We start from the raw sequence: 123,304 nt of genomic DNA, 5'->3' as shown, positions 1-123,304 counted from the left end.
AAATCTTGATATTAGTGAGAAATATGAAAATTGGATGCTGCTTTAATACAGAAAGGGCAAAAGTAAAAAAAAAAAAGAAAATATGATGTAATACTATTGGAATGATCATCAGTAGAAAGGATAGCATACACACTTTTTTCCAGATAGTTAATTGTTTATTGTAGGGGTTTCCCTTTCTCCTGTCTGCTTATGAGAGGAGTAGTAGGCTATTTTTCTTTACTACTCCACTGAGTTAACAACTTTTCACCACTTCTCAGACCTGTTTGCTTCCAGAAATATGTGAGTATTATCACACACACTTTATTGTTAAAGCCTTAAATTGTCATTCATTTATCAGGAAAAGAAAAGACAAGCCAGCACATTGAAAGCAGCAACTTCTCACATAATTTTTTTCTAAATTTGGGATTTAAGATTTTTCCAAGGTTTTTCTTGGTCTTTGGTTTCTCCTTGAGCTTCCATGGATTCGAGGGTTACCAGGATGCTCAGCGGGCTGGAGCAGTTGCCATATGAAGAGAGGCTGAGGGAGAAGGACTTGTTCAGCCTGAAGAAGAGAGGCAGCCTCAAGGGACCTAATGGCAGACTTCCAGTACTGCGAGAAGGTTATTGCAAAGGTGGAGTCACTCCACAGTGGTGCATGGTGGGAGGATGAGAGACAACACACACAAGCTGAAAGAGAAAGTTTCCAAATGGATATAAGGAATAACTTGGAACGGTCAAGCTATGGAACAGGCTGCCCAGAGAGGTTGTGCTGACTCAGTCTTTAGAATTTTCAAGACCAGACGTGATAAAAGCCCTGAGCAATGTAGAGTCTGACCTCACAGCTGAGCATACTTTGAACAGGGACTAGACTGGAAACAACCTGGAGTGCCTTCCAGCATGGATTGCCATATGGATCTCATGAGAGGGAAAGAAAACAAAAAATATGTTAGAAAATACCAGTGTCAGGAACAGACTAAGAGGTGGGTCATTTGGCTTGCCAGACTCAGCAGAAAATGAATGGAAGCTCAGCTCATCTTCAGAAGCTATCAGAAGGTACCAAACTCTAGTGATGTAAAAGGTAGTTAGATGAGCAGGTAGAAGTGAAGACTGTCTTCCTTTAAGATGAGATTTCTAAGAAGCAGAAATTCAGCTGATGCTGAGAGCAGAATGAAGAAAGGCAACAACTGGCATGCGTGGGTGTTTTCTGCTTTGAACATTTGATTACACTGGTAAGTCTCATCTGGCATGATGATGGTTGTCACCTAGCTGAGTCTGCCTTGCTCAGCTGGGTAGCTGCATTCCTCAAGGAGACATTCAAAGTACATCAGCACTAACCAGTGAAGCAATCAGAGAAAATCACAATGATTATTGATGCGCAGCTTTACTGTGATAAAGACAGAATGTTCTGATATGGAAGAGAAAAAAGAGAGAAAAAGAGACTGGTGTTAATTGAAAATCATGTAATGCCCATGTAATATCATTACAACTGCTTTTCCTTGTCCTGCTATGACCTTTTTGTTAAATTTTTGGATGGTTTGAACAGTTTGAAATCCAAACTTAGGCTTAAAGGTTTGATCATTTTGTATTATGTCTTTGTGTGCGCATCGTGGTACGTCATCTTAAACAGTGCAGTTTCATCAGCCCTAACCTGTCAGGAGAGCTGGTCAGAGCATCTGCATTGTAGCATGTTAAAAAGACAGCAAAGTTGCAGACTTCAGGCAAGGTTCATGTTCTTTATTAACGTAAACTTGAGAGAATTCATTAAAAGTAAAACAGAACATTTCAGCACATAATTAACACTTGAACTCTTAAACCAGGCAACCATGATAATTTATGCAACGCAGCGTGGATCTCTACACTTCTGATGCTGATTTTTAATGAACCTTGAAATAGTTACTTCTGACAGACTAAAATAATGCTGGAGTGCCACTTTTTAAAGTGTGAAAAAATAAAAAGTGTCAAAGATGTGAGGAAGTCCTGTCCAAATGTGGTCTAGACAGCTTGAGATCAGCCCTGAATCTTATATTAGAAAAACTGCTGAAGGAAACAGCTAAAAGAAAATTAGAAGCGTGGAAGGTTAATTATTAATGACGAAGTGTAGAATATGTCTTACCAAATGAATATGGGAGGAGATTGCATATTTTTAGCTGATTAAGGAAGTGATGGTTATGTTTCAGCATCTTTAAACCTTTTTTATTTCGTTGCATTCTCATTTTAAATATGTGTTTTACAATACCAACAGATTGTATGTTAAAGGGTTATGAACTGTTTACTGCTGAAACATTATTTTGGCATTATCACTGCCTCACCAGCTGCACCAAGTAAGATTGTACTTTTGTTTAAGGATTTCTTCAATAACCCAGAAGAAAATAAAAAATATGTTTTTAAGTAATACTGCTTAGAAAAGAAGTAAACAATGAAGAGGACAGATTAAGGTGGATTGCTTGGCAAGCAGGGCGTGTTCAAAAAATGTTATGGTTAAACTGCACATCTTTAGAACAAAGAATTCAAGGTACGCTTATACAAGGAAAGACTATACGCTGAAAATGTAGGATCCTAAAAATTGGGAAAGACAGAGAAGAATCCCCTCCCCCTATTATTTGGTACCTAAGGTCAAGCTCTATTAATAAGAAACTTAAGGAACTCTATTTTGGTTTATTTAATGGGGGAAAAAAAGGAGAAATAAATGGATTTGTGTCAGGTCAAGCAAAAAGATACCATTTCAACAGGCTCATCAATATCTGAGAGAAGAGTGACACAAGGTTTAAGAACTAGAACTTGAAATCAGAATAATTAAGATGGGTTATGTAATTGATGATAGCAGTAAGCCCCTGGAACATTTTTATTGGAATACTGGAATTGCCACACTGGTAACAGTAGGGCTACACATAAATGCATGCATTAATGAATGGAGGTGTTATCCCAAATGTCTCTCCGGAATTCAGTTCTTTCTCATTTTATACCAAGTGAGGGTATTCCCTAAAAAGGGAATTTTCAGCCCAGTTTCTACTGTTAATATAATGGGAGGTTCTGTGTTCCATTCTTACCATTCTGGTATAGAGGAAAAAAATTGGGAGAAGAGTGAACACTGTCCCTAGTGAGAGAGTTTTTCAAATTAAATTGAAGGACACCTGTCATGCACATATTTATTTTACGTTAAACAAAATAATCTTGTTTGAGCTTGAGCTTTTATGTCTGAAGGAAAAAGCTTGTGAAGGGAGTTTATATATAAATACTTTCTGCAAGCATTATTGATGCAGCTGTTGCTCTACATTCAATTACTGAAAGTAGCACACAGTTAGACAGCTTTGTTTGTTGCAGAATCAATCTCTGCCTGACTTTTATTACAGGTAAGAGATTAAAAACAGCTCTATGAAATGATGAGAGGAATTCCCAAATGCAATAGCAATGACATCATGTGAGACCATTAAGCAAAGACTCAATTATTAATATCTACTTTGCAATTCTGAAAGGTAGAGGGCAAAGGTTTGAACTTGCTGTAATCTCATAGCACAAAATCCTTTAAGCTTCAAGGAGCTTGTATTCTTTGTTTTTCTGCACTCTGTTAATTTTTATTAATAATTTTTAATAATAGACATTAGGACTTTACACTTCAGTTATTGACTTTACCAATCCCATGACTTCATAGGAATAGGCGGAGGTATGGAGAGGAAAGTACATCTCAAAGCAACTGTTGTGCTTCTGTTCTTTCTACACTGATCTTCAAGAGTTTTAGTACCTTCAATGGATAAGTCTAGAAACTAAAATTTATTGAATACAAAAAACCATGACGTCAATCATATTAGTTTCATGCCATATTACTGCCTTCCCTGTGCCTCTTCTGGCTAACCTCACTGCTTCACAGCTGATAGGAACAACGGGTAGACTCTGGCACTGACAGACACCCTGTTGTCTCCTGATAATGCCTGTCTGGCCCCTTTGCTGCTCCAGAAACATCGACTAACTGCCCATTCCTTTTGGATGTCCTAGTTGATCAACATCTCATTAAACTCAGGAATTTTTTTGTACTTGCATTTCATTCTTAAATCTGCTACTTCAGTTTCTTATGTTGCCCAACTTTTTTCCCATTTATATTGTTTGGTCTTAGTTGCTAATATTTGATCTATTGCTGATGTTGCAACTGAATTTATGTATAAACTATGTATACTAATACATCTGATATATCTAATACATTTGTGTATATATATGTTCTTGAATACGTGTGTATCTGTCTCTTAAGGAATTGGAGACTTGCAATAAGAACGCTTAAAAGACTGATAAATGTGGCCAATTTTAAACTGGAAAACAAAACGGTTGAATTAATTCCTTAACAACACACTTTGTGCTAAATTGGTTAGGTCTTGCGTATTAATAATGATTATTGCTCTGTATATAGAACTGTTAGTTTGTAATATTCGTACACTGAATTAACTGTAACTACACAGTAACTTTTAGCTGCTGCTGTGCAGCTGGCACTGATGGCCAAGTCCTTGTCAATCTCCAGGGTGAACGTCATCAGGCTGGAGAGGTTAGACCAGAGGAAGTGTGTCTTCATTTCTTCCTCATTGGTGTTTTCTGCTTCTTGCCTCCTCCCCCTGGATTTAGCTGCTTTTTGGCTTGTTTTTTGCCTTTGCCAGTCATGCCTCTTGTGCCTTGGGCAGGATGCCTTGCCCATTTTCCTTCCCCTGGGCTTATTTTGGTCTTTATCTTGTAACTTCTGTCACTTGGATGTCTCCAAAGTGCAGCTATGCAAGCCTGTCTTTGCTGCTTTGATGGTTTCATTAGTTATTACATGACATGCTTGCACATAGTGTTGGGCTGTGCCATGCAGTATTACAAAATATTTGCATTATGGTCATTCTGCTATTTAAATGTGCTTACATTTGCAGTTGGGGCAAACTCATACTAACTATACAAAGATTAACACACTTAGGGCTTTTCTACTTCAGCTGCATTAACTCAAACCTTGCGCTTTTTTGTTATTTCTTGTTTTGATAAAGAAAGAGAATAATCTCAGATGGTTATAAGTCCAAGAAACATCTAAATTCATGATGACAGTCTTTGTACGTAGAGAACCAGATCCGGTGGACCTGCATACCCTTTTTTTTAACCTCAGAATACATCGTCCTTCAGTCACAACAGGGATGCTTCAGTCTTTTTAGGTATTTATCCCATCTAAGGTCTTTTTGTGAAGCTGGTCTAGGCTGTCCTTCTGAAGCTTTGTCTTTGCAGGCACACAATTCACGGGAAGCTTGTTCAGTGTCTTCCTGTGCTCTGGTTGTAAGGCTAACTGGAATGTGAGCTTGTGCCATTGCATTGCCTGACTCAAATGTGCGAACCGTAGGTGCTAAATACAGTCAAGCAGAGAATCTGCCTGTTAGAACACGAAGGGAAGAGTGCTTGGGTTTCTTGATAATATTTAAATGGTCTGTTTATAGACAATCTTGGATTAACCTTGAACATGAGTTACTGTTTTGTTATCAAAAGTGTTTTATTGTTTTCCATGTTATTTTGGAAAGATGCACAGTGGGAGACCTGTGTTCCAACAAGCATATAAAATTGATTTTCATTGTCTCTTAGAAGAAAGGCAAAGTTCTTCGAAGTAAAAATTGAAACAGGAAAGACTAGGGGAAAAAAAGTTCATATATGAGGATGGATTTTCCTACTGGTTTTGAAATGCAGAATTTTTCTAAGAAAGGCTCAAATGCCATTTGTGGTTTTGAAGAGGAAATATTCCCCTCCATCCAGATTCTGTCTGCAAGCTGACTGCCTGAATGTCGCTGTAGTAAAGAAGGTTGATTTGTTTCACCTTCTTGCTTCCTAAAATGTCCAGGCAGTGAAAGTGCAAAATGATTTCTTGAATATCTTTTTTTTTCTGTGCAGTGTTTTTTCTCTGGCTGAAGCATCCTGGACTTAGCTAACATAAACATAGTACACAGACACAGCAATCTTGTGTCTTTGTATCATAGGTGATAGATTTGTCAAATTTTAGATTCACTTAAAAACTTAGTGCTGCTTCAGCATCTTCCATGTTACTGCAAGTAACCCAAAACTCGTCAATGCAATATGGAGCTGTTCTACTGGAGAAAACAAACAAAACCACCACAAAGACAATAAACACAAAACCAACAACAAAACACCAAACGAACAGAAACACCAAACAAATAACAACCTATAACAGTTAGATGAACTGTTTCCTGGATGTAACTAGGTGTTAGAGTCTTACCAGTCACTTTTATTAGGTTATATACATAGAAGTGGTACAGTGAAATCTGTAAACTAGAGGACAGATTTCAAGTTTGCTTCTTTTGCAGTGATTGATTTGTCAACTAAAAAAATCTGACTCAGCTGACTAGTACAAAAAGCCAATGCATTGGGATACAGATAATTTTAATATACTTTTATGATTTATACATCCTATAAAAGATTGAGAATTTTATTACTTGCTATCAAAGTATTGATTTCTTTTTCTAGTTACCTAGTTATTTCTCAGTATCCAAGGTTTAGTATCATGCATCAGTTATTTATTATGGTTTGAAAAGTGATTGAAAATGATTGATTCTGTACTTATTTTCATTGAAGGCACAGCTGCACACTTTGGGGGAAACTTGCTTTGTACAGATACTTGCATGAAGGCAGTAGCGTACTGTAGCCATGGAATATTAAGCTATGTACATAGAGGTAATCCTCATCTCCTTCACACACTGAGAGTGGTATCTTGATTTTTAGCTGTACAGTCATCTTGCAGTAGAAAATGTCTCTTTGCACTGGAATTTGTATGGGAACCATAGTGAGAAAATAAATATGGATTAATGCGGTAATAGTTAAGTTTGCCCTAAACACGTTTTCCAGAAGTGTCTCTCTTGCTGCTCAGTCTTCTATTTTCAATTTAAATTCCACTTTTCCTTCATATGGATCATGAACATTATCAAAGGTAATTCCAGCTCCAATGATTTTGCACACTATTTTAAGTTCTGTATTCCGTGTGATGTTGAGAAATTTCACAGCTACCAGAGGATTGCTGTAGCTGGGCTAGGAGGGGGGGAAAGAAAAGAAAATAATTTTACACTACCAGTTTAAAAACAAAGTCTTAAAAATAGCCTTCTCTTGAGTTCTTGTAGGATTGCAGAGGTGCTCCATGTGTTTCACCTTATACAAAGAGAAAGAAGAGAATTATATTTAAATACATAAAGCACCCACCTGAGCCTTTTTCCCATAGTAGGGGAAGTAGTGCAGGTTGAAGGTACCATTCACGGGGTAGTAGTCCACCTCCAGCGTATGAGACTCCTCACCCTGTTTTGTAAAATAAGAAAGGAAGATGCTTCATTGGTGAGGAAATTGTCAACCAGCCCTGGGTGAGTGTTTCACTGCTGCTGAGTGTGTATTAAAGCTTGAGTTCAGCAGTCTGTTTAGCACCAGTCTTATTTTTATTTTTCAAATAAAAGAGGGAATCTCCAGCTGTTACTATTGCCAAGAAAAGCAGGCAAGTGTTCTTTGATAGCAGTTGGAAATTCAGTAAGTTGAACCTGCTGAAATGGGGGTAGAGCCTGAGGGAGCTGTGCTGAGGTGTGAATTCACTGTGGGGAGCTGAAAGCAAACAGCACATGTTCTCTGCAGCACGGGAGAACTATTTTTCAGGTAATTTAAAATAAAGCAAACTTTTTTTTTCTGCAGAATTGAGAATATTCTCAGTATTTGGCATCTGATTTTCAGAGCTGAAAGAGTAATCTTTTTGGTCACAATTGCAGTTCTCTTGCTCTCAGAGCTGCAGTGCTTGAAATATGTGAGACTAACTTCATACCCTTACCACATATGTGCAGTTCACCCTTGGTGCAGTGCCATTGCCAGGGAAAAACTTAACAATCTGAAATAGAAAACACACATTTGGTCATCTTGGAAATTGTTTTGAGATAAAACTGAGCAAACAATTGAGAACTGAGCTTCAAAGGATGCTTAATGTGTTTCTGCATAAGGTTCTGTCAAACAGATATCTCATCTTGTATACCTGGGTGAAAAACTGCTGTGGTTGGATACTTAGGAAGCAGGACTTGGTTCTGCTCAGGATGGGCTCCAGCCTGGCCGGGGCAGGTAGTGCTGCACCTCCTCCAAGTCCAGCTCGTTTACCCACAGGTCCCACTTGCCCTTGCTGATGTCCAGGCAGCCAGGGGTCTCTTAAAACAGCTGATTATGTGTCAAGAAAGGAAAAGCTGAATCTTCATGCTTTTAATCTTAACCTTCTTAGAAAAACTTGGTTTTGGCAAAAAAACCTTGTGCTGGTTTGATCCTACAAAACTAGTGGGGTCACATCCTGTAGCAACAAAGGCAAAAGGAGGTGAAATCCCCCCGGTCACTATCCATCCGTCTTTTCCCTGCCGAGGCTGGCACCTAGGCTTGCTGAAGGAGACATTTTGGGCAAAAGCTTGTGTTTCACCTGCCAAAATCAGGGGCAAAGCTCTTCTCTCACAGTTAGGGCTTGCACGGGTTCTTGAAAATGTCTAGGGTGAAGCCAAACCAAAAATCAAGTAATTTTGTCTATCAGGAAGTGGAGAGGAGTCTGAGCTCTTCACATTCTACTGAAACTGAATTAGGAGGTTCAGGATTTTAACCCAAAACAAATATCAAATGCCTTTGTCTATGTCCTGAAAAAAAGGATGCATAGAAAATTCCCTTTTTCCTCTCCAAAAAACATGTGTTGGTGGTTTTTCCTGAGAACAATATCCACCAGGTTTAAATTTTGTCTTTATAGGTTCTGCTAAAGATTTTCTTTGCAGCCTGGAGAAATAAGGTATCACCTTTCTGAACCCACTTCAGTTACCATCACATCCTAATGTCTCAGCTGAAGGCACAGGACTGTAATATTGCAGGAGGAAACTGTTTTGTGTGCTAGTTTGTGGGAGGAGAGCCCTACAGAAGCACTAACAAAATGAAAGCCAAAGATGTAAGAGAGTCAGTTCAGAGATCACTGCCCTGTTACTTTCCTAGGGTGGCAAACGAGTCTCAGGATTTCTCTGGAAACTCCGGAAGTCTGTCAGGGAAAAGCACACGATTTTTTATTCCCAGTACAAAGCAGAGTTTAGAACCCGTGGCAGCAGATGACACAGCAGCTCCTCAGTGGAGATTCCAGTTACTCTCAATGAATTCTTTCCTGCTTGGCACTCTGAGCTTGTACTTACCCTGTTCATTTTTATAATAAAACAGGGTTTCCCTTCTGGAAATCCAAAAGTTGGATCAGTGATGCCAGAGCAGTTTTGAAGCATATCTGATGTAAATTTGCAGGATAGTTTTGTTTTGTTCGGGCCATCAAAGGTGTCCTGGATGAAGTATGTGTTATTGGTACAGTTGATGTTCAGGTGCTGAGCAGATGGCGTATACGCTAGATGTGTGAAGGAAGAAAGAAAAATTTCCCTCTGAAGTTTTTCATATGCAAATTATAGATTCCAACATCAGGCTGGAGGTTTTATCATGGTAAAATGTACTTCAAGTGAAGTTGGGATTAGACAGAATGAAGAAACTTAAAACTGTTTGGGGGTTTGGTTCAGGTTTGTTTTTTTTTTTTTAGAATATCCAAGCAAAAGAAAGAAAAAGGAGATCAAATTGAGTTGACTGGCAATATAAAGTCAGTTTCAAATATAATTTTTTTCAGTATGTGCGTGAGAAACATGCAGAATTACAATACTTAATATTAACTCAAAAAGAATATAAATGTGCTAAGATATTAACAGGCAAATGGGGCACCTAACCTACATTGACTGTACTCTCTGATGGCAGCAATACAATGGCTTTACTGACTTATTATGGCACTTTGATGTTTGTAGTCACAGACGAATTAATTAAATTAATTTAGATGAGACTAGTTTTGAGGAACTTTTGTCCCCCCCCTTCCCCCAACTTTCTATTGGCCTATTTTATAGAGGCCATTTAGGATGAAACAAAGTAAAAGCTCTGAAGCAGGACTCTCATTTTAATAGAAATGTTTACATATCTATACATTTATAGATTCATGAGGTGATTTGCTCATCCCTTTTAGAAGATACATCTTCACTCAAAATCTCTGATTTAACAAGGACAAATGTAAAATGCAGACACTGACATAAAGTTCTCAGACCTAATATGAGAGATGGGTCAGCACATTTCTTTGTTATTATGCAGAAAACCTCATTTTTACCTGCCAGAAAAGTGTGAAGAGTTGTCACTAAACCTTCCCAGGTTTTGTTGTCGGATACATTATAATAAATTTGTAGTCCTCTATCCCCATAAACGTCAGGTCGTAATGTTACACCTTCATGGGGGAAGAAAAGGGAAGACAAAGCAGAAGAGAGTTGCCAGGCACAGATTTGTTTAAATAAATTGACAGTAGTGATTATGCTACATCAAGACTCAGTGTAGTAGATCCTCAGGCTTTGTTGGAGGATTTAACTATGTACAGAAACCACCTCAGCTGTGAGTTTTTCAACCAAAACTCTAAAGCCTTTGTACTGCTGAACTATTTTCTTTTCACGTATATCCGTGCTGTTATAAGAGCAGCTTGTAAAATCATTCCAGCAAATGCACTGGATTTCCTCAAGACTTCTTAACAATAACAGTCACATCAGGTTAAAGAAACAGATCATACGGCAGCATGAGGAACAGCTTTTGAAAAAGCCACACTTAATATTTTACAGGAATTATTTTACTAGCAAACACCAATCCTACTAGGAGAGGAAACTTCAAAATATATCATCTGACAGAATAATTCTTAGAGCTACAACTTCTAAAAAGTAATTTTTTCACTCCCTTTGTGAAAACAAGTCATTGGGGTGTGAAGTTTAAGCAGTGTGCACTGATGATCTCTTGCTGATCATCTCCCCTGTCTCTTTTCATGTCCCACAAATCTTTATTCCTAATGCCACAAGTCTTTGTCTTATTTTTACTTGTTTGACTGCTGGCACAGCATATCCTGCTGGGAAGGTGTCCCTGCTCTTCCAGGGACTTTCTATAGTGCCGGCAAGTATGGAAATACCCACCCCAGGTTGCTTGCCCCAGTGCCTCTCCATCTTGCAGGCACCCTACAACCCTCCATGGTGCTTGTGGGGTTGGAGCAGAACCCAGGCTTTCTCCAGGGATTGATCCCTACCCATGGGGACAAGAGGTGCCCCACAGCCCATGAAAGCCTCCTCCTCTTGCAGGTGACTGCTACAGGCAGGCACTGATTAGCTTAGTAGTGTGATTAAATAAATTAATGTATATATATGAAATTTTGTATTATTTTATGGTATATATTTATATATTATCTAATGTATATTATATTATTTATTCATATATAAATTAATACTTAATAAATTAAATAAATGTGCCAATATTTTTTAAAGACTGATTGTGTTTTCAGGCAGAGGTTAAACTTTGCAGGGATCATTTGGGCAGAATTGACCTGATTTATACCACGTTGGTCCCCCCTCATGCCTGGGCTCTGCCAATGCCTCTCAGCCCAGCCCAGCCCCACACAGCCATTGCGGGACCCTGGCCATACCTGGGGATTTCAGCTGGTCTTGGTAATCCGGTTCATATGGATTAATTGTCCTCATTAAAGAATAAATGGAGAGTGCGAACAGCCCTGACATCACCACGTAGAAAGCCAGGTAGTAGAGGCTGATCCAGACTGTGTTAAAAAATGAAAGCAAAATCTCATTTTTCGAGCAAGGCACAGTGATCCCTCTGCAGCCAGGAGCATCCTGGCAGCAGCAGCTGTCTTCTTTCCACCCTTGGCCTCAGGGAGGTTTTCCCTCTAAAGGGACAGGTGTTTTGGATCACTTTCTCTACACTCGAAAGTATATTTTTCTAAGAAAAAATTGTTCAGTTTTAAAGAGATTTTTGAAGTAGTTGGTGCTGAGCTCAGATTGTTTAAAACTTAAAATATTATGTGGCTTCTTGAAGTAACTTCACATGTTAAGACCATTTATCTACTTATTACACATGGACTAGGTGACACAGCCAAGGTATTTCTGTGTCAAAACCAAATTGCTCCTTCTGTTATTTGGATGACAGATGTCAGTGTTTTGGGCATGCTGATTTTAGACCCATATCACTTCACTGCCTTTTACAGCTGAAATCACCATCAGCAAAATGAGTCATCTTGCTATTTTATTATGGTGTGAGATGCAGAATAATGTTGTATTTCTGACTGTATGTGCATGAAGTGTCTTACACATGGCTGATGCTCTACAGGCAGTCAGTGGCTGTTTTGTGGGAGGGCTGTTAGAAACCTGCCCCTGCATTCATTGGCGCCTCATAGTACGTTCCTCTCTACCAACTGGAAGGGCTCACATTTCAGTTGCATTTTCTGTAAAATTCTGGTTTTAGGAGTGGCCAATAAGCTACACTCACAGATTTCATGGCAGAAAAAAAAATCACCTGGAAACTTGCAGCTACTCTTACAGTTTGTGGAAAGAGCAGGGATATTCCTTACAAGGGTCCAGACTGCCCTTCTCAGAATGTAGATCATAAAATACATCATCGTTGTAGATACCAGTTTGACTATGGGAAGAGTTTGGCTATGGGAAGAGAGGCTCATCTGAAATACACACTAAGATACAGTGGTAAGAAACAAGATCTACTAAGCAGACAATAATTCAGAAGAATTTTAAAAAAACAAAGCTTGTTTACAAAGAATTGGACAAACTCCACCAATTAAGCAGAATTCCCCATGTACTACTATGTGAACCCCTTTTAGTTAGCAGATCAGAACCCGACTATAACCGTCACCCTTTGCTATCAATAAGTTACCTGTTAATGTGTTAATTTTTCTCCTTTCAAAGTACTTGGTTTAAAACCACTTTCAAGTCATCTTACATTTGCAGGAACTACTTGGATCAATGTTTTGATCAGTTTATTATTATTATCAATTGATCCAGCTTATAGGGTCACCCAAAAAGTGGTTCAAAATTATATGTGACAACTGATGTCTTCAACTTATCTACATTGTGCCCCCCTCATTAGGATGACACTTCCCTACATAGTTTTTAAATATTCTACAAGGAAGAGAAGACCCTTATATGTGAAAACCTACCCCAGTTAATTAAGGACCTTCCCATGAAGAGCTTTGTTTCTGGATTCCAGACAAAACGACGGAAATTTTCCATCCGTTCACTGCAGGTCTTCTTTTCATTTAAAGTTGCCATTTTCTCACAGAAGTTCCCAAAAATGTGTCCTCCTTTGAAACTGAGAAATTCAACCGGTTCCCAGAAGACAGGCAACCAAGAAACTTTGGGTTTTATACCTTCTTCTCCACTGAAGGTCACCAAGTTTGTTTCCTGTGCCAATGAAAGCCCCTGCTCACTACTATCAACCTGCTGCAGAAACAATTCTTTATAAAGGGTGTTGATAATGCTGCAATTGAGGCTGGCAGGGGAAAGTTAGTTCCAATCAAATGCCCTTCTCCTTTCTGTTGATGGCCTTAGCAGGTCAGTTGTGATAGCTGTTATCGGAGCAGATAGAGTAAATGAGAGCTTGTTTCTCCCTGGGTTTTCTTTTCTTTTTGTTTTTTTCCAATTAACATGGAATTGCTGGATAGAGTTCTCCCACTACAACCTGCAGACAGTTGTTGGGATATAAGGTATTTTAGTGGGAGTTAGTGGGGGGCAAAAAGCACCAGTTTTTCCCAGTGTTTGCCATGTTGTGCAGCTGGGGAAATAAGGTCAATGTTTTTCTGTTTTCTGTGGGGAATGTTTTCAGGTGATCTCTGACAATGCTAACTCAGCTTTGGAGTGTGTATAATTTTGCCATCGCCATACAGACATGTGATGAGGTGGAGCAGAGAATGTACAGGAGCCATTTAACCCCCTTTGCTATCTGCTTTAAACCAAAGGCTCTGGGGCATTCAGAGGCAGATGCTCAACCCCGAGTTCACTCTGTGTACAGAGGAGCAAGACTGAAAAGTGTACCCAGCAGGTCCCCAGGTACACAGAAAACCAAAGGGTGCCCTGCAAGTGACAGAGCCGATGAACTCTTAAATGCCACAGCTGCAAGGGGAACCTGGGTGTTAGAAAGCCCTTCCAGGCTCGCTGGTGTTCTTGCTGCTTGTCAAAGTCATTTGCTAATGCTCTTACTTCTTATTGAATCCCAAAAAATGTCAAACCTCAGAAATTGCCTGGTGAACTCCCCAGGGCCAGGGTTTCATCCTATTTAACCAGGTGTATTGGTGTGCCTTGCCTTACACTCGCTTCACAGGACCCTTGATGAGGGCAAAGTCTTTTGAAATGCGCACACATATAAGGTTAGCTGAGAAACTTTGGATTATTTGGACATTGAAACAGCTGTAATAGAACTGTCAGCTGGAGTAATATGGCAAGATTATTCTGTCAACTAAATAATGTAGAGTTTCTGAACAGAGTTTTTTTGTGGGCTTTTTGCCTCAGGTTAGGCATCATGATAGTTTAGCATAATAGCCACCAATTTGGAGTGATTTATTCTCAGATAATGAATTAGGAGTCAGGCCAAGTAAAAGAAAAATAAGATTTACAGACAGTTGACTAATTTGTATTTCCCATAGAAAAGAAAGGAGGATGAACATAAAGGTACTTTCAGTCATTACACCATGAACTAATCAATATTCAAGACAAATGTGGGGTTTTTCTTAAAAGTTAAAATAAGACAGGGTGATTGGGCAGTGGCCTGAAAATTATGAAAATGAAACAGATGCCCACAGGTTAAAAGGTTTATGGAGGATCCCAGATAGCAGTTTTGGAAATGGGAACAGAGATGTGAAAAGATTAGGGAGAAGAGCAGGGAGGTGACCGTAGCAGGTCTTGAACAGGATTTAACTTTTCCTGTGCTGAGCAGGAGCTGTTTGGGTGAATCTGATGGAGGGGAGTGACTGGACTTGGTGAGATGTGAAGTTAGAGGCTTTTTGAAGAAAGAGTGCTTTCTACACAGTTTGCAGAAAGGCGATAATTTGACCATACACAGATTTCAACAGGCAACTGAATCTAAACAACAAATTAGTTATTAATAATGCAATTAAATCCCAAATTATGTTTAAAAGGAAAATGTTGTTGCTTCTGCTTTCACATAATGAAGATGATGTAGAAATCAGCAGGGTGCAAGTGTCTGTACAGGAGGTGAAGTGGAGCTTCTTGAAATTTAGGAGAATGTCCTCTGGTGAAACTGAGGTTAAGGATTTCACATGCTCTTCTCTCTTATGTTATATCCCATTCGTTCCCATCTATCATTGGCTGAGGAATCTAAAACTCTGCTGAGTTCAGCAGCACTCGCCCAGGTGTGGCTGCACAGCGTGAAGGAGACCATAAAACCAGGAGGGCAGAGTCATGTGCGGGAGGGGGAGAAAGGCACAGGGCAGCTCAACGGGACCACATGGGCAATGGGAGAGGAGCAGCACCAAGTTCTTTCATCCCAGCAGGGTCAAAGAAATATCTCTGGATTTGTGTATCACAGAACAGGCAGGAAAATGTTGGATGAAGGAAAGGAAAGCCAGATTTCAAACGAACAAGGAAGAGCCTGGCTGCTTTTAATGCTGCCGTAACCTGCACATAATGTGCTAACCTAGATTCAACCCTGCCAGCTATATTAGGCAAGAGTAGGGAAGCTAGATGACTTAAGTGAGTTATGTATATTATTTTGATTTATTTCTAAACTGGAGTTAGTAAAGATCAGTGAAAAATGAAAATGCAAATATGTCAAGTTAACAGCAGTATCTACACTTAAGGTAAGAATAAAGCAGGAGAATATTACAGCTGAAAATATGTTCTGACTAGAAACTCCAAAAATACAAATTAGATAAATGCATTAACCACATTAATATAAAAGTGCAAATAGGATAATATAACTTTATTATATTCTTACTGTATAATACATTATTTCAACTGCTACACAAATTAAATACATTATTATATATTAAAACAAATAAATTACAAAAATGCATTTACATCAAATACAGAAGTAAGAAAAACAAAGTCATATAACAGTGGGTGGTTATATTAAGATAGTTTGTCTCTTAGATTTCTCCTCCTGTGTTGCAAATTGTTAATGAAAATGTCAGATGTATCACACTCTGCATTTGGACAGAGTGTGATACATCAGCACATATGAGCTGAAAAACTTGCATTTCATTGATGAACTCACCAGGACTTTTGAGCCAGCGCTGAACTTAAAGACCAGGCTTACTTGTGGAAGTGGTGTCATTGTTGCCACCAGCCAACTGTGTGTGGCAGTTGCTTGGTGCTTGTAAACAGGCACATCCTATTCAACACTATTCAGATAATTGCAGAGGATATTTTTGTTAAAAACTGAATTTCATTTACATGATGTCTAAATATAATTTAGGAAATGGGATTAGTTAAAAATAAGTAATCACTTGTTAAGTATGTAACTACTTTTGGAAGCTATCTGCAAGCCTGGAAAAGCACACAAATATATTGTTTATGTCTTTGGTGAGACCAAAGTGGCAGTATAAGGGGCCCAGAGGGGACACAGGGACACATGCTGCATATGGGCAGTCTGCTCCCAAGCCAGGCACAGCCATTTCGCCATGGACTTGGCTCCTGTTCCTCTTCAGCTTAACAGCAGCAGAGACCATGAGGAGAGAAGGGCCATCAAGAGCAGCACCTTCTTATATACATGAGTTCTGAGTGTAGAAATTTCCCATTGGGAACATGGGGATTTTCCACCACCTTTCAAACAAACTGACTCGGAACTTGGTGTTTCCTCTGAAAGACTGGAGGAGAAGTTTGGGATAAAAAAAGCAGTGATTTGTAATGGTGGATTTTCTTCCTTTTTTTTCTTTTTTTTTTTTTTTCTTCTAGGACAAAGAGTGAAATCTGGCTGCATGGAGCTGACAAAACACCTTTATTTACTCACTGAATTGCACAGGAGGCCAGAGGAACCTTGCTCATCTCCTGCAAGGTGAGGTGAATGAAATACTGGAGATGAAAAGCTGTGAGCAAAGGGCACTGATGCCTGGTGTGTGTTGGGGTGGGGGAGTGTTATGCAGCAAACATGGGGGGCAAGAAGGGATGAGAAACCTGTTAGAAGAGCAGGAGGGGAAAATGTTGGAGCACAGAGCTGAAGGTAGGATGGAGCAATGGCTATTCCATGGGCTCTGTTGAAGGGTTCCTGGACGGCACAGTAATTTGTCAGGACACTTGTTACTGACCAGTGGACAACTCTTCATGGCTCCACGGGGGGGGTTTGGTCTAAGCTCCCTCTTGCTTTATAATCCATCAGGATTCATCCAATGCCTGCTTTCTTCACCCACACATGCAGGGCTGCCCATCAGCATCCATCACTGCCCTGATGCCCTGGCCTTGTGGCCATTGCAGCCAGCCCTGGTCCCATTGCTGTGCCAATCCCTTCTTCCAGAACCTTTTGCTGTATTTAATGTACCCAGAGCTGCTCGAAGGGGGACTGATGTTTGCTTTCCTTCGCTGGTATTTAATGGCTGCATTGCTGACCTTGAGCTGGCCACAGAAGGGAAGGACAGCCAAGAGGGAAGGTCGTGCAGGAGTCTGGGGTGTGGCACAAGAAGCCACCCTGCAAGACTAGACGCAGCTGATTTCTATGTACAAAGAGGGAGATGAAGCCCCTTCCTCTCCCAGTGGTTTGCACAGTTAGCAAGCTTGAGTAAAAAGCTTGAAGGCTACTTTTGGAGCACAATGCCTAAAAGGTTAGATCCAGGCTAAGATGGTATCCTTTGGAGATGATGCCCTTAGCAGACCTTTGTGCCAGTACACCTTGGCAGGCCAGGCTTGGCTTTACGCCAGGCTCCTTAAACACCATACTAGCTTGACCTGCGTTAGGTTCGCCTGGCACTGACTGGGAACTTGGTGTCAATGTTAATAAAACATTAACTTTGTTTGCTCGTGATAAGGGCACTGATTCCATCCTCTTGTTGAGGCTGTGCAGAGGTGGTCGTGGTGGGGAATACCAGGAGGGACAGGTTGCTGCCTGCTGACTTACTGGAGCACTGCCAGAGCCATGACAGGGCGTCAGCCTGCTGGCTTCAGATGGCTCCATGACACTGCCTCTCCAAGCACCATGATTTCAGCCTGTCTCCCTGAAGGAGGTGTTCATCTTGTGCTGCCTGGGTGACTTTCCAGAGCACAACATGGACTGCACCAGCTGGGAGGAGAAACCATCCTGGTGTAGTAAGACATGGGGGAGGGTCCCATGGGCCTCCATCCCCGGTGTACCTGGGAATTGCCAATGGGGTTATGTGCCAGGGCTGGCATTTGAAGTTCACCTGCTGTGATAGAAATGAGGTTTATGCCTTTCTCTTTGGCCTATGACTGTCTTCTGTATTAAAAAGTCAGCAGGTGACTGGACGTGCCAGGCTTGCTCTGCCTTTCTCATGGAGACGGCAAAAAATTTTCTGAAAATGTCTGAAATATAAAATTTAGAGTGTAAGAGAATATCAGATCCTGATGGTGGAGCACAGTGAAGGGACAAAGATGGTGAAGGGCCTTGAGGGGAAGCCATATGAGGAGCGACTGAGGGCACTTGGTCTGTTCAGCCTGGAGAAGAGGAGACTGAAGGGAGACCTCATTGCCGTATACAAGTTCCTCATGAGGGGAAGAGGAGGGGCAGGCACTGATCTCTGTGGTGACCAGTGTCAGGATCTGAGGGAATGGCCCAAAGTTGTCTCAGGGGAGGTTTAGGTTGGATAGTAGAATAAGGTTCTTCACACAGAGGGTGGTTGGGCACTGGAACAGGCTCCCCAGGGAAGTGGTCACAGCACCAAGGCTGAGAAAGTTCAAGAAGTGTTTTGATGATACTCTCAGGCACATGGTGTGACTCTTGGGGATGATCCTGTGCAAGGCCAGGAGTTGGACTCGATGATCCTCGTGGGTCCCTTCCAACTCGACATATTCTGTGATTCCATGTGACACTGTTCCTGTCTATGTGACACTGTTCCTGTCCAGCTTTCTATGTAGTTTCAGGGTTTGGAGTGTGATTTTTTTTTTTTTGGTCTTGTATTTTTGTGGTTTTTTGCTGCATTGTGTTTCACTAACAATCCCTCTCATTTGCCTCTCCCCTGTATTTTGCAGTTTGATAAAAGAAAACATGTTAGAATTTTTTCCACCTTGGGAGCACAGTTATTCTTGTGTTTGAAAATAAAGACATCAAATCGGCAGCCTGAGCAATTCAGGGCAAGAAAACAGTTGAAAACATGGAGTTGTTGCTGTCCCACTGTTTCCAACCTCAGAGAAAGTGATAAGAGCAAGGGAGGGTGTTGGCAAAAGTGCAGTGCTGAGTTTATGATCAGGGCTGTGGAAAATGCAAAGCAGCCTCTCTTCAGGGTTTAGCTGGTCTCTGCTTTTCTGTTCTGCTCCCATTTGTCCAAAGGCTGCTGACACCACCATGAACCCATTCAGATCCCTCTACTTCCCCTCTGCCTCCTGAGAATCTAAAGGAGATTATTTTTATGAAAAACTGCTAAATTGCATGCAAAAACAAACCTAGCAAAACCCAGCAGTGTTTCTTTCAGACATGACAGAATGCCAAAGCATGCTGTTTCAGGGGCAACATACTACTGCTTGTGGTGTTTTTCAGATGATGGTGAATAATGGGGTCCTTGAGAACATTAAACATCGCATGAGACATCTCCAGCAGTTCTGGCTTCATCAAATTCCACTGAAGGGATATCTCCATCTGCACAGGCTATCACAGGCCATAGAGTTTCATGTGGTGTTGCAAGATCATGAGCCACATGCCCAGCTGAATGCCCACCTGCAAAGCTGCATCCTAACTCTTGTTACACTCAAAATCTTGTTCACAGACAAAAGGGATGTTCATCAAGTAAGGCCAAGAATGTATTGATAACATAACTGAAATCTTATGAGTCTAATCAGTATTACTCCAAATCTAGCTGTTACAGGAAAGAATATTGCAGTTAAAACCATACACACACTTTTTAGCCTCTACACTTTTTCTTGATGTTACATTCTGCCTTCCACTGCTTCTTGATGTCCTGAGGTTGGTGTTGTCTTGCTAGTTGGGCATTGTGAGTGGTGGAACAGCCGGAGGCATCCCTCAGATAGAGGGAAATCCCACCATACCTAAGCTACATAGGGCTCAGCCTTCAAACCTGTCCAGGTGTTGTGGACCTCACCATGGATGTTGTGGCACTGTCACCTTGTGACATATTGCTTCCCCTCGCCTTTCACTCCTTCCTTTATGCCTCTTTACTTCAAAGACTGTTGAGATATTGCTTAGCCAAGCTATTAATACTTTAATAACTCTTCAGTCGTACTTCCTGAGCCAGTTCTCTTGCACTCTGTTACTGCCATTTTGCACTGCCTCCCAGCTTGTCTGTCTTGGGGGTAATAAGATGTCCAAAAGTGATGTGGCCTCACCAACCACAAATCCTCTGAAATCCATGAGAATGTGCCCACTGGCTTCAGTTTACTTTGATATCTGGCCTAAAGAGAAGAATACTGCTTTTTTTCTGCTCAGTAACATGATATCTCATCATGAGCCACTCAAAATTACATAGGGATTTATTTTTTAACACAGCCCTATTAAGTTGCAAATTCGCATGTATCTACTATTTAGCAAATACTCAAAGCAAATTGCTTTGAGTGCCACTTCTCACAGTTCTACTCCTGTCAGATTTTAGCCATTCAAATATTTGCTTTTTATCTTGTACTTTGCCTCACTGCAATCCACATTGTTTTCTGCCCAGCTTTCTAATCTTGTCAGACCTCCCTGTTTCTGTTGTCAAAGTCTGCTGCAGACAGGCCGACCATCTCTCTTGCCTCAATAGCAGATATGTGTTGACTCCAAGATTAGTTTTTAACCAAGATGAAGAAGTAACAATGCAGAGTCTTTGCCTTAATTTTAATGTACCTTGCTTAGTTTAGACATTCGGACTGAATCTGGCTCATTTTTAAAAGGACCTCATTTTTAAAGGACACCCAACTCAATTCCTGGACCTGGTTTTCAGAAATGAAGTCTGCACCCAGCTGCTTCAAAGCATGCCTTACCAAGACTCAACGGTTCTCTTACACACTAGGGATAAGATATTGGGAAAACTTTATGCAACAGCACTCAACACACCTGCCATCATGCTGCTGCATCACTACCTTCTTCTGGTGCAGCAGGTCTCTATTACAGATGATATCCTTCCAATTCATAAAAACATTCTTCAGCCTCTTCTAAATCATTAGTGATACTACTCAATAAAGGCATCACCAACCCAGGCAGTGATGTAATGGTAAGGAGGTAATGAAGTATCAGTTCCTTACTAAACTTATAGCATAGGGAGAAAGATTTCTTCATTCAAGTATATCCTCACAGTGTACAGGACAGCACGGATAAGTTCAGATAACTGTTGCAACTCCTCTTTGGAAACGGGTTTTTAAATGCTTGTGAACTCACCTAATGGCTATTTCACTTAAATCACATTATCAAAGTTTGCTTGGAGAAATGCTACATGAAACTATCTAAAACCTCACCAAACCAAGATATGCCAAGTTTAGCACCTGTTCTCCTTAGCAAAGTGAGAAATTATGTTGGTTCAGCATTTTCAGCATAACTTAAATTACCCTAATTTGTAAAGGGATGGTATAATCCATTTTCTAGCCTCTTCCTTTGCACTGGAGTGGGACTGACATTTTTCACCAGGTGCTTCCTTTCTCTCTGTTTCTAAGTAAAGATCATGTGTTTCTCTGTCTTTGAACCTCTGAGTTTGAACCTTTACTGGTCCTTGGCAAGATTTTCAGGGATTATTTTGGCTCGTTGCTGCATTCCTCTGCTCTTGGCTGGCTGGAAAACACTTGTTTATCTTTGTCTGATACTGGGATACAGCTGTCTGCCATTTGCAACATGAATTTTCCCCTGGGTAGTGGATGAAGCAAGGAATTATCTCCCCTTTCCTCCCACTCAAAAGACACAAAGGATATAACCTGGTGTCACCTATGGTGGACACACACTGGCCATGGTGGGGCCCTGCCAGACCTTGGTGACAAGTTGATTGTTTTCTTTGTCACATCTTCAGAACCCAGTCCTCAGCAGGCACTGAAAGCTCCTGCCCTGCCCAGCACCACAGGGAGCCCAACTAAGGTAAGGAAGCCTGGAGGCATGAGGGTTTGTCTGCATACAGCAGGTTTACACAGCCTTTGGCTGTGCTGGTTATGACCTTAACTCTGTGACAGATTGGACAGGGAAAGGTCAGCTTCAACCACGTGAAAAACCAATACCGAGTGGAAAGCGATGTCTCGAGCTGTGTGTGTTAAAATCCACTTTTACAGATGCCCCACATCCTCATTGAAAATTTCCCTTAAATATGCATGGCTGGTTCCTCCTTTGATGTCAGTGAGTAACAGCATTAAGAGCTAAGTCCCCTTAGGCCTTATTTCCCCTACTAATGACAATCAAATATACCTATAAATAAGTATTTCTTTAAAATAATAAATATATAGAGAGAGAGATATAAGGTATTTTTTTCCAGGCTAATACAAGGAAATGAGGCTAGCAAGAAAATGTAGAATTATCTTCCAGTAAAACCACAGTGGCTGTTCAGCGGTTAATTTAGCATGCGGATGCCCTTTTACACTCTCTGTCCCTCGGGAGCTGCTCAGTTGTCCTCCTGGCCTTGTTACAATAGACTAATTCCTGTTGCATTGAGTAAAGTGTTCTGAACTACCAAAAAGCATGATGTACCGGTGCTATGCTTTAAGGGACCCCAAACTCAGGCCAGTTTTTTTCTCAAAGACTCAAGTCTCACTGCCTCTCACTGCAGTAGGGGTGATGGTGGGTTTGGGTGCCGTCCTGCACTCAGACACGCAGCGGCAGCAGGGTGCTGACACAGGCGGCCACCACAGCATCCCTCCAGGGCTGCCCATGAGGATGCAGTGCAGGGGGATCAGCCCCCAGAGTCCTCTCTGTGAGCTACACATGATTGCACAGCTCTAGAAACCATGACAAATCTCACTTTGCACAGCTCCTGAAACATGCGTGCTGAGAGGCATTTTAAAACGGTGCCTAAATGATTCAAGAAATGGCAAAAATAATGCATTCGGTCTTCGTTCAGATGTAGAACTATTCCTCCTGTTTCAGTGAATGTTGGTAAATGGGAAAAGATGATGAGACTTTTCCTGATAGTGTGATTGTAAGTGTTGAGGAGGGGTCCTCCGGAAAAGAGGAGGTGAGAGAAATCTGAGGACAAGGGCTGAGCGCAAGCAGGTTTTAGTATCAAATTATCTCTGTGTACTTACTTGTGGAGCCATTAAACCACCAGTCTAAGCTACACTATCTTCTGAGAAAATCTTACGTTCAGCAACCTGGCATTAGAAAGGTACATGGCTACAGATGAAACAGTTCTAGTTTTGGCTATTTGTCTACAAGACTTAGAAAACTCAGTCTTTGGAGAGACAAGGTGAATCTTCAGAGAGGCAAAGTTATAATGGGGATACCATTATTACAAATGAATCAACATTTCAAGGGAAGACCAGAATGGGAAAAAAATACGGTAAAACTGAGTGTTCCAATAAAAGAGGTTAGGAGCATTTATGGCACTTTTATGTTTAGCTGTCATCCTGCTGAGGTGATAACATTTCAGAATATGGCTACGCATTAGAATTTCAGTATCAGTACATCTTTATATTGATCTGAGTGCCTGGGATCAGCATCCATAATGGATAGTGAAGCTTGTGATTCCAAGGCACTCTTAGGAAATACCACTATTAAGAATTTACTACTGCTGCAAGCTGAAGTTATGGAGATACTTGTGAATGACAGGTCTGGTTCTTGAAATATACCCCAGTTGTTATACAGAACTTGTTCTGTTTCTAAACTATAAGACTGGTGAAAAGATGTATTTGTTGCATTTATCACTGTGAATGATATGAATCACTGTGATTGCTGTGAATGTGTAGCTAGATTTACCCCTTCCTAGAAATAAATATTAATATTGGTGTATTTGTCAGGATCCATGGCAAAGATCGCTGACCACCTTACAAAACTGTGCGCCTGCTTCTCATCTCACATATACAGCATCACCAGAAAGCCAAATTTGTAAACCTGAAACATTGACTGAAGAGAGAGAAACCAACTGATCTAATTCAGCTGTCAATCTACCACAATGACTTGAAAGGCCCTGTTTGAAACTCGTGATGTAGAGTTCAGTAGAAATCCCGCTCCCCCCACCACTCACCCCCACTCCCAGAGGGTAGGGCTGTTCTTGCAGAGGGTAGTGAAGTGAGAGATGTCTGTATAATGACAATCCTCAGAAAACTGCTGTTATCAAGGAAAAAAAATGCAATGAAGAGATTCAGGAGGGAAAGCGAGAGATCACAGAGTTGTTCGTTGACATCTTTTAAATAAAGGAGCTAAAAGTATTTATTTATAGGAGCTGTGCAATCATGTGAAGTTATACAAACTGTGGATCAACCAGAGGCACACAAAGACCCTGGTCCATACCAGGGTCACACAACATATTTCTGCAAGGCTGGTGAACTCTGTGCTGCCCTTTTCCTGCTGGACTCTCTCCATCTCAGCGTCGTGGGCTGTGCTGCCACCTGTGGAGATGCCAGGCATGCACTGGCAGCACAACAGCACCCGAAGGTGAGAAGCCTGCATTGGAGTCCTCCTGCTGGGGTCTCCTGCAAATTAGGCATTTTGGTGGCCTGAGGAGGGCAGCTCGGGGATCTGGTTTCCTTCCTACACAGGAACACTTGCGTGGCACCCCCAGCTTTCTTTGCCCAAAGGGAGGATGTGCACTGCTCAGGGGAGGGAGGCTGAGCCTGCATTTCACAAGTGTTGTGCTTACAAGTGTGGGGTCATACCATGTCAGCCATCTGCTTTTGGTCCCAGGGCAAAGCCTCCCATTGCCCTCACAAATGGTGCACGGTTTGGCCTCTTTGATTAATGATGCTTCCTAGTCCTCGTGCTCTGTGCGCTCTTAATGAATAACAGCACTGCTTCATCACAGCAACAGACATCTACTGATCCAGCACCCTAAAGCATTCTCAAAATAAGGCCTGCAGAACCCTTATGGTAGGCTTACAGAGGGTGACACAGAGACAGGGACCGTTCATGAGATGTACCAAAAACATATTTTGGACATGACCATGTTTGATAATTCTAGAAAGACTTTTTCCAGCCCTGAAACACACATGTTCAGAAATAAACTTCATCTAGTATTTTTATTTTCTTCCCTGGCCAGATTTTCATAATATTCTAAAATTCAATCCCAGTCTCCCTTCTTCAGCTGTGACAACAATAGCGTCATTCAGTGCACCAGGGCAACTGAGCTGAGCAGGTTTTTCCTTCCCATGGCCCCAGCAGCACCCTCTTAGGTGGGAGTGTACAAGTCAGAAGTGCTCCCTGATGATCTTTTCTTTCTACCTGCTTTGTAACTGTAAACAGCTGCTTTTTCTTGACTCAGTAAAGTCACTGTAAGTACCAATACTGCAAAATGCAGTTATCGATAAATGAATCATTAGTGGGAGGCTCTGAGGATGGGTAACACGATATGGAGACTTTCAGTAAGAGGTCACAAGACCTGAGCTGAGGCCAAGATACTCTTGGGGGCATGTAACACTGTGGTCTGTGTGGTCACCTGCTGGGCTACAAAGCTGGGTGTGGGGTACAGCTGAGTGGGTGCGAAGGCTGTCAGCTACTCCTGGAAAGGACGGCTAGGATCCTTTCTGGAGTCTGAAGCTCCACAATGTTTTGCTGCTCCCCTCCTGTCACCCAGAACAACTGCACCTGAGACTGTTTCCAAGCACTCTCATGTCCCAGTGACCCAGTTTACCCTTTTTTTCGAACCTTGGATCATTTCCATAGATGTGTTTCTGCTGGCAGACTGGAGGAGGCAGTATCTGGCCATTGCTGAGTAGGTGGACACTGTTCCCCTGTCCTTTGGGGCAGCAGCCTGGCCTGCAGCCCTGACTGCAGCTTTGGGGGCAGTACTAGGGACTGCAGCTGCCCTGGATCCCCCTGCTTTGACTCTGACAGTATTTCCTCACATCACCTTGTCTATCCCACCTTGTCCTTCAGGCAGTGCAGAGCCACAGGGGCACTTCCCCAGGCCCCTCGCAGCAAAAGGCACACTGGCTACAATGAACACCTACAGCCGCACAGCCAAAAAAATGGGGAAATGCAGTTTATTTCTGATTCTACCATGTCCCTCCACAGGAACACACATTTGGTCAGGGACTCAGAGTTCTGGTATTGAGACATGAATGAGGCAGATGAACTTTGGGAGAGAAAAGAAAGCTTCTGATGCACCTTGAAGACAGCAAAGAACACTCCTGTTGAGGTTGCACATGCTTTTTTCTCCCTTCTCTGAGTGTTGCTCTTCTTCTCTCCTGCATTTCACCTTCTACTTGCCTCCCCCCCGCTTTTCCAGCTGCTCAGAGATCCTGCTGCTCACTCAGTTTTCTGTCCCATGACATATCCCACTGCTCTTTGCCTCCCTTCAGCTTTGTCTTGTGCTGCTGCCTATTGGGTGCTTCTGGTAGGGGCACTGGGCATTGTTCTTGGACACAGGAACTATCTTCATGTCACAAGCTTTACTAAATTTGGTGATTTTGGGGGTTTACATCTCAATAATGTTAACTGCTTGAGGGGCTGTTCGAGCTTAGAGTACAGGGCAAAGTGCACTACCTGTGCTCAGTAGGCAGTATTCCCCATAAACTGCCAGCCAAAAGCCCTGTTTAGAGGATGTTCCTGTGCTCAGCAAGTGAGTAAATGCTTGAAGGCGATGCATATGCTAAAAATGTTTGCCGTCTACTAAATGCCTGAAAAGTATGGGCTCACTAAAACTCTGTCTTAGAAAGTAATGTAAAAAAAATTTTTTTGATTGTCCAGAATGTTCCTGATTGAATATCTATTTACATCTCCAGCAATGCATTGCAGGACTCACTAACAGATACCAACACTCATCCAGAGCTCCCGTGCTCCCCACACATACTGGACAGAAGCAGGGTAGCTGTGTGTGTAAGTATACCCTCATTGCTGATTCCTATGTGGTGTCATTCCATTTAAATGCCAAAAGTCTAGTTGTTTGGATCCTATGTTGCTAGGGATATGGAAGAGGGACCGTGGATGTAGGCTGACAGCATATCTCTGTTTATGTCCCTGAGGAAGGCATGTGCATGTGTCTGGTCCCTCCTAAACGTTTCTACAAATACATTTATAAATCGATGTAATTTCAACCAGACAATCAAGAGGATCAATATTCACTATCACTCCTTATACTGAGTGATACATTGATCCCACTCATACCTGCACAGTAGGGAGTAAAAGCTGAGTATGTGTGGTAGCTGTTAAAAGTTGCCTTTCAAGCTACACATTTTAAGGATGCACATGTGCAGTTGCACTGATCTGAAGGATTAAGGCTAATTTGGTGAATATATAGCTTCCTCCTTGACTGTGAGATTGGATGAGATAGCAGGTTGTAATCTACTGATCACGTTATTTGGTACAGTAGTTCCAGAACAGCAGCATGGGTGAAAAGGTTTATTGTAAAAAACAGCAGATGGAGAAACCTGTTGGGTCATTTTTTTGACATAGGAGTAATAGCTGCTGTGGGAGCAGCTATTGTGCCAACAAAATCAGACCTGCTTCTGGGGGTGAGGACCTGCCCATAGAGGTGTCCTCAGCAGAGAGTAAGGAGCAAAAACATGGAGCTTTTTGATACTGGTGTGTTCAACCCTTAATTATCGGTCACCTTGCAGAAAGTACGATTAATAGAAAAAAGTTCTATATTCTAATTAAAAATTGTAAAGTTCTTTTTCCATTGAACCTGCTTTTACTGCTACTTACTATCTTAAAGCTAGGGAAATTAAATTTCTCTAGAGCTAGGTGTGAAATGCTGAGTATCAACATTTTATGTGCTTATGCCTTCCTTGGGAACTTTATCCACAGGTTTTCCATTCAGTTGTAAATAGCTTCTGAAACTGTAAGCTATGAGATCACCGTAGCAAAGACTGGGTAGAGTTTCATGGCATGTGTTGGATAGCAAGCGGTATGGGCAACCAGGATGGCTTTCTCTAGCCCCTAACAGCAGTATGAAGCAGTGTGGAGTGGGTAAGAAAGAGTCTTTCAGGTACAGTACTAAAAACACAGCCTCTCGGCAAACAGCTTTTGCAGCGTCCCTGCAGGTTGATCTTGCACAGACTTTTTAGTTGCCAAATCAAAACAATACAATAATTAAATAATGTCCATCTGACTATTTGAGGAGCAACCTGGGGAGGACATACAAGGTGTCACCAGTGCATGTGTGGGGTACCAAATGAACTCAACATGGTCATGCATGCTTGAAGCCCCAGGAGCAGGGCTCGAAGGCTGAGATGAAGGGACAGCACACATACTTTGCATACAAATTACTTTTTTGGGTTTTTTTGGTAAAAATGGTTTGCAGGAAATCTTAGAGCAGCTGAAATGTGGGTTTTTCCCCAGCTCAAGTAGCTGAGCCCTGTGGAGGCTCTTGGTCCAACATCCACCAAACAGGGAACTGCTGCACATCCTGAGACCACTCTCCCAGCAAGGAATAAGAGGGGACCCCTCTGGCGTGATCTAGCCCCACTATGTGCCACAGGGTTGGAAGTCCTGGAGCATCCCCATGCTCAAGCTGCCACTGCAGGCTGGGTTGAGGGTGGGAGGCAGCTGTGGGGCTCCTGGCGGCCTTCATGCTGTTACCTGCCATCATGTCTGGACATAAAATGTGGACCCAAATGACCTCACAGGATAAGGAGAGAAGAGTACTTCTACCATTTGAACCGGTGGTGATGACTGTCTTCTCAATAGGTCTGGGTGCTTTCTGAGTCCAGGTGACCTTGCAGCCTACAAACAAAAAGTCTCTGCCAAGGCAGCCCACAAATCAGTTGCATATTGTGGGCACAGATATTCTTCTGTCCATTGAAACTACTGCCTGCTAGTTTGCTGCCCTTTGCTTCTTGTATTAGAAGGGATAGCTGGCAACTGTACCCTGCCGGCTTTCTTACTGCCATTCATAGTCTTATTGATCTCCTTCATGCCACTCCTGCTCAACTTCTCTTCAAACAGCAGATCCCTCCTGGTTTTATTGGTTTCTGGTGCAAAGGCCTCTCAGTACTTTTGATTATCCTCACTGATGATGCGCTGATGCACCAGGAGCATCTTTGCATCTTTTCCGATTCTGCTGTAGCCTTCTGGATGTGGGGAGAAGAAGACAGTACTCAACTTAAGAAACATCTCCCCCTAAAATCAACGTATCTGTTCACTGCAATATTAACGGTGCCTGTCGGTCACTTCCAGAGCAGAAAGCAGGATGCATCCAGGAGGGGCAGACAGTTATTCAATCCCATTACAGCCCAATAAATAAATGATAGATTGCCTAGTAGAACAATCTGGGCTATCAGATGTCCTTTCATAACAAGGGAGCATAAAGCCTTCTTTCCTGCTGGGACAAGGTCCCCCTGCAAACAGCACTAACCTGCCTTGGGAGCAGGCAACGTCACTTTGCTGTGTTCTGATGGAAAACTTTTTCTCTGCCTTCCTATACCTCCAGTCCGCCATGATTTCTTCTAATGGCTTCACAATTTTTTCAGGACATTGATGAGATATTGTGACACAAATTAGCACATTTTCTTTCTATTCCAGAACTAGAAATCCCACCCATTATGCCACCATTTTTGATCAACATGACTATGCCGTATGGACTGTGTAGTAGGAAGAAAAGCCATCCTCTTCTATATAAGGGGATAGACTGAGAAGCACAGTTCATGACAAGAGAGGAGGGAAGTTGACTTACATTTTACTAGATATAGATTGGTTATAAAACCTGAGCAATTAATTCTTGTGGGAAAGAGTGCCAGGGATGCCTCCTGAACACTATTAAAGTTGTTCACAGAACAAGAACAAAACTGATTCTGTAGATAAAAGAAAACTGAGCTGGACTGAACTACTCCAGTACACCCATCTGTTTATGAATCTATTGGGAAGATGAAAGGTGAACAAGTTCATCTATGTGCAGATGTGTAGTTGATGTTGTCTGTGTGAATGGCCCATCTGGATTTTTGAAGCTTACACTTCTCAGACCTGTAATAAGCAGAGTCAGCAGAGACTGTTTCCCATTTCTCTCTCCTCTGTATAACTTCTTTGGTGCCTCCCAATGTGGTTGATCTCTCCTCGAAACCCTTCTGCGGTGAAAGTATTTACTCCTCCCTTCATTATCTAGTTGCCTCTTTCCCCAGGTGTGTTATCCTTGAGAGGTCTAGGCCTCTGCTAAGTGTGGTTACATTTGGCCAATGGGTTCAAATTTTATTACAGGGCATTGATAGACAGCACAAATGCATAAGTCTCAGCTTCAGGGGAAACAAGGATAAAAAGTCCCCGAGAGAACAAAAAGGAGAAAAACAACCTCATTTAAGAAATCTCCATGCATTCATTGGCTAAAACATGGCTTGAGCAGAACTTTCCCAGGCAAACTCCACTTAAAGAAGTGGAAGGACATCCCTGCATTGAAGACAGTTATCACACAAGGCTGGACCTACAGATGTTGTATAAACAGCTATGTTATATACATACTAGCTAACATTAATGTGCAAAAGAAAAGGGCTTTCAATTATTCATTGCATAGAGGCTCAAAAAAACCATGCATTTGGTGCCTCTGATGTCGATTTTTGGAGTGTGAAAGAATGGTAGACACCTCACTTAATGGGACCTCAATTTCAAAGGGGCCAAATCTCTCCCAAGTTTCAACAGGCTGATCAGTTGCATGGAGGATTTTCATTTGTAACTGCACATGCAAACCCCTGTACTTTATTTACCTCACCTAACCCAAGCTCACCAGTCCTTGTACTCTGCATATATGTGGGTATGCATGTGTAGATGCTGATGTACTGTATAGTCCTACAACAGAGGTGTACTTCTGTGAAGTACTAGCTCCTATCAGGAAGATATCCTATCTCAGGTCTCTTCAGGATGAAAGTTTTCTCAGTTCAGTAACTGTGACTCTTGAATCAGGGTCTAAAACATCAGAGCATTTCTGTAGGTGAGCTCAACTTTTTGGTAACTGACTATTTGGGAGGTAGGTAGTCTCCTTTTTCACACAGCAAAAAGGAGAGAACTTTTCAAAATCCTCTTGATACTTGATGAAAACTGATTTTTTCCATGCAACTGATTCTTGCTTTGTGGCTTTAGTGCCTCTTTCTGCAGTGATGCCCTTTAGAGTGTATAATGTATTAAACCAAGTCTTTCTGAAGGAATGAGATATCATCCCAGATAATCTTAGAGCTCCTAACTGGCAACTTAAGCACCCCAACATTATTTATAAATGAAAGCAAAGTAAATGATAGCAGCAATACAGAGCAGTATTCAGTTTCTCTGTCTTAAATTTCTGGTGTTGCTGTACTCAGCATTGCAACTCAGATCTGTCTGCCACTGGGTAGTTAGCAATCTAATAACCAATATTAATTTTTTTTTCATTGAGTTTTTGCTATCTAGTCGGATAGGATACTTGCAGTACTTAGGGATTTGGGACTTTTTTGCCCTCCAGAGATGTCTGGCTCCAGCCAAGGTGTTTCTTGCTTGTTTCCCAACTTCCAGACCAGTTTCTTACATGGCAAGTGCTTGCCAGTTTTTCCTCTTTCATGATTCTGTAATATGAATAGAGGGATTTATTATGTCTTTCATTTATTCCTTTCCTCTGCTCCAACCTCCAGATGATGGCCTCATCATCTTCCTGGCAAGGAGGGTGGGCGGTCTCCTAGGATTTTAAAAAAATAAATGTATTTACTTCAATTACTTCAAGGCTATTTCTGTGTGACTTCATGGAGGGCTGATGTGAGGGATTTTAGAAGGCAATGACTGCATATATGAAGCACTTCTTAAGAGTGCCTTTCATAACCTGTGGCATGCACTGCTTACACTTTGTCAGAGCCTCTAGACCATGATGCAAAATCATTGTTTCATCTAACATCTACAGTCTGGCAGATACCAATACATTTTATATTTGCCCTGTTGAAGACAGGCAGGGCACCGTGGTACCAAAACTGATTCCCATTTTGTAAGTCACAGTACCTTCACCATTGGACCTGCCCAGCTATTCGAAGATTGCCACCACATGCAGGCCATGCTGGTTCAGGAACCTCATCCCCTGAGGCAGAGTTCAAATCACCAGTGCCTGTAGGAACTGCTTCTGCTCTTGGCCAGATTCAGATCGCAAACAAGTCAGAGCTTCAGGCAAGAGGTGGACAGAACAAAGACGAATGGAGCCATCAAAATCCCCAAAGCAATCTGTTGCACCCAAAGATGATAGAAAATAATTTAGGGCCTCAAGGCAGGTCTGTTACAATTAGAGAGAGGCAATGCAGAAGATGAAAAACAGATAAGGAAAGAGATGAAGCATGATCAGAAGCAGTGGTTAATAATCAGATAGAAGGTGCAATTAGGAATGACTGTTCTGTGATGCCAAGTGGACAAGGGGAGATAATCCAATTCCAGAAGCACTGCCAGAACACCACAACGCTCTGCCTTCCATTTATTTAGGCAGAGAAAGAGCACTACCAAATGCACATCATCATTATAGAAAAGAAATATTCATTTCTCTCTTGTTCACTGTGCAATTAATTAAAAATGATCTTCTGTTTGCAAAGTCACCATAAAGTTGGAGTCAATTTGTATCTTGCTGAAAGCACAGTCACTATTTATTACCTGTCTCCATCCTATCTCTCCCTAAATCATTCCTCTGGCATTCTCCTTCCTCTGTCAAGGTCTTGCCTTGGCCTCTTGTCCCTTGGTCCCTCAAGACATGTCCCTCTGTGCCTGCCCCTGAGCTTATATGCCCTAAACATCTCAGAGAGTGTCCAACCACCTGTGTTGTGTGCTTTGAGATGAAGTACAGGTGTGCCCCTTTTGCTGGGGTTCAAATTTTTTTAGTGAAACACCTCACAGAAAACACTTGGAGGCAGCAGGACTGCTTCAGCCACATTTCCAGAGTAGAAAATCAACATAAAAGCTTCTTGAGTAAGCAGCACGTGGCCAATCTCCAACCCAGTTAAAATTTTCATATCCCATTTCCTTTCTTTGCATTTGTATTTCTCCTCAGGTTTAGGCTTTCTAAAGCAGACTCTGGTCCTTCTTTTATGCTCGAATGAGAAGCCAGTACATGTTGGGTGCTGCATGAAGCATGAGACTAGCTTTGCGTGTTCTCTTAAAGGTCCTTCATCAATATGAAAAGAATGGAAGTTTCCACAAACAGCTGTCATATTTAAATAGATGAGGAGGTAATATTAAGATTAAAGAGATGACATCCTTGCTTGGTAGGCAAAATGTAGTATGCTGTGTAGCAGAACATTTTTGACACAAGAAAATTGTATCTTAGAAATTAACGAGAAGCTTTTACATAAAAAACAAAAGCCTAAGTCAGAAGTAAAAAATTGAACAAAGGGCTCTAGGAAGGAAATGTTTCATGCTAAATGCTTCATGTTTGTTTATGTGACTGTAGTCAAAAGAGGAAAAGAAATGGTCAGCGGCAATGTCCAAAGCAGAGCTGAACATCCACATGCATGCATGTGAATAGTTTTCTGATAATTAAAAGTCTCTCAAGGTTGGGTTACGTTAAGATTTGCTGTCAACAGGTGCCATAATCTTCCAGACTGATAAAACAGTTTTGTTTAACTGTATGGAAGTCCTCTAGATTTATGAGGATTCTGTAGTAATTTAATTTATTGAATGTTTATATTAAGAAAGATTAACCTAAATAAATAAGAAAGTAGAATGTTGTTTATTTTTATTTGATTTCTTTCAAAAGTTGCTTGCATTATAGTGGCAATCCTGGTCTCAACTCTTGTTTTATTCCCATTGTTCATACCGCTTTAATATAATTTTTCACATTACATGATTTTTTTCTCATTGAGATGGAAAGTGGCCTTGTGTTTATCTTAGATAAAAAACACGCACATGGGCAATGCAGGAATTTGATATATATAAAATTTAATCTCTAGTTCAAACCATAGTAACATGGGTGTCTGCCCACAAGATGAAGATCCCTCAGATTCTGCCCAAATTGAATTCAGACCTCTGAAACAGAGGTAGCCTATGGACTTTTATGCAGAGCGTATGGAGTTAGGCCTTCTCACTTGGCATCCCAAATGCTGAGCACACTGAGGAGGGACCACAAAGAGTGGTTCATAACAATTCTGTACTCTAAGATTTAGATATATCCCAAAAGGCTACAGGCAGATATATCTGTCCATTTATTCTCCTTTATAGGGCAAAAATTCCCTGCCTTTGCTTCTAAAGCATCGGTGGAGCTAGCGCTTTTCTGTAAAGGCCTGGCAAACCATGTGGAGGGGGTGGAGAATGTTGCAGCGGGTTAAATAAAATGTGATCACCACCATGTTTTTGAAAGGCACTTGGGCTGAGGAGCAGTGCTGAGCTGGGAATGGCCCCAGAGGTGAGCAAAGGCAGCATGCTGCTGCTGGAGTCAAGCAGGGAGGTTCCTCCAGTATTATCTGGAAGCTGCCTGGGGACTTTTAAGGTTACAGCTTTGGCCTCAACGTAGTTTCAGTTTCAACCCTTAAACTGGTTCTTCTCGCCCTAAAAGATTATGGCATTTCATGCTTAGTATAAATACTCAAGACCAATCTAAAATGGCCAAAGAAACAGAAAGAATTTGACTTTGTAGGTTGGATTTTGCAGTCACCATCTCAGGTGTAATGTAGAATCATAGAATATCTCAAGCTGAAGGGGACTCTTAAGGATCCTTGACTGCAGTTCCCTGCTCCTTACAGAACTACTTAAAAATAAACTATATGACTAAGAGCATCATGAAGATGTTGCTTGAACTCTGACAGGCTTGGTGCTGTAACTGCTGTGCTGAGGAGCCTTTTCCAGTGTCTGACTACCCTCTCAGTGTAGAACCTTTTCCTAATGCCCAATCTGAACTTCCCTTGACAGTTTCATTCCATTTCCTCATGTTCTATCGCTGGTCACCAGAGGGAGGACATCTTCACCTCCTCCTCCACTGATGACCCTGAGGAAGTTGTAGACTGTAATGAGGTCACCCTTCATCACAGTGATGATGGGTGATGTTCAGCCTTGTTTTCTCCAAGCTGAGCAAACCAAGTGACCTCAACCACTTCTCCTAAGTCGGCACTCAAGACCTTTCACCATCTGTGTCATCTTCCTCTGGACACATTCTAATATTTCTCCTCTTTTGTACTACAAATGAACCAAAATGGGATTGAGTTTCTTCCCAGAGTTGCTTGGGCCAGAGACATGTTCCAAAGGCACTCAGGAGAGAGAAGCTCTTGCATTTCTGTATCCCACTACAGTCAAGGGCTACTGAGGACCTGGACTAATAGTGTGCTCACTGTTAAATGGTGAGTACAAACCATTGCCCTGTGACACAGCTATCTGCTGCTAACAAGGTAACTATTGAGGGAATAATTGCCAACAGCCTGCAGAGAGGTTTTCCTATCATCATCATCATCATCATGGCCAGGCTTCGCGAACGAAGATGTAGGAAGGACTCTACCCACATTTGCTGCAAGTGCACTGGTGGCTAAAAAGGCCAATGCAAGATAGACAAGTCCAGTTGCAAAAGGCACAGCAGAAGGACTCCTTAGGTGGTATCAACAAGACACGATTCTTTTTGCGTTGTCCTTTCTCCTCAAGATTGTTCCTGCGTGCGTTCTCAAAAGAAGCAGCAGCGTTATAGATAGTGTGTCTCCAGACCTCCCAATTGGAGGCCAGAGTAGACCGGTGATGAAGATCAATATGGCCAAGGCTGAGATGTTGTTTCAGGGAGTCCTTGTATCTCCTCTTCGGGGCTCCTCTCATGCGGCAGCCGATGGCAAGTTCACCATAGAGCACGATCTTGGGGAGGCGGTGATCCTTCATCCTGGAGACGTGTCCTGCCCAATGCAGCTATGTTCTCAGCAACATGGCCTCAATACTTGTAACTGCTGCCTGTTCTAGAACAGATGTATTGGTCACATAATCTGACCAGTGGATGTTTAGGATTGTATGGAGGCAGCGTTGATGGAAGCGTTCTGGAAGATGCAGGTGGTGGCAGTAGATGACCCATGATTCGGATCCACATAAGAGAGTAGACAGCACTATGGCTCTGTAAACACTGATCTTGGTGCTTTTCTTCAGGTATTTATTTCGCCAAACTCTTTTATGAAGCTTTCCGAAGGCACTGTAAGCCTTTGCTAACCTGTTGTCTGTCTCTCTGTCAATCTTACCATCCGAGGAGATGAGGCTACCTAGGTAATTAAACTGCTGGACTGATTTGAGCTCTGATTCGCCAATGGTGATATGGGGATGATGAAAGACTTCCTGAGGTGCAGGTTGATAGAAGACTTCTGTCTTCTTTAAGTTGACTTCCAGCCCAAAGAGCTCAGCAGCATCTGCAAAGCAGGATGTTAAACACTGCAGGGCTGCTTCTGTGTAGGCGATGAGAGCAGCATTGTCAGCGTAAAGCAGCTCCCAGACAAGATGATTTAAGGCCTTGGTGTCACCTTAGGTTGAAAAGGCTTCCATCAGTACGGTATCGAATGTAGATACCGTCCTGATCATTGAGGTCTGCTGTGGCCCTTTGGAACATCATGCTGAAAAAGATTGTGAATAGGGTTGGTGCAAGAACGCAACCTTGTTTCACACCACTGGTTATTAGAAAGGGTTCAGAAAGTGCGCCACCATATCTGACTTGGCCGTGTTGATTCTCATGAAGTGAGATGATCATTTTAAGGAACTTGGGGGGACATCCTAAATGTTCCAAAATCTGCCACAGACCTTTTCTGCTCACAGTATCGAAAGCCTTGGCGAGATCAACAAAGGTTACATAGAGACCTTTGTTCTGTTCCCTACACTTCTCTTGCAGTTGTCTGAGAACAAATACCATGTCTGTGGTACTCCTGTTGGCTCTGAAACCACATTGGCTTTCAGGTAGAAGTTCCTCTGCTATAGTGGATATTAGTCTGTTCAAAAGTATTCTTGCCAGGATTTTGCCAGCAATGGAGAGCGGAGTAATACCTCGATAATTTGAACAGTCTGATTTATCTCCTTTCTTCTTATACAAAGTGATGATGACTGCATCACGAAGGTCTGATGGGAGTACACCTTGTTCCCAACAGCGCACCACAAACTTGTGAAATTTAGCATGGAGTGCATGGCCCCCATGCTTCCAGACTTCAGGTGAAATTCCATCAACCCCAGATCCGTTGCCAGTTTTCACCTGCTGTATGGCCTTAAGAGTTTCTCCCATAGTAGGGGCAACATCCAATTCGTTCTTCACCATTTGTTGTGTAATGTACTGAATTGCTGAGTCTTGAACTCCACGGCTAGTACTGAAAAGAGTCTGAAAGTGTTCAGACCATCGATTCAGAACGGAGATTTTATCTGTGAGAAATGGTTTTCCTATGTACTGATATTAAATAACTTTCACATTAATTTCACAATTTCTGAGTGACTTCTGTTGGTGTTCCAGCTTAGTTGTCTCTGAATGTGTTCTGTGTTCGGGAAACCTGTGTTCAGTTTGAACCCTGAACACCATCAGTACCTCCCTTGTTTTGTTCTGACCTGTGCAAAGTTCTGATTTCCAAAGCTTTAGGCTTACCTCATTTCACTTTACTAACCTGAAGTATGCCAAATTCTGACATCATGTATAAAAGCTTCAATTTAAAGGAAGGGCCAGAATCTAAATCTTGAATTATCCTAAGGGTACTGTCAGGGCAGAGAGCCCTTGGATCTGATGCCACTTCCCTCGTGCATGCCATCATGCTTAGCAGGAGTTTGGAGGCAAAGGAAATACAAAATAAAAGCAAAGTTAGTTTAGGACGTAAGGGCTCTTAAGTCACTAAAAAGTGACATTAGAAACGTGAATTTTCAAGCTATGCTCAGGAAGCCCTCCAGAGACAAAAGCCAAGTGGATCAGAAAACTTAGTTATTACTCAAGGATTTATGTTGAGAGAAGAATGCCTTTACTTGAAAGGACCTAAATCAAAAACTAACAGCCAAATAAAGGTCCATTTTAAAGGTTTATGAAAGGAGAAAGCAGTAAGTACCTGTAGTACTCGAAATAAGTTACTATATATTAGCAGATGTGATCACATCTACTGATTCATTTGGATATTTGTGTAAGTATTATTTAAAATGAAGGACAAAAAAAGCATGTGGAGAGCTGGTTATTCAAATGCAGAAAGCAGCTATTTTTAACTAGGTCCTCTGTTCCCTTCCTATCTTATGCAGCCCAACAGATACAATGAACCACAAAACTGCACCCTTCCCCAAAACCACAGCTCTCTTTTGTGACTATTGATGCAATTCAGTTGGACTCGATGATTGTAGGGGTCTTTTCCAACATAACTGATTCTGTGATTCTAGTTCAGGATTACTGCGAAGTCCCAGTTTCAAGGTCTGCTGGTTTGTTCTTTGTAATTGCTAAATGTATAATTTTGTTACATGTTGTTCATAACCTTTGTGTGGGTGAGATTTTTTTTGTTTGCACAGATGCTGAAGAAATGGCTATTGTCTGTATAAACTCATATATTGATGAGCAAACAGTAGTATATGGAATATATCCAATTGTTGTTCGAGTTTGTCTTAAAAGTTTTGTTTTCTTAGGCAAGGTGGAGAGGTACAGGGGCAGGAACAGGTATGCTTGTGGAATGCTGAAACCTTGGGTTTGGGAGCCACCAGATCTCTCTCCAGCATGGTAAGGAAGTCTTGTGTCTCCTTGTACCTTGGCAGGCATAACAGAAGGCTGAGGGTGTACAACACCACCAAGGGAGAATTCCGAGAGGAAATCTTTCACTCTTTCCTTCTGGGGCATGCTGTGACCATAGGAAAGCCTTGGAGGGTAGATGACTGATCACAAACAAGAAGAGAAAAACAACAAACAGATTAAGTGAATGGCTTATTTCTCATATGTATCCTTTGGATTAATTATAGTAACCAATGCATGTGTAGAGCTTGGGATCAATTAATGAAGAAAAAGTTGAAGTAAATTCAAAGTTTTACAATTAGGTGCAAAACCAAAATGTATTGGCTCTGAGCCCAACTGAAGACTTACAGTATGGCTCATGCTTTTATGAATCCAACAACATGTTTTAATGGGACCTATGAGCATACCTGTATACATATTTAAATAGAAATAGATGTGCCTATGTAAGGGAGTTGTGGCAGTGAGAGTTTTATCTTTGTACAATTACATTTCATTCACCAGGCATTTTTAAAGCCTCATCTGCACCCTGTCCCACTCATCGGTGTCCTCTGGGCCCAGTTTGCACATTATAAATTCCTGATACTTTCAAACTACTGCTACCACAGAAGATGAACAAGTGAAACCCTCAAACTAGCGTGAGCTCTCAGCAAATGTTGCCTTTCCAAAACCAGATTTTCACTGACTCCATCTCCACAATGCTTTTCTGCCTGTCCTCACGCCCTTCCCCATCCCTCCCAGTGACTCCGGCAGCAAGACAATGCTGCAAAGCATCCTTTTCTGAAATAGTCAGGCTTAACACTTCACAACACGTAACAAAGCCAGGACTGAAGGCTTTGTGCAAATGAAAACAGAGATTTCCACCTTTAAAGCTGATCTTCTGACGGATGGTCCAGCTCCTAACACTGAGTATTAGGAGGTACATGAGGTATTACTGCCCATGGAAAGGCAGTTATAAATAACTGTCAGAGGATTCAGAATCCTGCCAGTTAGCTTCTCACTGTGTCTTGAGCCTGGTACCTCTGTAGCACGGCAGATGGCTCTGCAACAAGGCAGTGAAAACTGACAGTAGCATAGTTTCTTAAGTATCTTTGCAAAGAATTATCTCCAGCAGCTTTTTACCGCTGTCTGGTATACATTCCATACCATTTAGGTACTGCTTGGAGATAGTACATGTTCTGGATGACCCGTCTGGATGTCTTCAGGCCTTTACCATATGCCAGTAGCTCAGGCATTTGCCCAGGCATGTTAATAAATCTTTATTACTGTGCTTCAATCAGTTCTTTCTGTATGTATTTAAAAAATAAAAGCTTGTAAGATTAGAGGACCCAATCCTGCACTGAGTTGTGTGCAAAGGGCATTTATATATTTTAGACACCCTCTGAAGCCCATTGGCCAGGTGGAAGTCAAAAGAATTTGGCACTGTTTTTGTGGGATCTGCCTTCTTCATGTAGGGCTACAGTAGAGTTGCTGGGAGGGTGGTGTCCATGAAATTCAAAGGGATGAACTGTAGGGCAGGATGCCTATTAGGTTGCTGAATCAAGGGTTTTCAGTATCTATTTCAATGACTTCATTGGTAAGAAAAATAATTTAAAAAATAACCCTTTCAGATGTGACCTGAAAAATATATATAGGAAATCAAAGTGTTACAGAACTGTGTGATAAGAGATATTCTCTGTTTAGTCAACTCCAAATTTCACATGAGATGGAAATATACAGCAAAACATAATAATAAAAACATGTCATTGACATGGCATAACATGTTCATAAAAACTGGATAATATCCAGGTTGTTCTTCGAAAGGGAAAGAGATGTGAATAATAGCATAAATAAGTGTTCAATATTATATTCTTGTTGTAAGTGGCCAGCATCTTCTTCCAAAAGTTCCTTGCATTATTTATACAAGAGATCCACTGGGGGAAAAAAAAAGATATTTGAAGATAACTTTGGAAAAAAAATAGGTTTATTGCAGCTTTTTTTACCTTATCAATATAAACAGAAGCTCAATTAGCAGATAAATTACCATAGTCTTATAGATCCTCAGGAAAAGGGGCCAGAAAACTGTGAACCATCTGTTGCTGATGGATTTATGCTGAAAAAAAGCATATGCAGTGGCTAAGGGTAACAACCTGAGAAATGATGTCTTGATCAAAATCTGGGAAGGAATTGTAAGTGACTTTGAAGGAAAACCTGTTATGGCTACTTACAACCTTAAGTTTACACTTGTTCAAATGAACAGTAATGTGAGAGGACAAAATATCAGATGTAAACCATCATACATAATCTGAGACAAAAAGATGGTTGCATTTATTGTGGTATCTGTTTACTATGAGCAGTCAGCTCATAGTCAGCTCCAAATACAATCTATTTTTCCCCTTAAAAGTTTATGAAATCAAGCGTAATGCTGGGCTCCATTTGTGCGTTTAACTCCACAGGTGTTTCGGTACATCCAGCCCACACGAGAGCTGAAGGATTTCACCTTTCTCTCTATTTTTCCCCACCTGCATTTCAGTGACAATATTTTTATTGGCACTGAAAAAGTACAATAGGGAGACTAGTTTCCTGCTCTTGTTCTAGTTGTCTTATCTATCTGCTTTTCTCTGTGCATGGGCAAGGAATATGTCTCTTGTTTTGCTACCCAATGCTGTAGTTTGTTTGCTGAGGAGGAATACAGTAGCTCATTAAAAGGGGGCTGTATTCAGTGGCTGCACTTGGAGAGTCCACAACTCCTCCTGAGCAACTGCATTTTGTCACATTTTGAGCTGGCCTGTCACTCTCCATCCTGTACCACTGCCACCATTGGCAGGGCTTTCTTCCAGGGTAGCAGGAAGTTCTGCATGGAGAGCAAGCAAGACTGAAAGCTTTGATTTTGTCCTACTCCTTTAGTAGCACCCTCTTCACCTCTGCACAAAATGCATCTGGCAACTTAAGGGCTCCGTCTGTGGAGCTCCACAGACAGGAAAGGAGAATTACCAGCCTGACTCATGTTTGGCTTAATCCAGTGTCAATATTTATTCATGGCTTAGTTTCTTTCAGCCTAGAGAGGTTTCTCTTGGGTTCTCATGGGTGCAGACCTACACCGTGGAAAATATCGTTCTTGTGATCTAACTGCATAATGCATAGGGACTCTGCTGCTTAAGTGACAGCTCTGAGGTCAGGAGAAATGTCTATGACTGACACACCTGAAGGAAAAAAACCCAAGAAGTGATACGTTTTTTCCAGACTGAGTTTATTGCTATTATTAGTATCAGAATACGATGATTTCACAGAACACTTTGTTTGGACAATGAGGTTGAAAGGAAATAGAGGAAGATGTAACATGTTCCCCTTAATCATATTCAGATATGAGGGCCTCAGAGCTGAAAAAAGAGGGAGGGGAAGGAAAGAAAAACACTACTAAAAATCTCAAAATATAATTTTCTTTCAGGCATTTTTTTTCTTTGTTAAACACTTTGAACTGCAGTGGCTCTGCGTCTTTTGTCCTCTACTTGGATGTCTAAACATCCATGGCAGCAAGCCATAGTCCATCTCCCGGGACGCTAAACTTCCCTTGCCGCAAGTCATGGTCCACCAGCTACTTTTAACTCCTTTTTCTTTGTTGATAAGTTAGTATTTTACCAAACAAAGTGCCTGGAAGACTCTCAGCTACCACTGAAAGTGTCTTGCCCCTGAGGATAGGGAATGTATTTTAAAACCTGTCACCTTTCTGAATTTCAACCCTACATTTCCGCTTTATCTCCACAAGAAGCCCATGTCACCATATGCATCATTAATTCTGGTACTTTCAAATCAAGCAGAAGAAATAAACTAGGCTGTAGCCCTTCCTTTATGCTGCCATAATGAACCAAGCTAGGCTTTGGGAAGACTGAGTGCTGACATTTTAACTCTTAGTTGAAGAATTTCTTCCCCACAGAGGTATCAACAGGGAATGGAGCATCATCCTCCCTTTTAAAATTAAAGATCAAGTTTCTCAGCTGTTTTTAAGCCATCATGGGTACAGCCACAAGTGGGATGGTGGCAACGTGACCCTTTCCTGGGCTGAAAGGAGCAGCTGTGCTAAAGCAGTGGCCACTGTAAGTCACTGTACTAGCTGAGCCACCCAGAACCCACTTGCCGTTTGCATATCCTGCACAGTCTCCAGCTAAATGTGATTCGCCGTGTTCACTGCCTTATTCTGCCAAGTTACCAGGAATCCTCATCTCTCCAACATCACACAGTATTCTGCAGGAGGACCCAGCCTCCAAGTCAGGTTTTATGGCCTTCCTTCTGTTACACCTTCACATCTTTATTAAATCCTAACCACAAACTTTTAAGAACTGGTGAGCTGCTTCCCTCACGTGTGAAAGAAATGCTGCAGTTGTGGTCTTTTCAATGGATGTGAGTGCTGTGAAAATGCTGAAACACTGGACCACAGTAAGAACCTGCCATCTTATCCCTCTCTAAATTGGCAGGCTGTTCCTAGGGTCCCTTTGGGAGGGAGAAAGAGACTCCCTCTACATTACTGGGATACCTCTCCATGGCTAGTAGATTCCCTTGTAGAACAAGCTTCAAAGGCTGACACATCCGTCTCTGTTCACCCTCTCCCTCTTCTCTCTTCTTCCCAGATGAGCCACACTACTACATTCTCCAAACTTCACTGTTCTCCTTACCAAGACATTTTTGATACAGTGGAAACTGCAGTGCATGTCAGGATATTGTTCTAATTTCATATTTCATTGTCCAGAGTTTATGAAGAGTGTGCTGAGTTCTTTAAGTTAAAGGAATACATCAGTAAAACAATTAGGAAATCAGTTTGACAAATGTTGTCGTACATTACAACTCTTGAGGGGGTGTCAGTGTGGAACTTGGCTCTTGACTCTCCTCAATTTCCATTAAATTGCAAAAACTGCCTGTCAAGGGAAAGGAGGAGAACTTCATGACTGAGACTTTAAAACTCAACCGAGCAAAGCTGCTCAGAATATATGGAGGAAACAACCTTGCATGGGATGAGAGAGGTGGAAGGAGCTCTTTTCCCTCACTGATACTGTACTATACATTGTCCTTGACTTTGTGTCACTACAGCAGACAGGAATGAAGGGCATCCGACTAAATTAGGCACCAGCTGATATGAGAAAAGGTACAGGATGCCTCGCTTACTTCTGGGCTTTAAAAAACTTAATAATTTGAATGGATAGTATAATTCATTGTACCATTAAAGAAACTTTATAAGATGGTTTGAGATGGTAAAAATAATTAATCAAGCTTTATGTTAACTATTAGAAGTGTAATTGAAATTATGCCTGTTATAAAAGTTTCAGTACTACATCTGTATCCCAGATTGATTTATTCATTTGGCTATGGCATAATTTTGAAATTTAAGATGCATTTTCCAGAGGAGTTTCTTCATGCATTCCAAAAACCGATGATCTGTTCCTGTTTGGCCTGATATAAATACCTCTGTATAGACGTTTTTACCTATACACAAATTAATGTAACAATTCACAATACAAACTAAGTGGTTTTTTGTTGTTGTTCAGTCATGCTTCTGATGTGTTATTATTGGTGCCTTTCAAACATACCTTTATTAATCATGTTGCAGAAGTACATACCCAGTTTATATAAAGTTAGGCTCTATCAATATAAGAATATTTCAAAAACAAGTACTTTGAAAACCTTTTTTAACTTCAGTTTTCAGAGACTTTTTTTCCAATAAAAAGGTTTTATGTTGTGCAGTCTTCACCATGACACTGTCATATAGAGATTCTGGTCCATGAACACCCCCAAGTCTTTCTCCCCAGGGCTGCTCTCAACCCATTCTCTTCTCAGCTTGTATTTGTGCTTGGGATTGCCCCAATCCACGTGCAGGACCTTGCACTTGGCCTTGTCGAACTTCATGAGGTTCACACAGTCCTCCTTTCAAGCCTCTCCAGGTCCCTCTGGATGCCATTCCTTCCCTCCAGCATGTTGACTGCACCACACAGCTTGGTGTTGTCAGCAAACTTGCTGGGGGTGCATTCCCTCCCACCATCCGTGTCACTGACAAAGACATTAAAAAGTGATGATCCCTGAGGAACACCACTTGTCACTGGTCTCCACTTGGACATTGAGCCATTGACCACAATTCTTTGATGTGACCATCCAGCCAATACTTTATCCACCAAGTGGTCCATCCATCAAATCTATGTCTCTCTGGTTTAGAGACAAGGATGTTGTGCAGGACAGTTTGCAGAAGCCCAGGTAGATGATGTCTTCCCCCATCCACCACTGCTGTAAACCCACTGTAGAAGGCTAGCAAATTTGTCAGGCCTCATTTGCCTTTAGTGAAGCCATGTGGACTGTCACCAATCACCTCATTATTTTCTATGTGACTTAACATAGCTTCCAGGAGGATTTGTTCTGTGATCTTTACAGGCACTGAGGTGCAACTGACTGGCCTGTAGTTCCCTGGTTCTTCCTTATTTCCCTTTGTAAAAATCAAAATTAGGTTACCCCTTTTCCAGTCAGTGGGAACTTCAATGCACTCCCATGACTTCCTCGGCCAGTTCCCTCAGGACCTGTGGATGTATCTCATCACGTCCCACAAAATTATGCACCTTCAAGTTTCTTAATTGGTCTTGACCCACAATTTCCCTTTTCTGTCTTTTATTGCTGATGTATCTAAAGAAGTATTTTTGTTACCCTTGATGTCCTTGGCCAGATTTACTTCTGACAGTGCTTTAGCTTTCCTCACCATCTCCCTGGCTGTTTGGACAATTTCTCTCTATTTCTCTCATGTTACCTGTTCCTGCTTCCACCCTTTGTAAGCTACCTCTTTGTGTTTAAGTTTGTCCAACAGCTCCTTGTTTATCCATGCCCACCTCCTGACACTGTTCCCTGATTTCTTCAATGTAAGGAAACATTGATTTTGAGGCTGGAGGAGACAATCCTTGAATATCACAGAATATTCTGAGTTGGAAGGGAACCACAAGGATCATCCGGTCAAGTGAATGGCCTGTACGGGGATCAAACCCACAACCTTGGTGTTATTAGCACCATGCTCTAATCAACTGAGCTAATCAGGTCTTTTATCATCCCACTCTCTTGGGGCCCTCTTCCCTACAGGAGTCTCATCCAACAGCTTGCTTCTTGCTCTCCTCATTGCCCCAAAACACTTCTGTCAAAACCCAAAACTGAATCAGGGACCTTTAGGTCTTCCGTCTAATGCTCTTCCAGCTGAGCTGGTTCAGCTCCTGTAGGTGGTTAACCTACAGCTACCCAAAGAAGGTCACTTTTATCTATCAAAGCTCTAGTTAAATTTTCAGGGATTTTATTTCTGTATTGAGCCAATCCTTCAGAAGGCACTTGAGAGAGAAAATATTCTCATATTTTACCAAAACCACCTTGACTTCTCCATGAAGTAAGATGAGGTCACAGTGACTTGACTTAGTTTTTACAGATTTATGCAAATCCTAGGCATGTTTCATTTTTGTAGTAGTGTATTTCATATCATCAGTTGTATATCTTCTGATATTTCCTGTCTTCATAGTCTGTGCTAATCAGGATATATAATTATTAGGACTCCGAATACATTATATTTGATATCTTTGCATTTCATTATGCCTGTCTCCAAACTGCTGCAAAAGATCTTCATCTCTTCCTTTTAGTTATTTCTTGTATTTTGTTTTGTACTACTTTCTTAAATCCTATGAATGAGATAATTCCCTTATTTCACTGAGTGATAAGATTTTCCTGAAGGAAGAAGCATAAAAGGCAGCACATATAAAAGGCAGTTGTCAGTCTTCAGCAAAGTCAAGTCCATTTTCTACAATACTGTTTTCTTGATATGGTTATGAGCTACACCACAAGAATGGTCTCCAGTATATTATCCATACATTTTCTCACTATCTAGCTTTATTAAGAAATGAGTAACACAATGAATTATGGTATCATGTAGCAATTGTTTGTTTTGTTGTTTGGTTTGGGGTTGTTTTTATAACAGCAATGTACCTTTCCTCAGGTACATTCTCCTATAACTCTAAATAACCCTGACATTTAAATTGACTTTTATCTTGCTCTTTTCAATTTGCTTCTTGCTCCCATTGGGATATCTCATGTTTTCATGCAGCACATGGATATCCATGCAGCTCCTTGTCATGTTGTGAATGCTAAGTTTATAAAGTTCAAAAACTGACTGCACAAATTAATGGGCAGTAGAAAATTAATTTGACTGCACAAACTAACGGGCAGTAGAAAAACCTACTGAAGGTAATTAAAGACTTTAAACCTGCTTTTGACAAACATGTACTACTAGCTCTGTTGCTTAGAGAATAGTGCTAGTAAAGCCAAGGTTGTGGGCTCAATCCCTATATGGGCCATTCACTTAAGAGAAGGACTTGATGATCCTAGTGGGTCCCTTCCAACTCAGAATGTTCTGTGATGCTTCTTTAACTGAATGAATGTGTCATTCATTTATCTCCAATGCCTCTGAACAATGCTATTAATAGCTTTACATTCTCAAATTCCTTTTAAACATGTCAGACAGAGTCTTCTAAATCTTGTGCTAATAAAACACTACCACACTCTGGAAACTGGCTGGCACCAGGAAGCAAAATTTCTGAAGTGAATTGCCTAGCAACTTTTTTTCTAATAGCCATAGACAATTTTAGTCAAATATCCAGCAGTCATTTATCTCAACCTCAAGGTTACTTCTCTCGTTCCTTCCGGCATGATTCCCTTTTACTGCCCCACTGAACTGAGGCAATATATTCCTCAAGGGGTTGTACCAGTAACCATGCCAATAAATAGTATTTATAAATTATGAACAAAGGAAATTTACTTACCTCATTGTCATGACCCTGTGTGACTGGGCAAGATGGTTTATTAAGCATTCTGAGTTTAGCCTCAGCAATGACTAGCTTATCTTTCTGCTGGGGGTTCAAATAGTGGGAGGAGGAGATGGATCCCAAACATTTCGAGGAATACAACAGTAGTTCAAATGCTATAGTGAAGAGCCGAGTGCATTGGGGTCGTTTAAGCTGCTTTGCACTGGTAGCCTCTTGTGACTGGATCTCTGAGCCTGGGCGTGGCAAACAAGTTCCTGCTGAAAGCAGGAGTGATGGAGGAGGGCTAGAAGGAATGGTCTTTTGTTTTGAGTTTTAATAAAAGCCAACAAATAACCTTCTCCCAAAGACAGCACCACCAAAAGTCCACGATGGATTTCCAAAAGAGGTTACAGAGAAAATAACTCTTGCAAGAGAATGAACCCAGTATAACAAAACTTTGTATCAGACGCTGCTACAGAGAAACTGTAAATGACAATAGTAAGGAAGGGATAAAAAAGGGAGCTGGAGTCATACTTATCAATGGTCCTGGAAGACAGAAGGTGCTGAGGTGCTTCTATGTCTGGTACTGTTCAGTATTGTCACTGATGGTCTTGGATATGAGGTATATTAAATTTGAAGAGGATATAAAGTTGGGAGAAACTGTTGAGTATCTTGGAGGAACTACGCTTTTAATTCAAAAGTACTTTGAATAATATATTTTGGTTGTGGACTCTCCCTCACTAGACGTATTCAAGAACCATTTGGATGCCATCCCGTGCAATGTGCTCTAGGACATTGTCCTCCCTGTTTGAGCAGGGAGGTTGGACGAGATGATCACTGACCCATTCTGTGATTCTGTGAATATTCTGTATCTTCTGGGTACAAATCTAGCAAATTATTTAATTTTGGCATCTGAACAAGGTACATGAACCAGGCATCTGAGAAAGAAAGACCTTAGAAATACTAATTAAGAAAATTCAGGTGCAAGTTACACATGAAAATGGTGAAAAAAAAAACCCCTCATGGCTTTGGAGACAACCAGCAATATGATTATAAAATTAAGTTCTACCACACTCACAATGCGTTGAACTAATTAACAAGTTTTAAATAATGGATCCTAGAGCACACCTGTTTAGATGTCTTCTCATTGGCATCATTCAAGCACTGGTAGTGATATGTAAATACCTTCTCAATTTCATTGAAGTGGGGAGACTCCAAAATAACAAAAAAAGCTCTTACTGTTAGTTTTTAAGTGTGTAAGCTCCTGTTCAACGCATTTCTAACATACTAGTATGCTCCTGCTCCCACAGTCCTCAGTAACAGCAACTGTGAGAGCAGTAATAGAATTGAGTCTACCAGCTTTGTGATGGCCACACACTTCATAACCACGCATACACTCCTTAAAGCCAACAACACCAGTGTTCTTGCCTCCAGACTGGTCCCTGAGTGCACCTCAGACAGCCTGCCTCTTTCAGATCTTGGCTTCCCGTTTGCAATTCCCATACCTGATGCTGACCCATAGTTGCAGCTGTCTGCCCCTAGTTAAGTCTTTTTCTCTGAAGGACTCTGTGTAGACATGCAGAGAGATTTGCTTCACTGCATTGCTTTTGCCTCCAAAATCATTTACCTTATCAAACATCTTGGTAGTCTGACATGATCTAACTTTGATAAACTATAATGTAGCTGAACATATTTTTCTCTTATCGCTAAGACTTTCCTCAGTCAAATGAACAGGGCTTGGAGTTGCTACTCCTTTCACTCCCTCTCCCTTTTTAGAAGACAGGTTTCTTCTTCTCCAGTAACAGTACTTCACCTCCAGCTTGCCTAATTCATCAAAAGTGTTGCTCAGGACTTGAAAAGATAGCTAATAATTCTTTCAGCATTTGGGGTCCAATTTTATGTGGCCTGACACAAGAAAAAGCCTAATTTATGCTTCCACTTCACATCTGTTAATGTAATCCTTTACATTATCTCTGCTTATTTTTGGTTCTCTGCCAGTACCCTCACAATAATAATTTTTTTCATTGAAAATGGAGGCAATTTATTTGTTCAATATTTGGAGCAGTCTTCCTCTCATCTCTGCATTTAGCCACCAGACATCTTCCTTCTTTGAATCACTTTTATTTATATAGTTGAAGAATTCTTTGTTATCTCTTATCCTTTTCTTTGCAACATCTGGCTCAGCTAGATTTTTATCCATTCTTTCTCTCTGATCCTGCAGTTTCTAACCCTCCAAACTGTACTTCCGATGTTTCCTTTCCTACAGGTTCACTCACTGATTACCTTTTTCTGGTAGTTACCTATCCACTAGCTCTACTAGTTCTTGACCTATTCCAACCTCTTTTATGGGATGAAAGTGCTATACTGGATTTTCTATTTTGGATTTAAAGTAAGTCCATGATTCTTCCATGCTCAAATGCTTGAGATTTTAGTCCCATGAAGTCTCACCAATCATTTTTCCATAGTTTCTTAATTTTTACCCTCAGATATTCAGGACTGGAGGACCAGATCTATTTTTGGTTCTCCTGAAATTTGCAGTAAAAAATGTGAGCCATTCACCAAAGGTTATTTTCTATAATCAAATTATTTTAAAAAGGATTTATAATATCCTTTTGTTTTACTGAAAAGAGTTATAGAACAGCTTCCTTGTAGGCTGTTGAGACTGTTCAGTGGCTGCTGGTAAATAAAGTTTATTGCCCATCATACTCAAAATACATGCTGTATATGGCTTTTGTTTTCCAAACTGTCTAGGGAATTAAAGTCTTCCCTGACCTTTGCTGCTATTTAGTGTTGATGAAAATCTCTATTCATAGCCATTCCTGAATCTGAGGGTCTTTATCAGATTTGGGGGCATTTTTATCACTCTTATCCACTATCACTTTCAAATAAATATTTTATTTGTACCATCACCATCTCTGTCTTCTCAATCTATTAGTCACAAAATTCTATTAAAAATTAGTAATTAATAGTACAAATACTACCTCCATCCTATTTTTCTCCTTTCTTCAAACCCTCCAAATTAGAGAATGCAAAGAGAAAAAGGTGGCTTTGTGGTTGGCCTTAGCTCCTAACTTACTTGGCTTCATAGGCTACAGGGATAGTACCTGAGAAAGTTGACTCTTTCCATCTAACCATTTCCTGGGGAAATCAACCAGATACTGAAGAACTTAAATACATATACATACATACATTTAGAGGCTGGAGGAAAAGAAAAACAAGAATGTTGACTAGAGTTGCGTTTGTTGCAAGTGGGAGAATACACCTTAATGTAAGGCAGCCTATCAAAAACATTTTCCATAAAAAAATGTTGTTACATTCTCTGCTATAGAGAAGTCATGCAAAAGGAGCAGCAGGCACTAAAACAGCACAGTGCCTTTGGCTGTTTCTTCTCAGTTGTTGCTAGATTCTTTCAGACAGAAGTCACACAGCCCTACATTCAGTAGTTCCTGGGTTGCAACAGGACAGGAATCAGGATCTGCGGTGGGAATAAAAACCGAGACGGTGAGGATGAGAAACTGATAGACACCATGTAAGAAAAAAAACAGCCCTGTGGTATCTCTTGATCATTGACGTTTTCTGTTTTAGCCTATGCCTGCCTTAACCTATGTCTCAACCTATGCCTGCTTCTGTTATTTAATTAGTATTTCTGGTTGCAGTGATATTTTATTTCTGATTTATATTGTGGGTTTTTTTTAAAAAGGGAAGACGAAACGGAAAGTTTGATAATTCTGATCTCTGCCAGGTGACAAACTGGCCAAGAACAAATCCAGAAGTGACGCCAAGGCCGAGGCTCGGGTAAAACATATGACGGATTAAGCAGTTGATGGCTGCACTGACAAAGACCTTGTCCGTGCTCTAGGGCGGCAGGGACGGGCACCGACACACGCGGGGCGGCGAGTCGGGGCCAGGGGCCGGTTCGACGACAGGAACGCCCCGCCCCGGCCCCGGGGCGCTGCCCCTCGGGGCGGACCCGCCGGGCCCCGCACCACGGGCATCGCCGGCCGCGGAGCGCGGAGCGGAGCAGAGCGGGGCGAGGTGCCCGAGGGACATGATGGTGCCGCCGCCCGTCCCCGCGGCGTCGGGTCCGCTGGCCGTGCTGGACCCCACAGGTGAGCCCGGCACCTGCCCCACAGAGCGAGGGAGCCCTGGGGACACAGCGGCGGGAGAGAGGGAGCCGGGAGCCGGTGGCGGGGGCTGGACCGCCGAGCTCCCCCGGGGGCAGCATCGCTGCCTCTGCGCTTTGGTTACGGGCTGTGCCCCGGGGCTTTCTGCCTGAGGTTGCCGGCGGTGCGCGCTGCCGCTCATCCTCTCGCTCGCGGAGATGTTTAAAAATACCGGTCCTTCTTTAGAGCTTTCAGCTGCCCTTGGTGAATCCCTGTGTTGGAGGTTTAACATTGGAAGGAATAGGTACGGGACGCGGACAGGAAATTAATGTAAGAGACATCCTGCTGTGCTCGATGGTCGTGGCCGGTGGCCGTGCTGGAGCAAGTGGAGGTGCCCGCAGGTGTGGGGCAGGCTGGGGACAGGTGTTGGGTTAGTTTCCTTCCTCCTGTTTCTCCTTGTTGAGTGGTGCACAGCTTTACGTCCTGAAATATAAACACACAGGCAAAAAAAAGGTCAAGTATTTCATTATCTCAGCAGAATTTGTTGAAGTCGAGAAAATACAAAACTTACTGCTAGGGATTACTCCATGCAGTGTTTGAAAGGATAAGCAGAGACTTTGCTGTGCACTCAAGGATCTTAACAGCTCGATAAAAAATTTATTAGATCTTAATTTTTGTCTTAAACTTGGAAGAAAAATTATGTTGGTGTTGAAATGGTGGCACTGGAAGAAGTGCAATAACTTAAATAATAAGTTATAGCAATGATTTTCAGGTAATCATTGGAAAAAGAAGTACCTGTATGCTAGCTTTAAACTAGTGAGTAACTGCTCATTAAATTATTTACTGGTGAAACAATTGCTGCCAAGCAGTGAAGTCATAGTGATACTGCATGATATCACTTACTATAGCTATTCTATGTAGTATAGCAGGGTTTGTGGGATTGCTGTCTTGTTTTGGTTTGTTTGCGGTTTATTGTAATAGAATTGTAAACTGTTACGCGTGGTCCTGAATTATATAACACATTCATGAAATCTTACTTGTAAAACTAACAATAAAGGTAAGAGATGGGCCTGATAAAAGCTGCTGTCTTGTGGCTTGAAACAAATGCTGTTGCCTCTGGTTTAATTAGTTCAGCACTCTGGACAAGTCAAGCATACAATCAGAAAAGGGAAAGTAACCACCAATAGCAGGTGTGAGTATCTCTTTTAAGCATCTCAATCTATCACATTGAATTTTGGGAGGCAGTGTAGGATTAATGTAGTTTCACTGGCATAAAACAGTTTTGAAAATATACAATGAAAACCATAGCTGAGAGAGACATGGCACTGAAGTGAGCACTGCAATAATTAAAAATTATTAATTTAGCTCCAAAGATCTTCTCTTAAATAGTTTCTCAACAGCAGCAAAGCAGTGGATACCTTTGATACTACAGTTTGTCTATGGTGAGGTTCCACTTATTATGTTATCTTAGTATATATGCTTAATGCCACTCTCTGAAATGTCACAATTTTTAGTAGTATTTATTACGTAATAAAAATGCACTGGTTTTTTTCTGTTACAAAAGTTCCCTCCTTTTTCTCATAGCAAGATGCTAATATACATTAAGCCAGGGTGTTATTTGAAATAAGTGTTTCCATTTAGATCACCTTAACTAGATCAAAGAAGAAGGTAGGAAATTAGGTAGTGCTAATATTCAGCAAATGTGATCGTGATCCCAGTAAATTGCTACATCCTATAGCAATTCTTTCCTTGCCAAAAATCATTCCAAACTTTTTAACAGACTTCATGATGCCTGAAGATAGATTTTAGAAGGAGTAGTGAAGTTAGCAAAGGATAGTTGCCTTAATTTAAATGTAGACTTTTTTTTTAGTTTGGTTGCAAATTGTATGCAAGTTTTCCAAGGTGGAAAGATGCTGTTTCACTCTATTTTTTCTTTCCCTTGACCACTGGACACATTTTGTACCATGGACATGTTTCATCATTAATTAGTTCATTCTCCTTTTAAACTCAGTCTTTGTTTTGTTCAAATCCAGACCCTACCATTCATCATGAGATCCACCACTTCCACAATCTGATATATACCCTCCCCACAAAACCATTTGTATTTCCATAGTCTTCCTACAAATTGAATTGAGCCCCTAGCCATTGAAAACAGAGCATTGTAAATACAATTTTGTTTCCTGCAGCTGATAAATGGACAGAAGTCTTTTTCTGGATGCAGCAGAGCATGGTCTTAGCAGGCACTTTTTCTGTTTGATCCCTGGAGGGTCATCTCAGTTTCTCTCCTCACAGGCCTTTCTCTGTCCCAGGCAGGCAGCAGTCTGGTGTCTCTCCTCCTTGAACTGATGGCATTCCCTCTTCTTCCATTGTGGTAGCTGGGCTGAATGGCTCTAGCAGGTACTTTGCCTGACAAACGTTTAGCAAGCAAAGAAGAGAGTGTTTTGGGAATTCTTTATGCACAGTTTAGGTCTATGCCAGACAGAGCAAAAGCCAGTGATGTGGAAGCAGTGTTCCCTCTCTGATTTATCTGTAGTGACCATTGCTGCATTATCAAAACTCTGTTAGTACTTTTCTGGCCAAAATGGCCGAAGAATATTGCCAATAGAAAGTAATAACATGATCACATCCACTGTTGACCCTAGTCTCAAGCTAATGCTAATAAGGATAGGACAAGAAAATTTCTTTCTACAACCTTGATTTTTGGTATGCTAAATATAAGAATTTTAAGTTATAACTAAATTACATTAAGGTCCAGACTAGGAGTTTTTAGTATTCTTACTGTATCATTGTTAAAGAAGTTAAAGGTAATAAATGTCCAAATTATTCTAAGAGTTACTTCAGTACTAAAAAATTAGAAAGTGAATAGCCTACATTAACTGTTTCCTGCACCCCAGGAACATAGATACTGGAAGAAAATTCAGCCTACAAAGACTGACAGCAACATTTCCTCTGCTCTTAATTTAACTGCTGTTCTTGTGTAGGACCAGCCTTTGGTCCAAGCCTTGCCACAGAGAGTGTCAGGGAAGAAGGCTGGGCCAGGCACACTGTCTGAGCTGTGGACAGGACTTTTGAGGCAAAAGTCTGGCATTGGGTCTTGGCTGGCAGGTACGTTAAAAACAGATCCAAATAAATTGCATGGCAACTGCTACAAACAGCAGTAAACAAAGGCTCAAAAGTCTTGGGAGCCAACAAGACTAAAATTGCAGAAGGAAGCTAATAGTGAGAACTCTTTGCAGCTGTAGCTTTTTTCATCCAAAGATATAATGTTGCTTTACAAATATTACGTAGCATATTACCAATATGCTGGTGGTTTAAATGCATGTCATTATACACATTTGGATAGCTAAAGATTTTTATTGTTATGACTAAGGAAAGCTGAACAGCTAGGGTAGAAACCAATTTAGATCTGAGTTCTACCCATATTCTCTGAGCACGTGGCAGTCTTTGAGAACACGTCCTTGTATGTACCAGCCTCTGCTCCAGACGGGGCCTTTCTGTCCTGCTTGCCTGTAAGTCTTCTCTCATAAGGGTGGAGTTCATAGCTAGCAACATGTAGTTACCAGAGTTTCCAAACTGGACTATGAAAAAGCGATCCAATCGGATATTTGCCTCTGTTTTGAGGTGCAGGTGGTAATAGATCAATGACTGTGAGGATTGAAGTATGTCTACATTGTAGCTGCAGTTTTGTAACAGTGCATATGAGCACACATGCCCAACCCACTTTCAGTCTAGCTGTTGTGACTATCATAAAACCATAGAATCATAGGAAAATACAGGTAGGAAGGTACCTCAGGAAGTTGCTATTCCAACCTCCCGCTCGGAGCAGGGTTAACTATAAAGTCAGGCCAGATTGCTGAGCGCTTTTTTCAGTTGAGTCTTGAAAACCTCCAAAGATGGAGACAGCACAAGCTCTTTGGGCAACTTGTTCCAATGTTTGACTGTCCTAGTGCTGAATTTTTTTCTCCTTATACCCAGTCTGAAACACTTTTTTGTATTTCAGTTTGTCTGCTGTCTGTTCTCCTGCTGTGCACCATTATGAAAAGCCTGAGTCTGTTCTCTTGACAACAGCTCACAGGCATTGGAAAACTGCTACTAGCCCTGCCAAAAGTCATCTCATCTCCAGGCTGAGCAAGCCTCATTCCCTCAGTCTCTTCTCATACAGCGAGTGCACCAGCCCCTGACCTTCTTTGCAGTCCTCTGTGGAATTCACTGCAGTTAGTTTATGTATTTCCTGTACTGGGGCCCCAAAAATGGGTGTAATATTATGTGGTCTAAAAAGGGCTGAATAGATAGGTGTAGTTGCTCCTCTGATGTACTAATGATGCTCCTGTTAATAAAGCCCAGGATTCTGTTGCTAGGCCACACTGCCACTTCATGTTCAGCTCATCATCTGCCAATACCCCCCGGTCCTTTTCAGCAGAGCTGCTTCATTGCCTGGCAGTCCCTTACCTGTATCATTGAAAGGAACTGTTGCTTCCTTTGCTCAGGACTTTGCATCTGTCTGTTGGATGTGTAAGGTTTTTGCTGGCCCGTTTTTCCATCCTGCCTAGATCCCTTTGAATGGGAATGCTGCCCTCAGGTGTTGGTTGACTGGCCCCCAGTTTTGTGTCATCTGCCAGCTTGATGAGTGGGCATGCTACGCCTTTCTCTAGGACATTGATGAATACATTAAATGGGACAGATCCCAAGACAGACTCTCATGGTACTGCACTTGTTACTGGCCTACAGGTAGAGTAAATTAATTTACCTCTCCCTCTGAACCCAACAATACAGCTAATTTTTTAACCATCTGCTTGTCCAGCCATCCAAGCCATGACATCTCAGCTGGGTTACGTGGGTGTTGGAGGATACCATACTAAAAGCCTTGCTCTCATCTCATGGCTAGGCTTTGCGAACGAAGATTTAGGAAGGCTCTATCCACATTTATTACAGGCACACTGGTGGCTAATGAGGCCAATAAGAGATAGACATGTCCGATTGCAAAAGGCACAGCAGAAAGACTCCTTAGATGGTATATTCCACAAGACACAGTTCTTTCTGTGAAAAGCCTTGCTAGAATTAAGGTGAAAGACATCCACTGCTCCACAAGTCCAGCCTTCTTGCCATAGCAGCCACCTGGGCTGGTCAGATATGGCTTGGCTGTGGTAAATCTGTGCTGTTGCCAGTTGCCTTTTCCTTAAGTGGCCAGAAATGTCCTACAAAGGATTGGTCTCAGCATGACAGGAACCAAAGTGAGGTTGGTTGGTTTGTAATTCCCTGAATCATCATTTTGGTCTTTTTAAAAACAGGTGAGCACTTGCCTTTCTTCAGTTATTGGAGATTCCCTAATCTCCATGACTTTTCAAAGATGATAGAGTATGGCAAGGGCATTCAGAAATTATTTACAGTCTGGTAGGTATATTGAATGAATCAGTTTGTGGGAAGCACAGCTGACTTGTGGAGTGTCACATCTGAAGTCTGCTTTTCCCTCTTGGCCATGTGAACAGGCTTCATTGAAAGAACTCTCTTCAACTCTGTACACTTGGGGATGAACTGATTGCTAATGAAGAACCTCTCTGCTTCCATGTCCCCAGTGATCCTCCATGGATTAACAGGAAATTGCCAGAGGCAGACAGCAGGGACACAGGCTGGAGAAGAGGTGTTTGGAGACTGTTAGGAGTTATTTCTTGATCTTTAGCAGGACGACTTTGTACATGCAGGTGAAAGACACTTATGAAAGCTCAATAGATGATATTTGTCTTCAGAAAAGTTGCCTGGATTTCATACTAAAAGGCTGGACTCATTTTGGCTGGTTGCTCTACTGGAGAAATGTCAACAAATACAGCTTTTTATTATAAATGCATTTTTTTACTAATTAAAATTATTTGACTTGGTTTGCAGGCATCACTAATCTAGTCTGGTTTTTGAACTCTAAACATTTAACTGAGTTACCTGCTTTTAAATTGGCCACAAAACTCAAGTGACTCATTGCAAGTGGCTTCTGCTTCCTTTTGACTTTCCTGCATTTCCCCTGCTGTTTCTTACAGTGGCATCTCCAGAGCCTGACCCATGCAAGTTGCCTTTCCCTCTCACCTGTTGCTGCTCGGTGAGAGCTGCTGCCTCCGGTCTGCAGTGAATATCACAGCCTCTGCCCTCTCCTGAAGCTGGGTATGCAGGCAGCTTCATGGGACCATGGAGGGAAAGACACTGGCCCTGTGTCGTGGCCAGGTTGTGCTCTCTTAGGAGCTCTGCCCTACCCAGATGCAGTCTATATTAGCATGGCATCACATGGCCCAGTGCTCCAGGGGCGATCCTACACTCTCTTGTCTTGCCTTTCAAAGCAGGAACATCAGAAATGGGGACCACACTTTGATTCACTTGGGTGTCTTTCATTAGTTAGGGTCATGTATGAATGGCTGTTTTTAAATCGGTCTTATGTATGTCTGTACTGTAGGATGGGGCCCTGATGTTTGTAACCTGTGGCTGCAGCTCAGATATGCCACCACATTAACATGGTTAAGTGCCTTGAAGCAGGCTGAAAGCTGTAGGTGAGGGTGCTGGTTTTCACTTTGGGGTATCTGAATCCAAATCCCAGTGAGACTGAATGTATTTCACTGAGCAGCTACTGTTTGAAAAGTCTCATATATCATTACCTGATTAACTATATTACAGCTTTGCTTCAGGGATACAGATTGCTTTCCCCAGTAAATACGAGAAGCACATTCGTTTTCATGATAGCATGCAGAGTTTCTGATAATCTTGTTTAAAATATACATTTATTTATGTTCTGGCCAGGTAGAGTCAAACTGGTACTTCACATAGTAAGCATTTAAGGCCTGCAGGATCTGACTAACCAATGTGAGCAACATTTAATTATAAATGTTACTGAAGACAAGGTGTAATTATTGTTGTCACTGACTTACAGTTCAGCTTAATAAAAAGTCATCTCACACCTGTACTCAATGTATGTGCATTAAGCTGTGCTGAACTGTAGCTAAATCTGTAGCTTCTAATTCCTTTTGTTTTCTCCTAGAAATTTTCTTACATAGGAGAACAACAGTGGCTTAACAACAGAAAAGACTAACAAAAGAAAATCTTCCATTCTTTTTTATTTGTTCTGCCATGATTGCAATGAAAAACTCTCTTTTTTTTTTTTTTTTTTTTTTTCATTTTTTCCCTCCCCACTCCCTACAGGACAGTTTGCAAAAAGGAAAAAGACTTCGCTTTGGTTCACAGTTGCACTGCTGGTGGTGTCTGTTTTCATACTGACCATAGGTCTGGCAGCTACCACAAGAACAGAAAATGTTACCGTGGGAGGCTACTACCCAGGCATCGTTGTAAGTAAAAAGCTCTATTTTAGATTATTAGGTATATCCAGAGAAATTATTTTCAGCTGCAGATGTGAAGCTCGGATTGGTTGGGAAAAAAAAAAAGAAATTAGTCCTGTAGCATTTCACAGGAGAGGGATGCTCCTTTGTTTTGATCTAGTTCTAGTGTGTGATAAGGTAGCAGGGCAAAATGTTTTTCTGAGGTGTCCCAAAGGGGAGGCTGTTAGGGGGCAGAAGGAGGTCAAGGTTGCACTGCACAGCAGTATGCTGGGCTCAGGAACATGTGTGAACACCTGAGCCTGGACTTACCACTGGTCTCCATTAAATGTGGGTGCGTAAATGACTGGACAGTAGGCATGGCATAGATTTAAACAACCCTTTAGAAGTTTTCTACGATCATGGTAGAAAGAGCCACTCCACTCTTATGTCCATGTGCCAGGAATTCTGCTGGGTCTGTTGCAGGGAAAACCCTGTAAATGACCATGTGGAGGCTTCTCCCTGGAGCCTGCCTAACATCCTGTCGTGCAGTCTTACTGCCAGTCCTCTTGTGCAAGATCCCGTTTCCAAAATCCTTACTCTTCTTTCTGCCTTGGGAACAGAGTGCTTTAACACATTCCTACAGTGGGCACAAGGTTTGAGCTCCACTTGCTTTGCCCTGTGGTGCCCCTCTGAATTCTTGGGAGGAGTAGCCCTGACAGCCCCTTACTGTTTCCACCCCCATGGCCTTTTCTGATCTCAGAAGAAGGATCAGTCATATCGAAAAGCATAGAAATCCCTGGAGTAAAAAAAAAAATAAGTTAAATAGCTGGGCTGAGTTTTAACTAAGAGGAGTACAAGCAGCAAATAGAGAAGGGCCCATCTACTTCATTTGGTCTTCCCGAGTCAGCCAAGAGGAGGTAAAGGGTGCAAAGTGGAGAAAGAAACTCACATGCTTAGACTTAGACACCTGCTTAGGTATGTGGCTCCACCACTGACAAAATATGTTGTAAAGTACCTTTATTTCTTGTTCTCTATGCAACTAAATGTCCAGAGAAGAGGAATATGCATCTTTTAAGACTGTGCATACATTTTGCACTGCCATTAATAATTTGTGAGTTAGAATTGTTCCTCCTAAACAAGTCCTCTTACATCTTAGCGTCATGCTGAGAACAGGACTTTCAGAAAGATAATTTTGGAATAATGATATATAAGCAGTGGTGTTTTAAAAATAGAACAAAAAGCAGTTCCAAGAATAAGACCTTAAAAGAATGAATTTCCCTTCCATTAACCTAAAATAGATTAATACCGACAAAAGTCTCTTCTTGTTCCATAATTTGAGTTAAAATCTTTTAGAAGACCACATTCATTATCTGCATTCATTCTCTAGAAAGAAGTTTAATTTTTAAACTATTGTCTTTAGCAAGTGTAATAAGTAATAAACCCACCCATTTGCACAAAACAGGTTCTTTCAGTATTTATTTTCTTTTAGGAATAACACAATATCTATTCAGTCATCTGAAAAATATCATCTGCTCAATTTTTTTTCCTAAATCTTGGAGTCATTAGCAACCAGGTAGAATAGCAAGAATTTATTAGAACACTTTGAAAATAAAACCTTTTATTAATAATTTTCCCTGTCAAAATATTATTGGAGCTAAATAATTTTCATAAAATTCGGAATTCTATTTGTGCATGTGTGATGGATTTTTGAAGTAACTGAGAAAGAGTGATGGGTAATTGTTACTGTAAATGTCATCAAATACTAAATATTGCAAATATTTAGCAAGAGTTAAAGGTTCTATGCAAATCTTATATGATATCTTTCCAAAAGTCTTGTAAGAGGTGTGTGACAGCACTGCTGTGTCCCTGCCTCACTGCCAGAGGTGACTGACTCCAGTACAGCATTGGCAGATGAACTATCCTAGAATCATAGAATGGTTTGGGATGGAAGGGACCTCAAAGATCATCTCAACCCCCCTGCCATGGGCAGGGACACCTTCCACTAGACCAGGTTGCTCAAAGCCCCATCCAAACTAGCCTTGAATACTTTGGGAATGGGGTATCCACAACTTCTGTGGGTAATCTGTTCCAGAGCCTTACCACCCTCACAGTAAAGAATTTCTTCCTGATATTTTATCTAAACCTACCTTGTTTCAGTTTGAAGCCATTCACCCTTTCCTGTCATTGCATGCTTTCTTGTACTGCACCTCTAGGAATTGGAAGGCATTAATAAGGTCCCCTGGCGCCTTCTTGTTTCCAGGCTGAATAACCCCAACTATCTCAGCCTGTCGTCAAGGAGAAGTGCTCCAGCCTTCTGATCATCTTTTTAGCCCTCCTCTATACTTGCTCCAACAGGTCCATGTCCTTCCTATTTTGGGAGCCCCACTGAACACAGTACTCCAGGTGGAGTCTCAACAAAGCAGAGTGGAGGGGCAGAATCACTTCCCACCATCACTATGAGATGGACTCTCCTCCTCTGCACAGAGTCAGCCACCTTTCAGGATGAACTGAATAGCCCCCAAAAGGTGCTGCTCTTTGCTGACAGTAGAGGGAGCTTAGAAAACCAACATAGCACTGATCCCAAACTTCTAGATACCTAAAGCCAGGGGAGTGAATTCAACACTACATATTTAACTGCTTTGCTCAGAGGAAAGAAAGAATATGAGGACAGCGTTCATTTAAATTAAAAATATGGTCTAATTGTCACAGAATTCAGTAGTAAAATATTAATTTAACAGCTGATGGATGAGATGTAAATCTCTACTGACCTTAGGTAAGAGTTTTTTTTCTTAAAAAACATTCACAATTAGCCCTACCTTGCAAACACCTACGAAGGTGAGTAGCACTATCCACTGGCATAGATTTACTTGCATCGAGAAGCGTTTGCAGAACATGGCTTCAGGGTTAGATTCATAATATTATTTGGCTTCGACCTAGTTCCCACTGGCTTCAAGAAGTTAGATGCCTTAATTTCCCTGTATATGTGGTCACTTGTAATTTGTTTTGAAAAAATCTTTTTTCTAAATTCAGCTTTATAGAGCTAGGTATTATCTGCATTTATGCATCCAAAGTAATTGAGTGTAAAATAATTCTGTATGTAGAGGAGTTAATATAATGTTACACTTTGGGAGGTGTCTGCATTTAGTAAATTACTGCTTGATCATCAGTTTGGGCTGTCTTTTTGGAATGGTCTGCAAATACAAAGTTGGAACTTCTTCAGCCTCACTTCCTTATAAATATTATTTATACTTAAATATTTAATGTCACTTCTCTATGACTATTGCTTGTATTATTTTTGTTTGCTATTCTTATAATCTTTCAAAGGGATCCAATTTTCCCAGTCAACATACTGACCTAGACTCCCAGAGTTCCCAAGCCAAATAGCCTGTTGTCTAAAGAGACAAAAAAACCAGCTCATCTGACCCTAAACCAATCTCAGCAATTCCATGGCTTCTATTGTGATCTCTGTGGTTCTGCTACTTCAGATTTAATTGCTATTGTTATGTATTTGGTCATTTTTTTCTTCATATGGATAATATTACTCCATTTTGTGTCTCCTTCATTGGCAATAAATGGGGCTTTATGAATTGTTCCTTTTGGAATGAAAAATGGGGCTTGGAACCAGGTGTCATTTTGATGTAGTTATCTCAATTTGTGAAGTTGCTGTCTCCTGAACAGTGTGTCCTTGCTCACGGTTCCAAGTCTCTCTACCATTCTGCTGTCAGTGTGGATGCACTTGCTCACTCTTTCAAAGTCTCTACTCTTAGTCCTTGTGCCTCCCTTTCACATAAATCTTCCCAAAGCACTCAAGAGTAAATCTCCTTTCCCTGCATTTGCTTTCTTGAGAGTAAGTGACGGATTCCTCTGATACTGAGCAAGTAAAGTGCTTGCAGGGGATTTGCTTTCTGCTGTGAGTAGTTGTGCATACCAGCAAGGAATTTATGGACATGGCTCAAACCCTTGGCTGGGACATATAGTCCTTAAAAACTTAATTTGTTCTTGGAGGAGAGGCTCTGAGCTCAACTCAGAGACCTCATTCCAGAGAGGGGCCTAAAGGGGCTTAGATTCCTGAGCAGAAATATCTTGCCCCATGGAGTGGGTTGGGTGGATCCCAAGAGTGTGACTTGAGGCTTTGTCTGGGCAGGGAGGAATGTCAGCCCTAGTGAAGAGGAGAGCAAAGAGCATAGAAGTGATGGGGAATTGAGTCTGAGCTGACCACAGGACAACATGCAGCCAGGCAAGGCAAGGAGGGAGCCCTATGGAAAGAGCCTGTTGACACCGGCAGTCCTGCTGTGGCTTCTTCTGAGTCTGTGGCCAGCTATGTCACAGGTGTCTAGCACCAAGGAGACCTCATTTCTCCAAGTCAACATGAGCCCAGTGGGAGTCCTGATGAAAAGCTGTTATCACCTGTTGCTGCTTTACTTCATGTTAGCCATGAAAACAAGTCATTTCTACTGCTCCAAACCTTCATTGATCCATCATAGGGAAGGGGCTTTTCCTGCCATGCCAGTGTTAAAGCAACACTGGTAGGAACATTAGGGCCACCCTACTCCAGTGGCCCTTCCTACTCTCTCTCTCCTGTGGTTGTTGGTGACGCAGCTGACTGTACTGGTCCTTTTAGCGTTTTAGCAAGGAGTTTTTCTGGGATCTGTGATAGTGTTCAGTCAAACAAACCTAATTCTAAGGGTTTGAACTTGCGTTATTTACATGGCAGGAACACATCAATTTTTTTGTGAAAAACTGTTTGCAGTTACCTAAAGCTTTGCAATTTTCCAAAATAATGATGTATGGACTAAATGTAAGTATTCTTTTCTCCTACTTCACGTAATTTTTGTTTCACAGTGTGTAAAACCACACGTGACAATGGTAACAGTTGTCAGGCTACAGAAATGTGTCTGCAAGGGCTTCTGTTTACTATGTGACAAATTTTGCACTGAAATACCAAACAGCTGCAGTTCTGGCCATTACCCATTACACTGTATTATTTATGTCCAGCAGTAACTTCCACCTTTTCCCCTGATCCATCCCAGTTAGCCCATCTCTATGATGCATCAGCTCAGATATCTCTGTATGTGTTGGTATATTGACCAAATAAGCTGACCTCATGCATTTCTTTTGGTTTTTTTCTTTGCCTTAGCTTGGCTTTGGATCTTTCCTAGGGATTGTTGGCATCTACCTGGTAGAAAACAGAAGACAAATAGTAAGTAACAGCCCTTTTCATTCTTTTATTTTATTTTTTTTTTGTATCATAATGTATTAAACATGAAAAACAGGGATTTTCAGCTGACTTAAAACTGATGCATCTGCCTCAAAATATTAGTCATTTGTTTCACCACTTCTGAGAAGTTTTAGAGAATGAGAAATATGAACTGGCCAGGGACTTCATTTGTACTAGGCAAGACAAAAGCAACTTGCTATGTTTTACTGAATTTACTTTCCTGCTAGTTTAGTGAGTTGAATTGACCAAGGACAGGATTAGATAAGGCCAGAGCTTGGCCAGGACTGTGTAGCTGGGAAAAGGGTGAGTAGAGAGCAAAATACCAATTTGAGCATCAACAACCTACATGATCAGCTCTACCCTAAAAGCTGATCTCATCCTGCACAAGAAGTTTAAGTCAGGAACACTTTCCTGAAACTATATGTGTTAAACAGAAGAAGAAAACCCAGAGCTCTTGCTGTCAAGATTCTAGGGCTACATCAGATAGGATCTGAGATACTGTGTGATTTGTTTGTAGATTTAGCTTGGCTTTCCAAATGCTTTGCTTTTATATATATGAGGAAGTCATAGAAAGTCTCTGGAAGGCAAAGGAAGGGATCTGAAGAAGGATGAAGGAATTTGTGGAAATTCTTAACACTTTCCTTGTTCTTTGCTAAAAATTGAAGTCTGGGTTGAATAACAGCATGTCCAATGTGCACTTTACAGAAGATTGATTATATACAAGCATCATTAAATATGATTAATTTCATAATGCAGAGGTTTCACTGGTATAAATCAAGAATGGTGTTAAGGTCAGAGGAGGAACTGATGGATTTACTTTGCATTTTATTACCAAGTAACTATTTTACTTACAAGTAGTCTGTTGTCATTTCCTGTTTTGTTCTTCATAAAATGCAGTCATGTTCTCACTATTTGTAGGCAAATTTCTTTCATAATATCACTCTTTTTTTGCATTGTCTTTAAGTGTCAGTGGCATCTTTGCAAATATTCCTTTTGTTTCTGACTGGGTTTCCCAAAGGAAATTCCCAAAGGAATAAGATTTATAAAACCGTAATGTTTGTCTGTGTCTTTCCCTGTTCCCTATTCCATTTTTTTAGCATGTTGACCAATTTCAGGCAAATTCAAGAGGGTGGAAGAGACTTCAAGGGTGTGCAGTTCCCTCAAGTTTTATGAAAATTCACAGGGGGGTAGAGAAGAGAATTATGACTTAGTTCCCCCATGGTGGTAAAGGTTGCAATGTTAGCTCACCACTTATTAAACAGTAGAGAATCCAAATGGGGCATGACCTACGAGACAAAAATCTGCAGGAGGTCAGTTTTTAAAAAACTATTGCCCCTGATTTCTACATTAGAGACTAGGATGAACAGCAGGTTCTAAGTTGCAGACTGAGTGGTGGGCAGATGAAAATAGCTTTATCTTCCACAGCACTCATGCTACATTACTAACAGGCATAATGTTTTAAGGTTGTTTTATTTTTCCATTTTCTTCTAATCTGCCTCATAGTTTTTCTATTGCTTCTGCCCTTAGCAGAAAGTTAAATGTCTGAAAAAGCTATAAGGTGGTTAAACCATGTATTTCTCAGCATGTTCTGTCATTTACACAGGGACTGTGGAAAAATAAGTGTCCTGCATGTTTGGTATTAGTGCCTGTTTGCATATCCCAGCATGGAATAAGGAAAACTTCTTCCTGCTAATAACACATAGTTATGATTTGGCTGTTGAAAGATTGGATTTCTGGGGAACAGACTAAGAGAATAACTAGAAAGTTTAATTACGCTTCCTGCCTTGAGCACTGTCCACTGTGGGTCTTTTAACATTGCCTTTGCCGAGGCTGAGCTGTTTGTTTCAAATATTGCAGAAATCAGATTGAAAGGATTTACGTCGTACTACAACAGAGAGTGGTAATTATTCTCTGGGACATAACTGAGTATATTTGATTGAAAGAGTTTAGGGCAGCTTTAACAAATTTGCAGCCGTCAGTAAGATTGTAAAGCCTTACATAAGCACAGAAGGGTAGCATAAATGTCATATTCCTGTAACAAAAAATTTTATACAGTGCAGCAGGACAAAAGGGAGTGAGAAGGAAAAGAAATTGTTTACTCAGTTGCTTGTATTTTAACTAGACTTCCTTTGAGCAGTTGCTGCAGTATAATTTGAGTTTAACTCAATATAGCTCTGACAATTGTCTGGGTCTTGTAATGACTCAATACTTCATTTTTTATTTGTTGTTTAAATTGAAAATGAATGCAGGTTCAATTGAACTAGGAAACTCCCCCCCCCCATTTTAAATTGACATTTCTACTTAAATCTGTTTCTCTTTTTGTCTTGAAATTCTATTTCCTTGTGAGCTGTCCTCTGTAAGCCCAAGTTCTTTCATGGTTGATGAAATGCTAAATGCAATATAAAATATAGAATGATTAACTAAACTAGTACAGCAAAACCTCAGCACTCAGTAACTGATGAGCAGGGAGTTTGAGAAAGAATGAAAACACAATTAGGTAGAATGGACAATGGTTTGTTCTTAAAACATGACATTAATAATATTGCACCTCTTTGACCTCATTCTTGGCATCCCAGGGCCCACAGTGGGAGTTCAATGTGCTGACCAAGGTATAACACTTAATTTAAAGGAACTGCTGCTTGCAGAAGCAGGCTCTGCCTCATTGACTAGTATGATTTCACTTCAGATCTTAGCATTTGTGCTTGGCTCTGCTATGCAAAGCCTGGCACCAGCTTTGACTGAAGATTTGCACTGACTTGGGATGTTTCTAAGTGGCAAACAGAAGACATTGAAGAATAATGTGTTGCAGTCTCTTTTCGCCTCTCTTGTAACCTGCAAAGCAGGTTATGGATTGAAGAGCAGCATATAAAGCTGTATGTTGTTTCATTACAAAGGCACACTTACTGCAGCTGGATGGGTGGAAATATGATACTGCTCAAATCAAATGGATTTGATTGTAAGACATGAAGTGTCCTTGCTCGTTTGCTTGCTTTCCTTCTCCTCACATTACAGTACAAAATATTTCCAGTCAGGAAATGAGATGCTGAAATTACATACAGAGGTGGGGAAGGCTGGGGGTGTGGGGGGGTTCATGGCAGCAAAGTTGAGCTGAGAGCAGAAATTTGTGCTGAGGGAGTGCTGTAACAGGTTTCTGCTCGGAAAATATGTGGAGGTGGCATGAGCTAGCACCTAGAAATGAAGCACTCTCTAAATGTGTAATGTCGATATGACACCATGCATGTAGTTTTAGCTAACCCAATGGATAAACCAAGCACTGGCTCACAGTTTCACTCACAAGTCTTTCCAATGCCAGCCTCACCAAGCTGTACTGTTTGCAAGGCTGAAAATGAGCATACTGAAGCTGTGGTGCCTACAAGAGTGATTGGGAGATGCAAGGGCACCATAATAGCTGTTGGGGTTTTGAATGTTTGCAATAGCACAATGCTGCCTGCAAGAGCCCTCATAAGGGCTGTGGGAGCCACACTGACAGCAGCACAGCTATGGCAGAGAGCAGCGCAGGCAGGGAGGGAGTGGGAGGAGGTACAGGAGCATAAAGGACACAGAGAGGATTGGGAGGGGTCATAGAATATGCTGAGTTGGAAGGCACCCATCAGGATCATCGAGTCCAACTCCTGGCCCTGCATAGGATGCCCCAAGAGTCACATCATGTGCCTGAGAGTATTGTCCAAACACTTCTTGAACTCAGACAAGCTTGATGCTGTGGCCACTTCCCTGGGGAGCCTGTTCTAGTGCACAACCACCATCTGGGTGAAGAACTTTTTCCTGCTATCTGACCTACACCTCCCCTTCATGAGATTTGAGTTAGCACAAACCTTGGTACTTAGGCACAACTTGGAGGCAGTTGTCTGCAGCAGGTCTGAGACCCAAATTTGTCCACTGCTTAGTCTTCCTCATGTTTTCTTCATGCTAACAAATATTTGATTTTCTTGCTGACATGTCTAGCACATACTCAGATATAAATCTAATGCTCAGCTGGCTCAGTCTGGCCCATGACTTTTTCAGAGAGATGGACAAAAGCAGAATTTGAAAACATGAGGAAGGTAAAAACATGGAGCTCTGCACACAGATAGAAAAGGCAAAGCTGTTCATTCAGGCTTCTCAAGGGATGCTAATTTTAGGTGCCTTAATATGCTTGCTTCCCAATCTCTGTGAACAAGAGTTAGATTTCAAATGAAGTGTTGAAAAGCAAATAAAGCAGAAGTTGGAGAAGCAAAGCAGTAATTTTCCTTTTTTTTTGTCAGTTGATAGACTTCTCTGACAATGCATGCATTCCTTCCCTGTGTTCACACATACATGACGGTAGTGTTTCAATATCATCTCCTGCCACCAGATTTGCACCTGTTTCAGAATAAAAGTTTTTTTGAAGCAGTTACATGTGTGAGCCAGTTTTCAGAAGAGCTAAACCTCTTTCACTTTTCAAAACTGATGTATCTTGTAAATAGATTACGTCCTTCAGAAAATGCCCACTGGGCATTTTGTGTAAAGGTGGTGTTTATTAACATGTACAAAAAAATGTATACTGCTATGTGTACCTAATCTGCTCAGTTCAAATCTATTTTTTTTCATCTACTTTTTCATGCAAATCAAACATTCTAGAAGAGACTGGCTGTGTGCAGATTTTGGTCAAAGATGTTAATTACTGATAGATTTCATATCACATATTAAGCTAATTAAAGCAACTTGTTTACGTAAAGAAATACCACTGAAATTCTGTAGATTTCCTGAGACTGTCTTTGATGTTCCTGTGCAAATAAATGGAAAAAGTCTTTACTGCTGTGCATGGGAAATGCAGATAATATAAAACCAATTTTTGTAATTACCAAGGTATAATTTCTCTTATGAACTCAAGATTCTGACAAAGTCAGCAGCACTTCTTTCTTTCACTGTTGATTTTTTGTGTGCTCATATTTCACATAGTTCAGGGAAAAACAATTAATGCTGGTGTGGAAATGATAATAATGGAAAAAATTATCAATCATCCTAGTCTTGTTTAGCAGCTTTAAAATTATTGAAACTGAAAAGACCTACTAATTCCTTTTCAGTCATAAATGTGTTCTAGGTTTTGTGGTGTGATCTAACTGCACATTTCAGAAACAGACAAGGAGATTTATATAACGATAATCAGTATAGGTTGACATTGATACTTGCATGAGCTTGAGTGGCTCTTCTTTAGGTGTCTGTTCTTTTCAAAATATGAAAAAATCTTATTAGCTGTGAAGTTCAAACAGCTTATTCTTTGAGAGCATCTTCCCACTCTCTCATGCCTAGCTCTTCAAACCTCTCTAATGACGTGCCCTTTGCAGGCATCTCATTCTCTTCTTAGGTTCTGGAAGGAACCTGGAAGGGTGATTTAGACTAGACTCTGGAGTTTTAGGTAGCTAAAGTGTGGTAAGAAAAATCCTGCGTGAAGAGGCAATTATATTTCTCTTCCATGATATTGAGGAGATTACAAAATGTGTCGTACAATAACTGACAAGTTTTGGGTTTAGAGCAGAGCAGCCTATGTATAGACTGTCCAGTCTCCTTTAGTGCTATATACGTGGTGCAGTCTTGGGCATTAGCTGCCTTATTTTGCAGGAATTGGCTTTGAAACCCCTTTTTAATCCTTTTCGGGAAGGATTTTGAAAGTGGTCTGTATATGGTAGGTCTGGGAAATCTGTGTTATTCCTTGTAACGCAGGAAAATATTCAGCAAAGTCAGGGGTAAAAGTGAGATGAATGAAAGGAGGTGTTTTGAAGGCTCAATTATATCAGCTGAAGAGGAGGAGGACAGGTGATATGTCTGTGGGTATGAAAGCACCATCCAAAGTGAAGACAAGTGAAATTAAAAGAAGAAAGTTTTATGGACAAAGAAAATGTAAATAGTTGAAAAGTTGTTTCTAATTTATTTTAGTTAGTATAATATTATGAGAGACATTTTGCTATTATTAGTGTTATATATTTCATGAATAAAGGACTGAATAAAGTATTTTGGATTTTTTTAATGCAGTTCTTTGACTTTGTGCATTTAATGTGAGGATTTCCAATTTGTAATAAATGTAAATATCCACTGATACAGAGAGATCTTCCTTTCTTCTCTTCTCTCCTTTCCTCTGCCCTCTATTTTGCTGATTCTTTCTTCTCATCTTCCTTGCCCCAGCCAGAAATAATTTCCATTGGTTAAGTGAGTAAAAAGGTTCATAGCCTAATAAATGTCATACATAGCAAAGTAACTGGTGGGGCTGTATGGCTGAGAGTAGAAAGGAATATGTGGAGAGGTGGAACAAGATTTGTCCCTTTTGCTAGTAATGAAGTGTTTTATCAACTCACTGTTCTGTGAAAACATAATCTAAGTGCTGTCAGTGAGTTAGGTAGCCTGAAGTTAAATAGAGTAAGTTTCCCCACAGTGTTTGAGAATTTGACTCAAAGACAAAAATAGGTGCTCTCACTGTGTGAATTACCAAAGGAAGTGTGGGAGATGTTTCAGATCTTCTGTGGTCTAGTTCCTGATGGATCGGCGTTTCACATCATGTAACTACAGGTCTATACTTTCAGATTTTACCAGTGCAGATTCATCAGCTAGTCATGCAAATATTTGTATGTAAATATTACAATATAGAAATTTAATATGACATTATAACCATATAATATATAACCTGTAATATATGTACAAGTAGGTATTTACAGCTGACATGTGCTGGTAAATACCTGTCATAATGACGAAAAGTGTATGCCACTGTGCCGCTGAACTATGTCTTTATTGCACAAAATGCTTTTTTCACTCTTACAGATGTGTCTGCCAGGGTGTTTGAGCTAGTAAAGCTGTAATGGGAAGTACAGTCAGGTCTGTAGTAATCTCTGTGTTCCATCATCAGGGCTGTGTCTGTCTGACATACCAAAAGAGGTGCCACCAAATACATCCACTTGCAGCCCAGCACTGTAGTTCTTGCCCTCTCACACAACCCTATGCTGGTCCATTGGTTGTACCAATCCCATGTAGTACCCTTCCCAGATTCCTCAGCTTGTGACACAACAAAGCATTAGCTCAGTTTCAGACAAGAAACTACCACATTTTCGCTGTTATCATTGGTAGAAAGAAACGGAAAATTGAATCCAAAGGGGAACATTTTGGAAAGGGATGCTTTGGTTTCTGTTCAGAGCTTTTTTTTGGCAGCAAGAGTTACTTCAGTTTGCTTCTGGAAGCTTTATTCTATAGAAACAGAAGGGAGATACATACATAAGATATATATATATGTATGAAAATATATATGCACCAGCACAGTTTATTTTTGACACTCCGATTTTTGAAGGCTAGCCCCATTCTTTTGAATCAGAGATTCAAGCTACCAATTGAGTTTAAGTCCTCTGTCTTATTAAGTGCAAGTCTTTTGGGATATGGTTCCTTTAAGATGTGTGCTTGGAAACAGCACACAGAATTAAGTGCATAATAGGACACTTTTTAACTGCCAGTTTGTTTTCTTCGGCTGTTTATGTAATGAAAGCATTACTGTCACACAGTTGAAAGCAAAAGTAAACTTTATGACTCATGAAATGTGCTTGTGGAACAACAAAGTCACTCTCTACAGCAAGCAGAAGCACAAGATAAAGTCTTGGTAAGGAGTCTGGGATAAGTGCTCATGTGTGCGTGGTAGAGAGGGTGAGGTGGGGTGTGCCTTGTGAAAAGAACAGGTGGTTTCCGAGCCTCTTGTTGAAGAACAGTTCAAATTGAATAGCTGAGCACCCCTGATGGCCAGGTACAATCTTCCAGACTCTGCAGGTAGAACTTCACTACGTGAAAGCTTGTAATTGTAATGCATTTCTGGTAAAGAGCGTGTGTGTCTTGAGAAACAAATGCAGTCACTATATAGTGAAAAATGATTTATCAAAACACAGATTTTGGTGTAAAAACACTTCTTGCTGATAAAACACTGAGCTGTAACAGTCCTGATCTATGTAAATTTCACTATTTTTTACCAGGAAGCATAAACTTTTATGACACATGAAACTTTTATGACACACGGTGTGCTATGTATTTTTGGTTTATTGTTTTTCTACTACTCTGAACATCTATCTCTGTTTAAGTGATGAAATGGGCTTGTTCCAGTTAATCAATAAAAGAGCATCCGTGAAAGGAAATATGCGACTATAATGTCAGCACTGCTGATCAGCAAATCTAAATTTCTCTCACTTTTGTTCATTTTCCTTTTAATGCTCTGTTTAGGTGAATTTTATGTCCTTAAATGTATAATAATTTTTAACCATTTTTAGATAAGTGCTTTTGTTGATGTTTGCAAAGGGGAATTCTTACCAGTTTGAAGTGCCTACTGGACTAAGGCTCACTTAGGCTGGTTCCAAAACCATTAGCATTTCTCCAGCTATAAAATCCAGATGGGTTTTTTTCTCTTTTCTGTATAACTTCACTTTGTCTTCTTCTAGGCATCCTTCTCTCCTTCCACATTACTCCCCTCCCTCCCTTTTAAGTCCCAGGCAAATGAGTGAAGGGAAGTTCCAAAGTGGAGAAGAAAAAGCACAGATCAGAGCAGCCATCATCAAGGGAATGAAAGAATTATAGACAAGATGTTGATTTTGGTTACGCAGGTACTTCCTCATCTAGGCTTCCTCTGTAGCCAGTGGGAAAAAAGATCCCATCAGAAGGTAATTCATCCCCTTTCACACCAGGTGTAGAAGGTATCTGGAAGTGTCTGGTTCTCCACTGACTACATAGGAGCACAGATAACCACCTGACGCAAATACTTATATTTTAAGTAGCTGAAGTTATATATGATGAAGTCTACCCCTTAAGAGAATTTTCTTAGCAGCTTCACCACATACAAAACATCACAATTGGTACCATTTAGCAGGCTGGATAAGAACTACTGCTTCACTTTGGATGAAGCACTGCAACATTCCCATTTCAGAAATACATACTGAGGCTTCACACCTCAGTACTTCTATTGAGCAGGGCCCAGCTAATTGCCAATACAGACCTATCTGATTTGTGAAGGCCTGCTGCTCCTGTTTTTGGTATGCCTCAGCCTATACTTACATCTGCACAAATGAACACAGTACCAAATGCAAATGCACCAATAATTTTGGTCTCAAATATAATCTGGAATCAGTTCATGTGGTTTGCCATAGAACATGGCAACACACCCCTATGACAAAAAAAAAAAGCTAAGAAACAGATGTAAAAAGATGAAAAGGAATAAAAAAGTACATTGCCAAAAGACAGCTCTTGAAACAAAGCAATAATTTGGGAATGACAACTCTGATTCTGAATGTGACTTTAGAATAGGGAGACAAGAACTTGCAAAACCAGAAGATGGCCAGAGTGACATTGCCTGTCACAGCACACTACACTGTACTGCCCTGAGAAGCCTCAGTGCTCCTCTACATAGCAGTAAGAATGTGAAACAGAGGGAAGGGGTTTGATCATGCAGTCAGCACCCTATTTAATGGGCAGGAAGAAAAGTAGAGCAGCTATAAAAAAAAAATATCTCTAAAAGGAGTGAAAACGTGGGAGGAGCAGAGTATATGTATTGCACCTGCTTAAACTAGAGATGGTCATTAGGGTGGTTGTATCAACTCATACTAGGAGGAAAATAGAGCAGTGCTGTTTGAATGAGCTGAATGAAGCTGAGATGTGCTGCTGCTAAGAGGAAGAGTAACTGCAGTACTCTTAGTGGGATATGAACTGCAGTCCTCAGATGCTGTGGGGGCTTAAATCAGTACTGATAATAAAAGGAACCCTGTCCTAGGGGAAAAAAATACTTTTTTTAAGGTTGCCTTCTGTTTCTTGTCTTGGAAAATATGAAGCAAGTACAGTTTAGTCTTTTTTTTTTCATTGTTTCAGTAATATCTCCTGGACTCCAGTGGCTATAACTCTAAGACTCTACCAAACTCCCAAGAAACCTGATATTGCATTATCCATGGTAGCATTTTTAACTGAGTCAAGACAAGCATTTTACTCATCAGTGAATGGATTATCTTGAATTTAATATGTGTTCATTTACACATATATCAAATTAATTCTCTGATTGCAATGTAATGATGACTCCAGTTTCAAAGTCTAAGTGCACAGAAACTGCTTGATATAGGCTATTTTATTCAGTAGATTGGTCATTCTAGTAAAGTTTTCCTTGTAAAACAAATTGAAAATATTTCCTAGCTATTCTAGGTCTGAGTTTGCATCTGATATTAGATTATGAGAGAAGAAGGAATGTATTAATCAGGTAACCTTTTTCAGTAATTTTGTTTCATGTTTCGTAATGACTATTGATTTAATTCCCACTATTCTTTCATTGCCTGAAGATAAAAATATAGGAAAATTCATCTTTATTTTGTATAGCATTTTTTGCAGAAACTCTATCTTTGAATGCTTTATCAGGTTAGAAGAAAAGATGAGATGAATTACAGAAAGAGTAGTGCAAATGGATTGGTATAAATTAAGGATTAATGCTGAAGAAAGAATTTCTAGAGGATGAAATCAACAGAGAGACCTAGACTAGGGAACTGTCAGAATTAGCATACAGGGTATTATTTGGACACTACAACATTAAGGCAAAATGTTTCCATGCTTCTTTTCCAGGTAGTTGTTTTCTGCAACTGGAGTTGCAGAAGACTTTAGCTGCTGTACTTATCACCTGTGAGAATAGCACAGTTGCTGCCAGCAGGCAGAGAGCAGGGAAGGAGGATGAGAGAGGCTCAGTGGTGGATGGCTGGGGAGGCTTAACAACAAGGGTACAAAGGGACAGTTTTGAACAATGGGCTTTCATGCCCTAAAGAGAAATGGCAAGCAAAGATGGCTGTGTGAGCCACTTCCTGTCATGGTACCGAGCACAGCCATCACACACACAACCCTGGGCATGTCTCAGCGTGGTAAGATGCTAAATTCCCCCACCTCTATAACTAGCTGTCACAGCAAATGGCACAAGTTCGCAGCAGCTCAGGTAATCTGTTTATCTGACTAATAAACAGGTAGTCCCTATGCTAAAGATCTCTGTGTGTGCCTGGAGGAGCTGGACTAAGCAGACTCAGAATCTGTGCTCCTTTTCTTGTTTTACTTGACTGTGCTGCATAAGCCCTCTTGAGATGGGTGAAAGCTGGGACCAGTAAGTCACCCTGTTGCACAATTCCCGTTCACAGGCACTTCTGTGGTCCCTTGCCCTTGTGTGTAGCCTAATTGATGAATTATCTGCAAAAGCTGAGTGTCAATACCACTGGAAGTGAAAAAGACAAAACCATGTGCATTACCAATGCCTACATGTTATAAAAATTAACTGTGAGTACTTAAGGTGTAACAAAAGGTCTTGCAAATTCTGCCTTCCGCAATTTTGCCCTTCCGGATGTGGGGCAAGAAAAAATGATAAATTTTCCAAACGATAATGCCACCTTGATTTTGAAAGTAGATTTTGATCTTGTTTTTTTCTCTTTGGCATAATAGTTTATGCCTCTCATGTGGCTTCTGTCATCTTTCCATTTGTTTATCTAATTAATTCAACCTTTTTATGCATGTGAGGTTGCTTAAGTTTCTCATGGGACCTCTCCCCTGCCTGTGTTACATCAATTGGCCTTTTCATGTTGCTATTTTTCCTCGTTATCTCTGACACTATACTGGAAAACAGTATATGACTTCTTCATAGGCAGCAAAACAAGTCTTCTCGACCACAAACAACAAAATAACCCCAGTCCTTATGATTTATTCATTATGGCTAAAACCTAGCTTTTACTTTGATAATCTCTAGGACTGCAAATTACATGGAACAGGTGAAACAACTTACTAGTTGTCAGCACTTCTACCTCCTTCCCTTCTGTCATGGCTACATGGTCTCACCTTCTCATTTGCACTGGGTCTAATGCTCATCTCTCCTTACAGTTCTCATTTAATTAATTTCTGCCTATTGAGTGAATTGCACTGGCTTACTCTGGGTAAGCACAGGAGGTGGTATGCAGGGATGCAGCCCTTTGGGAGAGAGAGCAGGAGAAGGGGCTGGACAGCAGAAAACCAAACTAAGGACTGTAGAGCAAGACACCATTTCAGATGACAGTGACCAGCTGCCTAGGCTCACACTCTGAGGTGCTATTAACAACAAAGAAAGAGAAAAAAACCTGAATCAAAGATCTGTTATGTTCCTGATAATATTGAACACCATATGACTGAACTTGCTGGATTCAGCAGTGATTATGCTGTGGAAAAGTTGTAGTTTTTTGACTTGGTCACTTGATCTAAGTATGAGACTTGATCTAAACACCTGACAACACAGAATCATAGAATCACAGAATGGTTTAGGTTGGGAGGGGCCTTAAAGAGAAGATCATCTAGTTTCAACCCCATTGCCTTGGACATCTTCTGCTAGACCAGGTTTCTCAAAGCCTTGTCCAACCTGGCCTTGATCACCTCCAGGGATGGGGCATCCACAACTTCTCTGGGCAACCTGTTCCAGTCCTTCACCACCCTGACGGTTAAGAATTTCTTCCTAATATCTAACCTAAACCTTCCCTCTTTTAGTTAGAGGCTGTTACCCCTTGTTCTCTTACTAAATGCCCTTATGGAAAGTCCTTCTCCAGCTTTTTTGTAGGGTTCCTTTAGGAATTGGAAGGCACAGTTTGGGCAGTTATGAAAGTCTTCCATCATTATGAATTTGTGTCATTGTAACTAGTGCTGATTGGAATTGGCATTAATGAATAACAAACATGACTTAATTCTATCTCCTGTGGTGTGGCAACCCTCCAGCAGGAGCCTCAGTTACAGTAGTGCCATTACTTAAGGACCAACCTTTGGAAAAAATACCTTGTCAGGCCATAAATTGTGAAGCACGTTACCTAATGTAGTGACAAACTTCCTAATTAGCTCAACTGTGAAAACCCGCGTAGTAGGAGCCTTGCCCAGGCTTAATTTTCATTACAGCAGCACAACTTCTGTCCCAAGGGCAGGGAAAAGAAGTGGCTGTTATGTGAAGAGAAGGGGCCACATAGGAGAGAAAGATTTTCCAAATTAGAGTAAATTAACTCACAATTAAAAGCACTTATATACAGTCCCATCTCACAAGACAGGCAGTGTGTAGTTGACAGCAGCATCTGAAATGCAACGCAATGAGTTTAATTGTCTTAGTTTTGAGGGCTTCTAATTTACAGACCTGCTGAGGTGCCATGGTAACGGATACCGCTCCTGGTTGAGAGTGGTTGTTCCAGCTCCCTGGTTGCACCAGGGTGGAAAATCATTCTCTGTATTGGATTTGTGATAAAGAGTTTTTGTAAACTTCTGCTCTTACATCATCATCCCCATAGTACTGAAAAAGTGCAGCAGATTTATATAAGCCTGTATTAAATTCTGATCTTGGAGACACAGGGAAATCAAACCGGTAACATGACCCACAGAATTAAACTCTAATTTGGGAAATGTAATGTTAGGGGCAGCCAACAACAAACTGCCCCATAAATTTCTTTTCCAAATGCTTTTGCTTGAACCTCTGTGGGGATAAAAAGGAGTTTACAAACCTGTGGTATAACATTCACACAGCCTTTTGCAAAGACTTCATTTTCTAGAGCAAAAAGTATTGGATGATGGTGTTTCTCAATTTACACTGATGAGCATAATTCTGAGTATTTCTCTGCCTGGAAAAAAAATCCCAGAGAGACTTGATGAACAAACAGTGCTTGGAGACATTGAAGGCTGTGCAATGCAGAAGTAGCCATTTAGCATGGGCAAAGTGAGTCTGTTTGATATAATGTAACTTGCATCCCATACGGAGGTGATTTCAAAAACAAAAATCCATGCATTTTTCAAAGTCTCAAATCTACTTAGTCTAAACTGAGTGAATGAGGCATTTCACACAGCATCTGGTGCTGGAAATGACTGTTGTTGTCTGAGAAGCTGTGCCTTTTGGCTGAGGACAGGTAAGGACTGAATTAGAGCCATGAGGAAACCAGGGATGTGCTAGAATGGAGACCTGGAGTCTAGCTAGCTTTGCAGAAGTATTTCAAAGGACTGTTGTAGTCATCCAGCAAGGTACCAGCCTGTAGCCAGCAGGTGCTTATGCTGGGGGGCAATGTAATTTTCCATGTGTCTGCTGGCAAACGGTGGCACATCTCTGCATGTTGCACAGCAGGGACAGGAAGGGACAGGAAGACACAGCACCAGCAGCGCGTGATTCAGTACATGAAGTGCCAGGGGGCCTGAGATGCGGTGTTTACATGAGAGTGTGGCTGCAGCTGGGGTGGCCTCACCAAACTACTTGTTGGATTTGGTCTGTTGTTGTAGGAGACTTAGTTGCAAAATACCTGGGCCAGGTGCATTTCTGGCAGCTGAACAGAGTCTGTGACTAGTGTCCATGGCCACTGTGTGTCCCCTGTTGCCTTCACTAGTCTTGTTTGGACAGGAGGGTGACAGGGCAGGCAGTGCTGTTGTATGGCTGCTGAAGGACAGGAGGTTGTCCAAGACAGGTGAATTCTGCAATAAAATGCATGTCTTTTCTGAAAGAAGGCAGCACGCAAGAATTTAGCAGTCCAGCTTTTCACTAGTTTTCCATTTTTGAGTATTTTCATATTTCTATGAAGTGTCTGAAGATAGATAACAGCTCTCCAGTTAATACTGTGTACAGAAGTCCCTCATTCCACGTGCTATTTTGCTCTCCCTTTTGCTAAAATACCTCTGTTAAACTTTTTTTTGGTTTTGATTGTTAGGCCCACACAGTACAGCTTTCGTTGTTTAGTAATAATCAAATTATTGTATTCCGTACCAGAACCAGGAGTAAATATTTTCTGATAGCAACAGCTGTAGAGAAGCCTGGCTGCACAGCAGCAGAACAGCAAGAACAAAAACTATTTCTTCAATAACTGTTATTGCTATGAATAATGAACAGTTGTCCTGACAAAACACACTGCTATTAAAAATGGAGATGAGATGATGCGACAGATCAGTATTTATTTCTTTTAAAGCGCTATTTCTTGTACCTGTCAACAAGCATTCTCTATGTTTAAGTAACCTGCACTTCTTCTCTTTCTAGACAGTGCTAGGCTTGTGAACTACAACTCCAGCAATCACATACTACTCAGGAAAATTATCTTCTGAATTTACAACATCTCTTCATTTGTCTGTCTTGGCTGAAAGTTTTAGAAGTAGTTAATTTTGTACTTTGTTTATGTGTTTCTCACATTCTCAAAAAGCAGTGAGAGACTTCAGAGAGAATATAAATCTGTAATTTCATTTTAAGGACTTTTATGGTGTTATTCTTCTATTATTAGTTCTTTTATAATTTGAATACATATATAAGGCAATTTAAGTCATAAGAACCTCTCAGTGTTGCATTCTGCCACTTGGCATTGTAATAAGTATTACTTCAGTCAAGAAATGTTCTTGATTTCAAAGGGACTGCTCACTGTAGGCAACCCCTTGAATGGGTAGATGAACCCCAACACGACTGAGGGGTGCAAAGCCAACTCCATAGCTCCTGTCTATACTGCAATTTACTGTGCACCTTTATATGTGGTCTCCTATTGCTATACGGTGAAACTGAAAGGCCAGCATACTCATTAGGTGATTTAAACTATCTCCGTGGGTGGAAAACGTTGATTTGGGGACTGTAGATCATCAATAAGTTGCTCATGCGTGAAATGAAAAGCCACCTTGAGGTCAGCTTCCAGTAAATTCATCTTGAGCTCAGGCAATTTGGAGATAGCTGGCTAAGCCCACTAATTATTTGATTGACTGCTATGACTTGAAAAACAGGATAGAGATATCTGACAATCATGACTTAATCAGAACTTTTAAACACTGCTACATTTTCAGATAAAGAGATCAGGATCTGCAGCAAATGCAGCTGCCACAGGGCAGCACAGCCCAGTGGTCTGCAGTGATAGGAGCCCACAGCCTTCTTGATTTCATGAATTGCATGCCAAGGTCTTTAGACAGACAAATTCATGAGACATGAACTACCACAGTGGAGAGCCAAGGGACAGTGGAGGTTGAAGGGTGATACAGCCAACAGTGCTTTCTTAGGGTTTCAGCAGGCTGGAGCTGGCTGCAGGGGGGAATGCAGCAGGTCCCCAAGATAAGCCAGTACCATCTGCTTCAGCCACTTTGTGTGCCGCTTTTCTCCCCGTGCTGAGGATTCCAATTCCACAGCAATCCCTGTGGCAGTGCCAACTCACTTCTGACTGCATAAGACATGAGCTAATGAGAGGTCAAAATAGTGTATCAGAAAACGTTGTGATTCTTTTGCTTCTAAGTTGTACTTTTTTCCAATTCACTAAGAGCTCTTGTCTCCAAGTGGGTAATACTGCTTTGACCTATGTGTCCAATGCTGTGGGCTTATATGGCTGTAATTTCTTACTTGCCCAATATAATTTTTTTGAGGAAGTCACCAATGCTGTGTCCCCTGTTACCACTATTGACATTGTACTGTTCTTAACCTAACTTAAGCTAAAGAGTCTATTTTTCAAGTGGCTTTGTGGTGCCTTACAAATTTTACACTTGTGAAAACAGTGCTTAGGTAATGCAGGTGTGGATTTTGTATAGGCAAAAGGGATATATGAACTGTATGGATGTGATTTTGGTAATCTATACCTGGGAATTTCAGGAATACATGTTATGAAGGAGTAATTAACGACTAGTAAATAACAAAAAGGTTCCACATTCTTAACCAAATCCCTCTTTCATGTGCTCTATCAATTAAGAATGCCATTCTGTAAGGTTTTGAAGAATTTTTTTAATCTGTTGCAGTTATTAACTGTAACTGTAGTGGCTTGGCCATGGCTGGATGCCAGGTACCCACTAAAGCCACTCTCTCACTCCCCTCTGCAACTGGACAGAGGAGAGAAAAAAAACCAGCTAAGGATTCATGAGCTGAGATAAGAACTGGGAGAGGTCACTTACTGATTACTTTCATGGGCAAAACAGATTTAAAGTGGGGATATTACTTAAATTTATTACTAACAGGATCAGACCAGAAGAGCGAGAAGTAAAATAATCTTAAAAACATGTTTCCCCCACTCCTTCTTCCTTCCATGTTCTCCCTCCTCCCCCCCAGCAGTGCAGGGAGATGGGAATGGGGGTTATGGTCAGTTGTTGTTTCTGCTGCTGCTCAGAGAGAGGAGTCCTTCCCCTGCTTCCATGGGGTCCCTCCCACAGGAGACAGTCCTTGATGGACCTCTCGTGTGTGATTCCATCCCTCAGGCAACAGTTCTTCACAAACTACTGTCCCGTGGGTCACTCCTCCATGGGGTGCAGTCCTTCACAAATGAGCTGTACCAGCATGAGTCCCCCACAGGGGCCACAAGTCCTACTCAGGAAAACCTTACTCCAATGTGGGCTCCTTTCTCCATGGGCTGCAGGTCTCCGGCAGGACCCTGCTCCATCTTGGGCCTCCCACAGGGTCACAGCCTCCTTCAGATATCCACCTGCTCCAGCATGAGCTTCTCCATGGGCTGCAGGTGGGTCTCTGCACCCCAATGGTCCTCCACGGGCTGCAGGGGCACAGCTGCTCCACCATGGTCTGCACCACAGGCTGCAGGGGCCTCACTCCAGCACCTGGAGCACCTCCTGCCCCTCCTTCTGCACTGACCTTGGTGTCTACTTTGTTGTTCCCATGTTGTCACTCCACTCTTCCCTGGCTGGAGTTCTTTCTGCGCAATACCTTTCTGTTCTTAAATATGTTATCACAGAGGTGTTACCATTACTCCTAATTGGCTCAGCCTTGGCCAGCGGCAGGAAGTCCATCCTGGAGCCAGCTGGCATTGGCTCCACTAGACAGGGGAAGCTTCTAGCAGCTTCTAACAGACCCCTGTAGTGCCCCCCCCCCCCCGTACCAAAACCTAGCCACAGAAATAATTTAATACTGTTGTAAATTAAAATTAACCTATCACATAGAATGTTTCAAAGGGTTCCTCTTGTGACTTTGTGTGAGAAATGCCAGAGATGTGGGAGATGTACATTATCTCACATTAAAAACAGCCAGAGGGTGCCCGTTAGGTTCACCTTATACCCTAGAGGTACTGACTCATCCAAACTCAGGGTGCAGAGTCCTCAAAGTCACAAAACTCTCTAATCTGAGAGAGGAAGGAGTGATAGCATCTCTTCTTCATCTGATGGCATTCAGATGAATGCCCAAGGGGAGTGCCTTGCCATGACTTTTTGCCATGCTCGCTATGGAACCACTGCTATTTTATGAAATAAGGTGGTTTGGAGGAAATCATCTCTGAATTTAATAACTCATACAGCTGACCTAATTTTCTCTTTAAATATTTAAGCTTTTCTAGTGGACTTGATGGTCTGTCAAACCAGCATCAAGAATTTCTGCCTTTCTACTAGTGCATGACTGTCATCCTTACACACTGATCTAAAGCGAATTACAGCAGGAGGAAATGTCACTTAAAATTGCTGGAAAAACTAGCTTAATTGTTTTACTTAAAGAATTATATTGAAAACATTACTCAATCTGTTTTTTTCTTCTCAGTTGGTAGCCTCCATCGTGTTTATCAGCTTTGGTGTGGTAGCAGCATTCTGTTGTGCAATAGTTGATGGAGTGTTCGCAGCACGACACATAGTAAGTATAGTGATTTTGACATCTTTCATTTTTGATCATTAATGTAATTTCTAGCAGAAAAACATTTTCTTTTGGTTTATGTCTAGCAATATATTAGGGTTATTGATAGTTCTTGTTGGAGATTCCAAAGAGGTGATACGAAAATGAAAGGCATGCTAAAAGACCTATCTGCTTGGAAAAAGGCAGACACTTCAAATACCACCACAATTTGTTTCCTATTGCTCAAAGGCTTTTTGGACATGGTAAGGATTTGGAAGGCGTTTGATGCTGATGAGCACCAGGACAACCCAGGGGATTTAAATATACCAGTTTGCATGTTAGAAATGTGTTACTTGCTATACCTAAAAATCCATCAGAATCCAACCTTTTAATTGATCTTTGATTTCCAAAATCTTCAGGAAATAAGCAGTCATATGTGTTAATAGGCATTAGAGGTCAGATATAGTATGCTATATAATATAACAAGTATGATGAGAGAGTATATGACCCTCTCACTGCTTTGAAATACCATGGGCCTGTTCATCTTTCTGCTTACATTCATTGAGGGGCAGTATAACTCCACTGGCATCAATAGAACCCTACTTGAACTTCTGTTAGCAAATACATCAGAATAATTAGACTTTGGATCACTTGGAGCATAAAGTTATAAACTGATTTCTTTTTTACTGTTACTGAAGATGACTTTAAATCAAATGTGAGTTTCAGAACCTCACGTGCATTGCACAAGGAAGGAGACATCCATTGGTATAAACACCTGAGGTGTGCAATGTGAGCATGGATAAGCGCTCTGGATTATAATCATGCTTTGTGCTATATAGAGCCTGCCTGGTGTTAAAGTGACCTGTTTTTACTTGCATTTGCCCTCTAGTTGCTCTGGATGACACCTGGTATAACTTGGTCTCTGGCTGGCGTAAGTCCAAGGAGCCTTCCCATGAGAGCTGCTTAAAAGAAGAGGGGAGCAGACTTCTGTTTAGGTTTCCTGCTCCTGAAAATTCAGTGATTGTGCCCTGGAAAAGCACTGCCACTTATTCAAATATTGTACCTGCCCTGGAACAGCTGAGAAAACTGGGGTTTCATAGTCTGGAGAAGAAGGAGGCTCATCACTCCCTACAACTACCTGACAGGAGGTTGTAGTGAGGTCATGGTGGGTGTCTTCTGCCATGTCCCAAGTGAAAGTTTGAGAGGAAATGGCCTTAAGTTGTGCCAGGGCAGGTTCAGATTGAATGTTAGAAAAATAATTTTCACTGAGTGGTTAAGCATTAGAATAAGTTGCCCAGAGAGGTGATAGTCATCATTTCTCGAAGTGTTCAAGAGGTGTCTGGATGTGGCACTTGTGGATATGGTTTTAGGGGTGATTATGGTGGTGCTGTGTTGACAGTTGATCTTGAAGGTCCCTTCCAACCTTGATGATTCCGTGATTCAGTAATTTCCCAGGAACCAGCCTTATTTTTGTCCTACTTTGATGTGATCATTAGGAAATGTTCAGGTGGCACTTGTGCAGTCTTACATCTTACAACTGCAGTGCAGCTGTGCAGCCACAGCCCCCCACGGCTCAGGTTAGGCACTGTGTTGCCTTCTCTGAGGTGAGTTACTGTGTCAGAGGACAGTATACTCAATCTCAAACACAGAGACAGGCATCTCCTCTGTCACCTTTCTAGGTGTTTCCTTTGTCAGTTTGCACTCTCTTGGCTTTATGCTCCTTTCACATATGTTGCTTAGCTGTCCTAGAAAGGACACTGCTTCCTATCTAAATCAAGCAACGGTATCATGTTAGAATATTATTATAGCCTTATATCTGAAGAAACAGTGTTTCATATGCAATAGCTAGAGTTTATATTTGCCTTCTCTGCGTTATAATACAATTAGCTGCATGAGATTGCTTGCTGTCGTGGCATGCCCTTGATGTGTGTTAATGAACTAAAAGTGATTTGGTTCATTACAGTGCTCTCTGGGAAAAAAGTGGGTCAGCAAGGAGTTGGAGAACCCCAAGGCATAAAGTCATTGCACTCACCCACAAAAAAAAGCGTCTTACACTCTGGGGTGCAGTTCTGTATCTGGTTATATCAGTGACCGGGTATGACTGAATCATCTGAGTAGAACTGGAGGCTGGAAGGGACTGATCACTATGCAGCCATTCCCCAGAGTGCTGGAGGTGTACAACCCAATAACATGAACCTGCTTCAGTGATGTCATGCCAGGCTTTAGGGAAATCCATTTCCAGCTGTTTACATTTGGGCTGAATTTTGTCATATCTATCTCTTCCAGTTTCCTTCACATACTACAGAACAAAGAAATACTTAGTAGTACCTTTTGTTGAAAAACTAATTTGCATCTCAACATAATCACACTCAATCTCATTCTCCTCCTCTGTTTAATAGGGAAATTTATAGCATCAGGTGAAATAAAGGTGTACATCATCTAGTTTCTCTAACACACCTGGGAAAGTCTGTAGGGGTGGTAGTGTAAGTACACTCCCAAATTAACTTACAATAACAGTGAGACGTTATCAAAAGAACGTGTGCATTGCAGACTACAGTGTCACTGCCATTGTATTACATCCTCTTTGCATCACAGCTCATTTCCTACAGGAAGAGCAGCAAATGCCACTTTCAGTCCATTCCGTACAGGCCAGTACCAGCCATTTTCAGACCTGTGTTGTGCTGTTGCCTTTGGCCACAGCTTGTTGTGCTGTGGCACTTTGGCCACTGCCTTTGGGGGATAGCTGCTGGAGAGTTGAACTAAACTGTCCTCCAGTGAGGGAAAGGACAAACTCCTGGCGTGCCAGAGCAAGTGCTTAGGTCTATACTAAAGCCATAAACTTTTTGTGAGAAGAAATAGGGCAGCATTGACTATTCTGTCTCCAGTATCAGGCTGCTGATACCAAACCTCCAGGTCCCTTTTCTCCTGGAGGGAGAAGTACTAGCTGAAGCTAAGCGGTCCTCAGACCGACAACAACTACAACATCCTTCACATAAATTTGGTAAGAAATGTGTCCTGTTTTTCTTTTTTTTTTCTTTTTAGCTTCATTCGAACTGGGAAGGATGTGAAGAGGACAAATCACATAATTATAGATTTTTCTTAGCGTGTGCGTGCTGTGGAACGGAGATTATTATTGTTGCACATTTTCTCCTGCACTTGTAAAACAGTGAATAGAGTAATAAAACACTTTCTCTATTTTATTTTCTTCCCAAGAAGGCATAAAATTGAAAAAAATTCTTTCAGGAAAGGGATGTATTTCAGAAAAGAGATACTTAAATTACTTAAGACTCACTTTATAGAAAGCTCTGGAGCACACCACTTATAAAATTAAAAACACTGAAGGAAAAGTAGCTTGAGTTAAAATAGCAGTAGCTTATTTAAAAAATAATGCAGATGTAATTCACCCTAAAAAGAAAAAGCCAGAATCAAGTGAAACAAATTAAAACTGAAATTAATGTGCAGTGATGTTATTTCAGTAAAATATGATGATCACAGGAATTCATTCATTCATCTTTGCTTGTGACATTTTGTTATTTAGCAGATGAGAGTAGCCCAGTTGTGCTAATGGACATCTTCAACAGCCTCCTCTCACCACACAGGGAGATCTGCTGTCCCACCTCATGTACACATTCTCTGCAGTACCTACTACCCTCCTATCCATGACTGCAAGCCTTGACCATTGCCACATGATCCTTAGCTTTGTGGTTATCCTTCAGGAAGAACCTAAAATAACCAGCAGCAAGAAATCCAGTTATGAAGTGAGGAAATTGCCTGCAAGAGCTTCCTGAGAAGGTTAGGAAAACGACAGGTAGCAAAAGCACAGGCAGATATTTTAAGCTGTGGAGACAAATGTTTTGTATCATCTTTTCACATACTCAGCTAGGAATCATGGAACATTGTTACTGACACATGGCCAGTCACATTTTCCTGAAGTATGGAATATGAAGGGACTCAGACATGCCTGAAAGCTCTAGGAGAAACCAAGGGCTCAGGTTGGAGAAGTCCTCTCTGCTTGATTATAAGAACTGCCTTTTGATCATATTGAGTGGAATTCACAGACCACATCCAGACAGACTTATTAGAGGAGATTCACTAAAAAGAAAAAGAAGAGCTGAAGAACTTGGGATAATACCAATGAGAACTAAAGATACAGTAGTGAAATTGCAACTTGTGATTGTTGCCATTATTCTTTCTCTATAGGTACCTCTTTGGCTTTGTTTTCTATGTAACAATTCTTAAAGTGGCTCAATGCAGCAATAAATATGCCCCTAAACCTTCCTTTCTCCTCACTGAACAAGCCCTGTTCCTTCAACCAGAATGACAGAATCAATTAGATTGGTTGGGAAAGAGCTCCGAGATGATCAAGTCCAACCTATCACTGAGCACCACCCTGTCAAACAGACTGTGGCACTCAGCGCCACTTCCGGTCTTTTTTCTTGCACACCTCCTGGGGCGGTGACTCCACCACCTCCCTGGGCAGCCCATTCCAGTGTATAATTGCCCTTTCTGTGAAGAAATTCTTCCTAATGTCCAACCTAACATCCCCTGGCGCACCTTAAGACTATGTCCTCTCATCCTGTCACTAGTTGCCCAGGAGAGGAGGCCAACCCCCACCTGGCTACAACCTCCTTTCGGGGAGTTGTAGAGAGTGATAAGGTCCCCCTGAGCCTCCTCTTCTCCAGGTTAAACAACCCCAGCTCCCTCAGCTTCTCCTCACAGAACTTGTGTTCCAGACCCTTCACCAGCTTTGTTGCCCTTCTCTGAACACGCTCCAGCGCCTTGATGTCCTTCCTGAATTGAGAGGCCCAGAACTGTAAACAGTACTCAAGATGTGGCCTCACCAGCGCCGACTACAGGGAAAGAATCACTTACTTGGTCCTGCTGGCCACAATATTCCTGATACAGAACCTATTCTGGTACATCCTGTCTTTTAGTCCCCTCTGTGATCATTTAGTGGCCCTCCACTGGTCAGACTGTAATTTGCTAAGGTCTTTCTTGACTTGGAGAGGGATTAAAATTGGCTGCCATAGAGAGATGTAGCCAAGTGAGTGTTCTCAAAAAGGAATAATCACTTCCTCCAACATATTGGTAATGGTTTGCTAATGCAGCCCAGTGTGTGGTTGGCCATCTCTTTTGCAAAAGCACCCTGCTAATTTATATTCAACTTGTTGATGAACATATCCATTCTTTTTCTTTGCCAATGGTTGCCTGTGGTTATTCCAGCTCAGATAAAGGATTTGACATTGATGATGTACAAAAACTAACAGATTGCGGCCAAAGAATTTAGATTCAGGTTCAACTATTTTTAAAGATGCACTAGATTTATCTTCTAAATGTCTTCTCTCTCCAAAAGAAAAGAATAAAAATGTTTGGATGCTCTATTAATTGCCACTTACTTAGCATTTTTGGCTTGCTTTTAAGCATGAACTGGGCTGAATTTTCTGTTTATAAAGCCCAAGACTTTGGTAATGACTCTTACTTACCTTATCATCAATTATTGATATTTCCTCTCAGCTATTTTAATGCAGTTTATCATCTGGCATGAACTTGCTTTAAAAGGAAGTGATTTTAAGAGAGTCTGATTTTATGTGGCGCAGTGAAGGGACAGCATAAATCTACGGACATATGCACTGTCCTGTTCCCTTTTGCTTAGAGCTGGGTTCATCTGCATCTTGCTCTGTTGTTTTGAGGTTTCACTACAACACTCAGGCAAGAACTGCAGCAGGAGTGACCTGCAGCTTTGCTGACCATGGCTGCATTTTACTACAGGGTGACTTCACAAGCCCATGACACGTAACACAGACCACAGTCTTGCACACTGCAGGCCAGATGTTCTAAAAAGTAATTTGAAAATGTTCTGAGTGGCCTTTCCTTTGAAGCGAAAAACAAATAGTTGTATTCCATGTCTAACAAAGCTGTTACCTTGACAACTGGTGGCAGAAAACACAACTCAAAGAATAATTGAATTGGAATTAAGTTAGGTAGATTCTCTGGAGAACAACACTAAATGCGTTTTACTTTCTCCATGCTGCCACACGAGACAAAATTAGCTAATAACTTTTAATTCCATTTCCATCCTGTGTGACTCACTAATATAAAAACATGGCATAGCATATACCATAAAAACATCAAAAGAAGTGTGGCCAACAGGTCAATGAAGGTGATTCTGCTCCTCTGCTCTGCTCTGTTGAAGGTCCAACCTGGAGTACTGCATCCAGCTTTGAAGTCCTCAGCACAGGAAGGACATGGATCTGTTAGAACAAGTCCAGAGGAGGGCCACAAAGATGATCAGAAGGATGGAGCATGTGTCCTATGAAGACAGGCTGAGAGAGTTGAGGTTGTTTAGCCTGGAGAAGTTCCAGGGAAAATTGATTGTGGCCTTTCAGTACCTAAAGGGGGCCTATATAAAAGATGGAGGCAAACTTTTTCGGAGGGTCAGTTAGATTAGATATAAGGAAGAAATTTTTTACTGTGAGGGTGGTAAAACACTGAATCAGGCTGTCCAGAGATGTGGGGAAAGGTTTTTTACTGTGAGGGTGGTAAAACACTGAATCAGGTTGTCCAGAGATGTGGTAAGTGCCCCTTCCCTGGAAACATTCAATGTCAGATTGGACAGGGCTCTGAGCAACCTGGTCTAGTTGAAGATGTCTCTGTTCATTGCTATTAGATGAGCTCTTGCAACCCAAACTATTCTATGATTCTATGAAAAGTTTTGCAGTTGTTTGGTTTTTTTTTAAGCAGAGTGAGCACTAAACATTTATAACTGAAAATTAGCACTAGTTGAGTAGTGATTTTTGTATTGATGGTCCACTGAGGTTAAAATGTTTTATTGATGAATTTCCTAAATACAAAGTGCTGAAGTTTGCAAGCAGTGCATTTTGACATGCCAATGGCCAACTATCCCACAGCGTTAATCCTAGTATTAGACCTTGCATCTGACACTGAGATGGGAAGCACAGGTAGCATTCTTAGAGTAACAATTATTTACAAGGGGAAATTAATTCTTTTTTATGAACTTAATTTAAGACTTGGAGCAAAGGAGGACTCCTGCAACCAGCTTAACCCAATCTGCCAAGATTTCTCTTTGTACTGCAAGATGACCATATTCATGTAGCATGCATTTCATTTCATGTAGCATATTCATTCGCATGCGTCCAAATGCAGTTGAGCATACTTTAAGTCAAAGGGTGAATAATTTTCTTTGAAAAAGAATTTTCTTGAAAGGCCTGAAAAGCTCGAAGCCTGTTGTACGGTCATTTTTGTTCCTGTTACTCACATATATTTTCCCTGTGAAGTGCATTACAGCTTGGGAGTGTCCAGTCCCATGAAAGGTAAATTAGTCAGAGGTGCGTAAGTCAAAAGCATCACAACAGAAGTCACAAGGAAATCTAGTAGAAGAAAATATACTGACATTGCAGAACAGTTTCAAACCACCCCCACAAGCTATCTTGAAACCAAATCTGAACTAAATGGATAATGCTAAGCTGCATTGGTGTGAGCAAAATGGTGAGACCATGTGGCATTGTGTCTCCAGCATTTATTGGGCAATATAGGAATAGCTGGTGGGACCATTGCTAGATTACTGACTCCAACTCTTTTGGTTCTTTGCAAAGGACCTTACTGACTTGGAAGAAGTTCAGAGAATAAAAACCTAAAATTTGGAGTGGTACCCTTTAGAAACAGTATGCAGAAATTTGATTTATTTCATTTAACAAAAAAAAGGTTGAGAGGTGAACTGATATTGTCCTCTCTGAGGTATTTGCATAATCAAAGGTTACCTGATAGCAGAGGGCTTTTAGTCTCTTGAATAAAACCGAACTAAGTGCAGTGAATTGAAGTCAATGCTAAACAGATTCAAACCATGAAGCAGGCACAGTTTTGACAATAAAGAATTATGGAAACAGCTTTGTCAAGATTATGGATAGTTCTCCATCACTGAAATATTTCAATCCCAATCTTATTTTTATATGGTCTTGTGAAGCTTCTCTGGAAGTTATGAACTTGATTCATATGTTTTGGGATTAAATTATTTAGTCTTTGTTATTCAGAAGGTCATTCTAGAGCAGCGTCTTAAAAAAGGGTCTTGTGAACTATTTTTATAGTCAGGTGGAAACTCTATTGCCTCTTGTCTATGGATCTGCCTGTGTGGTGCCCGGACCTGTTCCCTACTGGAAAATGTTTAAGGGTTCATAGATTAAAAACATCTGAAAACTGTTTATCGAGATTTCTGGTCTAGGTTTGCTGGTCTTCAGATCAACAGAGGAAATGCAATCTTTAACATGACCATAACTGAAATAACATCTTTACTAAAACCGCTATTCCTCACGTACTGGATAATATACAAGAAAACCCAGTGATGAGTATATTGGATGCATCTAGGGACTTTTCAGCAAAACTGTCATTTCACTAATGATTTCTGTCTAGAACACAGAGACAGGGAGGAACTTCAGGGGTTTTGTACCCACAAATCTGCAATCTGATATTCCTTTCTTTCCGGACAGGTAAGCATGATGCATACAGCCTGAATATACTGACACTGCAGAGGAGCTGGTAGTATGCATTAGTTTGGTTGCCAGATATTTTGCAGTAAGAAAACTAATGGCAACCTGTTTTTTCTGGAGAACCTCCAGTTTGCAGAGCCTCTCACACTGGCAGGGACAAAGGCCTCTGGTTATACAGCTCTTATTTTTCCCCTGAAATTCCTTTCAGGTTTAGCCAAATTGCGAATTCTTTAAAATCCCTTTTTTCTTCTCTGCTGTGACTTGTTTCCTGAGGAAAAGGGCTGGTATTGTGCCAACCAAACAGAAATGTCTGAACCATTAGGCAGCATAAACTCCTCCAAAGAACAATTCAGTTGTTGATGGGAAGGAAAAGGAGAAATTCCCAGTTCCTTTCCTATTTGCGCCACTGTGTAGGACAAATGCTTTCACTGGCAAAAACAAGGATTGGTCCAGCACCCCCTAACTCCCTGACATAAATATTGGTCTATTGGCTTCCCTCTTTGAGATGTAACAGCCCACAGTGAGGACCCTCATTAATGTCATTACTTGGTCACTCGAATTGCAGCAATGCAGCTTTGAGGGAAGAATTCTGTGCGGATTTATTTTAAATTGGGAGTTTGTGCTCTGAGGAAAGGTTAAGAGAATGACCCATGCATTTGATTATATGAAAGCTAATGGTTAAATGCCACTGCCATTTAATTGCATGATCCTACTGCACAAAGAGCACAATGTCAATCTACAACAGGGCAGAATTTTTAGTGCACTGGGGCAATAGCAAATCTGGCACTTCCAATTTCTAAGTCTCTGGACATTTTCTTGTAGCTTTGCTCCCAGTGTACTTAGATAGTTATGTATGCAACTAAGTATATTCTAAATCAACTCTAAAGATATGGAGGGAAATTCTACACATTTTAATGATATTAACAATCATATTATTATTGCAAGAAATAATATGAGATGTGAGAAAGCGAGAAGCATTTGATCCACGTTTAAAATTGCACTGGTATTCTAGTTTCCATAGATTATGATCTTCTGCATTTGTACATAGATTATAGTCTTCTGCATCTGTGTGGCTTCTATACATTCAAAAATCAGATGTGATGCAGGGAGGGCAGAATTTGTTTAGCAGTGTAGAATAACAGCTTGGATCAGGGAAGATTTACTGTCTACTTCCATCTTTACTTGGTTACTTTACAAAGCACTAGCCATGGTGGAATATAGGCAAAGCATACAAAGCAAGTTAATTACACTTTAATCCCAGGAAAGGTGGGTGACTGGGGCAAAGGGCTTGCAGTCTGCTCCAAAAAGTATAATCTCTCATGCACTGCCAGCAGAGGATGATTTCCTTAATTGTTTCCTATTCTCAGAAATGTTTCTAGACTAACCACAGATGCTACTATTCTATGAAAAAAATTCAAAGCTTCTACACAGATACATAGAGGGAGAGGAAGTAACCACCTGCAGACTTCAGACTACAGCAAAAATACTTGGCGATTTTTTTCATCATTTGTCGAAGGAAAAACAGGGGTTTGAACTGCCCAGTGCAGAAATTAGTGTAGTAATAAAACAAAAAGCAAAAAGTGTTGTTTATTCACATGCATTTAAATTAGCAAAGCACACAAAAGTCCTTAAATTTTACTAGAGTAAAATTAAAGATGTTTAAGTATGCTGCAATGTGCCCTAGCAAAAATTTTTATTTGCTTCATCTTTAAGAAGAAACCATGACTAGTATGAATAATAATATCATGTAGCAGGAATTTCTCTCTCTGTGGATGGATGATCACTCAGTTGCATATAATGTCCACGAACAGTGTGTTCCCAGGATTCGACAAAGTTTTGATTGATGATTATTTATGGCTCTATTAAGAGTTTATTAAAATGTGTTGCAAAAGCATTGATAGATTATGGAAGTTCACACTTGTAATATATTTTAGTCTTTTATGATAAATTCCAAGAAGGTAACATAGTTAGATTTTTTTTTTTACCAGATCTGCTTAGAATTTTGTTGTGTGTGTGCCTCAGTGCAGTTCTCTCCACATTCCCAGCCACCAGTACGTCCAGTGGCTTTTTCACCTCTCACTGAACACTATGTATTTCTGATCTTCTGAAATGCATGCGAGCTTCAAAATGACAAGCCAGTGGAGATGGGGAAAAGCTAATTGTACCTGAACATTCAGGGTATACATGAACCACTTCACTAATTGTTTAATCTTTCCATTACTCCTTAGGCTTATCTCATGGTCTTTTTACTCTCTTATATTTTGGGGCCTAGTCCTGCAGTCCCTCCCATTTGGATGAGCCCTGTCAGCCTGGCCTCTAATGTGTTGTCATGTGTGCTGATGGAGATCTTCCTTTACAGGGATGACAGGGAGCTCTGATGGCAAATTGCTGGGCATAAACACATACTTTCTGTCTGGTTTCTGCTCAATACCTAACGTAAAAATTTAATACATAAAAGTATTATTACATTACTTAAATTATAATAGGTATGTTTTGTGCCATGCCTTGAAAATTAAAATCAACACTACAATATTAATTAAGCCTCCAGCATTTCATTTGTAGATGTAGATATTCAATATATAGATATTACTCAACTTTTTTGCTTGTAGTGCAACCTCTTTTCCCGCTCTTTAATGTTAAACAAATTCAAAAGAGTATTATAAAAGAAATCCTCCTATGTTTTAGTCATCAGGGTATCCAGTATTTCAGATGTCTAAGGCCTAGTGTCTTGCAAAATGACATTTCTTAGAGATTTATATACTTGGAAATTTATATATTTATTACATGTTATGATAGCATTGAGGAAAAAGGGAGGGGATGGAGGAGTTTTTCTTGTATTTGAGTTATGTGACGAGAAACAGACTGAACATTTCTTGCATTCTTGTGGAAACGTTAATTACTCATATGTCACAACATTATTATAATCAAGACACAGCAATCAGGTCATATAACAAACCCTATAATCAAAGTAACGTCATCAATGTAAGTAATCAACTATAATAAGCAATTAAATATCTAACTACATCAAGCAATAACTAAAATTACAGCCTTGAATAATATCAGCTAATTACATCATTAGAAACTTATGTAAAAGTCAGTGGTAAATCTAAGTTTTTAACTACGCAAAATAGCTGTTGCAGGTATTATGGGAAGGTCTACAGCCGCATCCTGAGAGACATTGGCTAGCAAGACTTGACTAAAGGAAAGCAGACCTATTGCAGTTCCAGGCTTGGATTTGCCAGAGGTCTGGGGTATTAAGGCAGAAGTAGGCATCCTCACTGGAGCTTTGTGTGGCCCCTCATCCCCCAGCCAGAGCAGCTGCCTCTGATGCCATACAGGTTTGCAACATGACAGGCACAGTGTCGCTCAGCAGCTCTGCACACACATCTTTTCTTCCTGCCACCACCTGTGCCTGCACCAGTTAAAGGCATTGGGGCCACTGAACCTCCTTGGAGATGTGCAGGGGAGTCTGCTCCCATTTCTTCTGCTTGTTCCACTGCATTCCATCTGCTTTGGAAGGCTGATGGGCCTTTCCTCCCACCTTTGTGCCACAGAGAGTGTGGCCAAAAGTCATTGAAAGAAGGGGACTTAACCTTTCCTAGTAAATCTATATCCATCTGAGAACAGACCTGTCAGTCCACATCAAGAAGCGACCTGTTTGTGCACGTCATCTAGCAATGGGGCAGCTCCAGCATCTGGAGGCTTTTCATTTGACTATAGCAGTACTACCAGACGTCTTTGAAATAAAGAAGAGTGAGGCTGAGGTTATCACTACAAAATATTTACACAAAGTAAAAATCAGTGAGGAAATACAAAGCGAGATAGATCCATGTATGTGTGTTTTTCACCCATGACAGTATACAGGTACTCTTAAGTATTTACTGATTTGAAAGACCTGACATATCTACTGCTCACAAGCATTAAGAGAAGAAGATTCTGTAGATGTAGTCTTTCAAATTACATAGAAATCCTAAAAAGAGCTCCTGGAAAGCACGAAGTAAATGTGGTTGGTGAGAGTAAAGTTTTTAAGCCCCATCAGCTGCTTTTCCTATTTTTGGCACTGCAGTTGGGTTATTTCAGCATAGCAGACAAGACATGCAGGGTCCCTAGTCTAGAGCACAGCATTTCTGGAAGAGGATTAGCTCTTAAATTCAGGCAAGGCAGATGTAGAAGCACAAAAAAGAGCAAGTGCTGACTGCAGTCTAGAGTGAACTCTCAGCATTACTCTCATGGCATGACTTCACCCAAAGCATGTAACAAGATACTGTCACAACTGCTTCTTAAGTCTTTATACAACACTTAGAATGTATTATTTGCACCAGGGGATCACAACACTTAGAATGTATTATTTGCACCAGGGGATCACTGATGTGTTGTAGTTACAGCAGGAGTATGGCATGGACAGAACCATCCTGTCTCTCTGTGTCACTCCGCATCGTCTCGAAGGGTTCGTTCAACTGTACATTTCGGAACCCTTGACTCTTAAGGCAGGGGCAATACATGTAGAAATTGAATCAACACACACTAGCCAAGTCTGCAGATTAGGTCAAAAGAACATGTGAAAACCTAATTTGAGGGATTATAGTTTCTTAATATACTTTGCTGGTTATTGGCTGAATTTGGAAAAAAATAGCAAAAAAAATGGAAAACATTCTGTTCCTGATTATCCAGTCCATTGTAGCCCTAGGAAGTAGCATAACCTCACATCTGTGCAGCAGCCTAGACATGGGAGTTCCAGAAATGGCTTGCTCTCTTTTTTTTTTATCACTCACCTTTCCAAATCCCAGCCAGCATGCACTATGCACACTCTGACAGCCCAGGACTTTCTATGTTGTTAGTCAAGGTGATGCTGTCAAGAGGACAAAACACAGAATAAAAAGTAGGAAACAGACACTAGTATCATAGTGGAGAAAACTTTCTGAAATTCAGAAATGGAAAGATTTAGGAGGCCCACTTGATAAAGTACCTGTCACTCCCTTAAGAGCAGCCTCAGATATTGAAGGGAGAGAAACCTACGGAGCCCCATGATGATGTTGGGCAGCCCCAAGGCACTGGTCTGTCCAAGGAGGCACATTTTCCTGTGGAAGCACATGCTCTGTCCTGGCTGGAGAATCCTGCACTGCAGTGAGCAATGACCCCTCTCTTCCTAGCTGCTGTCTGAAATACAGAGGTTATGAAAATAATGCTGTTACTCATAGAAATAAATGTCAATGAGGCATATGAGGAGCAGTATTTTAATAATTACATGTAAACTATGTGTACAAAAATATAACATCTCATGAATTATGGATAAGGCATTCTATTGGTCTGCCAGGAGGTTAAAGATTCTTTAACAACACAAGGGAAGGTGCAGGTCTGTAGGAAACTAGCCAGTTTAAAATAGTTGTTTTAATTAGTTTGTTTTCCAGTAGTTGATGTGGATTCAATATTTGGAAATATGGACTTGGAGAGTTCAGAAGGTATTATTTTGGGTATTTTCTTATAATCATTAAATTTTGCAAGATAAATTATTTTCTGAAAGCCACTTCTGCTCCAGAAATTACAAACTGATAATTGAATTGCACGTTTAGCTGCCAATGAGTAAAAGCCCAAAACAGTTGTCAAAAAAATCCACCCTTTTTCTGATTCCAGAAAGTATGATCATGTGCTTTATGTGGAGGTTGCAAGCCTGGTGAGCAAGCAGAAATATAAAATGTTTTTTTCTTTAAAGCTTATCCACCCTCACTTCAGTATTGATAACCGTAGACTCAGAAGTTCCTTAATGTCATCTTATCACAGCAGTCATTTTTCTTTTGTTTATGAGTGAAAGCACAAAGATGTTTGAATTAATCATTTCTATAAATCCATTGGATCTCCTAGCAGTCTTCCTCAGAGACAGCCATCTCATTTGAGAGTGTTCTTGAAAAACACTGAGAAAACACTCGCCCTTGGTCAGAGCGAGACAGGAATTACAAAAGACCTATAGCATTTCCTCTTATTATTTGTACAGGGCAGGATCCAACCACCTGTCCCCAGACAGTGATTCATTCTGCCTGCTTTCCCAGTCTCCTAATATGTTGGCACCTTCTTTTATGAGATTCTTTGGTCTGAAAGCTCTCAGGTTTGTATGCTCCCATATGCCATGTGCTCTCAAGATAGTCAGTGCGGGGCAGACATAGATACCTACCCTCCATCTCAGCCTCCAGAAAGGTATAAAAACTTGTTGCTAATAATTTCTGTTTGTTCATATTTGCATGCTTGCTTTCAAAAAGTTATCAGAGAACCTGATCTTGAAGGGAGTTATAATCTCCAGAACACCCAAATGTTGGCACAAGGCTGAGCTGGCACTGAAGGGTGATGTTTCGGTTTGCTTTTAGGATTAAACTTAAACTTTGGCAACTATACTTCTCCTATTCATTGCTAGCTATAGTGTAGATGAAAAGGACCTACAAAAATGTTGTAGGAAGAAAACAGAAAATTAAAAACTTCAAGTTAGTGGGCCACTAAAAACATTAGTCTGGTTTTGGACTCCTCAATTTTATCTATATTTGTCTTCTACATGTGCCCAGGATAGTGTTTCTCAGGCCAACTGGCATGGTGAAGCCCACATCCCTACTCTCAAAGTCTCTCTGGGCGTAAATGGCAATGTCCAAATTACTTACTGGGAATAGTTCTTGGCCCATGCTAATTCACAAATCATGCCCAGAAATTATTTTGGATGAGTGACAGTTTGCCCAGGCCAAAGCCATCATTGGCACAGTTCTAACAATTTAATAGGCTAGATGGTCAAGTTTCAGGCCTGGGAATGTTCCCTGGCACTGATTAATCTACACCTCTAGAAGCCATGGAAGTTAAAACTAAATAAATACTGAAATTGGAAAAAAATAGCCCTCACTATATAATTATTTCACTAAATTATTATCCATGTTTTGTAAAATATAGCATACATTTCAATCAATACAGTTTAAGCTATATCTCAGCTTTCTGAAAGTGATCTTACACATAATGGAGATGGAATTTTCCCTATGTTATCCAAAATACATCTGTTCTCCAAGGAAACAAAAAGTGGCATAGAAATATTTACTTTCCGTACCTCGCATAAGAACCCTTCAACTCCCCACAGACATTTTTATCAAATCCACCAAAGATACTGTTCAAAGAATACTTTTCTTACACAAAAAAAATGTATTGCAATGCTCCCACCATCAAAGAGAACATGGGTTTTCCATTGTATGCTCTTAAAGGAATCAACCAAACCAAAACCCTCTATATTTGGACCAAATCTTCTCTTCCTTGGCATAAAGACTTCCCTCTTGTTCATTTGTTTATCACTCTCAGGTTTTAATACACATACTAGAAAATTATTGAAATAAAAACTGCAAGGAGATGGAGAGCTACATTTTGCCCTGTAAGGTTCAAGGCTGAGCAGTTTGGATTTGTCTGAAATTAAAGGGAATTACAGTGTCCTTATTTTTTTTCGACATGTCTGTAAATGTTCTAAACTTGGACTGATGGCAATCTGACTGTATCTAGCCAGCATACACAAACACATTCACACATAATTAGCTAAGAAATCATCTTTTTTCAGAAGGATTGAATAAAACCTGTGCATTTTTCCTTTACATCAATAAATAAAACCAAGCATACAACTACATTTTTATACGGAATTCTTCCTCTTTTTGCCAGCCTACATATTTTGCTCTCTGCATTTATCAGCAGAGCTCTAACCAACAGAACTTTCCCATCTGCCCATTTCCAGTTAAAGAAAGTTACTCAAAGAAGCAGAGAAAGGGAGTACATTATTCATTATATATTAATATATTAATATTACACATTAGTGGGAGATTTTGCATAGCTCTGTTTCAATAATAGTGATTGAGGAAGTTCCTGGTACCAAAGAATATTAAACCAGTTAAACACAACATTGTTCCTATATACTTTAAAAATACTGTGATTAGATGAAATACATACATATACTTAGATATATAGTATGTAAAAGCTGTGTCTCTACCAGTATTGCTATAAGCAGTAGAATCAAGAAGAATCAGGAACTGGTATATATCCTATATTCATACACACTCTGTTGTATGCAACATGAAGTATTTTAAGAGCAGTCTGTCAGGACTACTTTTATAGCTTTAAAGTATGTCTCATTTGCCTTTGGTATTAGAGACTTGAGCTGGTGCTAATGTGGTGTGATGTACTGTTGGATAATTTTTAAACACCTTTTAATATCTGTGTGGTGCCTTATTCATATAAACACCTTAGCGAGAGACAGACCACAGCACCTCTGTGGCATGCAAATGGAAGCTTTTACCATTGCAAGCTTTAGGCATCCCCAATACACCTCTACTTTAAAGCTTTGTGCTTTAGGTGTTAAATTCTATGGGTGTCTGGACAAAGTCAACAGTTGTCTAATCTTGGTTATTTCTGTACACTTGATCATCACTGATTTATTTTGATTGCACATACGGATGAGTTTAGAAGAACAGGCTGAATGCACAAGGCTGGCTGTACTGGTGCAGCAGGCTTGCTGTTCAAAATGAGGTGCATACCTCATTGTTTGCCATGATTGTGCATGCAAATGTATTAACTGTATTCACAGTGGTCGCTTCCATGTCGCAGCTCTAACCTTTTTGCTGCACAGCAATATGAAACGATAATAGCTGGTATGGATTAATCAATCACCTCTCTCCTCAGGGAACAGTGTTGCTTCCAGTCATAAGCACACTTGGATGAAAAACATGTCTTCTCCCTCAAAGACCAAACCAATAAAAGGACTAATTTCTTTTTAAGAGGAAGGAGTTGTAAAGGGTACTAAAACTGTGTAAGCCAAGAGATCAGGACCAAAGCGAGGGTCTTTCTGTACTTGATGGAGGCAGATTAGATAGCTCTCTCACTGCTTTTAACAAGATATAGAGGTGTCTGTGGAGAGTATATTAGCATTTGGGGTCAGACAGAGCCTCATAGTGTGATACGGTGGTGTCACTCACCAGCAACCTGTAATAAGGGCATGAGTGCCCAGAAGGTAAGATCAGGGAATATCTGTCTCCAGGTGCTAAGTTATGTCTGCTAAATTCATAGCCTGTGATACTTCGAGAGAACTTGTTAGTGTGCTCATACCCTGACATAGACTCTGACCGTCTTCACAGAATCACAGAGTTGCTGAGACTGGGCAGAACCTCTGGAGATTTCTAATCCAACCACCTCTGCTGAGAGCAGTGTCAGCTAGCACAGGTTGCTCAGAACTGTGTCCAGTTTGAGTATCTCCAGAGATGGAGACTCTACAACCACTCTGGAAAACCTGTTCCAGTATTTAATCACCTAAATTAATTAGAAAAAGTTTCTCCTTATGTTTAAATGGAATTTGCTGTATTTCACTTTGTGCCCATTGCCTCTTGTCCTTTTTCTGGATACTACCGAGAAAAATCTGTCTTCATCTTCTTTACTTCCCCCAACAGGTATTGGTACCTATTGATGAGGTACATTGGAGCCTTCTCTTGTCTAGGCTGAACAGTCTCAGCTCTCAGCAGCCTCTCTTATGACAGATGCTCCAGTGTGTTAATTAACAGACCATGTTCATGGTCTCTGTCATAGTGGGAAGCACAGCACTTTACCCAGTGTTCCAGATACATCTCACCAGTGCTGAGTAGAGAGGAAGAATCATTTCCATAGGCCTGCTGGTAATGCTGCTTTCCAGCCTGTCAGGCCCCAGTCTTTTCTGGTACATGAGATTATTCCTCCCCAGGTGCAGGATTTGACATTTCCCTGTGCTGAACTTCTGGAGGTTCCTGTGGGCCATTCTTCCAGCCCAGGTCCCTCTGAACAATAACATGGTCCCCTGATATTTCAATCACTCATCCCCATTTTGTGTCATCTACTAGCTAGTGGAGGGTGCACTCTACCCATCATCCAGTTCAGTAATAAAGATGTTACACAATATTGTCCCTAGTATTGACCTCTGGAATAGACAACTATTGAGTCACCTCCAGTTGGACTTCATGTCACTGATCACAACACCATGACCCCAGCAGTTCTGCCAGCATTCAGTCCACCTCACTGTTCATTTTTTTAGCTCATACTTCATCAGCTTGTCTGCAAGAATGAGACTGTTAGAGGCATTACTGAAGGGAAGATAAACAACATCCAGAAGCAGATGATTGAGAAGCTCCACTCATCCACCAAGCCAGTCACATACATCATTGTAGAAGGTTAACGGATTGATCAGACATGATTCTCCCTTTGTAAATCCATGTTGAACACTCCCAATCACCTTCCTGTCCTTGAGATGATTGGAAATGGTTTCCAAGATTATTTTCTCCATCACCTTCCACCAGTGTGTAGTTCCCTTGATTCTCTTTCTTGCCATTCATGAAAATGGGATGTATCACCAGCCTATTTAAATGCTCCCTAGCCTGATCCTCCTCCAACAAGGGTAAGTCTTTCTTGCCCCAGATTTTCCCACTGGTCTTCACTGAAGACTAAGGCAAGGAAGGTATTGAACACCTTAGCCTTTACCATGTCTTTTGTCACCAGGTTGCCAGCCTTATTTAGTAGTGTGCACATATTCTTTCTGATCTCTCTTTTAGTGCTAATACACCCATAGAAGCCCTTCTTGTTGTCTTTTGCAGCCCTTGCTGGATTGAATTCCAGGTGGGCTTGGGCTTTCCTAACCCCATCCCTGCACGCTCATATAATTTATTTATTTTCTTCCCTGGTGACTTTCCCCTGATTGCACTTCTTGTAGACTTTCTTTTTGTGTTTGAGTTACATCTGGAACTCCTTGTTCATTCACGCAGGCCTCATTCTGCCTTTGGTTGATTTTCTGCTGGTTGGGATGAACTGTTCCTAAGTTTGGAAGAGGTGAACCTTGAATCCCACTCTCCTGGACCTCACTGCTTTCCAGGACTGTATCTCATGGGATTCTTCCAAGCAGATCACTGAATAGGCCAAAGTCTCCGTTCCTCAAGTTCAGGATTGGGATCCTTCTTTTCCCTGCTCCCTCTTCTCCAGATTCTGAACCCCACCACCTCATTATTAGGGGCAAGGCTGCCCCTCATCTTCACATCCCTGACCAATCTTTCCTTGTTTGTGAGTATGAGATCCAGCAGAGCAGCTCTCCTTGTCAACTCCTTGTTCTGGCAGAGAAACTACATCCCTGTTAGACCTCCCAACCAGATCTGTCCCTGGAAGTTATGGCTAAAGGCTAATGCTTTCCCAGGACTATGGAAGGATGTTGACCTAGTTCAAGATACGGCATGCTGTTTGTGTGGTATTTGCTTTTTCTCTAGAGAAAAAGAGTTACTAAAGCATTTTTTCTTACACTTGTGTGATATAAATTAATATTTTTAGATGCAGGAAGCTAACCTTTCCCTAACCCTTGGGAGTTGGTGTCTGAACTTCCTTGGGTTTGCCAGAGTAATCAAAAAGGAAAACAGGCTGATGGAGGAGCTTTATTCATTGATCTGTCTGCAATCCTGCCTAGCTCTGCATTTTAACTAACTATGTATTTTGAGTCAGCAAATTTATACAGTTCACACTTCATAATCCAACAAGCATAGAATACTCAAAATTGGTCTGAAGTAGTGCAGATATTTCTGCAATTGCTGTGTTATTTCTGGATGGATTTTAACACTTTAAAATGCAGTGAAAGTTAATCAGCGCAGATTTCTGCCAACAACTTAAATAGTCCTTTGCTTGTACGGAAAGAGGGTTAGTATGGAAAGAGGGAATGGCAGATAGTGAGTTTCCATCTTCTCTGTTGGAAGTGGTCTGTGTGACATACTGGGGAGCACTTGAGTCCTTTTGAAGGCACAGATCAGGACTAGATAAGTGACAGAAAGTTGAAAAAGTCTCTTTTTATTTTTTTTTCCAAGTATAAGTAATTCCCACACTGCTTTGGGATAGACATTGAATCACAGAGGACTCAAGTTGTCAAATCCTCCCAAGGCAAATATGGTCTAGGTATTTGCCTAGACCATATGCACCCTCTAGCCTTCAGAGTGGCCACTTGCCAAGGTCAGAAACACATATCGTCCATCTGGCCAAGAATATTTCATTGTGTTCTTCCTTTATATCAGTTTGTGGGAACTGTTACAAGCAAAATATGAAATATGAGCAGCTAACACATATTTTGCAATAAATAAAAAATAAGGCAAAAACAAACAGTGCAAATTGCCTTCTCTTTATGCCTTAATTTCTTCATCATTCTTTGTTTTGCTTTTGGGGTTTTAAGTGTGTGTTGTAAGTGGTAAGCTCAAAGTATTACCTATTTTACTTTGTTTTCTTTATGGATATTGTTGAAATCCCTTAAAAAGAAAGTCCCATATCTTTAAAACAGCAAAGTAAATCTTGGTGCTCAGTAAGACACTGTACCAGAAAAAAGAGTGGCTGAACTGTTCTCATAGAGCAGTACTATTTGACATCAAGCAAGGAAGTGGTTAAATGCCAGCGGTGATGCCTTCTTAATAGTGGTGATCAATACAGAGAAAAATAAATGATACTCCCATAGCTTAGTGGGGGAGTGAGGAAGGAAAAGAGGAGAGCCACTCTGGAAAGAAAGCCAACATGGAGGTGTGTGAGCTGCTTACCCAAGTGACTGCATTGGCTTTGGCTCCACAGAGCTGTAAGCATTTGGCATGGGGACACGACATGGTGCCTTCACACTTCCTCCGTACCAGTTACTATTTTGACTTCTCTTTTCTTTACAGGAACCCAGACCTTTGTATAACAAAAGGTGCCAGTTTTATTCAAGTGGAATAGGATTCCTATATGATGCCTACCAGACAGAGGTAAACTAACTCACTTCATCATGTGTTTATTTTGCTGTGCTTTGAGGGGCTGGGGAGGAGGGAGGTAGATGTTTGACAGCATGTCTGTCCATGTAGGTCATGGGTAGAGAGAAAGCCCACTGTTCTTTCTCCCACAAGTGACTCCCTGCTTATCCAAGCCTCTGATGACTACAAATCACTACAATCAGTGGGGTTTTGAATCATCATTGGTGTTTCTATCCAGTACATTACTCTGGGACTGGAATGATTCCCAGTCCATCTATGCTGTATAATAGTTGTCTGGAATGTGTTTGTCACATTGGCATCTTTCTCTAAGGAGGTTTTTGTAGACTCCAAGTGGAATAGGAAATATCTAAATTAATCCACTTGTATTGTCCAGAAGACTTCAAATCTCTGTATTTATCCAGCACAGGCCAAAAACATCAATGGTCTGAATGCAGCTTTTTTATTATCTCAATGACATCAGCATGGTTGGAAAAGTGCCCATATCCAAATGGCTAGCCTCCTGAGAAGTCCAGATTTAGTTTCTTTTCCTATTTTATTATTGTGGTAAATTGGTGGTGAAAAGAAAGGCAGAGCAGCATTGAGAACAGCTAGACAATGGCATAATTTTCAAGAAGCCAGATGTCCTTTATCACTATCCCTCCCATGGCTAAGAAAGGGTGTATGGGGAGTGCTACCACCAAAAATTCTAGAAAGCTTAGCAAAGTATATTAAGCAGCTCCTTAAATCTTGCTGCTAGGGCACCCCGTTGTTGATCCCAGAAAATGTATGACAAAAATATTTCAATTATCTCCTTGACTGAAGACCTGCCCAGAAAAACTTATGAAGTGTGACAACACTCTTTAAGTTTTACTCCATCCTCTTCTAAAGTGTGCTTGCACACTCAGATATATAGCCTGAGAAATGCTTCTGATTTCTGTAATAAGCATATGGTTGGTATCACACTGACCACAACTTGTGGGTGACCCCAGCCTTGAGCTTCCAGACAGATGGTTTTCTACAGCTCTGCTGCTTCTGGGAACGTCTGAAATTGGGCCACCCAGAACTCCTTTCTCTATTCTGGAAAAAAAAAATGTATCTTTTAAAAGCATGGGTAGTTTTTACTAACATGCTTGTCTGGTTGTCCACTGACTTAGAGTCAGCATGTGCTAATTCAGAGTTAAGGATCCATGGCATTTGTACTTGGCTTTTACTTTTCCAAAGTTAGCCAGCTAGTGAGCAGGGGACATGCTCTGCATGCCAGGCAAACACTTAACTAGGAAGAACAGATTGTTTACTGAGTGCAGGTTTCCTTTTGATTGCCATCTCTCATCTGTAAGTGGTCTGCAGCTCATTTGGTTTGCCTTTGTTTCAGTTCTCTTTGATCAAAGCAGAAATAATTCTACTGTTTTGCAATTACTGTGAGATAAGAACATCTCTTCAATTGGTGCTGAGAAGATAGACGATCACAAACATCCAGGACGTGAAAAAGCTCAATGTCTAGTCACTGAAAAGAAATAATAGGTCTTGACATGCAGAGTACTCACAAATGACCTGTTTCCACCACCCTTGCTCACACCACACAGTAACTTATTTTGGTTTTTTTTCACTGCTCTCCTAAAAAGGAGTGTCTTTGCATGTTTTAAAAATGCTGTGATAAAAATAGACAACTACAGTAACTTCCTTGGCCAATAATATGAGTCTTGTAGACTAGAAGAAGCTAAAATAATGTTTAAGATCTTGCTGATCTCCCTCTCTTGTACTTCTAGCCTTCCACAATAAAAGGGGCAGTCTGGCCTATTTATCGCTCAGAGAGGGGAAAACTCATTTCCTATCAGAAATGGTCCCCAAACCACGCATCAGAACAAACCACTTTTTAGCAGCCCATTCCATCTTACAAAGCCCTACTAACCCAATCACGCATGTGTAATGGGAAAAGGCCTAGGTCCTAGGCTATTTTCACTGCATGGACGGTCAAAACCAAAGTCTTAAGTGCAAAGGCTCTAGAGCATCCCACAAAATGTCTGTGGTAGTGAATGCATTGTGCTTCGGATCACTGGATCACTTTTCAAACTACTTTGCTAAGTAGCCAGGTGTGATGTTTCAGTCACTTCCTTGATTGAGCTAATGCTCCTCTTCTGCAGTAAATTGCAGCTCAGGCTGAGGACAGCTGCAGCTGAATGTGACTTCAGGCCGACAAAGCCCTTACGAGAAATCCAGTAAATTCAGACACAACAGAGCAAGGCTGATGAAAAAAAGTCCCATCCCAGGGTGAGATGTTCTTGTGACAAGTGTGATGTGTCTGTTATCAAGCTCTGAGCTCTGTTTCCAGATTGCAGCCCAGACTGAGACTGTCCTTTCATAACCTAACCTCTATTTTGGGATAGAAGAGCTGATTGGTATGAGACACAAACCACATGTACAGCCTTGTCCTGGTCAGAAAAACAATCTCAAGGCATCATTTTAATCTCCGTTTCACCTTAGTTTTGTCACCCATCTTCCACTGCTCAAGCAGATCCTGCTACGTACAAGTGTGGCAAGTTGAGACCAGCTGCAAGATTCTCTGGTGCTCTGTGTGTGTTTAAGGTTTTCCTTTTTGCTGGGAACAAACATGTGAGGTGTACAGACTCATCAACAGTGGCAGTTTTCACACTAAAAAGGATGTACAGATTCAGAACTCAGGAGCTGAGAAACATCTTTTTTAACACCTCTTGTGGACACTGTTCCACAGAGTAGCATATTCATGGCTAAGCAGAACTGTCTGACAGAAACTTCTCAAAAGCAGGCATGCTCCTTCTATTTTTTCATTATGAGGAATTTTCCATTCGACAATATATTTTATTTGCATTTTGTGAACAAAATACTTCTCAGTGGTTACAGTACATTTTTTTCCATCAAAATAAAAGCTAGAGAAAGAACATATTTTCTGACCTGCTAGTTTTTAAAACCTGAGAGCTCTCCAGGATTTCAATGTCAATAAGCTAAAAATCTTAGGGGAAAAAAAGCGCCTTACATATAAAATATTTCAATTGGTCTGTAGTGCCAAGTAGAAGTGATTAATGCTTACCACACTTAAGGAGTCATTAAAATGATTTTTTTGTCTGGATAGAAAGTGGTGTACATGTGCCTGCTTTTATTGTTCTAACATCTGTCCATCCCTCGAATTCCTGCTCACGCAAATTAACCTTTTCAGTTTTCTATTCAAAAGCTTGCAGTAAATGGTACTTATTTACTGGAGTGCTTGGATCTTTTCTGAATTATTTTGTTTGTGAGTCTGGAGATTGTTCTTGCTGGTGTTCGTAATTATTTCCATCTTCAGGAGGTTTTTACTGAAAGGAGAGAGCTCACATTTATTGGAAGTTGTTCAGATAAATTGACTCCTTTGCCCATTTCACCACTATAATGGACTGGTATTCTTATCCACTTCTGTGACTTTCTGTAGTGTATCTCTCAAGACATGGAGACATGGTCTCCACACCACAGCTGTAGAGATCCAAATCTCATGGCTGCAGACTCTGGGTCTCAGCAGAATAGCACCAGGCAGTGCAGCGAAGTGCTTAAAAACTCTGGCAAGCCCTGACTGCAGGCTGGTGCTGGGGGCTCTGGGCTTCATAGTGCAAATGCCCTCAGACTCTGGGGCTGACATCCTGGTTAAATGTCCTAGGAGCTCAGAGACATCCTTTTGGCCTGTGGTTGTAGATTTTGGTATATCAGGATCTTTCTGCACAACAGGTAATAAAACTTGACACTGCAGTAGTTTCTTTTTTCTGTGGTCAGTAGGATGATTTACACAACACTGAAACACTGAGAATAAAGGTCAGTCTCTTCTTTTTTGGCAGGTGACATGTCATACCTTAAACAGCAAGTGCCAGCTGAAAGTAAAGAGTAACACATGCTATTGCTGTGATCTGTACAACTGTGAGAAGTAAGTACCTGGGTGCAGTTCATGGCCTGTGAGAAATCCTTTGTTGTTTGTCCTTACTTGTAAATGATAGGGCCTGGAGAAGCAACACAAGGAGCTTATATGCTGAGAAGTCCAGTTCATCTGCAATTGAAGTCCTGATGCCAGCAGAGAAGATGTCAGGACTTGTTTACTAGTGTTGATATTATTTAAGTTTCTTTTTCTTTAAATACATCCATAAGCTCTTTGCTTTGTGATCAAAATTGATCACAGTCACAGCCCTGCTTGGATATACTGTTGGTCTGGCAATACAATTTTCCCATTAGATTTAATAAGTCTTCTGCCTGAGTCACCCTTTGCACACCTCAGTATCATAGATTCACAGAATGGTTTGGGTTGGAAGATCATCTAGTTCCAGCCCCCTTGCCATGGGTAGGGACACCTACCAGGTTTCTCAGAGCCTTATCCAAGCGGGTCTTCAACACTTCCATAAATGGGGCAACCACAGCTTCTCTGGGCAACCTGTTCCAGTGTCTCACCACTCTCACAGTGAGGAATTTCTTCCTAATACCTAATCTAATTCCTCCCTCTTTCAGTCTAAAGCCATTCCCTCTTGTCCAATCACTACATGCCCGTGTGTCATTGTGAGAAATATCTCTAATTGAAACTTAGAAGATGGTCAAATAAAGTGAAACAAAGAACTTTATTAGCAGAGCACTGGTTGCACCGAACTCGTGACCTGGTTTGAGCACACCTGACTGGGAGGGGACAAGCCTTTTTAAGGTCTCTTGATTTACATAACTGTTCCCTCACACCTCCCACACCAGGCCCTGCTCCTCTCTTCCTCAAAAGGCAATCCTCGCCTTTTGGTACAGTTCATTGGTTGTTCCCATCCACCTATGAGGTTGTTTCCCTGCCCCTGGCCACATGGTCTCCTGGCAGTGAGCCCAAATTGGTCTCACTGCCTTACATGCTTTCCGATTCGCCTTCCTACTGTACCAGTAAGCAAAACAGTAAGTCAGCAGCAGTAACAGTGATCAGAACCACCAGAACAATAAGAACAGCAAACAAGGCAGTAAGCAGCTGTCAGCAACAGTGACCAGAACAACATGCAACCCACCAGCTCCTGACCACAAAATGGCTCTTCAATCTCCCCAAATGACCTCCAGGTATCTCAACATGAGGTAACCATGGAAATCCCTGCTTGTAATAAAACCATCTTATTTATTTCTCACAATCATCTTACCAGGCACTCTCATGCGACCTCTGCAACCCTCTACAGTTCACTGACAGTCAATTTTCCTTTTTATCCTCCATGTATTTCTCATCTTTCTTCCTTCCTACATCTCCTGCTTTATTTTGGTTTTGCCTCCTTTTCATATGCTAGCAGCCATTTATAGCCCCAGTCCTCTGTAAGCCTTGGCTAGTATCCTGCCAGACATGAACATTTTGGGTGTAGGGAAACAAGGGTGGCACAATCAAGGTTTCTGCATAACAAAGTAGCTCTTGCCCAGTTCCTGGCTCAACTAGAGAAGTGAAAAATGACATTTGGGACTAGGGGTAAGTCATCTATGCGTGCATATTTCTCATGCAGATAGGAGACAAAAAGTGAGTGCAGGTCTATAGGATGGATTAAAATCTACTACGAATGTTACAATCTTTTGCTGATGTAAGAAATATTAAATCTGGATATGATGAAGTTATACAAAACAAGTGAAATGGGAAAGGTAGAGAATGCACAACTGTTGTACCTTTTCTGTGACGGACAACAAGCACAAAAGTCCTTACATTAGTCAATCAGGCATCAGGCATTTCTATGACAGAAAAATGATGGAACACCATATTTGCAATGCATTGCATATACATTTGCAATGTATATTCTGAGAATGCTTCCTTCCATGGTACACAGCTAACCGCTACATGTTAACACTGAATCAAACAGCAGAATTCAATACAGAAAAGAACAGGGGTGTTAAAGGGCTGGAAGTATGCAGAGTTATCAAAGAAAAGTGAGTGAAACTCTGTTGCTTAAAGCATAAGGTAACAACAAGGAGAGCTCAGGCATATTCCCCCTCCAGATGGAGATCCTCAGTGCCATTTTTCTAAGACATTGAGTTTGTCTGAAACACCTGGGACTGATGACTGCTGTGATAATATTCCATGATACAATTAGACATGTGTGTCCTTCACAGTGGACAGCAAGATCTTATGGCACTGGCATGGACAAATTCAGAGTAAATAAGCAGTCATGCTGCTCTAGAGACTTGGCAATTCCAGTTCACAGGATGGCTAGAGAGAAGTAGGACTAGACACAGTCACACAGAGTGGCTTGTTCTCAGCCATGGAATAGAGTGCTATGTGGGCAGGATCACAAGTCAGATTTCCTCAGCCTCGTGGTAGCTGAAGTTATAGGTTTGTTTAGTTAAGATGGGCTCATAATAGTGGCCAAGTGAACTCAACAGTAGTGGTTCTTCAGTGCCAGACCCATGCCCTCAAGCCATTGATTGGACAGGACTATGCCTGCCTTGGTTCTTCCCAGGAATATTGCGGGTTTCTCCACGCTGCTACCTTCCTCTGCAGAGCTTTCCCTAACCACCATCTCCACTGCTGCCCCATGCACTGGGAATGGAGGAACAGAAGAGTGAGCACAAACTGGTCACTTCTGGTTTCCACTATAATCTGATGGCAATTTCCTAACAGTGGGAAAACAGGCTTGGCATTTAAAAAAATCTTTCCAACTCAAATAGCTGTCCTAGGAGCTCATTAGTGGGCTAGAATTAGAGGCAGGTACCAGAAAGAACTACAGGAATCTGTGGTTTCAAATTTTGCTGTAGGATGTTTCTGGCTTTTGGCAAGACAATGAAGATTAAACATGCCTGATTTGCAATAACTAGTGTGGTGTAGAAATGTGAACAAAGATTTCTGGATAGTACAATCCATAGTGTAAAAGATACATCTTTATACTGTACTGTATTGCATTTCTTAATTTGGAACCACAGACACCATAAAGAAGTGTAGCCAGCTAGAAAAACCTCCCTTCCTGTGGTTGAATTAATGCTTAAGCAACTTGTTTTTCCCAGTTTCAAAGATGCCAGCAGGTGAACTGTGAAAAAAATCAAAGGCAAGCATGCTTTAGCTGGTAGCTAATGACAAGCATCCATATACCAAGACTGTGCCTGTGTTCAGAGGCCCTGAGCAAAAAAATTAAAAAAGAGTCCATGCTGATAAACACCACCAATCAGCAAAACTAGAGCTGGTATTAGTTGGACTGCATGTTTGATGTTAGCCTTAGCAGAGCCAATTTTACAGCAGAACTTTATCCAGTTCTTCTGAGCAATGTTTGGTGGGAGCATGGATGAAGTACTTTGCCAAACAGGAAAGCAAGCAGGAAGAATTCAGATCCTCTAGAGCTCTATATTGTGTGCAAAACCATTCCCATTGCAGTGACATTGTCTGCATTCCCTTTCAGTTCAGACCAGTCCTCCAGCTACTATGAATTTCTTGGCGTCAGCAGCTGTCAGGACGTGGTTCACCTGTACAGGCTGCTGTGGTCCTCCACAGTCCTCAACATCATTGGCTTGTTTCTGGGCATTATTACAGCAGCCATTCTTGGGGCTTTTAAAGACATGGTAAGGCTCACGGTCTCTTGCCTTATGTGCAGATGTCTGGGCTTGTTGACATTGTCATATGGGTTAAAACCAAGGAAGCGTAAGTGTACAAAGGAGACACTTTGAACATGTTTACTGTGTGTTCTGGGAGTCTGGAGTTATATCTTTAGGCTAAGCTATTGCCGCTGCTCACAGCTAAGTAGGTCAAGCCTGGTCAAATACATGAATAGAAGGGAAAAAACAGGTGCCTGTCTGAACAAATGCTGGCAATTCACTAAGTGGCATCTTTTTTTTCCTTCTAATTCATCTCTGAACATGTGGGCCAGCACAGAGTCTGAGCATGCTAGTTTGTAGCTAACATGTAAAACTCAAGTCCTAGGTGTGACTGTTTAATTTACATAGTTCTTTTCCCCAAGAATGGGGATGAATTCTGAAGTACCAGTCAAGTTTTTATTTAAACAGTTGTGTACCCAGGTCACATTAACATCCTCTTTTGCTTCACTAAGGAATGCCACTCTCTAATTGCTGCCTGTGCCACACCACCATGTTGTGCTGATGTGCAACACTGCAGCCAGAAGAGGCTGTTAGCTAGGAGGGATAATCTGATACAATGCTTCATCCACTTAGATTTTCTTACACATTAAAAGGGTGAAGCTATTCCTGGGATCATCACTGTCACTGGTCATGTTTGCTAAAGCAGTGCCTAAAGACCAACAAAGGGGCTCATGATTGATTAGACTCTCAGAGGAGTAGATGGTCCCAGCCCAAAAAGCTTCCAGACTAAATGGGTGGAGGTGAGGGGATGGAAGTGAAATGCAGGAGCCAAGGGAGGTGTGATAGCAGCACAGGTCATCTTAGATCCATGATGTTACTGGTGGCTATTCCAGAGGCAAAAACTCAATAAAAAGACAGGTAAAACAAAATAAGAGAGGTATGGAGCAGGGAAGAGAAAGCAAAAGAGATAGTTGAGATGTACATCTGGGCAGAAGGAGGGGCAGACTAGAGGGAAGGTGCTGCTCAGACCTAGCAGCCAGTGAGCCAAGGACCCAGTCAGACTGGAGACCATCCAGGCCTGGCTCTGACCACCCAGAGTTCCTCAGCAAGCATGCCTGGCCTAACTACAATGTGTGTTGGGTGCTTAAAACCACCTGACAGAGCAGGGCCATGTAAATTATTTGAAATTTATCTCTGTTAAGAGTTGCAAAATTTCCTGGAAATATTTCCCTCTCTACCTTAAGGAAAATGAGCACACTGAGCTTTCCTATGGAAGACATGTGCAGCTGAGCTATCAAATTTAAGTCAGCGAACTCTTGCTAGAAGTTGATAAGATTGCAGCCAGCCAGTAAAGAGTTGCAGCTGCCCAATGGGAGGGAGTAGCTTTCCCATCTTAATTCATCTCCTACTCGTCAGAGAAGCAATGGCAGAAGCAACTGCAGTGGGAAATAAGGGAGAGAACAGCTATATGACGCATCATCTACACTAAGTCCCTGAGAGAGCATTGCAGCTTTTTAGCGCCACTAAGTGTTTTCCCCTGCCTAGCAGATGGGTGCAAGTGCAGCTGTTGGAGTTGCTAGTGCTCTCTTGAGATGGGAAAAGGTACAGAGAGCCAGCCCAAGTCCATCTAATATCTTGCTGAACCCAAGGCTTACATGGGATTTGGGCTGATGCACTGTAGCAGGGCAAGCTCTAGCCCAGATACAACTCTGTACTTCACGGGGCCATCACTGCACTGCGTGTGAAGGATATCAAGCCAAGGAGATGTTCCTGGGAGAACTGGGATCTCCGTGACCTCATACATTGCCTGGCTAGGAGGCAGAGCCTGGGTCACAGTCTTGGTCCTTTTGACTGAGTGGCATAAAGCTGTGCAAGGAAATTGCAGCAGTAGTGGATGAGCAGCTTCCCCCCAAGCTTGGCTGGAGCGAGTCTGTCAAGGCTCCAGGTAAAAACTTGAGCTGAATAAGCTGTTTAATGTCTCCTCTCAGTGTGAGCAGAAGAAAAGGTACTCCTAGATCAAGGGAAAGATGAGTTTGTGTCAGTCACCTCAGCACAGGATCCATGCTGTGCTTGTGAAAGTCTTACTGAAGCAGCAACTCAAAATGCAGTGACCACTCCTTGCTCCTGTCTGTGCTTTTTCAGGTTCTTTTGAGTTATGTACTACAGCTGGTTTGCTAATCTGCTACTCCCTTGCCTTAGAAAAGCAGTAACTCTTGGGGAAAGACAGGGCCAAGAAAACATCAAGCAGAAGAGGGAAAGAAAGGGGCATGGGACTGAAATAAGGAAAGAAACACTTTAAAATATGTGGGAGAACTTCTTTGTTTCAGGATGTCACCTTCTCACAGAAGTGCTCACTAGCATTTTGCAGGAAGAGCTGCAAAGCCCAGCTGAAATGCCTCAGGGCATTGCTCTGGAATCAACTTCCAAAAAACTTCCAGAAAACATCATGTCTATCTCTCCAGAATGCTGGCAGCCAAAACATGCTACAAAGGGGAGAGTTTGCAAAACAGTGCCGTTGCCTTTAAACCCATCATATTTCCTGGACAGAAAAAAAAAGTGTTGTTTTGGTTCTTGCGGGCTTTCTTTCTTGTGACAAATTCCCTACAGACTGTGGCACGCTCCCTGTAGTTTTGCTTCCTGCCACAGGGCCGTGCTGGTTCAGTGGGAAACATTTCATCCTCTCCTGACTCCCAAGGTGTCAGCTCAGTGGCCCCTATGTAACCCGTGGGGCTGCAGTGGTTGCGACAGGTACCTTCCTTTTCAAGTCTACAGTGTGCTTGGATATAGGACACTGGCTGGGCAGTTACCTTAAAATCACCTTTAACAAAAAGCAGATTAATATATAACTTAAATAGATGGACTTGCAGTATCCAAAATGATAACACACTGTGATTATTTCTTACAGAAGACGGAGGTAAAGAATTGCATGGAAAACTTCACTTGCTGGTCCTAAGAGTTAATCTAGAAACTCCCTGCCCTGTCCCAGTATTCATCTGATGACTTCTGGATGTTTTCCTGACACACCTTGCCAAGGAATCTGCCTTCTGGGAGTTTAGGGTTGCATTAATCTGAACTACTGATGGTTTGGGGAGGGGGTTGCTGCCTTTTTTTTTTTTTCCAATTTGTCTCCTTCTTGCAGTCTTCTTAAGGGAGTCTGAACAGATTGAATAGCATTCCCATATCCCCTCTCCTCTTCCTTCACCCTACTTTAAAAAGGGAAACAAAATTAATACCTAATAACTGAGCTACTTGCCATGGCTTAGCACTCATGCAATTAAAGGTGCAGTCTGATGTGAAAAGTAACCGTAGCTTGAAAATAAATGCTCTGGCAGGTCTGTGTCAGGCCAATGAGCTGACACTGGCAGCACACCCTGACCAGTTGGTAGCTCTTTATCTCTTTGACTTGGGTGGTGGTTTAGTTTAGAATGTCTCCACCTACCAGTGTATTTTAGGTGACTAATTTAACATAGTGTAATTACTGGAATACTTAATAAAATCATTCAACCAGCTTCAGTACCTGCAAATTGTTGATGGCTCTGGGCTGAGACCAGATAGCCTGATAATAAGGTGCTTTGATCAGTGGATTTGGAGTAGATGACTCCCTAAAACTGTCTCCTAGGACTGTTGTGATGTTCATACTTAGCAATTAGAGAGCAGTGCTGCTATGGATAGAGGGAAGGTGAGAGGATTGAGAGAGGTTCCCAGGAGAAGAACTCAAAGCAGGTCAAATAGCAGCACCCAAAGAGACTCACACCAGAAAGTTAGTGACAGATGCAGAACAGGCATCTGTATTTTACACTGGGCAAAACAAGTGTTTCTTGATGCATTGATGTCCATAACCAGAGGGATCTAATTTCTCTTCTCCTAAGAAGGAAGGGCACATTCTGGGGCCATGTTGCTGGCTGCAAACCTTTGGGTCTGAGGCAAGCATTTTAACTGCTTCTCACTCTGTCTAAAAGGCAATGTCTCTTCCTTTCTCCCCACCATATCCACCCAGCAGGGTGGGTAGAAAGGGGGCTACCTTGCAGATGAGTGTTTTTGAGGATGCCTTAAAAATGAGAGACTTGCTTCTCCCATGAAATAAGCTCTCTGCTTTCAACCCCAGCCTTTTTCTATGCCAGGTCCTAAAATGCCAAGTTTCTCTAAGGAGCTAAGGCCTAAATTGTCAGGTAACCTCGTGGTACATCAGTGACCTAGATGATGTTTTCCATGTACAAACACAATTAATATGCCTCTTTCTTAATCTCAGAGGTCTCACACTATCTCCAGAGGATACAGTGGTTTATGTCTCTCACTGATAAATCTGAAAGGAAATGCCAAGAAAAAAAATACTGGCTGCTGCTTTCAGCATTTGTCTGGCAACTACCATGTTTTATTATTTCAGTGAAAAGAAAATTCCATGCTGTCATGTGGAGGAATCTGTTAACAAAAACAAAGGAAAGAAAAAAACCCACTGGATTTATCTCAAGAAAATCTTTCACAGAGCTCTGTTGTCCTTCACAAATGGTTATATAGCACATAGGTTTAGGGTTTAACACAAACCCCCTTTCATATTTAGCTTTTGCTCTTTTTTTTCCTTACCAAGTTTTATTAGCTGGTTTAATATGAGCTCTTACTTCTTCCTGCAAACCTCATTTCACATTGTAATTAAGGGACATGTCAATAAAATCACGGGAAAAGGATTTTATGTGGTAGGAATGAGGTATGCATGTCGAGAGCGATACTGGAGAGCTAGCAGCAAACTCTCTTTCACAAGTGAGAGGGAACTGTGAAAGAAGAGCAACTGGTCTGGAAAGGGAGATCTTTGTAAATCCGTGTAGGAAAGCAGTGAGAAAAGACATGAGGGCATCAGGTAGTTGCTGTTGGAAAGTGTCTTCAGCAAATGGTGAAGGACTGGGTGTTCGGTGCTGGAATGAGTGAGAAGAGACAGCCAAATGTATGCTGTATGCTGTGCTCTTCAGGCTGTCTCAGATCTGGAGTCCTGCCAGTGCTTCTGGAACTGTTGCTAGGGAAGCACCAGCCGTCTTTTTCCAAGGAAAGAAGATTAAAATAGCTCTGTATTTTTACTCAGAAAATTCACTCTGGATACACCCTCTCATTCTGTCTGCTCTGTGTTTTTTTGTAATCGTGTTGGAAAATAGAAAGCTGTTAAATTGTCTGATTGCTTGTGTTAGGAGCAGTTCCTGCTCCAGCTCCCTCTATGCTGTGCTGATATATTGTTGTCTTCTGTGCTAAACAGGTACCTCTGTCCCAAATTGCATTCAGCGCTGCACCTCCTCCTCAGATCCTGTACAATCCTGCCCAGCAGATCCTGACATATGCTGGGTTCTGTCCTTCTGCAGCAACTATTTCTACATATCCATCCTACCCATTAGCTCTTCAGGTACAGTACAAAATGGCACCCTTCTTACTCCATCAGAAAAGCATAAGATGCTACTCAGTACATACTTTGCAGAGGTAGATCTTAGCTCTGGGGTTTGAACCAAGGCAAGGAAGTTTGATCCAACTCACAGGTTTATCTCTGGGATGAGTTAGTCTGCACTAAGTTTCAGGTCTGTTCTCAGACCTTGGGCTTTCTCTGGTTGTCCTTTCCTGACCAGGAATCCCACTGTGGGATTCAGGCAGTGTACAAGTAGTTATGAAGGTGAACACAGCCCCCATATTGGGCAAGATAAAGCAGCAACAGAGGCACTGGGGAAGCCAAAGGAAGCATCTGACACACACAGGATTTGGCTGAAAAATTTATACACCTTAGCCCACCCTACTCTTAATATGGAGATAAGTATATTAGGACTTATCAGATGGAAAGGAGGCGAGAAAGGGGAGGACATAAGAGGCCTGTGAAACTGAGTGCTACAGAAAGGATTGTGGATGGATATTAGTGATAACTTCTTACACACAAAGTGTTGGTTGCCTCAGTAAAGCTATTAAGGGGGCAATATAAGCCAGAAATAGGAAGTGCTTTTATAAACAAGAGAAGATTCAAATGCCACAGGATGGTGTGGAGGAGTATAAATGAGGGGTTAGGGATTTGGGTCTCACTTGCAGCCCAGCAAGACCCCAAATGTCTGCCAGCCACAAGAACCAACGGGGGCTTATCAGAAGATGGAGCCCTGTTTCTTTCAGCTTCCAATAAGCATCTGCCACGGGCCACCACTGGTACACAACAGGTACAGAGCAGCTCTGGCAGTTGGCAGAGGTTGGTGAGCCTCATTGACCAGAGGCAACTGGCCTGAAAGCTGGAAGGAAAGCTGCCAGAGGTGCAGCTTCCACCCCTTGCGGGAGGGGATACAGCATGAGCTGAGTCAGCTTCAGGCCAATCACCTCCTTCAGAAGGCTGAGGTACAAGTCATGCTCCAAGCCTGTGTTGTGTTCAGGCAGAGCTGGCTTGGAAAATACAAAGAGTGGTGCTGAGGATGGTGTTTGCTTTTTTTCCCCACCAGAGTGAGGTGATGAACGTAGAGTGATCTGGTAAATAACTGAATATACTGAGACCCTGTAGCAATCACAGGAGCTTTTAGATCTAGTAAAGCACAGTAAGACTGTTTTGTTCCATATGACGGCTTGTTATATTTTGGCTGTGTAGTGCTAGACCAATGGGTACCACAAGTTTTGCAATACTTCTTAATTGAAAACACTGCACAATTTAGCATGAACTAAGAGTGGACCAGTGCCGCACAGCCTCCTGGGCTACATCTATTCAGGGCCAATAAGCTACCAGGCACCAGCACTGGGACATCATGATCATCCACACCAGTGAATGGTTAGAATGCTGCCCAGACCATCTAACAGTCTCCCAACAATGTTTAGGAAGGGGTCAGAAGATGGCAAGGGCAATGGACTGTTCCCAGTCATCAGCATGCACACAGACAGTCCCACTGGTTTGGTGGTAAGAGTTCAGCTGTAGGGATGTCCAGTGTGCTGTGCCAGTTGGCTTCACAGCCAGAGAACAGTCCTTGGCATGTCTTATTTATTAACATAAATGGGTCCAGGCACTTTGAGACCAAGGGTTGAGAGGCAAAAAAGAACATCTCTTTTTGTTTGCTTTTAGCTGCAAAGCTGTGCTGTTCTGCAGAACTGAGTTAGCATGTAGCCAAGAGTAGAGAGAGAAGGGGATAAAAACAGACGAAAGAAAACAATTAAGCTGAAAAGATGCATGTAAATAGTCATGAGGATCCACTGTAACTGTTCAGTCCTGAGTCCACTGAGAAACAGAAATACACTGTATTTACCCCAAATTCTTGTCTGCATTCCAAAGCAAACACAGTTATTTTCCTAATTTCTACTTTTTCAAATAAGTGTGTTCGTTTGTCTTCTTTCCCCTTCATAACATACATAGGCAGACACCATCAGCTGTTCCCAAGCCAGAAAACGTTAGTGAGAAGCACTCGGCTCCAAAGGAAAAAATTTAATCTTATTTATTCCTAGGGGGAAAGAGAAAAAAACTCACGAGCCAGCCACCTCCCTGTATGTTTGAGCTCATCATGTTGCAGTTGGGAGAGAAGTAATTTCTGCATCAGTATATGAGTTAAAAAATCATAATTAACTTACTCAAAGCTACAAACAGTGAATATTGAAAGCAGGGATGATTAGGAACAGCCAGAAGCTTCACTGTCATCTGCTTCCATTACTTGAGAGCTGTGGGCTGAATCCATGTGGCTGGAAGTCTTCATGATCCATCTAAGTGCTCCAAGCTGCTGGACTCAGGCCTGCTGCTGGATTCAGGCCTTCTGCTGGATTCACAAACCCTGCTCAGCTGGTCTTAGTTCTTAATGCTGGGAGCTAGGAATCTGGAGCCAGGATTCATCTGACTAAATGCAGGGGCTACTGGCATTTAGGGATCTAGTACTGCCTATAAAGAAATCAAGGAGCCACCTGTTCCCTCCTGCCCCTCTGAGAGAGCCCAGGTCCAGGTCTTGTTGTCCTCCCTGTGTCAAATCTGCATGGATATCTGGAATATCCCTTGGCATCCCAAAAGGGCTGAGCACTTACATGTGGGCAACTGAATTAAGCTCTAGCTGTCCACAGAATAGGAGACCCTGCCTGAGCTGGTCTAACCTTTAGAGTCACACATGGATTATCTCAGGCTAAAGGTATATGACATTCATTCCTGCTCCTCTGCTGAATCCAGGATCTCACTGAATAAATGCTTGCTGGAGGGGCAAACTAAGTCTTTAAAAGAATTGCAACCTGAGCTCGTGGTAAACACTCCTCAGTTCACCTCATGACTTCCTTGTCTACAAGCAGAAATCAGCCAAATGCAAAAAGAAACGATGATAACAGGAATGCATTTTGACAAGGATGTAAAAAACATTTATTTTGTTCATTGCGCCAACAAAATCATTCATCACTTCCTGGTACAATTCAGTCACAACCAGTAACAGGCCTGCCAACTGGTCAGGTAAAGGTTGTGATCAGCTGTGCAAGGACTGGTGGTGATGACAGCAGTTATGGGTTGTGCCAGTCATTTGTGCTAGAGGAGAACTTGCTGTAGAAGCAATTTCAGGCAAACAGATGGAACTAGTGGTTACAGCTTGAGAGGGGAGGGAAGCAAAACCTCCAAAATAAAAAAACCAAAACAACCCAAACCCACAACTAGGTTTAGAGCTGATGTAGCTAGCAGGTCTGCTAGCATACCTGCACTGCCTCAGAGGGTTGAAGGACATAATCAGCCTTCCTGTCAGGATGTCCCCACTCTCACTCACTAAGTCACCCTGTGGCACAAATGCAGGACAACGTTCTCCTTGCCAGGAGGGTTTGACCCAGGGCAACAGCCCCTGCTCACCCAGAGCCCTGTGGAGAAGCTGGGCACTTTGGCATGGGGTCTGTCAACACCAGGGCAGCTCTGAGATGCCACTGTCCAAGGGCCAGCCCTGGTACTGGCCTTTTAGATTGTGGCTATTAATTTTTTTAGCAGCAGGGAGCAGCGTTTACTTGCCATATTTTTCAATTCCCTTGAAAAGGCTCCATGATTATTAATTTTGTTTTTTAAATTCCAGGCACTTAAAGTTCACTTAAAGCCTGAACCTGAGGGGACCTGAGCCCAACTCTCCAGTTGAAGCGCATGGACTGGCATGCGCTGGCATATGAGGGGAGGAGTAAAATCCTGACCCTCTTGACATAAGTGACAAAACTTGGTTAAAAGAATGGTAGGATTTTATCCAGAACATTATTCCCTACATGGATTCTTTTAATAAATTCTGCTTGTTCCTGAACATAGGCTACTTCCTAAGCTGTATTTATTTTTTGTGCCTCTTTTAACCAAAGCCCCATCATAGCTGAGACAGCCAAAGTGAAAGACCTACAGGGAGACACATACCTACCTGTAAAATTTTCTTAAGAAGAACATGTATTTGGCAAAGGAATAAGACTTTGCATTTATGCAAGTACTACAACTGAGATTAATTACATCTGAGGTAATTTAAATTTCACAGTGATGCCTGGAAACAAGCAGCTACACGTAACCTAATCAGACGGTCAGGTGCTGTGCCTCACCCAGGAAGCCAGAGCATCTTTTCCTCCAGAAATTCCTGTTCTGTTCTATTGCCCAGCTGTCTGCACAGTGTCTATTAAAACTGACTTAGGTTACAGAAGGAATCTGTCTTGTTTCACTAAACACCATCATTGCTAGACTTAAGCAGGTGCTTTAGAACTAAAGTTAATGTTAAGCTGCAATGCAGGAGAAATTTAATCATGAAGCTCATTATCTAACACTAACATGGCAAAAAACCCCAGAACTGCAATGGGGTTGTAAACCTTTACTGAATAAGGTATTTTCTTTTGTCTACATACAGCCTGCCAACAATTTTCCAGGAACATCATCTACTGACATTTCTTTATCAGAAGAAACTCAGCCTCCATCTCAGTCCAGCTCCAGCTATGGTCTTCCCCCAAATGCTCCAGCCCTGTATACACCGACTTACGGCCTGCCTGGAGAAAAGCCTCCACCATATGCACCATAGAACAAAGAATTAATTTTGGGTAGCTGGTAGGCTTTTATTTTGTTTCTAAGAAATCTCTGGAAACTGCTGTGCAGGCACTAGACTTCCCAAAGGAACCCACCGCAGAGTGTGTTACAGCCACTCCGCTTTTACCTGCATCTCACTGTGAGCAGGGCAGAACCCTGGAAACGTAAGGGCAGGCACATCACCACTGGGGCATCCAGTCACCACCTAGTTTGCCTGCAGTCAGGTGTAGTAGTGCTTTCTGGCTGCAGTAAGGATGAGACGTTTCCTTCTCGGTGCACTGCAGAATAGATTTTCTTCAATGGGAGAAATGAAGAAAACACTCTGGATATGTGTTCTGCTTTCATAAACCAGTATAGAGGGGTTTAAGCCTGTGCTGTCTGAGTGCGTAGTCAGAAGCTCTCTGAGTCAATAATTTTCAGTAAGAGGCCAGGTGTTTGTTTGCTTGTAGTATTTATTTAATAACCCTTTTTGGTGAAAGTGTTGTACCAATAAAGTGTGGCAATTATTTTACAATAAAATTCACAGTGTCTATTTATACTGTACCTAAGGCTGTCTGCATTTGTAAGGACGGGAAAACAAAATCACAGAGGAAGAAGTACACTACCAAACAGTTTCCTTTTTCAAGTTTCAGACAGAAAGGCTAATTTTATTGGACTGTTACATCTGTACTTTGTGCCAGTCTAGTCTGCATAGTAAAATGTCATGTCAGTGTGCTAAAGATGAAATTTCCAGATGTGTATTTTATGCTGTACTTTAGTGTTCAAATTATTTCCTTTCTAGTCAAAAGAGGACCACAACCAAAACCATTCTATTTAAATGCCAGTATTTATTTTTAAACTGATCAAGATCTGATGCAGGCACTTTACAATGACTGAGACAGAATGAATGAAGGGTCATAATTCCTTTTTTTTTAATTTTCTCCTATTGTATAGAGACAAGGCTAAGCAACAATACCTCCGGCAGTGCCATTGACAGGAAAAAAAACATGTCCCTGATGTGTGCACCCTTCTGCCTCACTGTGCATCACATTGGCTGGGATTCATCTTGGCACTTGGCTGCCACATTTTGGGACAGGAGTGGTTACACCAGCATGAAAACCCATCTGACTGCTGCACCCCTTTACTGCATTTTGTTCCTGCAGGAAGGATGTTGGTGCTGCTTGCTCCACAGATCTTACAGTCTAGACATCAATGAAACTACAAAAATTTCCTGAAAGGCCAAAGAGCAAAGTAGGGAAAGGAAGGTATTTCTCATTAACGTTTTAAGCAGCTGCTCTGAATTATGAAGATATTGAAAAAAACTATATAAACCAAATCAGCTTACTTGACAGTTTCCTTTCAAAGGAAGTGACACCATCAGACCTGCTCAAAATAGAACAAAGAATGATCATCCTTTTACATATTTTCCAACTTTCAAGAAATTTCTGTTAATTCACGTACATTTGTGTATAAAAAGCAGAAGCAGATTCAGTACTAATACACGTAAGATCAGAGATTAATTTATACGGATCATAAAAGCCACCTTTTGTTAAGGTTTTTCTAAGGTGCAAAGTTTTAGGCCAGTGATGTTAACATCAGTGACGAGGTGCCTTATGTGTACTGTTGAGTTATATGAACCTGACTGAGAGAAACAGAAGTCAGAGAAGAGACCATTATTTTTGTTTTAAACATTAATTTAATGCATCCAAAATGCTTAGTTCTTGTGCAAATACATGCTATGAAGAGCACAGTCACCATGATCATGAAGTAAGTGGAACCACACATTTACTTTTTGCTTGCTATGAATACTACCAGGGGAATCACCTGGGTTCATTCTGAGGACTCAAATCCCAGAACAGACTTGCTCCCTTTGAGTTGAGCACCTAAACTAGTAACTGAACAAAAATGAAATGAATGTTTCTCTTACGTTGAAGCAATGACTGAGAAGGAATGAAGGAATGCTTATTGTAACTGCCTCCTCCTCCAGACCTCTTCCTCCAGTGTGGTACTGATGGAGGGTATTAAAAAATTCACCTTTACACAAAAGAACTCCCCCCCCTTCTGTTATT

General features: G+C 41.3%; 2 protein-coding genes across 3 annotated transcripts; one reads left to right on the top strand and one right to left on the bottom strand.

Moving 5' to 3' along the window:
* Positions 1-6,849: 6,849 nt before the first annotated feature.
* ATP4B (ATPase H+/K+ transporting subunit beta) lies at positions 6,850-13,133 on the bottom strand. The gene is made up of 7 exons (XM_027743510.1): positions 13,022-13,133; positions 11,486-11,614; positions 10,145-10,258; positions 9,153-9,352; positions 7,781-7,843; positions 7,180-7,272; positions 6,850-7,011 (listed from the first exon to the last, which is right to left on the bottom strand). Exons 1-7 carry the CDS (start codon positions 13,131-13,133, stop codon positions 6,850-6,852), a joined length of 873 nt encoding a protein of 290 aa, XP_027599311.1.
* A 38,267-nt stretch (positions 13,134-51,400) lies between these two features.
* TMEM255B (transmembrane protein 255B) lies at positions 51,401-121,799 on the top strand. 2 transcript variants are annotated; one of them, XM_027743525.2, is made up of 10 exons: positions 51,401-51,515; positions 58,683-58,825; positions 63,933-63,995; positions 82,465-82,554; positions 103,724-103,804; positions 107,626-107,711; positions 111,157-111,316; positions 114,195-114,203; positions 116,529-116,672; positions 121,084-121,799. In XM_027743525.2, exons 1-10 carry the CDS (start codon positions 51,455-51,457, stop codon positions 121,249-121,251), a joined length of 1,005 nt encoding a protein of 334 aa, XP_027599326.2. In that variant the 5' UTR covers positions 51,401-51,454; the 3' UTR covers positions 121,252-121,799. The 2 variants fall into 2 exon arrangements, with proteins under 2 accessions (XP_027599326.2, XP_027599327.2); XM_027743526.2 differs by lacking the exon at positions 114,195-114,203 and having other exon boundaries at positions 51,402-51,515.
* Positions 121,800-123,304: the final 1,505 nt, after the last annotated feature.

The sequence above is a fragment of the Pipra filicauda genome, unplaced genomic scaffold (assembly GCF_003945595.2).
Source record: "Pipra filicauda isolate LSUMZ 115617 unplaced genomic scaffold, ASM394559v2 scaffold115_size4368891_pilon, whole genome shotgun sequence".
Lineage (NCBI taxonomy): Eukaryota > Metazoa > Chordata > Aves > Passeriformes > Pipridae > Pipra > Pipra filicauda.
The sequence above is the reverse complement of the archived record's forward strand: the minus strand, read 5'-3'. Positions and strand labels throughout refer to the sequence as shown.

Bases quoted from the DNA above. Each gene is read 5' to 3' on its own strand.
- ATP4B (XM_027743510.1), bottom strand. From the start codon at position 13,133: ATGGCAACTTTAAATGAAAAGAAGACCTGCAGTGAACGGATGGAAAAT. The intron at 7,844-9,152 runs GTAAGTACAAGC...TTTCTATTTCAG, and splicing joins TTATTATAAAAATGAACAGG to ATTGTTAAGTTTTTCCCTGG. The intron at 7,273-7,780 runs GTATGAAGTTAG...TTTACAAAACAG, and splicing joins ACTGCACATATGTGGTAAGG to GGTGAGGAGTCTCATACGCT.
- TMEM255B (XM_027743525.2), top strand. From the start codon at position 51,455: ATGATGGTGCCGCCGCCCGTCCCCGCGGCGTCGGGTCCGCTGGCCGTG. The intron at 63,996-82,464 runs GTAAGTAACAGC...TTTTCTTCTCAG, and splicing joins TAGAAAACAGAAGACAAATA to TTGGTAGCCTCCATCGTGTT. The intron at 116,673-121,083 runs GTACAGTACAAA...GTCTACATACAG, and splicing joins CCTACCCATTAGCTCTTCAG to CCTGCCAACAATTTTCCAGG.